A 121,896-nucleotide genomic window follows, 5' to 3' on the forward strand; every position below is an offset into this window, starting at 1 on the left:
GGTCGTTTGGCCCAAGACAACCTCAGATCGGCTCAGCACCGACAAGAGCAGCATTATAACAAAAATGCACGGATTCGAACCTTTCGACCAGGGGACAAGGTAATGCTGCTACTTCCCTCATCAGAGTCAAAACTGTGTGCTAAATGGCAGGGGCCGTATGAGGTGATTCGGGCTATAGGGAAAGTAAATTATGAAATTAGACAGCCCGATCGCCGGAATGAACGTGAAATTTACCACATTAATTTGTTGAAGCCCTGGCAGGCAAGAGAGGTCTTATTTATAGCCCCAGGCAATATGGAGGATGATTTAGGTCCCTGTCCAGAGACCCCGAGCACAAGAGCGATTTCAATGGGGGAACAATTAGTTCCGGATCAGCAAAGAGAGCTGCGTAAGCTTATTGAGGAGTTCAGTGATGTTTTTTCTGATGTGCCCGGCAGGACGAACTTAGTTGAATATGACATTATCTCTCCTCCAGGTGTCACAGTGCGAGAGAGACCGTACCGGATCCCGGAAAGTCGACGAAGTGGCGTTCGCAAAGAGGTATGGGATATGCTCGAGCTTGGAGTGATTGAACCTTCCAGGAGCGAGTGGTGCAGTCCTATTGTAATAGTGGCTAAGAAGGACGGCACCAACCGCTTCTGCGTAGATTTCAGAAAGGTGAATGCTATTGCCAAGTTCGATGCGTATCCCATGCCTCGGGTCGACGAACTTTTAGACAGACTGGGAAAAGCGAGGTTTATTTCCACTCTGGACCTGACGAAGGGATACTGGCAAATCCCTCTAACCCGCAGCTCCAGAGAGAAAACCGCATTTTCAACACCAGAGGGGCTGTTCCACTTTAAAACCATGCCATTTGGGCTACATGGTGCGCCCGCTGCCTTTCAGAGACTGATGGACCAGGTTTTACGCCCACATCATGAATATGCAGCAGCGTATATTGATGACGTGGTGATTTACAGCTCCACCTGGCGAGAGCATTTGGCTAGGGTTGCAGCCGTTCTTCAGTCTCTAAGGGCAGCCCGGCTGACAGCTAACTTGAGGAAATGTGCGTTTGCCAAGACAGAGACTCAATATTTGGGATTTTTAATGGGGAATGGAAGGGTGAGACCTGTGGTCACCAAAATCCAGGCTTTGGTTGATGCGGCGATCCCCAAAACCAAGACTCAGGTGAGGTCACTACTGGGCTTAGCCGGTTATTACCGCCGCTTCATCCCCGAGTACGCCACAGTGGTTAACCCGTTAGTCGACCTCACCAAAAAGAGTGCGCCAAATTTAATTAAATGGTCAGCTGAGTGTCAGGGGGCGTTTGATACGATTAAGCGTAAACTTTGCCAGGCCCCCACTCTTATTACCCCAGATTTCACCAAGAGATTCATCCTCCACACCGACGCCTCGGATGTAGGGTTGGGTGCAGTCTTGTCCCAAAAAGTAGCTGGAGTAGAACACCCGATATTGTACATAAGCAAAAAAATGTTACCTCGGGAACGCAACTACTCCGTAGTCGAAAAAGAGTGTTTAGCCATTAAATGGGCTACTCACTCTTTACGATACTACCTGCTGGGACACTCATTTGATCTTGTCACAGACCACGCCCCACTCAAGTGGTTAAGCACAATGAAGGACAGCAATGCCCGGATAACTCGGTGGTATCTGGCATTGCAGCCCTTCATGTACCATATGGTACACCGTGCGGGGAAAGACCACCAAAATGCGGATTATTTTTCCCGGGAGGGGGGAGCAATGGGAAAGGTAGATTTAGCCGAGTGTTCCTTCGGCTCCACTCTGAGCGGTGGGATATGTGACAGAAATACAATGAGTTCTGGTGATAAATCTTCCTCCCGACCTGTGAGGGCGCTAAAGAACGGGAGGAGAAGTATCTGGAAGGGCTGGCCTGACAGTTCGTTTCCGGGACCGGAAAGTGGGTCAGCCTGGAAGGAAGCGAGACTCTGTTGTAAGACCGTATTGATTTGACAGGTAAACGAGGGGCAGCTGCAAGTAAAAGGCAGCTGCAACCGTTTACCTAGATATCATGCGGGATTACATATAGGGGCCGGGGTAACGCTGTTCTTTTCCTTCGTTTGGGTTAAACCAAGGACCGAGAAGGACCTAAAAATCTGTTCTGCTCTAAAAGAGCTGTGTGTGTGTGTTTGTGTGCTGGAGTGGCTGAAAACTAACTGTCTGTCTTGTTTCCGAATCACCAGACAGCTAGAACATATCCGGAGCTGTCGCACTGGGCGAACACAAGCCGGATCACCTCCTCACGTACTGTCACAACGTCCTGTGTATTCACTCACCACAATCACGACTGCACGCACCCGAGACGGGTGACCGTATTCTTGTTTCTTTTGTTCAGGACTGTATCCTGTGTTTTGTCAGCCCGAGCTTTACACATCGTTGTGTATTGCCGGGCTTATTATTTTGAGCACTAGACCAGTGCTGGCAAATACCGTTGTCTGCTCATTACTCCTGCACCGCATCACTGCTACACAGCTACCCCTCACCACCCACTTTGCCACAGTACTTCATAGGGTAATGGTTGAAAAAAGTGTCAGTAATAATTTTCTTGACTCACGTGCATCTGTATGTATACTAATGTGTTCAGCAGTAATTGTTTAAATCAGTCTACAAGGTATACTTGGGTACTTTTGATTTGTAACTTCAGATTAATCAATTAATCTTTATTTCTTACATAGTGAATTGCCTCAAAGTGCATTACAGATAAAAACAACAAAGAATATAATGATACGGTATAAAAGACAGTTTTGAGAAATAAGTAAAAGATAAGATGATAAAATAACCCTTTAAATTAAATCCATTAAAATGGTAAAAATGTGTTTATAATATTACTTTAAAAAGCAGTGACAAAATCTACACCATTTATATAAAAAAAACAAACAGGATGAAATAGGATGATACATTTTCCCTCTAAAATTAAAATACAATGTTCTTACTCTTACTTTAAAAGCAGTAAGAGATGGTGCCTCCATTACACATCATGACAGATCATTCCACAATTTAGGGGCTCTAAAGCTGCACACCTGCCTTCTAGTTCTGTATCCATGGAATACTGAGCACATCTTCATCCTGTGATCTAAGAGAGCAACTTGGGACATATGAGGTTAGTCATTATTTTAGATAGGGGATGGAAAATCCATGTAAAGTTTTAAGCTGTAAATTAGAAACAAGACCTTTAAATCAATCCTGAACCACACAGCAAGCCAATGTAAGGCTGCTAACACAGGGGTAATGTGTTCGTGTTTGTTCTTGTTAAAACTCTGGCCGCGGTATTTTGCATAAGTTGCAATCGAGATAAAACATGACTTGAAATACCAGAGAAAAGAGCATTGCAATAATCAATCCTAGATGTCATAAAGGCATGCATCAGTCTCTCAGCATCTGGCAGCAAAAGAGGACGACTTAGTTTCTTTCTTCAGCTTCTACCTGCTGAGATTCTCAATGGCCTTCCAAAACTACTTAAATACTCATTGCATGCCTTCTGTCTCCTCGGCAGTGGGCAGGTGGTGGAACATGTGATGTCTTATTGCTCCTCAGGCAGTTCTTCTTGGAGCCGTAATCCTATTTATCTGAGGTGCAGAATTCAAAACAAATCTTTTGAATAGTTCTGAGGTCTTATCTGTTCTGGATTTCTCATTTTGCTCTGACAAACCACTCTGCTTTTCTTTAGTCTTTAAAAGATCCCCTAAGAATGGGGATATACTGTATAGTGACATTGAAAATAAACTTTTCATGTACCTGTCTGAAACATGTCTTAAACATGTACCTGTCTGAAACTCTGAATATGATCAATATACCCCACACAAATATAAATGTAAGATTTAGGCTAGAAAAACTGATTAATTTCCATGTATTGTATAAATAGCTGAATATTTAGTATTGGGTGTTTTAGGTGCCAGTCCTACTTCCAGTAATCTGGTCCATTTTTTTTATAATTAATAGCTATTTACAGTTTGAAGGAAACAACAGTGCCCCTTATCTATTTAACAAAAGCCTTAGATGCAGGTCTGTAATGCATATATATTACATCTTAACACAACATGAAACAAAAGTCCTGAATTACTGGATTTCTGGAGAATGTCTTTGTAATCTCTTTATATACCTTTGAACTGTCTGGAGGCCATTTGTTAAGGATTCAAAGCTAAATTGACAGGCTGGTGGAATATGTTGGTGGTAGGGCAACTTTCAGAAAACATTCATTTGAAATAAATTGATTTGAGGAGAATGCCTTTGTAGAAAAAAAAGTGCTCAAAATGGAGCTTTATACTGCTGCAATAGTTAAGAATGTTTTACTTGCAAAATTTCTCATCTGCAGGGGGAGTTTAACTTTCTCTTTGGCAGAAAAAGGCCGGTTCATTGAGGAAGGAAGTGCTGCACTCTCCTTTTCTGTACTTTTTTTTTAATCACAGCTTTAATCACTCACAGCCTGACAGAAGAAAAGAAATAGAGTCAAAGATAAAATATTTTTCAGCAATAACAGTAATGTGTGATTTTCCTGTCCTGCCACTTGTCAAAGACAACCATGAAAGGCGTAATTGAAAGTCACTCTTGAGGAATTCTCTCGACTACTCTGTGTACCACTTACTGTAGATGTAGCAACGGCACAGAGCAGAGATCTGCTAACTATCGGGGTTCTTCCCTGTTTCAGCAGCTAAATGAGTATGAGTGGTTTGGTTGCTCAAATCTCATATATGAAATGTAGTTTTCACCTGTTAGGCCTGAATAACCTGGGTTGGGTCCTTGCAAAATTGGCTTGTTGTTGGAATTTATTAGGTTGAAGAAATGGGTTGGGTTGGGGTTGGTTGCTGAGGGAAACTGGCAGGTTATACTGTACATACAAATCAGTGACTGTAGTGTAGCAATGAGGTCTGTAGAGAAGAGCAGTGAGAAGTGTGGGGCTGTGCTTGGGATGTAATGATACACTAATGTAACGAAACATGTCACCATATGCAGGTCACATTGTTATATGCATCTTGATGCATATTATGGCACTGATGAGCTACTTTGTTGAAAGTGTAGGGAGCTAGACCTCTTACTCCAGTTTTTTGTGACTTAGGCGGAGTTTAACAAAATGCTCTCGGCTGGACTGTGATGTACATTCACAACCATAACCAGAAAAGAGGAAGCCCTACTTCCTCTTTCCTACTTCCTAAGAGGAGACTGTGTGGTCCAGTGGTTAAAGAAAAGGGCTTGTAACCAGGGGGTCCCCGGTTCAAATCCACCTCAGCCACTGACTCATTGTGTGACCCTAAGCAAGTCACTTAACCTCCTTGTGCTCTGTATTTCAGGTGAGACGTAATTGTAAGTGACTCTTCAGCTGATGCATAGTTCACACACCCTAGTCTCTGTAAGTCACCTTGGATAAAGGTGTCTGCTAAATAAACAAATAATAACTTAACCCAACCAATAGCAAGAAGTTGATGTGACAAAAAAGAACATTTTAATGGTTCCATCCCAGTCATGGTCGGTACATACTCCCAAATAAAGAGTTTCGTCACCTGTACTGTCAATTCAGGATGAATTAATCAGACCTGAAATAAAACACAATAAGTGTGGGAGGTGGAGGAGTGTCAGATCCTCTCAGATATCACTGTGGTATGGAGAATTGTAATACTTTCCTGGAATTTTTAAAAATATTAAACTGCCTCAATGTATCCTTTCTCTTAGCTGTAGCTGTCACAACCCTGTACCATCATTTAAATTTGGACAAATGGCAGATGATAATATTGGTATAATATTGAATTTATTTTTTCAGCATAAAATAACTATAATGTTTTTTATGTTGTTGTTTTTTTAATTTTTTTTTTCTCTTCTGTGGTTTTCTGCCCACCCACACAGACGGGACAATTTTCAATCAATCAAAAACAGGATTAGCAGGACATACTGTAGTACAGTGTGATTCCCTGGACTGTTGATAGGCAAGGAATTCCAACTGCCAACTTTTTAAATGACAAGGCACCTGTAGGTCACAGCAATGACCAGGTGTTTATCGTACTGGACATACATTCCTGATATGGACAGATACAGAAATGTGCGTAAGGCAGGGCTTCCCCACCCTAGTCCTGGGGACCCCATGTGTGTTCTGGTTTACTTCCAACTGAACTCTTAATTACTTAACTAAACCCTTAATTCAACTAATAATTTGCTTAATTATACTTTTTTTTTACTTGTTTTCAGCTCTTAAACAGTTGCAGATTTCAAATTAGATATAACATTTTATAAGTAATTTGAACTCTGCAACTTTTTAGGAGCTGAGAACAATTAAAAAACGTCTAATTAATCAAATTATTCATTCAATTAAGGATCTAGTTAAGTAATTGAGAGCTCAGTTGGAATGAAAACCAGAAGACACATAAGGTCCCCATTGTCAGTGTTGGGAAGCCCAGGCCTAAGGCCACTGCTGGACTGACACCTTATTTTAGCAATTAGGTTCTCTGAAGTGCCAAACAGCTTTTACCGATGAGCTGTCATCTTTTCAGTGAGAACTGACAGCTCATAAGGAAAAATAAGTGAGACTCTTTCTAATCCAAGGTTGTGAGCCGCCATAGCCATTATCATATCATTAAAAGTGACAGTGAACGGAGGCTGTGACATAACCAGTAATTGGCAACAGTCAATTAGCAATTGGCTAGTTTTGCTAACAAATATTGTCCTGATGAAAAGTCATCAATGATCATCAAAGATTGCTGTCTTAAAGAATAGTTTGTTTTTAAAGCATTGTAGATGATTTACCAGCAGAACTTGATTTTCCTGGACAGGGATGGAAATTTAAATTGCTTCCCCCTGACAAGGCATTTTCCTAGGAACACAGAACTAGAAGTTACTCAATAGGGTCTTGGTGCTGTAACCTCTGAATAAGATGTATTTGTTATTTAGTCTCTCAGTGTTGACATGATTCAACAAGTTTTTATGTTATTATTTCTGTTATAAGACATTTCTAATTATTCCCTATTTGGATAAACAGCAACATGAGCAACAGCTTTTGTAACTAACAGTACATGAAATCCAACTTGACCAGCTACAATTTTTTTAAAATGATAAAACAATACATTCCTGCGAGTACCTGAAATAATTTACTCGTGGGATTCTGAAGGCATTTACAAGCCACTCCATCTTGACGTCAACAGGCCCCCTCCAGTGAAATGCTTCTTTGATCTGTACTATATCTTGCTTACAGGTTTGCTTTTCTTCTCTTCATTGTAAGGTCAACCTTCTCGGGTAACCAGGGGACATAGCACAGATTTAAATGTCATAAGCAGAATTTAACACGTACCCCAGAGATGGCAAATAAAGGCCAATTATTATTTGGATAACAATGATTAAAAATCCCATATATTACTACTGCCTCAAGTTCAAAATTAATTTGGGTAGGTCAGAGTTGCGACTCAAGGCACTATGACACTATGCTTCAAACAATCAAATCACTACACTAAACATTAGGGCGAAGGCTTAGCAGGGGACGTAGATAAAAAGAGCCAGCATACACTGTGTAGGTACTTATTCATGGGGTCAATATGATGCCCATATGTTGCATAGGTTATAACTTATAACTAGGGCCTTGTGTTTTACACGACTTGTCTTTTTACCTGTAATTTAGTCCTACAGTCACACGATGTCACTATAGCCTCCACAGTAAGCCACATAATGAGAAATCATTAAACAATCATCCCATTACATTTGAATTAGTCATCCCTTTACTACAAAGTACATATTAGCAGATTAATAAGCAGAATGCTGTAGATGGCTACTGACATTTATTTAATCCTGTGACACGATGGCTTGTGTGATGACGTCAGGCCAGGAAATAGATAGACAATAGTTTTGGTGAGTGAAATGCGCTGTTGTGCCAGTTTATTATAAATAAAAATAATTTAAACTCAAAACATTGAACAAAGCAAAAGGCACGATGTCCAAAACAAACAGACTAACAAACAGTGGACAAGCCCGAACAAGTATCGTGTGGGTCCTCCAGCATGAGTAGCAATTGTTATATCTTAAATTCTCTCTCTCTCTCTCTCTCTCTCTCTCTCTCTCTCTCTCTCTCTCTCTCTCTCTCTCTCTCTCTCTCTCTCTCTCTTTCTCTCTCAATTCAATTCAATTCAAAGGTGCTTAATTGGCATGACAGAAATCAGCAGTTTTGCCGAAGCAATTACATTACATATCATATGAACAATAACAACAAAAATAATAACAATGATAATAATCATGGTATTAATAATAATAGTAACAATAACAATAATCAACCAATCAATCAATCAATCAATCTTTATTTTATATAGCGCCTGTAATAGTGGACCACCATCACAAAGCGCTTTACAAGATGCAGCGACAAGAAGAAAATCCATAATACTTTAAATACAGAGAAATGCATAATACATGATATACAGTAAAAAAAAAAAATGCATAAAACAATACAGTGAAAAATGCATAATACATTAAGTACAGTGGAAAGAGCATAATAAATGATAGTAGCATAATACATGAAATAGTGGCAGCAACTAACAGCAGATATCAATAATAATAATGACCACTGGTATATAGAATGGTAATACCCTCGTGGAGAGTATTCACTGTGTGTCTCTCAGATTGTGGCAGGCTGCTAAATATTGGACAGCCAGTGGGGCTGTGTGTCCCTCTCCCAGTAGGACTTCCAGTTTTTCTGGGTCAGTCAATTGTGGGAAGTGTGGAGGGAAATAGTAATTTTTTTAAGGAATTTGTCCCTTGTTTGGGAGTATTTCTCACAGTGTAAGAGAAAGTGCATCTATGTCCTGACCTCTCCTGTCTCACAGTGACCACAGAGCCAGCCAGGTCTGTTTGTGTCAGCCTTTTACAATGGCCAGCTTGTGATCACAGAGTCTGTACTTGGTCAGGATCTGCCTCTGCTTTGTATCTCTGACAGTGAAGAGATATTCTGCTAGAGTAAAGTCTTTTTTTAGGGCGCTTTTTAAGTTTATTTGGGGTTTTTAATTCTTTGTCCCAATGTTTCAAATAGGAGCTGTTGATTTGTTTTACAATTTGGTTGACTCTAATTGGCAGTGTTTTAGGAGTGCTGTCCTAAAGCTGGTTAATGTTAGTGTGTGTTAGTGTCTTTTCTGGGCTGAGCTCAATAGCCGGGCCTTGTACTGGAGGGAGTCTGGCTCACTTTTGTTCAGATGCATCCAGAATTTTAGTGCTCTTTTTTGAATGTTGGTGAGCAGTAGATAGTGGCCTAATTCAGCTCTGCATGCATGATTTGGTGTTTTCATTAGTTCCTGTAATATGCTTTTGCAGAATTCAGTAAGCAGGGTTTCTACTGGATGTTTATCCCTATGACAGGATGGCTCGTATGGTGACGTCACACCAGGACAGAATGGACACAGTCTGTTTAGTAAATGCGCTGTTGTGCCAGTTTATTGTCAATTTAACAAAACAGCAACACAGAACAAACAAAAGGGCATGATGGCCAAAACAAATAGACAAACAAACCCTAACAAACAACAACTATTGTGCTGGTGCTTCCAGCACAAATAGCAATTGTTATTATTATCTGTTTGTCTCCTCTGTCTCCCGTACCTCTTCACTGTACACCCAGCCCTGTGTGCGTGAAACAGTCATTCTTTCATACAGCTGTGCTGAGACTCGATTGCTAATCAATCATTCAATTGAATCTCAGCACAGTCTGCACGTGGACTAATTGTGCACTTCCCGTGCCCCCATACAAATACCCATTTTAATCTGCATGTGAAGTGGTTGTGCATTTCTCTGTGCCTAAATACAAATATACATAACCCACCCTCTGTGCACCACTACAATAATACATATAACAGACAACATGAAACAAAAAACAGAAAATACGCACAGGGGTGGGACACCCTGCCACAATCCCATTTCATGTAGTTTTGTTGACAGAGTGGACCCCATCCGTCACTTCCATATAGTACAATGGGCTATTTTTCTTTTAGTGCATTCACTGTCAGGTTAAAGCTCCCTGACGCACTGATGGTCAGGCCTACGTATGTATATTGTGTGGTGTGTTCTAGGGTGGCCTTTTTTTGGAAGATCATAATTTTGTTCTTTTTCATGTTTACTGCCATGGCCCAGGTCTGACAGTACTGCTCTAGCACTGACAGGCTCTGCTGTAGCCCCTGTTCAGTATATCAGCACAGATTCACTTGAATCCTGGCACATGAATTAATTTGTGCAACCCCCGTGCCTAAATACAAATATACATTTTAACAACACTCGTGCTACATAACCTAATTTATACCCCGTGCACCAATATATACACACCAACTATAACACACCACATACAACTTAAAACACAAAATACGCACAGGGGCAGGGCACCCTGCCACAAACCCCTTACTTTCATGTCAATATATATAACAGGTTTTCTTTTAATGGATTTTCTGTTTCTGGCACCTATCCCTGAACACTATAGATATTATAACCATTTACTGGAATCTGAGCATTTGATAGGTTCTGTAACATGTGTAAGCTGTGTTTATTTATTTTTTCTTTGTTTTGTTTTTAGTGGTTTTGTTTTGTTCTTTGAAAAAAAAAGTTGTTCATAGATGTGTTACTTATGTTTGCATAAAATAATTATTCTCAATTCTCATGCATTATATTTTGTAATTAAACTTAGTTGGTTAACCCGGTCTTCTTTCATGGATTGACGTTGCTCTGTGAAAATGTGTCCATATGAAGAAACACTTCTTTCAGCATCCACAGGTTTGGTAACAACTGACAAATATATTTGCATTTCTGCATTTCTCCAAAATTTGGTCAAAGAAATTCCACTACCATTTTCTTTTGCACATAGTTGATATCTCACCATTTCTTTCTTTTTTTTCAATGAAAACTTTACTGGATTTTCTCTTAAGTCAAACCAGACACACTGAAAAAAAGAAAAAAATACATATGGATACAAAGAAAACATACAGTGCATATTATATTACCTAGCATATCAGAGGTCAATCCAAGGAGAAAAAGCCATTGATCTTTATCTAGTTTACAATTTAGCATTTTCTCCAATTCTTGCTTTATCCCACTCCAGAAGTTCGCTATCAAGTCCAAAATAAGTGAACATGTGTTCCAGAGTCATATCAGTAAGCATCAAACTGGCTTCAGAAACTTGTGAGCTGGTTATATAAAATGTGGTTTTATTCTGCAATGATCAGGGTTATAGTAACTCGTCAATTTTTCAAAAACTTTGTAGAAAGCTTTAACAACACACTGTTTGTTTATTCTGCCGTCTGTGCTGTGCAACTCTTATGCCAGTGCTCGGTACGTATTTATTAATTCTGCAACTTTAGTATACGTTTGATGAATTCTAACGTTATGGCTTTCAAAATAAGTAATACCCAACAGTGTGCAGCACACCAGGTGGATATTGCTGCGTGCAATCTCTCAAATAAATGTTTTCTGAGTTTGTTGGTGCATCTATTTGTTCTAAAACAGCAAGTCTCGCAGTAAGCTTTTTCTTTAAACGCATCAGTTTCTAGAATGGTAATAAATGTCCCTCGTAATTAGGGGGTGTTTTCTAATTAGCCAGAATGTAATGGGTTGATTACTTAATTATTCTTTTGATCAGTTTAGCTGGAGCGGCTACACAGACATCTTGAGGTTTAGGACTGAACTGCAGGTTAGTCATGTTCTAATTCTCACCTGAATTTCACAGGGCTCTAGTTATAACTTATGCTTTTTAAACGAGTGTTTAAAATCTCTAGTACTAATATTTGCTTGATATTTAGCCAGTGGTATAGTTCTCAGAGAACGTTGATCAGAATATCAATTTTATTTTGTTTAAAAATACAATTAAATAAAAAATGGGGAATGCAGTGTAGCCTATTAAAGTTCTTATGAGGTTAGGTCTCAATCTCTTTAATGTACCAACAAGGTGAGAATCAAACAAGTTAGGGTTAGCTATGAGACAAGATTTATTGTGTTCAATCCTGATCTGGAAACTTGAGCTCTTGGGATAAAGATAATATGAAATCGGAAAGAGCTGCAATAAAGCTCCAGTGACATTCATTAAAGGGCAGAGAAATGTATCAAACCCAGAGGCAATAGCTTTCAAGGGAAAGAAGAAATCTAGACCATATAGTCAAAATGTAACACCAATATTTGCCAGGTAAAAGTAGCCTGAAAGTCCTTTTTCCCTTAATATTGTTTAAAAGGTATACTCAGGAACAAAGTATTGAAAACTCCCCCATGATAGTATCAATGAATTCAATAGAAAACATAGTTACATAAGTTTAATTGACAGATTTAGAAGGGGGCACTACTTTCAGATATTTATTGTCTGCGATCTGTTTGTTATTGTGTGTTAAATTCAACCATATTAGCTGCTTTGCTTTGGTTGTGGATGAGGTGACTAAATGGAACAATTTGCTAGATTGTGATTGTCTTCTGACCGCTGCTTGTGTCTCTAAAACAACTCTGTTACAATGTAATTCACTCCAGATATAGCATTTCCACCAATAAGCAGCGAAGTGAATGCTTCAGTGATTATTCAGAATTTTAGGTATTTCACACACCTCTTTACAATAGGAGCGGTAGGGCTAGTTAATCCTTTTATTGCCTTTTGTTTGTTATCAAATCAAGCGCCACATTCATGGGCAGCTGTTAACTTTGATTTTGTTAATTAACGCACAAGCTGTTGCCTATCTAGTTTACATTTCGCAGCAAAAAGGAATAAATGGAAATCAAAACAATCAATCCAGTCTTGGGATTATATTTCGAAATGAATGCTATAAACATCTGCTGACAGGCTTTGAAATATTGCAGGAAATTAAAAGTCATTAACATATCTATAAGAAAGTTAAGATGGATTGGAATCTTTTTTAGAAAGAGCTTTCAGGAACTTATCAGTGGGACAGTCTTTAAAGAAGGGCTGAGCTGGAGAAGCATTCCGAGGGCGAAAGTGTTTGGAGTGGCGTGGAAGATTGATAGCATCAGAGGCCTGGGTCAGCTGTAGTGGCGACGATGGGATCAGTGAAGGCTGAGGAAGCAGATCCGGCAGAGGCTGGAGTAGATGGATCAGCATTGGCATCAGATGTAGGAGAAGCAGTAGGGCAGCTAGGGGGAGCCCTAGCTCATGCCCCCCTGAACCACATGCCAAGTTTACAATGAACCTTTTCTACCTTTGAAACAGTTGCAACAACACGGTCAATCAAATTTCTAAATCATGATCTGAATCTTAATTTAACAATTAAAATATAAGATATATACTGTACTTTTTTACATTTATAAATATCCTATAAACTTTCAAAAGGTATACTGTTTTGCTCTGTAAAAGGAGCTTCTTTCGAGTTAAACCTTGTCGTCTTGTACAAATAATTATGGGATGTCACATACAGTATATCTATAATCTTACTTGAAAATTGGACTGAAATGTATTAGGCATTACCAGATTAGTCATACATGAAAGCTTACAGGTGCTGGTGTAAATAAAATTGCCCTGTAATGTCACAAATGCTCCCGTAACGCATTCCACACACGTAGAAAGCAGAAGAAAGCTTATATTACATTTCTCCATTATAAGCAGGAGGTAGAGATTATGAATAGAGATGGTCAGTGTCTCAGTCTGTCTGGAAGTTATTGGGTGGAATTTAAAAATAGAAACAGTTTCTGAATAGTGGATGTGTTTTGGCAGGGCATTTCACAGTTTGGGGGCATAATCAGCAAGCCCTATCCCCTCATGTGCACAATCTAGCCTTAGGCTCTAGAAAATGACTAGGAATGCAAGCAATTGTCAGCTCAATCAAATAAGATGGAGCAAGGCCATTTAAGCATATAAGTAGCACCAATTTTAAAACATACCCAAATTTTACTGAGTCTGGAAACCAAAATGGGTCCTATATTTGATTTTGTTGTATTCAAAATATGGGATTTTCACAAACTACACTACCCAAAACCTCAAAACAAACTTTAATTTCATGTCTGTGGGTCAGCTAGTTCCACACATATACCTGCCCAATTTAGCCTGTCCTTTTCCCACGCTAACCAACATGTCCCATCCAACTTCAATCAATTCCCAGAAGGCATGGCTGAGAGCAGAAGTTTGACGTGACATTGCACCACTTCTAAATGTCGGACATAACCTGGATTTAAACCAGGGCCCCTGGGATGCCGGGCATGATCCTTTGTTATCAGAACCATGATGCTTAGGAACTTATTTTATTAGGTTATCATCCTGCTCAGCTGACCTGGTGCTAAATGAGAAGGCAGGAGGTTGCCCCCTGCCTGTTCAAAGCCATACATCATTAATTTCATACGCACTGCACTTTTAGCAGAGTTACTCAGATCCCGAAACCGACAGCTGTTGAACTGGAGACTGTAGCACAAACCCACTAAACTAATTATTCTGCAAACGCCCCCTATTCTCCCATTCATGCATTGTAATTCAGTGAACATAGGAGCACTTTCTCAAAGCAATTTCACACATTCTATCCATCACAGTCTTTTTCATGGCATAATCATCATTAACCCATTTTATTTAAAACAAAATGTTTGAAAATAAAGCTTATAGTTGTCTCTCCAGTTAACCTCCTGTGCAGCACTGTAGCACAGCAGGAAAAACTACCACAAATCCTACAAGCAAAATATCCCTTTCAACACAGTATGAGATCTCTCTCTCTCTCTCTCTCTCTCTCTCTCTCTCTCTCTCTCTCTCTCTCTCTCTATATATATATATATATATATATATATATATATATATATTGTGTGTGTATAGATAGACAGATAGATAGATAGATAGATAGATAGATAGATAGATAGATAGATAGATAGATCTCATACTGTGTATACTATATATTATGGGCAGCAGTGTGGTGGTTAGTGCTCTGGACTCTTGACCGGAGGGTCATGGGTTCAACCCCCAGTGAGGGACACTGCTGCTGTACCCTTGAGCAAGGTACTTTACCTAGATTGCTCCAGTAAAAACCCAACTGTATAAATGGGTAATTGTATGTAAAAATAATGTGATATCTTGTAACAATCTTGTAACCTGGATAAGGGCGTCTGTTAAGAAATAAATAATAATAATAATAATAATAATAAATAATGAGAGAGAGAGAGAGAGAGAGAGAGAGAGAGAGAGAGAGAGAGAGAGAGAGAGAGAGAATATTTACCTGTATCTTGTCTTGGACAGTTGTTATAAGGAGGTAACAGGGTCACGAAACCCTATCCCTGAGTACCTCTTGGTCAAACTGGTAACTTAATGTGAATTCCTGCCTTGTCTGGGCCCCTCTCTCTTACTTTACTGTATTATGATCATTTTGAGAATATCATTTTGCTTCAGCTGCCCTGACACCACGCCCCCCTTTCCTGTTATGATGGGATGTGACAGAAGGCCAATGCAGTCTATCGCTTTCTCTGTTATATTCTACCAATATTGTATTAATTACTCTGCAGTGTCATCAAGCATCTTGCTGACTTTTCTATATCCAAGTAAATATGAGATTGTTACCCTGCCTATTTTTTTCAAAGCAAGGCAATTTCCTACAAGATGGGTAATACAGATTTTATAGACTCCTTTTCTCGTGGTGCTAATCATTTTAGAAAATGTTTTTTTCAAAAAAGAACACAGTAACCGAGACTGCTGATGGCTGTGAAAGAAAAGTAATTAGGCCCTCAGCATGGAGCATTCTTTGTAATGCATAGATTATAGTAATCAGTGTCAAATTCCAGCTGGACCCTTCAAAGTTTAAACTCTGCAGCTTTAGACCAATGTGACACTGACTGTGTCTAAAGGAAAGTTCTGCTTGTGCTTTTACCCTAATTTCAAGAAAGCTATAACATTACATCTCCACAGTTTAGAGCAAAACAGCCTCATAGTTACCACAGTTTAATTGCACTTTATATAACCCTCAAGATTGTTTTAGCTATCAGAACCCCAACAGCACAAACTAAACATTATTCTGTAAACATCAGCATCCATGTAATTATTTTCATCAGTCCAACTGTGCATGGACCACGGTTTAATTAGCTAGATCTTATTGCATCCTTAATCACCCAAATGTCAACAAAAACAGCCAACATAAAAATCCTAAAGGTTAAACAGCGCGAATAATAAAGAACTCCAACGTTTAAGGAATAATACATACATTAGTCACTTGATATGTTTTTCCCCCCCTGAGGGTAAACAACGAACAATCCAAATTGTGATTTAAAAACATAATGGACTGTAGAGAAAGATGGAAAGATTAATGTAATTGAAAGCCACAGTTTTTTTTTTTTTTTTTTTTTTTTTTTTTACTTTATCAAGGATAGTGATTGAGAAGGCAGTTTCCAAATTAATTTTGAGTGCTTCTCATATTCCTTGGGTATGTCCTACCATGGCTATTTACTATAGCATGTTCACCCCATGTTTCAATAAATGCAGCCTTTACACCTTATTGGTCCCAGTTTTATTTAATTGAAGTCAATAGCTGTGTTGCTCTGCTTATGGAAGTGTTCCGGTGCAGAATAGGTCATACAATTTAGGGACTGCTAGCTGACCCCCCTTTATACCTTCAGATATGAACTATATCCTGCAGATTTACTCAGTAACTTGGTTTCTTATTTTAAGAGCATGTGTCAACAGGATGCTGAATAATAAGAAACATTTAGACAACTGTGCCAGTGCTTTGTTAAGGGAAACAGATGGTAGTGGGTGAAGCCCTCAGCTCATCCGCTATTTTAGTTTTCAGGTTCCTGAAAATGTATTTTAAATTGGACCTCCTGATCTGGCAGGCCAGGTGGAATTCAGATTTGCATCAGAACCCTGTCCTCATCACCAGCCAACCAAAGCTCTTCATTTTCAGTGCAACATGTACAGTGTAGGGGCTATGCAAAAACACACAGGTTGCTCAATTTTCCACAATGATTAAAATGTTCATATTTTGACAAAATACCAATGGTATGAAGCATTACACAATGGTAATCCATTAAATGACCATGTGATTGTACCATATCAGTACCAGTGTGATTCTGTATCAAGTATTTGGTTCCCTATCCATTGTGTTATTATGTTGGTAATGTTGCAGCCTGCTTTGTTTTGTTTTTCAAATATACATGCATAGTGTATATGGACAGTGTGGTAAACTTTACATTTAATATGCAACTTTGTCATGGTTAACTTTCATAAACTTGTCCATCCAGTCAAGCAGAGAATATACTGTATAATCTTGCTCTGGACCTACAGTGTAGAATATCTTGTTGGGTGCCTTGCTGTTTTTTGTTCTGTCATCTTGTCTCAAGACTAGGTGGCCGAGCATCCTGTAATTATGTGCCCAGATTGTTGAACTCACTTCCAGAATTTATCAGTCAGGCTGAATCACAGTCTCTTCATACTGCATCTAGTTAAAAACAGTTTTGCCTAGCACACTCATGGCTGTTTTGCTCAGTAACTTAAGACGATTTTACAAAAGGTGTAGCCCAGTGTAGTCTTCTAATTCCATTAGGTAATTGATTTTGTGCTATTCTGGGGAAGAATGGTACATACAAGTGGGAAGATTTTAAGTCTTGTACAACAGTAGATTGAACAAACCTCTCAGAAATGGCTCACTTATTATTTGAATTCCCACCCCAAGTCAATACAAAAGGTGTTAAACGTATATAATATTGTCTTGTATCAGTGTACAGTAGTTTAAGCTTTGTCTTTCTAAAACCTGAACTTCCTGTTGTCCATTGAATATTAATCTTCAAGTCACATTGCCAAAGTGCTGCTAGTATGAAGTGCTTTCCTACAAATAGTTTCAGGACTTCAGGGATTTTACTGTAAACCAGTTTTTACAGTCAATCTCTAGCAAGCAAAGACATCTCAGAAAGGGTTCATTAATAAACAACAAAGCAGCAAAAGCTCCACCAGTTGCAACAGGTCAAAAGTAACTCAACTGATCTTCTCCCAGGTTTACCAATAGCTTGAATCACATCGGTTTTGACTATTGAATTTCTACCTGCAAGAATGTTCAAAACTTTTTTTTAATTCTTGGGGAACACCTGACATGGAAATGCAGTGCATCAGTCAACGGGTCTTGTTTTTTGGTGATAGCCTCAGAGGGTCTGCCTTTCACAAAGAATAAATGAATACAACTGCAACCTATGATTTCATGACAGTAACTGGGAAATCCAAACTTTGTAATCATATATGTTTATCGACCTTATTCGTGCTTGTCTAATAATTTATGATGTTGTAAATTTAAGAGATGAAACACTCCTGCAGTATGTTTTGTTTTCAATCTAATTAAAACTGTATTGCTATAACATTTCTTTAGTTATATTCCTATTACACTGTACCCATTGTTCTGTTTTACTGTATGCCCTGCTGAAATGACATGACCCCAGCATTTCACAACCCTTAATATTTCTCTCTAATAGCGTGGAATTATTTGCTGACATGCCCATTAGGTTATCTAATGAAGCTATTATTTTCCAGTTCCTAAGATGTCACCAGGAGTACTCATTAGCTGGCATTGGGTTTAATACATTTTCCTGATACATTGATCTTAATCTTTCCCTGCATGGAGGGGCAAACAGCGATGGTGATGAGCTCCCATGAAACACAATTAGAGGGATATCACAGGTGGGTAAAAAATATCATCTCAAGGTTATGCCTCATGGGATTTAAACACATCTCAACAGATATCCACTGACATTTCTCCAGTGTTGCGCTGTCCTCTGAACAATTCGAAGCTGTGTCCATGTGTCATGACAATGTCGCATGCTTAACTTTGACCCTAAACTGGCACAGTTGTCTAAATGTTTCTTATTATCCTTTTAAAATAAATCTTCAAAGTGGTGTATCCAGGTGTCATTCCATTAGGGAGACCTGGCTAGGTGTGATGCAGTTTAGAGATGACATTCAACTTTTGAAATCAATCCTGAGATTTTGAAAAACAGAATAACTGTTGAAGAAGACCTAGACTTGTTAGTGAGTGTGTCATTGCTGTTCATGGCAAAAGGAGACTACTACTTAGAAGAAATTGATTTTTTAAAAAAAGGCTAGCTTATTAACACCATATTTTACGCATTTACCGGTCCACAAAATGTTACTATTAAATTACAAAAATGTCTTCTTGAAGTTGGTAATTACAAATTGATTAGTTTATGGTACCTGCTTGTCTTTTTGCCTTTGTATCATTATAATGATCTGAAATTGCCTTTAATTTAAACCTTTTCCCTTTTGTCTTCCAGAATGACCTTAAGCATGAGGCTCTTGTGAAAAACAGAATTTCCCTCCAGGTCAGGCTTTAGCACATAGGCTATAATGCAGTCTAAGATAATCCTGCATCCTGTGATGGCTTGTGATGTACCTGAGTATAGACAGATTCAGAACTAAAGTATTTAAATAATTTAGATCATAAAGGTAGAAACAGCCCATTAGAACTTTAAGAATATTGACTCGTACACTACCATTCCAATGGAAAAATATCTATTGGAATTGGATATTTTCTTTCTCTGGCTCTTTGGCAGGTTTCCATGGAAACAACAGAAAAGCAGGCAAGCTAAATCATAGGTATGCTGCAAAGTTCTAGAAATGTTATTAACACTTTCTGCAGATAATTGTCAACTATTAAAAGGCCTATTTGATAAATGATTCCTCTTGAAAATGTGCTGTAAAACATGTCAGCCATTTGTCATTGATTCTTCTTTAAAATTGATATGGCTAACACAGATCCTTCTGCTTTTTTTACTAGAATTTAAATAAATCAGTACTTGCTTGGAGGAAACTGTACTCTAGACTGTCAAATGTGAAAAGGGCATTTTCATTTTAATAATATAAATTTAGTATGCGCAGTTATTTTACCCCCGATTTTCTCCCCAATTTGAAATGTCCAATACTTTTCCCCCTCACCACAGCAATTCCCCACATGGCTCAGGAGAACTGAAGGTTCAGTGGGCGTCCTCCGATCCCACGACTGAGCCAGCTTCCTCTTTTACACCCAGCAACTCAAGTGCGGATGTCAGCGAGCTACTGACCTCTGGGGGACAAAGGCCAGACCTGCAGGTGTCCGCTTTTGAGCTCACTGGGCACCTGAGTTTGCAGTAGCACGATGAGGAGAAACAGTCCCTCCCAGTTTTGCCTGCCAAACCCATGGGAGTGCCAGAGACAATACGACGCTCTTTTTGGAATCCCCAGCGAAGACCGGCTACTTTGCACAGCCAGGACGCATACTTTATATTTTACAATGAAAAGGATCTTGTTATTAATAAGACTGTATACATGTGAATCATTTAGACATATAATATATACATTATATATATATTTGTTTGTGTGGTTTCTTGACACATAACCCCAGGGGGTATAATCTGACAAGTTGCCATCTGAAGGCAGCCCACACTAGGTAGGATCATGGTGTGTTTTTGAGGCACACACCCAGCAGGAAACAAGTCTCTGCCACTGATATGCTAAGCAGGTTGTGGCTTGCGTGCTCCAGTGAACAAACATGGGAATGCTCTGGGGAAGACATTCAGGGTAATTATCATATTGACAATACTCTTTAAAAAAGTGTATATATATACAGCTCTGGAAAAAATTAAGAGACCACTGCAAAATTATCAGTTTCTCTGGTTTTACTATTTATAGGTATGTGTTTGTGTAAAATGAACATTTTTGTTTTATTCTATAAACTACTGACAACATTTCTCCCAAATTCCAAATAAAAATGTTGTCATTTAGAGCATTTATTTGCAGAAAATGACAACTGGTCAAAATAACAAAAAAGATGCAGTGTTGTCAGACCTTGGATAATGCAAAAAAAATAAGTTCATATTCATTTTTAAACAACACAATACTAATGTTTTAACTTAGGAAGAGTTCAGAAATCAATATTTGGTGGGGTTTAGGTCTGGAGATTGGGCTGGCCATGACAGGGTCTTGATCTGGTGGTCCTCCATCCACACCTTGATTGACCTGGCTGTGTGGCATGGAGCATTGTCCTGCTGGAAAAACCAATCCTCAGAGTTGGGGAACATTGTCAGAGCAGAAGAAAGCAAGTTTTCTTCCAGGATAACCTTGTACTTGGCTTGATTCATGCCAAAGCTGCCCGATTCCAGCCTTGCTGAAGCACCCCCAGATCATCACCGATCCTCCACCACATTTCACAGTGGGTGCGAGACACTGTGGCTTGTAGGCCTCTCCAGGTCTCCGTCTAACCATTAGACGACCAGGTGTTGGGCAAAGCTGAAAATTGGACTCATCTGGGGGTGCTTCAGCAAGGCTGGAATCGGGCAGATTTGTCTTTGTGAAGGACGCATGAATCAAGCCAAGTACAAGGTTGTCCTGGAAGAAAACTTGCTTCCTTCTGAGGATAGGTTTTTCCAGCAGGAAAATGCTCCATGCCAACAGCCAGGTCAATCAAGGTGTGGATGGAGGACCACCAGATCAAGACCCTGTCATGGCCAGCCCAATCTCCAGACCTGAACCCCATTGAAAACCTCTGGAATGTGATCAAGAGGAAGATGGATGGTCACAAGCCATCAAACAAAGCCGAGCTGCTTGAATTTTTGCGCCAGGAGTGGCATAAAGTCACCCAACATCAATGTGAAAGATTGGTGGAGAGCATGCTAAGACACATGAAAGCTGTGCTTGAAAATCAGGGTTATTCCACCAAATATTGATTTATGAACTCTTCCTAAGTTAAAACATTAGTATTGTGTTGTTTAAAAATGAATATGAACTTATTTTCTTTGCATTATCCAAGGTCTGACAACACTGCATCTTTTTTGTTATTTTGACCAGTTGTCATTTTCTGCAAATAAATGCTCTAAATGACAATATTTTTATTTGGAATTTGGGAGAAATGTTGTCAGTAGTTTATAGAATAAAACAAAAATGTTCATTTTACACAAACACATACCTATAAATAGTAAAACCAGAGAAACTGATAATTTTGCAGTGGTCTCTTAATTTTTTCCAGAGCTATATATATATATATATATATATATATATATATATATATATATATATATAAAGACTGCAGTTTATTTCAGAGACAACAACACAGAAAATAGAAATTGGGACTACTGGTACACAATTTCTGAAAAGGATCATTGCTATCCCCATTGTAGAGGTATGGGTTTCTGTAAGTGAAGAGCAGTGAACCGTACTCATATTCAAGCTACAATATAAGTACAATAAACACTAAAGTACACCGACTTTAGGTCCTCTCTGTTTAACTGCTTGGCAGAAGAATAATTATATGATTTATATATACTGTATTTACATGAAGAGGAAATGAATAATATGATTTATCATCCTTCAGAAATCCACTGAGGAAAGAAAACTGGGATAAATTATGACGGTGTAATGCTCTGGATATAGCACAAGATGTTTAAACTGTCTGAGAATGTACACACAAAACCTCCATGCATAAAGTCTCCAATTCCCATTTTGCAGCCATACTGTGTATTCAGCCTATTGATTGTTTTTAATACATATTTTTTTTACAAAGAATAAAATACTTTAATTAGGGAATCGGTTTTGGCTACTTAGGATAACCCTTAATGTTTGCAGCCCTCTTAGCGTAAGGGTTATAACAGAGAGTAAGCCACTGCAGTGTTTGTACTTAACAAATGGGCTGTACATTATAAAGTGTTGAAAATATTGCAGTTTGTTGTATAAATAAGCTGTCACCTTGTACGGAGGTGTTTGCTGTGATTCCCTGTACATGGCACAGACGACAGGGCCAAGGGAGCAAACGGTTCTGTCACTTATGATTAATGCTGATGAACATTCATTAATGTAGATTTTTCAACCAATTCCCCCAGTTAGAGCATGCTGTCGAGCTGCTTCATAAATGGGACTGTCAGACCCGTTTAAAAAGCACTAGATGCACCTTGTGTGCAGAAGCGACTCAATTAATGGGACACAGTATTTAACTGACTCAAAGGGTAAACTCCATATTTCCTTGGATGTAGCTGAGACAATCAATGACTTTCTGAAATAGTTATCATTTAAATACCTAACGAGTGAATAAAGGAAATGTGCATGGAAAGGAACTGCTGAGTTACAAAACCTCTGGTTAGAAAACATCTAACTGGTTAGAGTGCCTCTTTTAGCAATATACTGTTGAATTCCATTAAATTGCTTTGAATTCAATGTAAATAATGTTTATGATGCACTCCACACTTATTATATTAATCCCCAAACATAACATGCATTTATCGTGGGCAATTATTATTCTCAGAGGCAAGATCGCTTAAATGAATGCATTTTGAATGTACAGTACCATTAATGAATGCTTAGTTCAAATATGAGTTAAACACAGTAGAAATACATAAAGTGCTACCATTATTTATTTAATACATGTTTGTGTTGTTGTTGTTGTTGTTTGTTTTCAAATTTTCACAGAATTGAAATCTGTAGCTTTTTTTTTATTTGCTTACAGTAGTTCTGATCTGGAAATGTAGAAATGCAGCTCCAGCATACAGTAACCCAAAAACATGCTGACGGGTCACACATTATCTTTGTAGTCTCAGACCTTTAATGGGCTGTTCGTGGGGTAAGGAAAGATATACTGCAGAAGCAATCACTCTACATGCCACTGCGTTTAATAGCTGCTCCTTCAATGTCATAGTTCATACATACCCATTCCTAGAAGGAAACTCAGTTTCCCTCAGCTTAGATGATGATGGAGTGTAATAGTTGACAATAATGATATTATATACCGAAGGTCAATTCAGAACATTCCTAACTCAGTTGACTATTGCGTACACTGCTTCACAATCATTAAGTCTTATTTGTCCCATATGACTCCCTTGTCAGGTGCTTCATATTATCCTACACCTGGTAGTTAACTGGTTACGAAGCATATAGTTTGACCCAGGTCCATTTTTAGACTTGTTAGCTCAGCACTGCCACCTAATGATAAATTGGCATATTAGAGGATTGGGAAAAGCAAGCAAACTTCTACAAATCAAATTCTTATTGCTATTTGTAACTGTCAAACCAAGCGCCTTGCCCACAGTAACAGATTTGTCACACTCCTTCTTTTATGTTGTAGTACTTGGCACAGGAAATCTTAAGATCTGTAGCCATTGTCCTTGGATCAGAGCTGTGCTTTCAGTGCAACCTTGCCAGGTCAGCTGTGATGAGGCTCATCGAGGCTTGAGTAGCTGATTTGTTCAATAGTGTACTTGGCTTAAGTGAGAAAAATAAGTGTTTTGGCGCTTTTCACTCAAAGGACACCTGCCACAAGAGGAACCAGCTGTGATCAAATGTACAATAGACTAGCTGTCAATGACAGTATTGTGTGTGATAGTGTCTTTGTGTAGAGACATACATTACTTATAAACCTTGCTTGTGGATTTAGAGTCATTTTGAACATTTATAAAGGGATATTTAAGATGCAGAATGAAATGATTTTGTTAAAGCTGGTAACTACTGGGAATTTAATTGAAAAACATTATAAACATGTGTTTTGCAAGTCCTTATCATTTTGTGATGTTCATATTTGCTCATTCCAGTCACATGCATTCTATTTCCAAATCATTCTTGGGATAATTTGTGTTTTCTCAATCCACCTAGTTCCTGTTTTCAAGGTGATCAGGAGTGTTGCTGATTTGTAAATAGACAGAAAAGCATTTCAGAGACAGACTACGCCAAAATAATTGTTGAGTTTCTTCATGCTTAAATGTTATGGACAAAATAACATTTAAGCTGAAAATTGCTAGGTAAGATAAAACTGAGAGTCTACACCAGTGCTGTTTAATGGAATAAGTGCAATAAAAAAGACAACATTGTGCATGTAAAAGAAACATGCAGTAGAGACTGCCTTACCAAAACAGAGGTTAGAATAACAAATGCAGGGGCTGGTCCAGGAAGTAGAGCTTGGAAGTGTAATTTAAGAAGCACTCTAGTCCATAAAAACATAAGATCTGTAAAGCTACTTTAATCGATAGTGCAGTCCCCTGAAAATGTGCGCTAATACTGCAGACCACAGACTCCAGTAGAAATGAAAGTGGAGCCTGGAAAAGACCTAGCTACAGTAAGAATGTGTTTGGTTTTTGCCTGTGAGAACCAAAACACCCCAGGAGACCATGGCTTATTTCTTTCTGTGAGTTGTTTTGCATGTTATTATTATTATTATTATTAGTACTAGTAGTAGTAGTAGTAGATGGATCAAGAAACTATTTGATCACCTATTTGAGCACACTCATAAAAAATAATAATCCATAATATTAAAATACACACATGTACATAAAGCAAGTCTAAATTTGAATTAGGTACATCTTTTTGGTTTCCTGTATGAGCTACATCTAAAGAATGCAAAATACATTATTTCAGCACCAGATTCAGTTTTAATGATATACAGTACAGATGTTGTTAAGTTAAATATGTATGAAGTTTAAATAAAAAACATTTTTTAAAAGGTGATCATAGTTTCAGCTTGAGAAGTAATGTTCTATCATGGTTTCCACTTAGAGCTTGGAGGCAGCTATAAAGGAATGCTAACCAATGATTTCAAATGTATTTCCTTACCTTATTATCTGTATTAACATTATTTCTGGTTTCCCCCCCCCTCCCCCCTCCCCCCTCCCCTCCCCATGGTGGTGAGTTTTTTCAGTTCACTTGTTTCTTTGTTCCAGAAGAAAACGTTGGCTGGCACTCTACTTTGTGAAATTTGGCCTACTGTAGGAATAGATAGGTACGTTTTAGTGTTCAAATTATGCTTTATTTTATTGGGACATGCACATGTGTAACCTTGAGGCCTATTCAGTGCAAGAATAGGCTCTGTATTGATAGCGTGTAAACCTGTAATAGTGGTTTTCTCTCGTTAGCATATCCTTGCTGTTTACTGACATCCAGATGAATGGCTAGTCAGAGGCTTTCTGAAAGCAATGGAAGTAAAGTCACTTGAATTACAAATCGGTGCTATTAAACATTTCTACACTGCGTCCCTCTCTCCCCAAGGAACCTGCTGTTGGCCGTGTTACTGCACAGCTGTGAGAATTAAATAATCTAAATTACTTCAGCCCGATGTTCTGCAGAATGCATTGTTTACCAACCCATTTGTCAAACAAACCACATAAACTTCATTGCTAATTTGTAAAACAAAAATGTAGCAAAATGCCATTGTTGTAAATGTTGCTAAGAAGAGTAGGTATAATAATAATATCCTAAAACATGAAGCCTTTAGAGGATTGTATTTTTTACTTCAACTTGTTCAAGTCTCTTGTTTTGTGACTTATATGACCAATATATAATTTTAAGTTGGCAAAATGGTAAGGATAAACCAGGCACATAACATGTTATAATAATTGTTTTCAATTAAGAGCACATTATCAACTTACAAAGTGTGATATTAATTAATTGCTATTGAGAATGATACCACACTGTATGAAATATGCTGTTACAGTTTAAGAGGGCATAGCTTGTTAAATAATTAAATAATTCCATTAATCCCGTTGTAGTGCAATGTCAGGCAGTCAGAACAGTTTATAGTCTTTGCCGTTTGTTAAAAGGTTAAGCCTATGTCAATGTGAAAGTAATGAAAAAAACTCTATAGCTTAAAACCATATTAATATGGTGTCCTAAATTCATTTTTAATTGTAAGATTATCTGGATAACTTCAATAAAATCTAATTACACTTCTCTCTGTGTCTGCAATGTGACCCAGCAGGCGCTCTGGAGGAATTACTTCAAGATAAGCTGCAGGAATAAAGTACGATAACTTGAGACGGTAGGAAACAGGAAACTAGTTGCAGATTGGAATAAGAAGCTGTGGATGCTGGATTTTGTGAAGTGGAAGGCAGTTTTTGTTATGAGTCTGATAATCTTTCAGACACATTTAAGCAGTGATACAATTCTGGCTGTAGCCCAGTTTTCTCAGTGAGTTGTTACATACAAGGACGGCCAGGGATTCAATAACAGAGTTACACTGTAGCACAAAAAGGTGATAAAAAAAATCCCCAGTTAAATTCCTTACATACTGAACCAATAACACCGAATATGTTTTCAGTCAATTTCTTGCAGCTAATTTTAGCCCTGACTCAGACCTGTCTTTTTAAAAATGACTATAGCAATTATGATTTAAACAAGTAATAGGTGCTGCAATGCTTGGCATTAGCACTGAAGGAACGGTGTCATAATAAGATCAACAGCTCACCACCCATATCAGCAATAGCACACTGAGAACAACATTCCTCCAACCAGGAGAGCAACCATAGAAAAGGTTATTAGAGCTACGATTCGCCTGTGACAATTGGAGACTTCTAGATTGGAGAATGCAGGCCAACCCCTTATTTTCTCACCGAGAATGCTACAACTACTCTTTGACCTGACATTGTCCTTGTTCTAATAGTGCCATGAGAGGATTCCGTGGATGAAGCATATGAGAGGAAGATACTCCGGAATGCTGAGTTAGCCGCTGAGGTGGAACAGCAGGGGTGGAGTGTCCGGGATTATAGTAGAGGAGGGTTGTCTGGGATTCGTCGCACACTCCATGACCCGGCTTCTCAGAGATATTGGATTCAGTGGACAGAAGTTGGGGCATATAGTGAAGGCGCTATCTGAGGAGGCAGAGGTTGAGGATGAAAGAGGTCATTTGTGGACCTCAAAAGATAGCTGATAGAGGAAGTTAACATCAATGAAAAGAAATGGATGGCTAAGTAAACTGGGCTGGGTTGAAGGTGGGTGGTGTTGGAATTCCTGAGGTGTTGTGAGCTAATCAGCGAAACACAGAAGAAAGGAGATGCCCATCTGATGACACCTGTGAAGTGACCCACCCAGCTAGTTCTGTTTGCCACGTTTGCCATGCTGAGGCGCTAGAGAGGCTCCACTTTGGTTGATCCCTGGAGCCAGCATCACCGCTGTGGTGTGTGCTGATGTACCAGGGTGGCTGAAAATTGGCTGATCCCTGGCGCCAGCATTACACTTCAGCCATCAACACCAGGTCAGTAGGAAATCCATGTTAGGTGGCAGAGGATAAACACTAGATGCTGCAGTGAAGCTACATCTTGGTTGGTCCCCACCACTACTGTCTCATTTTATCTTGATGAAAGCCAAGTCCAATATTAGCATGAAGCAGACAACAGCTATTCTCATGTAATAAAAATCAGGAAATCAAAACTAGTACATTGTTAAATACAATTGCTCCTTATTTAAACATTCATTTTAATCAAGTCTGGTCTCATGCTAGTGCTAAACTGCAGTAGAAATACAATACATAAGTAGTTTTTCAAATGTTGAGACTTTTTGCTGTCCATTAAGCTCTACATTATGAATTTATTATTTGAAGAAAACAAGTCATCTGCTTTTGAGAGTATCTTTATCAGTGGTACGGTAATCCATGTATGTCCTATGGAAAGGACAATCACACAGGAACAACTGAACAGGGTTAGGAGATTGTTCAGCATTAGAGAGAATAAATGTTTTTTCTTGTATTGCGCTCAACTGCATCCAAAAGAGCACACAGTAATATAAATAAAGGATGGCGCAGTGCACAAATAGTGACACCTGTTTCTGACTGGCATTCTAAAGAGGCAGTATTCAATACTCAATGGTTCTCCTGGGTATTATGTTGGAAGGTCTGCAAAAAGCATGCAAAGCAATGAACAGCACTGATCAAATGTTGCAGCAAAGCCAGTTGATAGTCTGCAGAGAGGTTTCATGGAAGCCTGTGACATTTCTCGAGCTTGTCTGAGGTGGCAGACAACCCCCACTTCCTTGTTCTGGCTTACCCCACTTTTCTATTCTTTAGTTTTCTTAAAACATACTTGTTTCTTTTATTGTATTTAATACATGTATTTAATGATTCACACTGTCTGTGATTGTGTTGTGATTAAGAGAGAAAAGAATGACACTATGGATCATAACGTCAACACATTGATGGTCTTTGTTATGATACATGGCCTTCAAGACTCTAGATGGCACACTAGGTGTAATGAGTTAACTTCTTTCTGCCACATATGATCAGAATAGCAAGCTTTATATACTTCACTTGTTTTCTCTGTTTGTGGATTTCCTCTATTAGCTCTTATCCAATATTTGGATATATTTTACAAGTGTTTCTGCCTCAAATATGTATTGTGCAATGCATTTCAGACTGCTGATGAGGCATTCAAAGACGGCTTTATTTCTGTTTATTTAGAAACTAAAAATAATACACATAATAAAGGCCTGTTAATATATATATATATATATATATATATATATATATATATATATATATATATATATATATAAACCAGCTTATATATATATACTTTTATGAACCAAAAAAGGAATCAGAAGGGGAAACTGTTTCTAAAAAAAAATAGCTATTCTGAATATAATAAAAAATACTGCAATTATATAATTATAGCCTTGTATACTATTAATTTAATTATTTAATTGGTCTCAGCAACACTGAAAATTACCTTTCCAGAATTAGCTTTTAATAATGTTTTTGAACATATCAACTACTGTTGCCTTTAGAATAGAGGAAAAAGGCTTAATTAATTCATGAAATATTCATTTTTTTAAACTGAATTAATTATAAGTTAATTAGAGTATATTGTAATCTAAAGAGATTTAACTGCTAAGTAATAATTACCCAATAGACTGGTAATTAAAAACTATTTGAGGCTGTTCATTTGACTACATCTACTGTATCATATAGTACAGAGTGGGCATACTGATTCTTCCAAAGTATATGGTTTTTGTTTTACATGTATGTCAATAGAATTGTTTGTAGAAGTACTGCATGTATGTTTCCACCATTGGGGCCCTTTTATTCATAGAATGAATTATTAGGTGTTATATCACAAAGCTAGTTTTAAACAAAAAATGTAGTTCTGGGTGTCTGAGTTAAAATGCTCTTGTGTATAACCTAAATATGAAATGTTTCATTAAAGACACTTTACATTTCCAGTGAGTTTCTGCTAGCTGACTTGGTGCCAATCATAAATACTTTACATTGCTGCTGCACAAGTGAAGACATGGCTCCCCGGAGCTGCTTTTCAACCTAGAATTGTATTACGACACAAGGCTTTGGGTATTGTATCATACATCTTGGTTCCCTTTGTAAGCCGTGGGCTTTTGCACTGAAAAGCTGAAAAGCTGCTGATGCACTATTTATATAACACTAGATTTAATTCCAGTTTCAGTGCTTCAGTGAGTCAGAATCAGGAGGCTTGTCAGGTCATTATCTCGCAGTATGGTACTTTGAACTGCTGTTTTATTTATTTTTTGGGCAATGGATACATTCATTTGAATTGTGGTGCAGACACTTTGCTATTTCATGGTTTACATTGCAAGTGGAAATGAGTCATGTGTGAAAACCAGCTTTTATATATATATATATATATATATATATATATATATATATATATATATATATATATATATATATATATATATATATTACAATGAAAGAATCACAGAAGTTTCAGGTCCAAAACTGAACTTTATTTATATAGTTTAATGTTTTTGTACTGTATATTGAACCAGCTCACTGAGAAGATTGATCTGTGAACCACTTTGTAAACAGAAACCGATTGTTTTTATAAGTGCCTGATACAAATAGCAGTTAGAGGTAACTTAACACTAAAACACAATTGTTGGAAATAAAATTATTATAAAACTCTGCTTTATTATTTAAAAAAAAAACTTCAGAACATTTTCAGTAATGAAGAAATGTTTTAAAAAGGGATGAACTGTAGAATATATCAAACATACAGGTACAGGGTCATTTATATGCAACATTTTTCACACATACTTAGCCAGGACATGGAATAGGTAGCAGATGCCTAGTGGAGTATCCTTCCCAGTTTTACTTCCTTGGAATACTTACCAACATACTAGGCGAAAATAGGACATGTGCACATGTACAAACATCACAATGCCCCAGCAAACTGGAATAAAATAATGTATTTTTCTAGTCTTAAATGTTTCACTCCTCAGTAGCCATCACATCATAAGTAATACGATCATGTAAAATCTTCATCTAAGATGCATATGTTTTAAGTTGGTGTTACATTGTCTCTGTCAATTATTGCCCACCTATTAAAACTACAAATGCCATATTGTCATTGATCTATCCAAAACGTGGCATTATCCTGATTGATGCCACTTTATTGGTTGTGTCAATAATCGTATTAAGTTAAACAATTAAAATGTAAAAGGTCCAAATGTTGTATTGTTCATGCAGTTGTCAATTTTTAGATTTGTAGTCAACATAAATCTATACTTTTTTTGTGTGTGTTTCAGCATCATCAGTAAATCTGCCATTGCTCACACTTACTATCAATGAAACACAAACATTGAAAATTAATTTCCAAATAAAATAAAATGGTTAACTTATTTGTGTGAAACACAGCAGATGAGCTACATTATTCATACTGCCCGGTTATTTCTGGCAGGACGTTAAATCGCATATCTGCCAGTTACTGAAATGCATCTTTCAAATGCAATTCTAAAATTAGCTGTGTCTAAATGCAATGTCAGTCACCAAGGAATCTTGGTTGTGAATTTTTCCCTCACTTTGATATTCATTTGGTGAGATCAGACACCCTTCTGTGTGGTTTCAGAGCACCAAATGCATTGCCATTTGATGGATTAGGCAACAAACAGTCCTTGGCTTTACTGCTATTATCTGTGATGCTGTTATCTGTGACAATAGAGCACAAGATTGAGACATGGCGGTCCCCCTACCTAATTCAACATTAATACCCTTTTCCCAGCTTAGGCTTTCTAGCATTCATTCCTTGTAGCTTAATTATTTAACCCAATATAAAACAATTGACCTGCAACAATAAAAACTTAAAAGCAAGGCCTGTATCCAGCAACGTTTTGTCTTAAAATACACTAGTGCCGTAAGAGGTCAAGCAAGCTTATCTCATGTTTCTCTGTGACTCATTAATAAGTCTGTAAATACAGCACCAGTTGCAACAGACAGCATTTGTTCCGATGCATGGACACTATTACCCTATTTCTGGTTACTAGTGATATATGCAAGAAATGTAAACAACTGTGTGAACAATAACTTTCTCTTTAAGTTATTCCAGGAAACTATTTTGAATCACCTATAACTTCATGAAGTTCTTGAAGTTATAGGTGATTCAAAATAGTTTAGAATGAATCCTAAACTTTAAAATTCAGACATCCAAACAGAAAATAAATGAATATCGGGGAAGGCATAAACTATGATCTTATTTTCAATCTTGCCCCTAGTTGTTTTTGTAATTGCGCTGTATTGAAATAGAATTCCTGTGGGTCCTCTGCACTATATATATATATATATATATATATATATATATATATATATATATATATATACACACACACACACACACACACAAATGCATATATTTTACTCAAATTAAATTTTAATCATGTCAGCAGAAATTCCACGTTATTTCGGTCTTAGTTCCAATTTTTTTTTTTTAAAACATTTGAGATACAATATTTATTCTGTGTATCGTGGGATTCATCTTTGAAAAAACACCTCAGAGCTTCATTTCCTTATCTCCTTCATATTGTTCATCGCATTCAAAATATTTTCTATAAGCTCTGGATGTAACTTGGGACGCACAGAATTACACTGTTTATTGAGCTTCACTGTCGATAAGCCTGAATGCTACATGGTGCAGCTACTTATGAGCCTTTAAAGCACCAGAGAGAAAAACAATTCAAAACAGAAGACAAGAATAGGAAAATAAAGAGAACTACACAGATTTCCCCAAGTGTGGATTCCTGAGATTAAGGTTTCAAAAGTCATCTCACATTAAAAGTGTTGCAAAACTGTTTTGAACCAGCAGGGGGTGTGGGCGTTTCTCTCTGTTGGTAAAATAAACCCAACAATGGCTTTCTTGTCGAACAGCACCACCATATGGATCACAGGGGTACTGGAGGCATTGTTTGACAGTGCTTTGGGAAGCGGTCACTTTTTTAGACTTTCTGTCATTGTTATATATTGTCACTTGTCTGCCAGTCACATTTGCAAATGTATTGAATAACAAACTTTATTTAAGCCAATATATTATGTTGTTAAATTGTACACAACAATAACCTCTGTTTGTGTATGTGTGCTCCATCTCTTTTCAACCAGGAAAATTAAATTAAACCCCTCTACCGCCTTCCACACACAAATTTAAATTCCAGCAATAAAAGGTATGAAATGATATGGCAACTTACATGGAAAGGGTCATCTTTAATCAGGATTTACATCAAATGTAGTAACCCTATTGAACAAATCTTTGGGTGTATTGTTAGGCTTGGTAGAGCCTGTTGTGTAATGCATTTACACATCAAGTTACTATTACTTACAATATATTTTTTGTTTTCTGCTAAGCATGACAGCCTTGTGTCCTAGGAAGTCCTGATTGCAGTTTTATTTAGCCAATGGGAAGACTTTTTCAGTCACACCAAACTGCTTTTGCTACATGTTAAACATCTGTGAACAGGTGCCATCAAACGCACAAAGGCTTACAGGTACAAAGTGCAAAGATACAGCTAAGGCTTTCACAGGCAGGGCTCAATTTCCTAACTGGAACTCAAGTGTTTTTCTTCAGTATGTGCTATTACTTTTTAGTGATCCATCTTTTTTTCTACAAAAGACGCCCTACAGTTGTTAGTGTCCCTTTAATTATGGGAGGTAATACAACGTATTACCATGTTCATGTTCTTAATATGGTATTGATGACAGAAACCACTATTGCATTTCTAATGCAATAAATATTTTTCATTTAATTGAAAACATCTTCCACTGAGAGCTTCCTTCCTTCCTTCCTTTCCTTCTTTGTTCCCTTGGAATGAGGTTTCCGTCAGATAAGAAAGGTAACTCTGTTTTTAGTCTGGTAACTAAACTATTTAAAATTATTATTTGACCCCTTGTAGGTTTGAGTTTTTGTAAAGCCCCAGTTTCGTGAAGCTTTACACCTGTACAGTAGCACATGCTGAAGACAAACATTTTCCAGTTGACACAATGGTCTTTTGAATCTGACCCCTAATTTGGGTTAGTGTAACTAATATACAGATAAGTTTATGTAACATTTTTAAAGTCAATACTTACATATTGATATAAATATCCCTTCTGTTATAAAGAACTTAATGATTCCTTGATACCCGTTAATTTGATATACAAAGTTACAGTTTACATAAATACAGTGAACTTGCACAAGTTTATGCCATTCCTTTCTTTCCATCAATTATCCTGGAGTGTAAACAAATCTTTGAACAGCTTGACAATAAGGTGACTCAACTTAATAAAAACACCTTATGAAGCACTTGTCAGTAGTGGGGGGTTTGCATTTGACTTGACTTGTTTGTTTTTTGTTGTTTTTTTTTCATCTGGCAGTGCAATTATTGGATGATCATCAAAATTAGCTTGACTGGACAAAGAAACTTTGTTAACTGAACGGTCAAGCAAATTGCAAATCACCTACATGTAAAGAACACTTCTTAAAACCTTGTAACAGGCAGAAAACTCGTATTACCATGAACTGAACAATAAGAGGCATTCCTTGATTTTTAACAAAGATCAAAATATCTCTTCCAAGAAAACAAGGCAAATAAAAACAAAACTATCATTTTTACCCAACTGCAGAAAGAAAAAAAATAAAGTCATTTTTGGGTACAATAATACCAGGGAGAAATTCTGAAGAAGCCATGAACTGGGCAGCCTTAGATTTGTAAAGTTAAAAAGCACTTGCATTTCATCAAAATAAACTGAAAGCTCTTTTAGAGAATAAAAAAGGAAAAACAAAACTGTGATTGCCAAAGTGCACAAAATGCCATCACACTTCCTTTAATCCTTACACTTTCATTAAAAACATTCCTCCAACCTATACTGATTCTATAAATCACTATGTTGCTATTTATTTCCTATGTGCTTTTTTTATTTTATTTTTTGTTTAAATTCCCCTTACGATATGTACAGCTCCTAGCTAGTGAATCTTCAAATTACACACACAAAAAAATAAACTCGTAAAATTCTGCATAAATCTGCTCTGTGTGACGCACTGGGGAACGTTATTTATAAGACACAACACAAATAATATCAACACCACCCCCCTCCCCCGAGTCCTTCTTTCCTTGGCAGTATCTTACAATACATCTCTGTACAAGACCCATACAAGATATTGCTATATACAGTGATATGGAGGGCAACATTCCTTATCTGTATATTTTGTAAATAGGAACCAAACGCAATGGCTATTTCTTTCTGTTGATTTAGCAGCACCAGTAGTAAACCGGTTGGTTTCAGTCCATTAGCGACCCATTGGCTAGCGCTTTCCCCGTGCTGGGTGTCGTGCCGATGTCGTCAGCAGCTGCTGTTCTTGAACTCTCCATTCTCTGTGATGGACAGCTTGGTGGGATTGGTAGGCGAGATCCCATTGTGGGTGTTCTGCACACTGTAGCGCTCCTTCACCTGCGTCAATGCGCTCATGAGCCGCGAGTTTGCCACATCCAGCGAGGAGATCCTCTTCTCCTAGAAAATGGGAATGGGTAGAGGTGGAGAGAGAGAGAGGGAGAGAGAGGGAGAGAGAGAGAGAGAGAGAGAGAGAGAGAGAGAGAGGAGAGAGAGAGAGAGAGAGAGGAGAGAGAGAGAGAGAAGGGGTCAGGCAAAAGGAAGCCAGAACCAATCCCCCTCTTCATCCCTTTCTAAGGCTTAAAAGATGCCAGTACTCCACTAAATCATTACTTAATGCAAACAATTTATGGTTATTAAAATGTGGCAGTGCCGAAATGTCTGAAACGATGCCAGTAATGACGCCAGTAAGTACCAGTCTATTTCAAGCACTGTTCCTTTTTAAATTTAGCTGACACATGACTTAAAGTGAACCATAAAGTTGGCAAACCCCTCTATTCTATAAACAAGCCAAAAACCCTGACAAATAGGGGCAAAGGGCTAATCTCAGTGTGTTTTTATCCAATTTTTCTTTTTTCACCCTATTTCTCCACTTTATAAGCGGTATCCATTCCTTGAACTGCCCGACTAAGAATCCCATTCTTTTTAAGGTCAAATATAAAAGGTTACAGGGCAGTTGTGCAGTGATAAGATTCAAAGACTTTGGGAGCATATTTTTGCTATGATAATAAGGACAGTACCATAATAAGCTTAGGATCACTTTTAGCCATTAAGTACAGTACATGTAGGAATGAGTTGGGCAATTCATAACACAACTGGGATAAATGAAGATAACAAAATGCACTCCTCCAACCACTTTATGACTCCCCCAAAACAATGGAGAATAAAAATAAGAGACTTTGTCATTAACGAAACATAAGAAACAACAAGGCCATACCATTGCTCGCAATGACCAGAAGGGTAGGAATGGGACAGTGGACAATGAAGGGTTTGAAGCAGCCAAAGCTAATTCTACGGTATCTGTGAAGATGCATCCCTTCCGCACCCTTTCCAGCTCAGAGGAGGATAGGATTACTGTGGAGATTATACATACTCTACCCGAGACAAAGATAGTGATATTGTAATACTTCACAAGAATGAACCTGAACCCCCAGTAAATGCCAACATTCTGAATTTAAATCAGGGGGTCACACATATTACGACTAAGAAATATTTAATCATACAATCCTCTGCATTGGTGGTGTACACATGTTTAGATAAGTGAATGTAGTTTGCATATCTTGTTCGCTCTTAGAATATAGTAGATAATTTGCAAACATAAGCAAAAGGACCCCATACAGAAGTTATAGGTGGGCCGTAATCCCTGGTAACTGCTGATGCAAAGTTTCAATTAATATAAGTAGTAAACAAAGACATGGAATATTGACGTAGAATGGATATTAATAAAGGACTTGGAGATTAAAAAAAATATACAAATAAATTGCCAATCCAGTAACTAATTAATTAATTAATTAATTAATTAACAGACCTCAACAGTATTGTGCACTGGTATTTAAAAAAACTGACACAGAAATCTCTTTTGGCAAGTGAGTTATGATCTCACAGTGAGGTGCTGCTTTGTGTTCTATGCACCACTTAGGACAGGCTGGAATGGGTGGCAGAAGGTCAGTACGCTTGCCCATGTCTATCCACTGCTGTACTAAATAACTGATTTGTGTACTTGCCTGTTTGGGTTACCTCAGCCCCATTAATGACCTGTAATTCAACACAGTCAACACGTCATGTGTAGCACTGAAACACAGCTTTTCATACCAGTACAACAGGGGAACCTCCCCACTGCATGCCATTAGTTTAACCACATTAAATGGCTAACTGGTGTTTCTAGAAAAAAGAAACGCTAATGTGCTTTGTTACATATCATTTCTTAATGAATTCATGGTCATTGACAGAGAAGCATGTTTTTTTTTTTGGTTTAACGACGTAACTATTATTTTTCAAACTCAGAATCTTAGTCTTGTTAAACCCATTATTACAAGTGTATATTAATTCTTATGAGAGTATCAACATTCACCTTAAAAATTTTCTTTGAAGCCATTTTCTGCTGCCATGCTTGATTGTGACGCCACCAAAATTACTTCTAAATACTCAGAATGCCATAGGCTTCTAACATCATCAACTAGTTTTGAAATCAGAGTTCTGTAAATATGAAAATGACACACCTTGCTAAATCCAGGAACTTTAAATCTCTAAACATTGAAACACCGTCTGACTGCCAGCTGAGCTTAAGCACACAGCAGAGCCCAGCACCATGCAGTGCAATGGTGATACACAGGCAGAAAAAATACACCTTTCATGTTTTTCCACCTGCCGCCACCACCACCTTTCCAGTGAGTCCATTACCTGTGCGTCAATAATTTTCTGTTTGGAATCAATAACAGCCTGCATCTCAGCGTGATCTCTTCTCAGCTCCTCTTCCACTGCCATCAACCTAAAAGCAGATGGATAACAGGGTTTAATGAAAACAAGTACCAATTTCATAGTTTTTTCCCCAGAGAATTAATACCTAATTGTAATTAGTAGAGTGAATGAAATTGAATGAAAACTGCCGATGCATTTAATGCAGAAGTAATGCTGTTCCATGTACAACAGTATGCTTCAGATTCATTCAGAAACACCAACATAAAAGGTTATATTAAGTAAAATATTATTATTATTATTTTTATTATTTATTTATTTATTTATTTATTTCTTAGCAGACACCCTTATCCAGGGCGACTTACAACTGTTACAAGATACCACATTATAGATTATTTCATATTATACAGATATCACATTATTTTTTTTACATACAGTTACATTATTTTTACATACAATTACCCATTTATACAGTTGGATTTTTACTAGAGAAATCTAGGTAGAGTACCTTGCTCAAGGGTACAGCAGCAGTGTCCCCCACCTGGGATTGAACCCACGACCCTCCGGTCAAGAGTCCAGCGCCCTAACCACTACTCCACACTGCTGCCCCATAAAATGCAGTAAATGGCTACACCATGGTAGCGTTAGAACGTCAGTGTACATTTCTGTATTGTAAAATGAAAAATACAAATAAATAATAATTCAAAAGACGCTTCTCTTGCTGTTCAGTACCTGCTGATGATGCTCTTCATCTGACTGTCCTTCTCCTCCTGCTGCCGCCGCAGCCTCTCCTCGCTGTCATCCAACCGGGCCTTGTACTCCATCAACAGCTTCTGCATCTGCTGCTCCTGGGCCAGTAGCCGCAGCTCATATTCCTCAAGGCGCTGGCTAGACAGCCGCAGCTTCTCCTTCAGTTTTGCAATCTCCTGCTCATACTTGTAAGAGCAAACACACAGCAGTGAGGGGAGGGCAGAGCAGGGCAGGGCAGTGTTTTTTTTTTTTTTTAATGTTTATGTCATATAGAAAATAATAATAAATAATAATAACCTGATAGAAAACAACAACTTAATGTTTAGGTTAAATCAGTTTCATTTAAAACCTACCGTAATTAAAATCAGTTGACTTTGCATTCCTTAATTACTTAAACCGACTGTTAATGAATACAGTGTGACCGTTCTGCTGAGACAGCGGCATGCAATTTTCCCCTTTAAAAGTTATATAATAAATTGTAATATTTGTTTTTATAATCTTTTAAAAAGAGAGGGCAGGCTTCCATTAGAATACATAGACATATAGGTTCATTGTATCATTACATTCATTAAATAATTGATAGAAAAGGAGAACACTTATGAGACAATATAAATGTGTTTTCATTTTTGAAAAGGTGCTATATACTGTGCATATTAAAACCTCAAATTAAACTGAAATCGCTCTTTACCTTTGCCACATGCTTGCTCTCATCACGACCCTGCTCTGTCTCCTCATCCTCATATTGCCCGTTGTTGAGGACCCAGGCCGCCGTCCTCTCCACTGGAGACATTGTGATAGACTCCACAGGAGACTGCACCTGAAGCAAGGACATCACACACACTTCCAGTCAGTGCTGACAAAGCTTGTGTCGTCTGCAGCACAGATGTGCTGCTGTTAACAGTACAGTTAAAACTGCTTGACACAAATTTAGGGCATCTGATATCCTTCCAAAAACCTACAGTATGTCATAAACCTGTCATTTTAGTGGGCGTTTTCTCCATCCCTCAAGTATGTTTGTTTTTCCATTTCTTTAAAGTTTACAGACGCTGCTAAACAAACCACAGAAATCTTGAGTCACTGCAGTAGAGCTGAGGAAAGAGATACCCACAGGCGCAGGCAAGCTGAGTTAACATTTCCCCAGCATGTACATACTGTGCTGTACTGTACCCCCTGTGTATGTTTACAAAATAAATGGCACGTTGTGCACACTGAATCAAGCGGATATTCAGATCTGATAAGACATGTTCATGGTTTAACTGTTAAAGCACATACACATTATTATATAAAGTATATTTGTATTTACAGTACAGAATAGTACATTTTATTTACAGTACATATATCCACAGAACTGAGATTATAATCAAACCTGACTCCCACTTCCTGAATGCAAAACTGCCACTTCTGAATTTCCATTTAAAAAACATGCAGTGTTTTCAATATGTGTGTGTATACAGTAGCTACAGAACCCTAAGGCCCACTATCACACTTTGGCTTTAAAAAACAGCAATGACCTTTATCAATAAAAGTCCCATATGACTAATAGTGAAAATAGGTGGTGAGTAACTGTGTATCTGGATATACCAATAGGTAATCTCAGAAACATATACAATGCTATATAGTGTGGGTCATGTAACCAAGATGGCCTTTGGCTTGGGAATCCAAAACAGTAGTTAAAAGGCTGGTGTGTTGACCATATGTTACAACATTGCTTTGAGGCACCAGAAGGATTTTAACTGCCATACATAAACAAAAAGTATAGTCTGGTGCATTTACCTGTTGAGGTTGTTGTTGTTTATGTACCATTCTGGCTTTGGGCACTGGGCTCTCCCTGGAGGAGGTAGACTGCTGCCTGGAACGGTTTCCATTGTGCAAAGACGCCTCCACAGGGACTGGGATTCCTGTAACACTGCTTGTGCTGCGCAGTGAGGCACTGTGGGGCAGTGATCGAGGTGTTCTGGCACCCCCACTCCCACTGTGACTCTGCTGCTCCACGCGCACAATCAGGGCTTGACCAGCACTGTTCTGCCTAGGCAGGGCCACAGGCGGAGGCATGGCGTGCCGATCAGGCACAGTGTGGCGCCGGGGGACGCAGTCTTCGCTCTGCGTGCTGCCCCTGCTGAAGTCCTCCATGCTGCTGTTGGAAGGGGCGCTCAGCTTGCCAGCGCCAGCACAGTCCTCACTGTTGCTGTGGCTGCGTGAGCTCTCCGTGCTTATGTTCTCTGAGCTGGAGTCTGGCCCGCATGCTTGCTGAGGGGGGTTGCTGAGGTGGTAGACAGGGTTCTGGAAGGACAGTGGCTGCAGGCTGCCTTGATGGCTTAGTGCGGAGTGCAGCGGTCGGCGGATCTGGGGAGCGCTCTGAGGCATGTTCTGTGCCTCCTGTGGAGGGGGTTTGGCAGGAGCTTGGTGGTGATGCTGCTGCTGGTTGTGTGGGTGTGGGTGCCCCCCCATAGAGAGCTGGCTCCCAGTGAGCCTGGCTGGCACCTCGTGAATAGGTGCCCTCTCGCTGTGGCTCATGTGACTCTCCTGAAGGTCCATGAGCGAGACGCTGCGGCCATTGGGCAGGAGTTTTTCCCGCTCTTCCTTGCCAGAGTAGCTCATGCTCTGGGTGGACGACTGCTGCCCCAGAAATGACTGCTTGCCCCGGAAGTATCCGTCCATGTGCTCCTGTGCAGGTGACTTCACTTTGTGTAAATCACTGGAAATAATAAATACACAGAAATAGTGAGTAAAGGTCTCTAATGTTACCCAATTGCTCAATTCTACATTCCAACACTAATACCAATACATTAATACTAAAATGTATAAAATTAGACAGTCTCTCAATGTATTATGCAACAATATAGAAAAAAATAAATGGAAATACTAAATTTCAAAAATAAGTTTAACTTTCAGGTAAAATTCGATGCTGTTTCCATCAAGTAGAAATATCTCACAATACTTACCAAGTACAACCTGCAGCACAATATATTCTATATCTTTTCTTACAAGCAGATGTTTCATAAAAAGTTATTACTCTTGTTAATATTAAACTGACTGGCAGATACTCGATCTTGTTATTAGCTTGTAATATGGACCATGGCAACTGACATCACATTAAGTCAATGGACAAAGGTTCTGGAATTCTAACGGGGCATTGAAATGGTGCACGAGGAATCCTTCAGACAATACCAGAATATATTTGTCACAGCACCTATTATACAGTACCTGTCCCCAGGGTCTTCAAATATCCTGTGCAGTCCTGAAGCAACGCTGCCACTGATATTCTGGGAGGAGCTATGATCCTGGAACCGTCTTAACTGCTGCTGGATGGGCGTCGGACTAGACAGAGACCTGGTGATGTCACCCAGGATACGTGGGAGTGGCCCAAGCTTAGCCACGGTCGCCTGCAGGAAGGAATTTTCACCCTGTGTTGCAAGTTACCATGGCAGAAACATCCCCCCGGTTTTTCAAATGGGATGATAGAGTGCGGAGTGTCGGTGGTTGGTGGTGCGAGCAGTACCATAATGCATTGGTGCAGGCCAGCGCAACCACGAAGACACAGTATGGAAGAAAGAAGGGGTAGGGAGTGGCATCACAATGAGGAGGAGGAATAAAAAGGAAAAACAAGAAGGAAAGAAATTAGGAACCAAAAAAATGAAATAAAAAAATAACCATGCTGCTACATAATTACTGCCATTCCAAATCAAAACACACCATGCAAAAGCAAAGTAAAAGTGGGAGGTGGCAAGTATAAATGATATAAAAAATAAACAAAATCTTGACAGACTACAAAATGGCTAAGGAACTGGGTAGTTTGGTAGAAGGTTGTTTTGTGGTAAAGACAAGACACATGCTTAACATGAGAGTGCTGTGCGGGGGAGGGGAGCAGGGGAGCAGGGGAGCTAGGAGGGTCTGGGAAAAGTGTTTTTAAGCCCCAAGTACACCTTGTAAGGTTTTTTCCATGTCATCCTTGTAAATTAGGCTACATCTCTGTTTTGCATTTAGTTTTGACCATTGCATTTCTACAATATATACAAATGATGTATTCACAGCAGAAGAAAACCTCTTTTGATTAAAACTGTAGACTGACAAATATATGGCTAAAGATGTAGTATTTACTTATATGAAGACCAACAGAAAACAACAATTGCTACTTTTACAATATAATCTCACAATCTCATGGAACATATCACAAAAAAAACATTAAAATGCTGGTAAATCCATATTATTTCCTCTGACACTGCTACATGTAGGGACATAACAATCCAGTAGGCGGGGCTGTTGCCCAACAAATCTTCACCACCCAGCCATCGAACCAAGCACACTTTTTCCTTCACAACTTCAAAATATTAAAATATTTACTTTAGGTCCTACAATACATCATATATATTAAACAAACACCATATAAAATCAAAAGGTTTAGTCGATATTTCAGTGGAACCATGCACTGTAGGTGGTCATATGTTTTTTCAGTATTTGCACAGCAGTTAAAACAAACACTGTCATATTAGAACCAGCATTTAAACAGAATAAGTATGAACAAGGATGAGTGCAAGGATTACAAAAATAAGTTCCAAAGATCTCTGGACAAATCTGAATGCAAAATATGTCCAGTAATTAAAACGTTGCAATATCCGGATTATACTAGTGGAGGAGAAAATGTATGTGGAGCAACACACACACACACACACACACACACACACACAGACACAGACACACACACACACTACGTGAAGGTGACTCCACCCCCAAGCCAAGTACCTTGTCAAGCTGTGAGACCACCTCCCATAGGAGCGAGTGCAGCACAGAGAGCTCCCGGCCCAGGTCTATGTACCCCTCAAACCCAGGCGTGTTGGATATCGTGTCTGGGTTCGAGATTTCCATGAGGAATCGCTTCATCCCAGCCCACTCGTGCTCCAGGAAGTCATTCATAAATGCCATGTACTCCTCCTTATTGCCAAATCTGAAAAACAGATACACTTTTTTACACACCGACAGCTTTTGTCATTTACAGGCTATGTTATTACACTACCATGTACACATTTCCAAACTAACCGGGCACTAGTATGTACACCAACTTTACCTGGTAGATATTGAAACACATTACAACACACACAATGTTTTATTTCAAACCAGAAGTGCAGCAATAGAAAGTCTACAATAGGGTATAATGCAATGAAAAGTGACAAGTTAACTGTGGAAAGAACACTGTATTCTGTAAAATAGGGGTACCCAATTCTGGTCCCAGACATGCAATTCCACTCAACATGTAACAGATAAAATAAAATAAACTACACTGTGAACATACTTGGCGAAATTGGCTAGGTTCTGGATGACCTTGGCTATGAGGGTTAGTGTGCGCGACGTCCGGTCATCTGGGTACTCCTGCATGAGGTTGAAAAGGCTGGGTGACATGATGGCAGGACACAGGAAGCGCAGGAACAGGGAGGCACTGATGAGACGTTCACTGATGTCCTGCTTCCCGCGGTTGAGACACTCTTCCTTCCAGGCTACAAATACCTCTTTCAGCTCACGAGGAAAAACACTAAAACAAAACAAATGTAAATGTCACTATTGATGTCTGCTCTGCTGCTTTTAACAAACTGATGCGCCACCAAAATAGTTAAAGGTAACAGTTGTCAAAAAAGACTAGGGCTGCAACGAAGGGTACATTTTGACCTTCGAAGGTTCGGAACACATTACCGAAAGAAGGTTCGAACCTTCCATGGTACTCATTTGCATAATTTATTGGTGACGTCACCATAACTACTTGTTTATATTTGCTTGAAAATCCTATTTTAGAGGTAATCCATATAAAAGGAATAAAACACATTCACATGTAGTTTAAAAATATGTTATATAGAACAGTAATCATGTTTTTATAATTTAAATAAAAATACATGTTGTTTATTTACACGTAACTGAGTCTGCTTGCGATATATACAGTAAGCTTGCATTGCAGCAGCACCAACTGCAGCGGACAAAGCTTTATTTAACAGTCACCATTCCAAGCAGGTTATCAGTTACATTTTACTACTACTAAAAATATAAATAATACTACTAATAATATGAACTTACGCTTGTCAAGTGACCCCAGTGATTGGTTGCACAGTTTGCATTCAACTTTTTTTTTGGTCGTATGGGCATTTAACAAAAAGATCCCAAACAGCAGAGGGGTTTCGAGACATTTCTTTCAATACAGCTTACGCCTTAACGCTATGCGACGCTTTTCAGTCGAGATGGCGAATGAAGAAATTAAAGGTTTGCCTCTGGATAACACGACCTGGTTCATTTTCGAAATTAAAGTTATTAGATGTTAGCGCATATTTTGTATGTTTCAAACATATTCTACCGTACACTAGGCATTCAGTACATATTTTACTAAAGCAATACAGCCACTAAAAGGTACGTGCCCACTGCTTTGGATACTATACCCTGCTCCATACACAGCAGCGGCGCTAGAGTTGCTACGTATAACGATTTGGTAGCGGATTTTAATAACAACAATTGTTTGTGTAATATGCATTATACAAATCAAAAGATCGAATTTTGCATGTGAGTGACATTTAATGTGTGACATAGTATTCACACATTGTCAAACAGTTTCTGTTAACAGGAAGAAAAAAAAAAAAAAAACACAGTGAGTGAACCCGTCTGACAAACCTGGCTAGCGAACGAACCTTTGAACCTTCGGACACAGCCCTATAAAAGGCCACTTATTTTGGTCTCGCCCATGCTGTATATGATCATGAAAAGATAATAAACTGCATTTGTAATGCTTGTTCACCTGATACATCTCAAAGCTCTGAACTGTATCATACTGTATATGCCAGAGCTGGACATAAAATATAACTCTGAATAAATAACAGCCCATATATATATATATATATATATACAGTGCCTTGCATAAGTATTCACCCCCCTTGGACTTTTCCACATTTTGTAGCGTTACAACATGGAATTAAAATGGATTTAATTGGGATTTTTACCATTTGATTTACACAACATACTTAACACTTTGAAGGTGCAAAATATTTTTTATTGTGACACAAAAGTTAATTAAACAAAAAAAAGACATTTGTTGGTTGCATAAGTATTCACCCCCCTGAGTCAATACTTGGTAGAAGCACCTTTGGCAGCAATTACAGCTGTGAGTCTTTTTGGGTAAGTTTCTACCAGCTTTGCACATCTGGATCCTGCAATTTCTGCCCATTCTTCTTGGCAAAATTGCTCAAGCTCTGTCAAGTTGGATGGGGACCGTTGGTGAACAGGAATTTTCAAGTCTTGCCACAGATTCTCAGTCGGATTGAGCTCTGGGCTTTGACTGGGCCATTCTAAGACATTCAGGTTCTTGTTTTTAAACCACTCCAGTGTAGCTTTGGCTGTGTGTTTAGGGTCATTGTCCTGCTGGAAGGTGAACCTCCGCCCCAGTCCCAGGTCTCTTGCAGACTGAAACAGGTTTTCCTCTAGAATTTCCCTGTATTTGGCTCCATCCATCTTGCCCTCAATCCTGACCAGTTTCCCAGTCCCTGCCGATGAAAAGCATCCCCATAACATGATGCTGCCACCACCATGCTTCACCGTGGGGATGGTGTTCTCAGGGTGATGAGCAGCATTGGCTTTGTGCCAAACATAGCGTTTTGCGCTAAGGCCAAAAAGTTCAATTTTGGTCTCATCAGACCAGAGAACCTTTTTCCACATGTTTGCTGTGTCTCCCACATGCCTTTTGGCAAAATCCAAACGGGATTTGATATGGGTTTTTTTCAGCAATGGCTTTCTTCTCGCTTCCATAAAGCCCAGCTTTGTGGAACGTCCGGGTTATAGTTGTCCCATGGACGGTTTCTCCCATCTCAGCTGTGGATCTCTCCAGCTACTTCAGAGTTACCACTGGCCTCTTGGTTGCTTCTCTGACTAATGCCCTCCTTACCTGGTCACTGAGTTTTGGTGGACGGCCTTCTCTAGGCAGAGTGGCGGTTGTGCCATATTCTTTCAATTTTTTAATAATGGATTTAACGGTGCTCCGGGGGATGTTCAAAGTTTCGGATATTTTTTTATAACCCAATCCTGATTGGTGCTTCTCCACAACTTTATCCCGGACTTGTTTTGATAGCTCCTTGGTCTTCATGATGCTGTTTGTTTAGATATGCTCTCTAACAAACTCTGGAGCCTTCCAGAAACAGGTGTATTTAATCAGAGATCATGTGACACTTTAATTGCACACAGGTGGACTCCATTCAACTAATTATGTGACTTCTGAAGGCAATTGGTTACACCAGAGCTTATTTAGGGGTGTCACAGCAAAGGGGGAGAATACTTATGCAATCAAGACTTTTCAGTTTTTTATTTGTAAATAATTTTGAAAAATATGTAGATTTTTTCCCCTACTTCGACATTATGGACTATTTTGTGTAGATCAGTGACAAAAAATCCTAATTAAATCCATTTTAATTCCAGGTTGTAACACTACAAAATGTGGAAAAGTCCAAGGGGGTGAATACTTATGCAAGGCACTGTATATATATATATATATATATATATATATATATATATATACACACACACACACACACACACATACATATATATATATATATATATATCTCGATGCAGTAGATTGTCATGTCTTACCAGTATGAGTTGATTATCTTGCAGAAAGCAAGTTCACAGCACATTTTGAGGTTACTCTGGTGTTCAGACAGTTCATTCAAGGAGCATTTACCAGGGTCCACCTCACAGTTCTCATCTGACTCATACAGCGCCTTGATGAACTCTCCTGGAAGCACGAAACAAATGTTAAAACATATGTTCAAGTAGCGATTTGGTTTTGGTTTAATCCATGCCTAAACAAACAATCAGTGCACCACTGTAATAGCTAACTATGCCTAGTGTTTGATAATTCTCTACTTGCAACCTAATCCCGGTCTTACCCAGTGCGTCATGAAGGTATTTCTGCCCAACCAGCTTCAGGTACTCCTCAATGGCTTTGGTTGCCAGGGTGTTTTCCCGGAAGATCAGGACATCGTGGTCACCACAACGATCCACCTCCGACATCACCAATTCTGTCAGGAAATCCTGAAAGAGTAGTGGTCGAAACAATACGACAAATCTTTTTATACAGGCAACTGACCTGCTGAAATAAATCCACATTAATATAGTTTATATAGCATGTTTAATGGGTATGAAGTTATATAGTATTAAATAAGACTGCTGCACCTACCCTTGCTCTCCCCGTGCTCTGGAGGATATGCACCAGTGCACATGCCATCTCCTCTTTGTTCTTTACACTGATGACAGGCTCCAAGACGGAACACAGCATTGTGTAGTTGTTGGTTATGAACTCTGCAAACTCCTTGTACTGCTCCATGGGGAGGATGGAGATGGTTTGGAAGCGAGACTTGATGCGGATGGAGGGTCCGCTCCCCTTGCCCTTGCTGGGTGTGGGGGTGCTAACCGGGTACCATTTCTCCATGAACTGCCGACCAGTGACACTGCCCATGGGGATGTTCACCAGCCCCACATAGTTGTTCTTGTCCTTCTTCTTCTTCTTGTCCACGTCCTTGTAGATGTGCACAGTGATACTGCGTACCAGTGGCAGGCTGTAGAACTCAAAGTGCTCACCCCAGAAGAGGTTGTCTGCTTTGGTCTTGCTGGTGGTGCGGGCATACAGCACGTCATCCAGGCACAGCTCACAGAAATACTTCTTCTTGGGAGGGAGGTCCTTGGCCTCAATTATCCACAGCCGCAGAACATTCTCTGCCCTCCTGCAGTTGTCCTTGGTAGATTAAACAAGCCTTAGAATTAATTTTATATAATATAATCCACTAGCCTTTTCCAAGCACAGCAAATTCTCTTGAATAAAAGGCCAACACATCAAAAACACACATTGGATGTAACAGTTTATCAGCCAACATGTTGTTTTGCTCATAAATGTTTTGTAAACTTATATAAACTTCTGTAATGCATATATTTGAATTAATTACATTTAGGCTATATTGAAATGCATTACATAACATATATTTTTTAAAATTTTAATGAAACTGTAGTTTTAATAGAACTGATAGCACAATTCAAATCACATAGTATATATAGGGGTCTGTTGCCCAACCTTGGAAATGTTACATCAAATACAGTGTTTATAGCTGTATGGAAAGTATTTACATTTTATTTACATAAGCAAAGGTAGAAGAGCCTATTCTGCACAAATCAACAAGGGACAAAATAATTTCCCTTTTTGATCAATAGACTACCACTCACCTAGATTACTATACATGTCATGTCTAGCCATCTTATCGACCCAGTGTTGTTTTAAAGGAAATTATTTTGCTTCAATGTATTCAAAAGACTTTTGTTAACATGAACCTTCTCTAAAAGATGAATTAAGAAATTCATACTACACCAAATCAGCATAATTCAATTGAAAGACAATGGGTCTGAACCTGGCATTTTCCACAGCCATGATAAGCAAACTTTAATTATTTAAAGCTGCTCTATATTTAAAAACATTTATTTTTCCTAGGATTAATCCTGGGGTACTCTACCTTAAACACTTAAAGTCTGCCCAAGCCTGTAATTCGGGTCCAAAATCTGTACTGCACTGCAACATGCAAAGTATAGGTGTCAGTGGAATTTTATACTCACCTAACACCTAAACTAATACTATATCCCCTATTGATTATAGTACATTAGTATATCTGGGATGGAATGAAAAGTGTGTAATGTATTAATGATTCTAATTTTGTTTCATGATAAAATACAGTTCAAAGGCCAAAAATGTCTGGTCTTTAAATGGTTACTGTACTGTGTCTCCACCAAGAATATGCCCCATATCCACAGCACGTAGGAGTATATCTCATGACAAATGTACAGGCATAGTTTCATTAAATTCAGATAAGTTATTCCGAAGAATCACGAAGATGCTGCAAAATGATCTGTCAATCTTGGGCAGGTGTTGTGACTTTTGGTATCCCAGTTTGTGGCCTGTCATTGACAGAGTGTGTCTGGTTATACCGTCTCGCCAGGTTTGAAATTGCTGGCTGTGAGCACCCAAGACACAGAGACACAGTACGCTGCCCTAGTCCAGCCTCCTACATGTAGACTGCACGAAGGCGCTGCTCTCTTGACAGACGTGGCATATTGTTTTTTTTCTGTGATTTTCTTTATTGCTTTTATTCCAGCTTGTAATTCAACAGCTGAAATCACTCCATATCCAGTGTCCAATCAACTGTCTCACTAATTAGGTGATTAAGTGCATATGCTTCAGTCATAGTCACTGAAGTGTGTCATGGTCAAGGATGAATGATCGAGTGATTAAAAAGAAACCAAAAACATTTCGTCAAGGTCCATCATTTATATACCTTATTTTTTTTCGAAAATAAATGTGTTATAATAGTGATAAGTTTCTTTTGATGCTCGGTATACAATGATGTTCCCAAGATATAACAAAGTCTTCACTGAAGCCGTACAAGTTTGTTTTATTAATATCACAATGTTGATATTTCTTCTGGGGAAAGTTAATGTGTCAGTGAAGTGAGAGAGAGCCATGCACATCTACAATGTACTGATATTGTCCCAGTTGTAGATGTCTCAGCACAGCCTTTACAACATAAATCAGCTTACCTTGTTTGGCTGCACTGTTCTCTTTAGGTTCTCCATCCACTTGTCCCTCTCTGCTGCAGATGAGCAACTGAAACACTTGCTCCCCCCTGAATAAGCTACCTGAAACACAGAGGATCTTATCTTAGCTAGCCCTCAAACAACAGTCACAGACCAACATGCAATCAATCAATTACTCACTCACTCAGTAGGCAGGACATTAACGGCTTTATATGTTGCAATACAACACACTCAGGTCAACATATAAATCAATTTTTACACTTACTATACAAGCCAGTAATCTAACACGCCATGTCAATTTCATGAAATGTATGACCAATAGACCACAGCACCAATCTTGGCCAAAAACCAGATGGCCCAAACATCAATGGGGAAGGATCAATGTTAAACGGTAATTGGTAAAATACAATACTGTATAAACTGTAAGTGTAACATTCTTGCACGTATCAAACTATCCATGTTGTATGTGGTTTAAAGCAGTGAGAATCTGGTATATTGTAAGTTAAAGTGGCTGTCAAGATTTACCTCAAAACAGAATTCCTGACCCAGAATGCTGCTGTGCAGGGGTTTGATAAACACATCGTCTTCCATTCCCAGCTCCAAGGCTTCCACTGCACTACCTGGGCTCAGCAAAGACTCATGAGAGCGCGACTCCTTTAGCTTGGGCAAGCCACGGGACCTGCAACAAAACAAAAAAAGATACATTCAACATTACTCAGTCTTCTTATTGTTGACAGAAATAGGACCACAGAGAGCTTTTCATCTTCCTAATGAAGAAAATTATCAATAAAAATGGAGACACTGACTGTGCCATTAAGGGAGATTAGACAGTCAAGTGCATTAATGTTTCAGACAGAACTTGATTTTCACCAGAATGTACTGTTTGACTTCCGTGGTTTAAGATTTGTTAACTGTTCAATACCTGGAAGGAAAATACTGAATTTCTTTTTAAAAGGAATACATCATAGGTTCATAACAAGCTAGCATGTTGCTGTCATTAATCTTTTATATGTTTTAAAAGCAGACATCAGACAGATAAAATTACTAAAGTTTGAAAAGTTTCAGTATGCCGCAAGACATGATAAAATATAATTCCAATTTTAAAAATCGTATCATTTTAGTGTTCGCATTTCCCATAGGAAGAAAAGGTTCTTCCACTGTTGAAAAGCTGTTTGCTAATATGTCAAACTGTGAAAAAAACAAGAACACTTATAATTAAAAAAAAACATCAAAACATGTTGCAAAATGATGAATAAACAAATAAATAAATCAATCAGTTTGTAAATATCCATTTAGTCAGTCAACAGAGAGACGTCTTTGGAATACCCCTTGCTAGCCGACCTTAACAGTGATTATCCTAAAATGACTGATGAATGCTGCTCAGTCCTACAGTACAAGACACGTACGTGAAACAACTATACAGCCATTTCATTGAGCATCCCCAGATCATAGCGATATCTCATCCCGTGGTTAAAAGCCTATTTATTCTCTTCCTCTGAGTAACTTCGGCTCCTCCCTCATTCCTCCCAAAAAGTCAGGAGATCCCAAACTTTCTACATCTTTTTTTTTTTTTTCACGCAGCCAGTAACTCTGATCAGCAGCAGACTCCAAAGAAGACAGCCCTAGTTTCCGCATAACCTTCCTAGCTTGCCGTTATCCACCACCTTCCCCTCCTCCTTTCATCTTGCAGGTAACAAACAAGGGCCTTGTTCGACCTACAAACCTCCCACCGGACGCTGTTGCTATGACAATGCACCTATATAAGATTAGCTTTGAAGGGCAACAGGGACTTGGGAACAGTAGATGCATTCACAAGCCCTGTGTTGAATCTGCAATGTTTCATATAATAACAAATGCATGCCATCATTTCCAGATCTGTAATGTGTTTGTTTATGAAGAAACTAACATAAATGTGCACCAAAATATACAGAACAAACACACACACACACACACACACACACACACACCAATTCTTTTGGAGCAGATAATATAGGATAGAACGATTTGGGACTAATTACAAAACTATATAAAATTAGCAAATAAAAATACTGTACTGAGTGGTAAATTGAATTCTCTGCAATGTTTTGTTTTGCTAGTGAATAGCCTCTCTGTAAAATCCCCTTGATGATGGATTAGCAGCTCTCTCTTCCTGCTACAGATGGGATTAGATAATCAAAAAGCAATGAGAGTCCATGCAGAAAATGTAATCTCAAAAATCCAGAATTATCAGGCAACAGCGGGTCATGCCACCCCACTCCCCCTTACCCCATGCTCAAGGTGACAAAAACACTAAATTTCGTGAAATACATTACACAAATACCTTCAAGTTATAATTTTCTTTTTAAATCCAGTTACAAGCAGATCCAAGTAAAACAGTCAGGGTTTCTCTCTCTGGTGCTTTCCAGGGGAATCCTGAGCACTACCTACAGCATCTACCTGTAGATCTTTGAGACCTACCTCAGCTCCCAGACCTTCTTGAAGCCTATTTAATTGCATGTTACATTTAATTGTGTATTCAACATGTGTACTGTATTTGGAAGGGTGCAACAGTGATGCCAATTTATTAAGCCAAACGACAACTTGAGTCACAAAACTAAACCAATCTGTCAATTTCTGCACTATTTCTCTTGGGATCAAGCTCCACACCCCATACAATTTGTCATGAATTCATTTTGCACAATTTCCATTCTCTGCTGACTGGGGAGCCCTGGATTGAGCAATCATGTAGACAGGATTTAGCCAATCACTGCCCTTGAAGGTGAGCCCTCAAGGTCAGGAGCGCTAGGATATGTCTGCATGCTCTACCCAGGTTTTCAATTTATTTAGAAATTGTTTGAAAGCAAATAGACAGAAAGCAAACAGCCAAAACTCTTTTTAGTCATAGAACATTTTTAGATCAAAATAAAAAGCAGGCTGGAATAAATGTACAGTTTTCCTCAATAGCAGCTCAGTATAAACATAACAAACCTAATTAATATATTCTGGTTAAACACAGATGTTCTATGAAGAGGTCATTCGGTTAATCCCTACCTATGAAGCAGGAAGTGCAGACCTACACCCCCATTCCCATGTCAGCTGTAACAGTACACAGTTATACCCATTAGCACACAATCTTAAACAACAATCTAGCACTGCAGTATGAGATAAATACATACAGTAGATCAGAAATTATTCTTAACTCCTTATAATACTTTATGTGGTCACTTAATCTACATTGAGTCAATTCAGAGAATACTGTTTGCAATTCCCCTGCATTTGAATCAAACATAACAATATATCCTTTTCTAAACACTGAAATTATGGTCCTACTGATTTTTAGCAAAGAGGCTCCCGGTGGACTCTTAATATCACCCAAAGCCAATGTACAAATCATTTGAAATGACTAAAATCCCTATTCACTAGGCAGCTTTAGTTTTGACCTACCTGAAGTGCAGAGTATTGGAAAGGTAGTTAACCCGAGTCCTCTTTATGATAAGTGTAGAAGCCATGGCTTATATTCTCCATTTAAATTCTATTTTTTTTTACCTCTACCGTTCATGGAGGAAACACACGGATAGACAAACACACACACAGCATTATCTTTGCTCTCCCATAATCCTTTAAAACCCACTTTCACTAAATCACAAGGATCTCCACGTGGCGGATGAGCTCTAATGCCAGTTACACTCGCTACTTGTTTAGCACTCTCCACTGCAAGAAGGCACTTGGCTGTTTCAAACAGCAAATAGCAAAGCACATTACTGCCAACTATTACGATATACACTCTAGCTCCTCTTTCTCCATGGGGTTTTCAACTGAGCAGCTCAATCTGACAGTATGCTCTGTCCCTATTCATCTGTACCACTAACCAAAACAGCGGACCATGCTTACTTTCCACTGTAGTGAACAAAGTTAGTAAAGATTTCATTTGATGGATATTTACCTGTTGTACTACTTCATTATAAGCTATGTAACTGGATTTCCCTTGCCATCCGAAGTACAGCATCAGATATTATATTATACAATTACTGTACCACTAATGTACAAGGAGGCCAGCCTTTCAGCAGACAGTTAATGACTGTTTAAAGTGTTTAAAAGCTCTATCCAGTTATTCACTTTTCAGGAAAGTACTGGCTGTAGTAGTGCGGTTATCAACCGAAAACCTTAATTTATTCTAGGAATTAATTCTACATTTGAATTTCCGTTTTCTAGTATTCTTCTGACATTGTGGGAATGGTTTAAATAATTCTAACCAAAACAGCATATAGGGCTATTTTTTTATTATGGATAAGCCAATTAAAGCATTGAAAACTGAGGTTTATTTTAATGTTGCTCTTTTGCCATGTTCAGAAGCTCTATGATGTAAATTGATAATCATCAGCTGCTAAAACCAGTGCCTTCCACTAGGTGGGGCTAAATTTTGAACAAGCAGTCCAGATAATCTGTTTACACCCAAAACCCCTTCCCCCTCCCCCTCCCTTTGCATGCAGGTTAATTCATATATGAGAGAGAATGGCTAGGAAAGAATCTCAGTGCACATGGACTGATCACACATAATGAGGAAAAAGTGTATGACAATCACCAAAAGACTTCTCTTTGAAATGTTATTGCAGTATTTTAATCTCAACATGAATGGCACTAAACTGGAATGGGCTGAGGATGCATTTGAGCACAGAAAGACCAGACAACAGGAACACAGCTTTGAACTTAGCCAAAAACAGAGGACTGTTGTGTTCAATTTACCTGTACAGATTAATATTTAGCTATATATCCCTGGAAGCCGAGGCTTGTGCATGAATACTCTGCTGACTTTACCAGTAGATGAGGCTATTGGACAGGAGTTGGTACAGTGCATTAAACTGTATGAAAGGCAAATGTAAATATTTATTTATTGTTACTGTATATCATTTTATTAATTACAATATTGTTAGTAAAAAAAAAACAAAAAAAAACTTTTTTATTGAAAAACAATACTGCTACCAAATTTTTTTATATATATATATATATATATATATATATATATATATATATATATATATATACACACACACACATATATATATATATATATATATATATATATATATATATATATATATATATATACACACACACACATATATATATATTATATATATATATATATATATATATATATATATATATATATAAAGCAAAATGAAGATCAAACCTGTCATTGTCGCCGTTTCTCAGGGAGGGCAGTCGAAAGCTGGTGTTGCGATCCAGTTTGGACTGACTTTTCGTCCTCTTAATTGAACCCTTAAGTCGTTTGCTGAAGAAACCCTGGGGGGGAATACAAGGAAGCCAATTACAAACTATTGTAAGTCAGTCATGTGGATATTTGTTTGTTCAAAAGTTGTGACGATTTAAGGAGTATGAAAATAGAACAACAAAGGGACGCTCTTTACACTATAGAAGACCAATGGAACTTCCTTACTGACACTTAGCTATGCTTTCTGCTGCTTTACTCATTAACAGTGCAACTGGGGAAAAGCAGGCATCTGGACTAAAACCATAAATATTGCTGAGTTACAGACACTGTGGCTTTAGCTAATGCTTACCCATTTAAAGAGTGCCCCAGGGCTGAAAGAGGAAGTGAGAAGAAGCATGTTCCTGAATAAAAATTACTGATGCAGGACAATTTAATGAGGGCTACAAAGCATCCAACTGCCTGAGAAAGACTGCTTTTATCCCCATTAACAGTCAAGTCTGTTTCAGCTGACACGCAAGATGGAACCGGGAACCTGGATTTTAATTTCACACAACAAAACTTGCTGAGAAATACATGACAAACAGTGGTAGATAGATCCTGTATTCAATTATTTGAACACTGCTGTCAATCTACATTCTGAGCATATTTTGAGCATAGAGAATATGCAGGTCACGATACAACATGTATCGCCCATACATGTGATTGTTCACATTGGCTACTTGCAGATGAAGGGACCAGTGAATAGTATTGCAGCGTACATAGAAAATACTTGATGTACTAGAAACAAATGGAATAGATCATTTCAGAAGGAAAGACTGAAGTAGTAAGACTGGACTTTAGTAGAAATAAATCAGTGTATGCCATGGTCACCCAGCATAGAAAAGCTTGGCATTGCAATCTGCTAAATCATCTGCACTTCTGTCGGTCAAGGGCTTGCTTTGATTAATGGTGTGGCCCTTGACTTTGCCACCTATTGAGCTCTGCACTTGATTTTAATATTGATTTATAGAAAGTCTCTAATTATTTCAGGAGACAATGTAGCATAACTAATGTTCTTTTTGCTACACTAAACTTTTTAAATAAAGCCATTGCACCAGTTTCAGGGTGACAAACAGCACTATCTCTGCAGAACCGATTTTAATTGTTTTTTTTTTATAACTGCAATAAGAGCACACAGTTGCAATCGGGTAGCTACTGTACCAATTAAAAAATCTGAATTAAATTGAACTTTTTTTGCAGAGGGACACTGCACAACACAAAATGCTGCATCAAATGTGCAATACTGAAACCCCACATGCTAGGAATGCTAATACCTTTCTTTTTCCTAGAGACTTTGTCAGCTACACATTTTGCTGTTACTGTACTTGTATTTGGATTTTGCATATGTGGCAATATTTGCCTCATATTTCTGCAATATTCTGTATCCAGGATTGTGTTTTGTAAACTACAATCGATATAGTTTACCCTGAATCGGTATTCCTTTAAGGCTTTGGCGGCACAAAAACACAAAGCAAGTTCAGATTTTAGCTATTGATAGCACTGTATTCACAGATTGTGGTACAGAAAAAAAAGATTGACCTATTTAAAAAAACATTCCTACAGTAAACCCTTTTTTTTTTTAACTATAGCCCATTATGCTGTATTTGAGATAGTGTGTACTTTAAAAAATGTGCATAGGTATTAAACAAACATACAAGCTAGCTGCTTCTAAAGCCTAGGACACACATGAGTGGAGCGGCACTGCTAGTGGGGAGTGACAAAATGCTGCACATATCGCTCACCTTTTATTTCAATTAGAGTGAACACACATTGACGAAAAAATGACGTTGCGGAAAAGTGTCGCAGCGGCAGAATTTTAGAACTGCAAAATATCTCTCGGTGAGCGATATTTTGCTGCTCAAACATTTTCCCGCAGCGGCAAATCTGGGTCTAGCCAATCATGTCCATGGTGTGGGATACGTCATGTCTTGATGAACTCGAATATCCATCAACATGGAGGAGCTACTGATAGTTGAAGTTTCTCAGCATCCCAAGCTATTTGATTATAAAAATAAGAATTTCAAGGACATTGGTTATGGGTCTATTGAATGATCCAAAACAAATACTAACCGCTTACACCCCTCATTAATCCAGTTACTTGACATCCTGTATCATTTGTCAGAGATACACGTCAAGTAATTAACCAGTTGCCAGCCGACTGGTTATTGTGTATACACTTGCGAAGAATGTGATCCCTTTTTTCCTTAATAATAGCAGCTCCTATACAATGTATAACTACATATACAGAACCACAGTCCAGTCTTGTTAAGTGTGGTGCTGGACATATAATAGCTGTTTCTTTGTAGAAAAAGGCTTTCACATTGTATCCCAAAATAAATATCATATTTTACATACATATCCTTAGGTAAATAAAAGGCAAATATTTCTGAGTGGTGTTCTGATATGGGAACTTATAACGTTAGATCCTGATAAAAATTTCTGGAGATGGACATGGTCGTTCACTCTGGGTTTAAGCAGTAAAAGTTCAAGAATAATATACATTTTTTGGGTTGTTGTACAGTGCAGGGAGATGGTGGGCTGTTTTTCTTTCTTTCTTTTTTGTTTATCACCGCTTCACAACGTTGGTGTGTGTCCACCAAGCAAAGCAGTACGGCCGCGGGCCGCCCTGCTTCACTCCCTGCAAGTGGTACAGCGTCTTTGTGTCCTAGGCTTAATGCACCAACAGTTTGAAATTGAGAACATATTTCTCTTGTGATGCCTAACTTTATTTCTCACATTTAAAAGCTATTATAAGAACAACTATGTTAGCAGCTCTAATAGTATAGTTTACAGGAGGTAACACTGTATACATGGAGAAAGGTAGACTTCTGAACTTCACAAGCACATTACTGAAAGGTTATACAGACTATGTAGCTGTTGTTACTTCAAGCGTCAGGCCTTTTAAAAAAACAACGCTGGTTTAATAGACACAGGCCAATTTAAGACCTCAGAAAAGAGATATTCTGTTTTGGCCTGGTTCTCTGTATCAACTAAAAAATCCAAGTCTGTGGTTTCTTCAGAGTGCACTCATTCATTTCAGACCTTTCGTGTTTTAATTGATAGTTTGCTGTTCTGCTTAGATTGAAGTAAAATCTCAGCAGAATTATCTAATTGGGATTTAAAAAGACACATTCCTCCGGAAACCTGTTATTGGTTTATTTGAATTAGTTTAATCATTTAAAACGCTTAACCCTTAAAAGACACTTGGTTTAAAATAAATAACTCATGAACAAAGATGATTTTCCACAACTAAGAGATACCAAACACAAATATACAAACACTATATATATATATATATATATATATATATATATATATATATATTATTTCTAGAAATTTCATCCAAAAAATTATAGGAAAAATCTTCTGTAGCAAAAGTTTTGCTTTTGTGGATGAGGAAAAAAAGTTAGTCTACAATTATTTATTTTAGCAATTTTTTTTGCAAAACTCCAAACATGCTAATTCAAAAGTATTCATACCCTGACAAGGAAAATGAAATTTATAGCTTGTTGAGGCACCTTTAGCAATAATAACCTATTTTAAACGATTAGGATATTTGTCAATGAGCTTTTGGTATGATTCTTCAGTGATTTTTTACCATTCTTCAATGCAAAATTGTTCCAGTTCATTCAAATTCTGAGGACCTCTTGTGCACAGCCTTCTTCAACTCATACCAAAGATTCTCAATCGTATTTAGATCAGGACTTTGACTAGGCCATTCCAGAACTATGACTTTATTCTTCTTTAACCATTCTGAAGTAGATTTTGATGTGTGCTTTGGATTGTTTTTGTGCTGGAATGTCTAGTTGCGCTATAAACCAAGTTTTGTAGAGGAGGGTTTCAGATGATTGGCCATATCTTTTGGTATGCTATGGAATCCATTTTACCATGTACTGGAACTGAATTTCCTGTGCCATTAGAAGAAAAACAGCCCCATAGAAGGATATTACCACCTCCATGCTTGACAGTAGGTATGGTGTTCTTTTCTTTATACTCCTCGCCAGACTTTCTCCAAACGTAACGACTATCAGCATGACCAAATAGCTCGAATTGTACTTCATCACTCCATAAAACCTTCGATCAGAACTCATATCTATCACTCAAATGCTGTTTTGCAAACTTTAAGTGATTGTCCTTGAGACATTTTCCTAAGAGTAGCTTTTTTCTTGGCCTGCGACCACTGAAACCTTCAGCATGCAATACTCGACCTATGGTTGAAATGGAAACCCCAGTCCCACTTGCAGCCAGTTCACTTTGAATATCTTTGGCAGTCAATCTTGGACTGTTATTAACCTTCCCCACAATTCTTCTACTTGTTCTTGGTGAAAGAATCTTCTTTCTTCCAGACAGAGGGAGCGTTGTGACAGTATCATGAGTCTTGTACTTCTTGATAATAGAAACAATAGTTGAAATTGGGATATTCAAATGCTTGGAAATCTTCTTGTATCCTTCTCCAGCTTTATGACAAGAAATCATTTTCTGCCTAAGGTCTTCAGATAGCTCTTTGACTTATTGGTAATGACAGCAATCATCCTATGCCTAACCCTTTTATACTCTAAGAATGTTCACCTACAATCCAGCATTTTTTTAGACTTTTCTAGAATTAGGTTCTGCATTATCAAGCACATTGTAGACATCAAATCATAGCATCAAACTGTATGAATACTTTTGAATTAGCATTTTTGGAGTTTTACAAATATGGCTGAAATAAATAAATGTAGACCTCTATTTCTTGTAACTTTTATTTCCTCATCTTTTGCTACAAAATATTTTCCCTAAATTTTTTTTTTTTTTTGAGAAATTTCTAGAAATTCTAGATTTCCATTGGGGTATGTAAACTTTTGACTACAAGTATATATATATATATATATATATATATATATATATATATATATATATATATATATATACCTCCAAAATTATTGGCACCCTTGATAAAGACGAGCAAAAAAATAAATAATACCAGTACTGACCTATATTGTAAATATAGCTATACTGCCTCAACATTAGAACAACTTTTTTTCATATATTCAATACACTGTATGACACTGTACTTGCCAAAGTAGCTAAATGAGAAACTGACCCATGGGCTGAACCATAGGCTATGAAGCTTGGAGGGCTGACTGAACCGAAAGCGAGCATCTGGGTGCAAAATACTGCAGAGGCTTGTGAGGTGCTGCATATACAAATGCATCACACTGCCTGGCCTTGTCAGACACACTCATATCCTGTGCTGCTCAGTGTCTACAACAGCAGGGCACGGCTGGGAACAGACTAACTGTTCAAATATAAATATATGTAAAAATAATAATAATAAAAATAAATATATACACAAACGCACACACACACATACACACACACTGCATACGGTTGCAAGTTCAGTTTCTATAGGACAACTACATTATGTGAATGGCACCTTTAAGATGAAGTACTGGGACTGCCAAGATTACAGTCCATCTATCTGATTATTAAACTGAATTTCAAAAAGATTAATCTATTTTGTGGAGGTCCTGGAGAAAGTAACAAATTAAAACAAACCCTAATAAATACGTGCTTTTTCCCCAGTATGAATACCTTTCTAACAGTAGCAAACAACACATATATCGTATCTTATCATTAAGAAGTTAACATACCGGCACTTTGAAAGGGGAAGAGTTGGGTCCATCCATGGAGCTGTTCTTCTCGGAGCTCCCGAGTCCCGAAATACTTCTCCTTCTGGGGGACCTTTCAGCAGACACCTCTGAAACACAACAGATGCCCATTACAAGGAGGCCAGTAGCTACTGTTTAATACTATACAGTTTGACTTTTCTTATAGGCTAGTTTAACCTTTTAATTATATTCTAGAAAGCTACAGTAGTTTAGCTTCATCCTCCTTTTACCTGCTTGCCACTACATTACTGTGAAAAAGACATGCAACCCCCTGCTACTACCGTACGTGCAGCAGCTGCATAGCTGATGTTATCAAGGATATCTGCAAGCTCTGTACTGTATCTCACAATCAGAACAAAAAAAAATATATTACATAGTACTGCTATACAGCAATTCTCTATCTGAAACAGCAGATGCATTATGAGCAGTTTCAATACAAACTTCCGATCTGTGTCCTGCCTATGTAATTCAATCATCTGTGCCCATCTGTAATCCTTTGCTTCTCTTAGTACGTGCCTACAAAGGTGGTCAATGCCAATCAGGATGATAACGTCACAATATGGGTAAAAAAAAAAAAAAAAAAAAAAGTCTGGGCAAAGACTACTATAACAGAACTCATTTTAAATGCACAAAGACCCATAGTAATCTGAAAATCTGAAAATGTGTTTCTATCAGAACAGACCAGGTTGGAACCAAACGTGGTGACCTAAAGATGAAAGGCATCATACCACAAGGATGATCGGCTGAGCCAACCATGGGAAGCATCTGCAAACTATACACCAGTGAATCCTTTCCCAACTCCAGTACCAGATGGAAACCTGCTTATCAATCAGCTACAGGAACACGAGCCCCACAGCTTCCCTATCTTCGCGGTCTCTGCATAACAGTGTGGAGGGCAGCAGTGTGGAGTAGTGGTTAGGGCTCTGGACTCTTGACCGGAGGGTTGTGGGTTCAATCCCAGGTGGGGGACACTGCTGCTGTACCCTTGAGCAAGGTACTTTGCCTAGACTGTGCCAGTAAAAACCCAACTGTATAAATGGGTAATTGTATGTAAAAATAATGTGTAAAAAATAATGTAATTGTATGTAAAAATAATGTGATATCTTGATAATGGCATCTGCTAAGAAATAAATAATAATAAAAATAATGTGATACCCTGGATAAGGGCGTCTGCTAAGAAATAAATAAATAAATAAATAAATAAATAAATAAATAAATAAATAATAATAATAATAATAATAATAATAATAATAACAACACCAACAACAATAACAGAGCATTTAGCATGGTGGATCGCCAATATGAACCAGCAAGAATACAATACAAAACATTTATTTTGGTTTTATACAAATCAAGGCCCATATACAGTAACACATGAAAATACTCATTATAAATATTCAAGCTAATGTATTAAAAATGTAGCAATGTGTACATTCATTTTATTAATAAGCTCACAGTACTGTACATGCAGTGTGTTCAAATCAAAACGCGCACGCACACACACACACACACACACACACAATTCACTTGCTCAGAGCACCACATTTACAGTGCAGTGCTGACAGTGGAACTCGGGCTCAAGAAGACTCCAAGCTCTGCTTTAACCAGTCTACTGTAAAACATTTGTAGAATGCTGGGAAACCTTGGGCAATATCCACCTCAAGGCAGGAAAAGCTTCTGAACTCCTGTACTGCAAGTGCTTTGCTTCAGAAGGCTACCCGTCTGACAACTTGCGGACACACATTTCTACAGTCTACACTTGCTCCACTGTTGTTTGGCAAGCATACTGTAAGCCTCTTGAACTATTTGGAACTAACTGAGCAATTATCACAGGCAATTTGACTCAAGTGGTCCATACTTTAGATGAGACGGCAGTTACCTACTGTAAAAAGAAAAATATCTACTGCAGTGTGTGAATTTTATTTCATATAAATAGATAGCTATATGTATCTTTTTCGTTTTACTAGTTTTAATTTATTGCTCTCCTTTTAATGCGTCGTAATCATAATCCGGTGTAAATGATTCTTTATATATATATATATATATATATATATATATATATATATATATATATAATAAGAATATATATAAAGAATATATATATGAGAGAGAGAGAGAGAGAGAGAGAGAGAGAGAGAGAGAGAGAGAGAGAGAGAGAGAGAGAGAGAGAGAGAGAGAGAGAGAGAGAGAGACACACACACACGTAAAGTCTGTCATTTGTGAGGCAGGATAGGCTATAAGAACTGACATTTTTTTTGCGGAAAGATCATTTCCTGTTTCCTATAAAGGTATTTATTATAAATGACAAAACATATTGCATTTCTTACAAATTTTATTTTATAGTTTCTCACCTTTCAGTGCGCCCTGTTTTTATTTGGTTGAATAACCCTTAAACTTTGATTTGGTTGAATATGTTGCTTTCTTTAAATAAATGTGTTAATCATGATGAAAATGACTTTATCATTAATTTTAAATCGGATGAAAATAACTTTTTATTTCTAACCACATTTTAAAAAAGCTCAGTGTAGAATAGTATACAAAATAAAATAATATACTCAACCTTAACTTTACAAATACAAATAATTAGTGATAAAATGTATGGTATAATAATAATAATAATAATAATAATAATAACAAAAGTCTTATAATAATATATTGAGTTAAAGTTAAGTATGATGCAAGCAAAAATGCCAATGTAATTAAAAAATATTGAAATTGTTATTGATCACAACTTAATGCTGAAAAACTTCATATTTAGATTTTTCTAAAGAAACACATGAACAAAGCTTTTACTTTTAATAGTTATCAAACACATTGCTTTGTATTTTTTTTCCTTTCCTCAGAAATGTGGTAAGGAGATTTGGTTAATTCAGCTAAAATAGATATCTCAGGAACTCTAGTTGACATACTGCTTTATCTTTAAATTCAAACTAGTGGTTTACTACTTTGTGGGAAATAAATATATTTTATTTTGAACTGAATCTGTGTCTATAGAATTGAAATTGTAATTATTTTCAAGTCCGTCAAGTAGAGATGAGTTTTTCATTAGTATCTCGATACGTATCGTATCATGGCTTGTGTATCGTCTCATGAATAAATCCTAAAAAACGATGACTTAATTCATTTTTTCAAGTAATACAGCAAACTCCTGCAAGTCAGCAGCCTGCTCAGAAAACAAAATACAAAATGGCACCTTTCTAGAAACATAAAATAAATAGCTTTAAAAGTTAATATTTAAGTGCATCGCCACTTTTGTTGATACAGCAATTTATCACTCAAAAAAAAAAAAAAACTTTAAAAAATGACATACATATAATTTACGTACATAACTACAGTATTAAAAATAAAGTTTTATACCTCTATCACAACTGTTCCCCATCACTTGAAGAAAATCACATGGACAGCTCTATCCAGCAGCTGATTGGCACAACACAGGCTCTGACTTAGCCAGTCAGCGATGCGCTGGTTCCACCTTTGGTCATCGTTTAACCAACTCTTTCACCTCTGTCTTTTTTTAAAAGTTGCTCTACACCTCACCAGTTAATACACAGTGTCCCACTGTCAGCGCTGTCCTTCTGCTCCATGTACACTCACTCTCACTCGGATTCCGTCATAACCTTCACTTTATCACTGGCCCAGACTCTGGCTGCGAGAGGATGAGATTTTACCGCAGTTATTCAATCAATCGCTCCAGCTGCATTACTCTATTACTCTCAATCGAGCTGCTTCTGCTGCGGTCTGCCTGCTGGCTGCACCTCAGAGAGACTGCACTGAACAGAGCTCCCAGAGTAGCAAGAATTAGGAGAAATGTATAGTCATACTAAACCGATAAATGTAGAGGTTCCTTTAACGGTTGTCTAGTGAAACCGTAACTCAAAAACACCCAAGCACATCTAACTTCATTTCCAAAATGATCAGGTCTTGTATTTTTTGCCGAGTCTGCGGGTCCCTGTCCTGAGCTTACTGTAACTCCCCATGGGGTGGTACAGTACAGAAATGTAGATCAGCCGCTACAGTACTGCGACTCATCTGTACTGTTTAATGAAACAACAGAAATCCTGCTCGATTTAAAAATGTTAATTGTTTTAAGAAACCGAGCAATACAGTTTTATGTAATGCAACATGATCTATGATAACTGCAGAAATGTACAACTGTAATTCTCTTCATTTTGTTTTTCTGTTAACACAATACACACTTAAACTGTATAGCTGTATTTTAAATAGTGTCACATTGTATACTTTACAGTGGGCTACGTCATATTTAATATGTAAAACAAATTTGACAGCTACAGTATGGCCAAAAGTTTTACAGCACCCATAATTTTAGGATTGAGACATAATAAAAAATAAACTGTCAAATAAAACATCTAAATTATGTTCATAATGTAATCAAAGAAACTACAAAATGACATCTCAAAAGTCTACCAGAATCCAGAATGGGCAGCAGTGTGGAGTAGTGGTTAGGGCTCTGGACTCTTGACCGAAGGGTTGTGGGTTCAATCCCCAGTGGGGGACACTGCTGTTGTACCCTTGAGCAAGGTACTTTACCTAGATTGCTCCAGTAAAAAAACCCAACTGTATAAATGGGTAATTGTATGTAAAAATAATGTGATATCTGTATAATGTGAACTAATGTATAATGTGATATCTTGTAACAATTGTAAGTCGCCCTGGATAAGGGCGTCTGCTAAGAAATAAATAATAATAATAATAATAATCCATAATAGTAGTGCAGTATTTCATGTTAGATTTTTCTCAGTTTTTCACTAATTATATGGAAAACTACAATGTGGTATGCAATTCAATGTCAATGTAACATTATTCAGTAGGTTTCATTCGATCTACGAAGCAAAATTTGTTAATTCTAGGGGTGATGCAAAACTTTTGGCCATAGCTGTATACTAACACATACATACTTACAGACAAGCAATGCATAAGATACAGTCTAATTAAAGAAGAATTACCACAAAGTTGTATTCTACTGTGAGTTAAAATTGCATATCATTTGCACTACTCTGACACAAATGCACAGTACAGTACAGCAATAATATCCAGCTGTCGATGTGGCTTGTCTTTCAAATTAACACAGCACTTGTTTCTATGATGCCAGAGTAGATTCATCAATCACAGACCAACTCCCAGTAGAGGACACATTGATCTATTCCAATGGAACTGAGCTGCTGACTGCCAACAGCAGCATTACGAAATGTGAGTGAACTTGGCTCATTAGTAATACTTTTTTTAAATAAAGTTATTAAGTCGAGGCTGCTCACATTACTGCATTACTACACAGTAAATAACTTGACAGCTGCCAATGGTAAAGCGATAGTACGACGGTGACAAAGATGTCACTTGTCATCATGTTATGCAATGGAAACGTACACTGCCAACTTTTGATTTTGAAACCAGCAGGAAAAAAAAATAAAAGATAGAATACATGTTTCAATATTATTTTATGTGACAAAATGTACAATATGTTTCCAGCTAACAGACATACTGTATGTTAAAATGTTAGTAAAATTAATAATACAGTGACACCAGGTCAGATTTTAAAATTAATTTCAGGTGATATTTGCCACTGATGATGGGATCCACAACCATGGCTTTAAATAAACAATTGATGGTGCACAGTTGTCAATTGCAGTGTTTCCTTTTTTCTGTGTTTCCCTACTTTCTCAGTTTTATTCGAATGTAAAACCTCAAGGTACAGAACTTCCATGTATTGTACAATGTACAATAATACTGGTCAGGTGCTTGGATAAAAATGTACATGCTAACTTACAAAATGTTTTGACTGTTTGTTTTAGTTAGCCTATTACAACAAGTTTAAATAGTTACCTCACAGTCCCTTGCAGTGCAAACTTTTTAAAATACATTCATGTGAGAAAGAAATATCGTATAGTACACTTGGTACACTGTAATATTATAGCAGTAAAGCAGCTCAAAGTGGAATTACTGTGTAACCTTGATATCCAATTGTGATAGAGGGCATGAATTTACAACAGTAAACCAATTTACAACATCACTTTCTTTAAGCAGCTGTTTCTTGTTTGTGGTTGAGGTACAGTAGGTGTATGGTTGGTACTGCATACTGTTGTGATCCATTTGTCTTTGTTGGGGATGGAAATTTTTCTCCCAGCAGAAAAGAAGAAAAAATAAGTCTGAGGTTGGGCATATTTTTTAGCCAGCTATATTACATGAATAATTAATTGAGCCCATCCATGCTTAATATCAAATATCACTGCAGTGATGGTCTGTGGATTTTAATGTAAGGACAGACAAGGTGAAAGCAAGATAATCTCGTCAAAGATTCAATCATTGAGAAAGCCAATAAAATATTCACAAGAGCTGATTAAGATGATAAACCGACAGGGCTTCTCAGATGGTATAACAGAGGGTTTATTTTAAAATCTGTACTGTAAGATTGGGTTGTAAAATGGAAACTGAACCAATAAACTCAAGTATATATTTTGGATATAATTATCTGCTATGTACAGTAGCCTATACAGTAGAAAGTGTTGCCAGATATACAGTACTGTAAATTCTTATTGATATATTTACCTTATGCTTTTTCTCATTTATCTTATTTTATAAATCTGGACACATACAACTTTAGGCTACAACAGTGCTGAGCAGGTGTTACAGTATGAGCAGAAAAAAAGTTGCCAAATGCTTCTTACAGAAATCTGAATGCACTGAGAATTAAAATGGAATATAGAGTTAATGACAATATCTAACTTAGTTTCTAGATTATTATTATTATTATTATTATTATTATTATTATTATTATTATTATTATTAGGCAAAGCAAGTTTAAAGAATTACATTTTATATGTTAATCTTCAGCGAATGCATTTGTTCTATGAGAATGCATGTTCAGTTTAACGATAATAAAACCTTAGGATGCATTTATTGGTGCTGGCTTATAAACCTGCATTAGCTGTAATCAAGTTACAAGCCTCCCTTTCCATTATGACAGATTACACATCTTAACCGTTTTGAAGAAATCTTTAACAAAGTATTGATTACACTATGTAACACAATTTTTGTTCCTGGGTAGTAAGTGTTATTTCCTAATTGCTTATGCCTCAAAAGTATAGGAAATGGCTATTATTCCCCACAAACTTTGCTTTTGTGACCAGGAGTGATATTTTGAAATTGACCTATTTCCAATGAGAAAACGGGCGAATTTGTGTCTTTTCGTTCACATAAAGTCAGAAAAAAAACAACATATGAATCCAAATTAATATGTATTTATAATAAAGTAATACAAAAATGACTACAAAAGATTTAGAAGTGAGTAGTTTTTCGAGATTTACGATTATACTGTAAATCACTTTCACGAATCAGCCCCCAAATGTAGTCTCCCATCATGTTTTCGTTATACTGTCCTTCATTGACAGCTAATTCAGGAGCCGCAAAGCCGTGCTGCTCCATAATGGTAACAAGTACCCATCTCTTCCCCTGGCTCACTCGGTGCACCTCAAAGAGGATTACAACAGCATCAAGACCTTGCTGGACGCCTTGAAGTATGATGAGTACGGCTGGGACCCTCGGAAGGTGCTGATGCCACCACTGCACATCAATTTGGGCCTTATGAAACAATTTGTCAGAGCTCTAGATAAGGAGTCGGCAACCTTCAAGTACCTTCAAGACTTCTTTCCTAAGCTGTCTGAGGCAAAGGTCAAAGCCGGTGTCTTCGTCGGACCACAAATAAAGAAGATCCTGGAGTGCAATGAATTCCCCAAGAAGCTCACTAGTAAGGAGAAAGCGGCTTGGAACAGCTTTGTCGCAGTGGTTCGGGGCTTCCTGGGCAATCACAAGGCCAAAAACTTGAGACTCTGGTGAAGAACTACGGCACAATGGGCTGTAGGATGTCCCTCAAAGTCCATATCCTTAATGCTCATCTTGATAAATTCAAGGAGAACATGGGAGCGTACTCGGAGGAGCAAGGCGAGCGCTTCCACCAGGATATACTGGACTTTGAAGGCCGCCACCAAGGACAGTATAACGAGAACATGATGGGAGACTACATTTGGGGGCTGATTCGTGAAAGTGATTTACAGTATAATCGTAAATCTCAAAAAACTACTCACTTCTAAATCTTTTGTAGTCATTTTTGTATTACTTTAGTATAAATACATGTTAATTTGGATTCATATGTTGTTTTTTTCTGACTTTATGTGAACGAAAAGACACAAATTCGCCCATTTTCTCATTGGAAATAGGTAAATTTCAAAATATCACTGTCCTGGTCACAAAAGCAAAGTTTGTGGGGAATAATAGCCATTTTCTATACTTTTTAGGCATAAGCAATTAGGAAATAACACTTACTACCCAGGAACCAAAAAAAAAAAAAAAATTGTTACACGGTGTTATTCAAAGCACCGGATCTATTCTCAGGCAGCAGGCCTAATTCTAGTAACAGAAAGCAGAGTTGGGTGGTAGGATGAGAAGTGAGATGTTTAAAGGGAGTACAAGCTACAGTTCCCAGAATGCACAGAAAATCATGTTATACTGACCAGCAACAGATGTAGAACAACTCCTTAGGCAATTGATAGGGACATACTAGTCCTGTTTAATCGCCACAATTTTAAAGCTTCAACAACAGCAATCATTATCACACATGCTGACCTACAGAGTCTATTGTACCCCACTTCAGGGTCAGCATATCTGTATCCTAAAGACAATTAAAGACACTTGCCAAAGAAACTGCCGGACATATACTGTAATGAGAATAAAGTATGAAATCACAAAGTAACACAGGTGTCTCTGGGGTTAGAATTTCAAGCTACTGTACCTGGGATTCCGGATTTTAACCCCCAGTTTTAGTAATGGGGGTACCCTATGTAAATTGCAAAACTGAACTTGAGGTGAAAAGATTGACAATGTGATAAAGTCTAGTCACTACTCAACCTACACCCATAAAACATGCCTAGGAGGGACTAGTACAGTATTCCAAGAATCTAAAGCACCCTGCTTTTGCCGGTACAGAACCTACAGTTCAAAGCCATTAAACAAAGATTACACATGATTATTAGGATTATGTTCAACAATACGGCCACTGAAAGTTCACAGCACAGATTATGAAACTCCAAAAACATGTTCTATTTTTAGTGTTCTCATGGTCCCCTTCAGATACCAGTTGAAGGACCAGCCTTTCCACAACAACAAACAGGAGTTGAAGAGACTACAGTAACACTGCCCGCTCTGTTGGGAGAGCATACAGGATTTTTCTGGATTACAGAACTATTCCTCAAGATTTCCCAGATAACCCCCAATACTGACGTTCAACTCAAAGATCCAATTTAAAGATCTCAGTTTAGCAGGAAACAAATTTACTTCTAAACCTAATTTCAGAGCAGACAGACAAGAGAACACACTGATCTGAGACAGTGCTACACAAGTAGCCTAAAGTACTTGTGGGTTTACGTATTATTTAACTCAAATTAATAAATTAGTGATAAGAAAAAAAAGAGTTAAATAAGAAAATAAGAACAATACAGTACTATAAGGAATAATGTACTCAGAAGACAAATAACACAGATTACTGCCACACGAAGGCATGTGTTTTTGTAACTTGTGTTTTTGTGTTTCATTGTCATTGTCATTGTCAAGGAATCAGTACCCTCCCTGCACCTGAGGCCCGGATTAACCCAGCCTAACACCCAAACTGCGTCTACTTTTTTTTTTCCCTGCGCACTTGCTGATAAACCAGGCAGCCAAACGATTTGGGTATGTGTCAGAATCAGTTACAAATGTATTAAATAACCTTAATTGATTCATACTGTACTGTGTCAATCGAAACCTGCAAACATGTGTCACCAGACAAGATAATCTTTTTTATTTAAAAAAAAAAAAAAAAAAAATGTTTTAACAAATTCAACAATTATTTATAACAGATATGTATTTATTAAACTATTTTTTTAAAATAGGTCAGATATATCTGTAATCATCAAATAGATTCAACTTTAACCATGCATGATCGTTGAGCAGAAAAAATGAGTGATGTTTTATTATTATTGTTAATTATCAATATTTGGCAAGTGACTACAATAAATCACCTTTTGAGTACACATTGAGTGTTCAACGTAATTACAGCAAGAAAAGAAAGGACAGAAAAAAAGTTAAAGAATTGTATGTTTTCAACTACAGGTCTTTTCTTTTATTATTAAACTTTCTACTGCCAATCTGCAAGGACCACTGTGGAATTACATTCATTAACGAACTTTTGGCATAATGATTCAAATATACAGTGTTATGATGTATTACTCAGCAACATATTACACAGCCTCCACTTTGTAAACACAGGTGCTGTATTGTTTTCCTTTTGTTTTGGTTTTGTTTTACAACAGGGATATCTGGTAAAAGTATAGTGAGAAATAAAGCATTCCTTTTTATTTATTTTTTTTACAAAACAAGGTGGTGGAAAAATGTATTTTTCTGAGGGGAGTTTTTAGGTGATCAGGGCAAGAAGTGCGAAAAAAACGAACCACTTTAAAAAGATTAAAAAATTATAATAATAAAAAGAAAAAGAAAACCATCTTAAAAGGAAAAACAAACCACGCTGTTCTTGTTTCAAAAGCAGCACACTGCAACTTCCACTGCATCAATGAGAGACTTGAGTCATAAAGACCGGCAAAAGCTACAACAGCGACGCCTATAGTATCGAACCACTTCACTGTCATACTGTGAATTACATTAAAAACCTACGCCAATCACTTCTTAGCATTCCCAAATGTAACTATAAAAGCGTTATCGTTACCTGGTCAGACACGATACAATAACGAATCCGCAATTAGATAGAATAAACAACGTTCCCCTCTACTGTAGATAATATGTTCTGCTATAAATCTTCAAGTACACTTGTTTCACAATTTATTGTAGTACTTGTTTTTTTTTCTATCTTCTTTTTAAACGCGTGATTTTTGGTTCCCCCCAATAATACAATAACAAAAATACAATAAACAAAAATTACCTGTAAACTGCGTGAATTTATGCTGATGTTACACGCCCTCCATGCTTGCACCACACTACTTGTGCAACGATCACAAAAGTTAACATTTCTTTCTTGCTCATTATCCAGCCTCTCTGCCTGCCTCTCTCACCCCCAGACAGTTTGGAATGTAGAAACGCCTGATCCCAAGCCAGTCAAACCCACTCAGCTTCTATTCTCTTCCTCGAGCACAACAATAGCAGCGTTCCTATCTCCAAATCTGAATGCAAACACACACACGACGCGTGCATTAAATGTCTACTTATTGCCAGTTAGTCCGTCAATGTAAAAAAAAAAAAAAAAAAGAAACGTTATACAGTAAGTTCAAAGTGTATAACCTGCCGCAAAGTATCCTTTGCACTTGGCGTTAGTTTGTAACTCTTTAACGCTACCCTTTACAAGAGCTGTTTAATAAACATATTGCTATTTTAAAATCAATCCATTTAAATCTGACGATACTTGAAAATCCTGTTTAAAACATGTGTTTATTTTTTTTACGCGAAGATAGTTTACTTTTAAATTGTTTTATACTTGTCAAAAAAAGAAAAGTTTAAGTACAATACCATATACTGTTTATTGTCTTTCTAGTCTGCCCGTGTCGTTCTTTTGAAATGCATACCGTCTAACAACAGGGCTTACTGCACATGTATAATAATACATACTGCACTAGTCTGTGAACCCATCCTCCCGCAAAGCTCACAGCGCAGTCATGATAAAACAGCAGTGATGCAGGTCCTCTGAGATGCACAGTGCGTGACTGAGCGGGATAAACACAACACTCATGTGAATATTGGCTGTTGGTTACATGTCAAAGTAACTGTTACATTCAAAACACAAAATTCAAATTAAAAACAAGGAGAGTCACATTACTAAAATAAAACAAAAGAAAAATGGCTTTAAAATAGCTATTGTGCTGAAGCCAGTACCTGAATATTCAGCACTCTGCTGAAGTACATACTCAGATTGACAAGGGGTTAAAACTTCTACTGTGCCAGACCTGTCTCTTTCAACACAGGCTTTGTAAGGATGCCCAACACTAGCAAAAGGGGTAAACAAATGTGTTATAAATATAATTCTTTGCTGCATACTGATGGTGTCTTATACTGTTGGAGGTAACTACTCACAAACCAGCGGTACTGCATAAGCTAAATATTTCCCAGTAACTTGAGATGTCACATCTGCAACAGATCTGCCGACCCTCTCTGCCTCATCAATCGCAAACAATCAGCACTTACAAAAAGAGTCTTCCTTTCCGACAGGGACTCTGAACACAGTATTCCACTGTGGGTACTCTGCAGCAAAGGGGGTGTAGGATTTACAGCCATACATCATACAAGGCTTTACTGGAAGATAAATCATTTAGACAAACAAGGCACGTCATGCTTCCAGCACTATGCATCTATAGTGCACTGAACCGTGGCTCATTCAAATACTGAGATATTCAAATGCATCAAATTTGCCAGATCTAAACCCTATGTGATTCTTCCGTACCCCACGCTTTCCAAAGAAACTCACTGGACACAACCTGGCTTTTCCCCCTGATCCTCATCTTATTGATTTTCCAATTATAGTGGTAAACATCAGATATATGAACACAATGATGTTTCAGTATGGAACCAACTGTATACTTCTAGAGGTTTCATCGCATCTTAGAGCATTCCTTCCCAGGCTTCAACAATGAACTGATTTTATCTCAAGTTATTTGCTACAGTTAATCCATAACTACTAAACACTCAACAGTGATGAACTTAGAAATACTAAAAGAAACTAAAATTCAATAACTATTTCCAATTTCTTGGCGCTTCTAAAATGGAAGCTTGTACTATAAGACACAGAAATTCTTTGCTGTATACCATGTGTTGGAGTCCCACCTTATTCATAAAACCACCTGGATGAATGTGTGGGATTAAGATAGATAATAAATGAATAGAAACAGCTGACCGAAGCATAGCACAAGACTAAGGCTTATTTGAATTAGACAATATTTACATGGGGAATTACAGAAAAGTTTTCTTTATACCTAAAACTGTTATTCACATGTTATGGTATTGTTGTAGGAAAGCTGCATTTTGTCCTTATCAAAGCCCTTTAAAAAAGACGAAGTTTCCAGAGATACAAAAAAAAAACAAAAAAAAAACACAACCATATAGGCTACAGTATTCCTCCACTCTTACTTTATTGTGGGAGCATATGAAATACAGCAGTTTAAAAACATTTCACACAGTGAAACAATTTTAAAAGCCATGAAGGTCACAAGTACAGTGACTGGCACAGGCAGGGATGTGAAAAACAGTTGAAAGAAATCTCCTGGTGTGACCAAGAGCGGTGGCAAACAACTGTATCTACTCTTCCAGTAAGTAATGTCTGCAGTGGTTGAGGTGCCCCTATGAATTAGATTTTACATCTCAGAGAGAAATACTTTTAAAAGCTGCATGGTCCCACCAACACGTTCAGTCTTGCACTAAAATCCAATTCATGTGTGACTGCTTGCTTACATTATTACAGTACATAATACAATTAGATTGAAGCGGCTAGACTATCACCTCAGCTTGGTCTAACTTGGGTAACTAACTTATAAATAACTGTATTGTTCAAAACCACCCATCTTGAGGCCATTCAAAAAACCTCTCTCAATTAAATTATATTTTTATTTAGACTTGATGTCTTGAATAATGTGGGTATTGCTTTAGAATACTACATACGCACCAATTTTGCAATTAAGCAACCCGAAGGATTACTGTAATTTATGGATTGGAGAATTGTGAAACAGATCCATGGCCAGCATTAACTAAGCCTTAGCTTTAGTCACAACTAAGCATCACCGGACCAAACATGATGCCGATAGACTGAGGGACTATACCATAATTCCTACTTAATTTGAAAAATAATAAACCACTGGGATCAGAGTTAGTTAGTCATTTAATCTCAGGGGTGTCAACACACACTATAACCCATAGCTCTTGCTTGACTAAGCTCCTACGTCACCTTGAATTAAGAAAACAGTGGTGGAGATTGAGAATTCGGCTCTGTTTACAATGCACAGGGGTTAGAGAACTTCATCTGTAAGCCTGCGTAGGGAAAGAACATGACATGACAACCAGCTTTTTCAAACCACATGCATTTCTGTAAAAGAGCAATAACCACCACCCACAAAACAAATCAATTCCTAGACAAACAGGGTACAAACTTCAAGGCTGTTTTAAAGGCCGGAGGCAATTGAAAAATCACTGTTAAAAGCACTTCAAATCAGTAATGCTTCTGGGATGTGTAGCCCTACACCAGTGATGCGCAAAGTGGGGGGCGCCGAGAGTCAGTAAGGGGGGGCACGACTAGAATTAAAAGGGGCAAAAAGTGTAATTTTTTTATTTTAATGTAAAATGTAAATCGCATATTTTTTCCTAGATTTAACCAAAGAAAGTCCAGATTTAGCAAAATACATAAATGTTAAACACATTCTTGAAACGCAGAGTGTAGCAGCAACTCTGTCAATCAGCATGGGCTTGCATGTTAGCTTCAGATTTAGCTTGTAAAATAAATATTTTTTTAGATTTAATTGCTAACCTGTTTTTCAGATGCATGGGTAAATGTTGATTCGCCAATTTAAAAAAAAATAATAATAATAAGATTTAAGTTGTATGTATTTTTTCATTGATTTATTTGTTAGAAATGTTAGCTAAATTTGACTTGCCAAGTGTAAAAAAACATATTTTAATTCACAGACGTATTTGTTAGAAACCCAGATTTAACATGTCAGCTAAATGTTCACTCGCTAAGTGTAAACAAAAAGATTTATAGACTGATTTTAAATGTAGAATTTGTGATACGCTTATGTATTTAGCTAAATCTGTTTGGAGTTCATTCTAGAAAAAAATACGCAATTTACAAGAAATCGGGAAAAAAAACATCTGTTAAAATATAAAGGTAAGTTCTAACGTTTTAATATTTGTGTCAGTGGGGGGTGTGAAATTTTATCCTAAAAAAAGGAGGGCGGCATATAAAAAGTTTGCGCACCACTGCCCTACACCAATGCTTTACAAGATTGATGACAAAATGCGTAAATTGCACATTAACCAAAAAGTTCCTAACAAACATAACATAATATTCCAGGGATGGAAATAAGGCACTCTTAAATAAGACAAACTAAGTACAGGCTAGAGTTCATGTAATTCTGGAGCCACAAGCAGAATCAAATTGTGGAATGCAGTGCTGCTAAGCAGTGTGGGATCAAAAGAATATTTGTGGCACTTCAAGCAATGACACACGAACAGAACAAAACTATTTGAGAAATAGGTCTATTTCTAACGCAGTAGGAACTCTATTATTGAAATTTCAAATAAAATCGAAAATTAACTTACTGTGCCGATTATTTATGAAAACAAATGTGTAGTTTTGAAATGTAGCAAATGCACTGTTTTTCACCAGATAATAATTGCATTTTATTTAAAAAATATAATCCTGCGTATGCAGGTATCTGTAAAGGACTCTGAACCAGACACCTCAGTATTCCACTGAAAAAGCAGTACCATTTATTTTTTTTTTAACCATTGTTTTCACAGTGATCACAAGTCATATAAGGGCAACTGTCACTGCATAAATGTTTCACCGCAAAACCTGCTTCGTAAATCAGGCATTTTTGTCAATGGCAAGCTTAACATTGTCATAAAAAATAGCCCCAGTGCTCCATCTTGTGAACCTTGCTGGCTCTCAAATGAAGCCGGCCACAGAATAAAACTGAAATCTGGAGTCTTTTAGATCCTATTTCTAAGCAACAGTGGCTGCTGCAATAAATTCACATGGTCTGCAGCAATGACTTGTGTTTGTCACACGGTGCTAAAAGCCTGTGTAAGCAGTCAGTGCATGCAGTTCCCCCCTCCTCCTGCTGCACTGAACACACAGGTCCTGCAGGCCACAGACCTCACTGCCCACTCCACCCAGCTGGGTCAAAAACATACAAAGAGCTTTTCTGTCTGTTGCTTTGAATTCCAAACACAAAGCACATGCCCACTTTCCCAAACATCTTCACGCAAAGAACTTGATTAAAATAAATCAGCATTCAGTTATTTTGCAGTCTTCTTTTTCATACAGTAAACCAATGAACTATTGTTCAAATCACACAAGCTATTCAGAGTAGACCTTTGGTATTTTATTCTGCTTCTGTGCACTCGGCTCACTCAGGTATTAAATATACAGGAAACATGAGGAGTGCAGAGAGAAAATGAATAGCACATAAAACACACTGGAAAAACACTACAGAAGAAATATACTGCATAATCCCATATTAAAGACATGGACCTGTAACAAGGTGTTAATCTATATGTATTAAGAGAATATTCATAGTCCCTATACAGCAGGTGTTCTGGAGTACAACAGCACCATCTTAGTACAAGTTTTCCTTAAACTGTAGAACGTGCAGCACTGGCTGTCAATGTTAATACAGCGCCACTGTATGCCAACTGAAGCCAGTGCAAATACTCGAATTACACTGAAACACTTAAATATAATTTGTGACTACAATAAAACCCAGTTAAAATGCCAGGCAGCTGTTCTGGGGGTTTTGTATCTGTCCAAAATTATTTCAAAGTTAAAAAATCTGACAGAGAATCGTTATGGTTTAACAGTCATTACAGCAGTATCAGTATAAAAAAATACCATTGCAAATCAAAACATGGTTTGTTAAAACGAGTCATTTCAGAAGCAATATGTCAGCAGTAGAAGTAGTAACAATTGTATGTACCAAGCAACAAACTAGATGACAATACAGTATGTGTACAGAGAGAGAGAGAGAGAGAGAGAGAGAGAGAGAGACAGAGAGAGAGAGAGAGACAGAGAGACAGAGACACAAAAAAACCTGGATTGCCAAAGAAAAAAGGCTGTGCTGTCACTGTGATCTGGGAGAGGTAGAGACAGAAATGCACTTCCTGTTACACTGTCCCCAATATAAGCAAATCAGGGACAAGTACTTCCCCAAACTGGCCAATCAGGCCACAACATTCCAGCTGCTCTCTGACTTGCTGCCAGTTCTGTGGGGAGAGGAGCAGCAGACAGCAGAGCTAGCTGCTCAGTATGTAGCTGCCTGCCACAGCCAGAGAGACAGAGAGACAGAGAGACAGACCCTGGTGTAGACACCCTGGAGCACGGGGACCAGGCACTCATGTGCACCCATGTCCACTGTAAATACAGAGAGGGAGGGAGGGAGGGAGGGAGGGAGAGAGGGAAATGGGAGGGTTGTTGTTGTATTGTCTGGATTGTTTTGTGATAATGTTCATTGTTGAATTGCTTTGGCAAAACTCAATTCCATTTTGTCATGCCAATAAAGCATTTTTTTTATTTGAATTTGAATTTGAATTTGAGAGAGAGAGAGAGAAAGAGAGAGAGAGAGTTAGTTTTGAATTAATGTACAGCCGAGAAAGGGAGCATTGACTATTCAAGATGCAATGCCAGTTTTTACAAAATGTTGAATACATTAATGATCAAATATATTCCTTGTTTTGAATACAAAGACAAATGTGATTTCCTTTAAGTAATAAACATTCATATTTTAACCACAAAAAGGGGCATACTATGCATTAACAGACCCATAACTCCTCTTTTGAGATCTGTCAGATCCTTCCCAAGGTGCTAAACACTTTACTAAAACTGGCAGATACTTTGAGGATACATTTATAAAATATTTCACCAGAATAGTCTGGAGAGAAGAATGACTCAATTCCATGAAAGTTCTTGTTTAGAAATAAAAAAAAGCAAAGGAATAATAGAAACTGGTTAAACTTATATTCTTTTGTCATATTTAAATGACCGTCTTATCCCAAAGCAAAGAAGACATATACCTTTAGAACTAGCTACTGTAACAGTTACAATATACACATACAGCTTGAATTCAAATACAACAAATCACTGCTGATCAAAGAACAAAAAATATCTAATTTTCCTGAGCACATTCCTACTAAAAATTGATTTGAAATCAAAAGTATGATAAGAGTAGTCTCAAAGTTATATTTTATGAGGAATTGCACTTTTCCCTCCAGTCTGAACAACAGCCCGACTTACCTGATTGAAAACCACACAGAATGTATCTTGGCATCCCGTCCATGCTTCTGGTCCCAACAGAACCAAGACCAGGTGTGATCTTCATCCAGTTAGTTCAATTTATTACCAGTGCTGTGTCAATCAAGCAACCAACCCATGTCTGTTCTCTTGCGTCTGACATTACTACAACTGCTGACAACCGGTAATGACAAGGAATACTGCCTCACCACACAGGAAGCATAAAGCATAAGGCTTTCAGTGACATGAGGACTATGCGGTACAGCACAAGAAACACAACACTGCACGGCAGTTACGAAATTAAACAATCCAACTTCTACAGCAGACTGTCCATCATTTTCAGTAGTGATTTATAAAGAAGAAATATAGCCATACATGGTCTTAAATAACCAATACACCAACCCTTGTGTACCAAACAAATACTGAATGTCAACGTTCACTTCTAGTTTGCAATCTGCTACTGTATGGGCATGGCAAATATAACTTGGTACCCCTTCACCTCAACCTAACCTGTTTAACATAATTCTAGAGATCAGAAAACTTCTGTATGACAATACAGTATTATCACGAAATAGTGGAGAGTCCAACAACTGTGCAAGTGCAGCGGATAAATTCTCAGATGGCCTTCAATCAAGCTGTAGTGAATAGACACAGTGCTCAGCATTAAATATTGTACAATAACAGATGACCTCAATTAGTTAATTAGTGATTCAAATCATTCAAAATTAACAATTCAAATAGTCATCATGATGTTTGTAAACAATACTATTAAAGTTACAATACAACTATTTCAAAACATGTATATTTATTTTACTTTATAAATCATACATTTCAATATTAAACTTATTGGCAACACAATTTAATTATATTTTCCAAACGTATTCAAAAATATTCATGGCTGCACCTACCCCAAAAAAGTCTTCTGATTAATTAAATCATTGTGTTACCAAGCACAATTATCCAATAATGTATCTATCGGGCTAAAGCAGCTTAAGTAATATTCTTCATCCTTAGGACTCAGGCTATCCAATGTAAAAATTCAGAAACCTTCACGGCATAACAACAATTTTTGTCTATTACCCCCTCTAGTGGGCATCCTAGTTTTTTCTATAATCATCAATCTTAACACAGATGCCGTACGTTTAGCTTCCTTAAAATGTTTTCGCTTCTGGAGAATTTAAATTTTCCCGCAGGAATGCGGGTTTTAACAGGTCCTGCAGTTTCAACAACATACAAAAGTCCACATGGACATTTTATCACAAACCATATAATCAGAGGCACATGTAAAGTAATCCTGAATATAATATTTCCATCCAGAATATGGATGGTGGGAGGTCTTACATCTAATCACAGTATTACACTGTGCATAGTGTCCGCATGGTTTATTCCCCCAACAGCTCTTATCAGAGATGTGTCTTGGTTACCATCTTTAGTTCTGAATGTGAAAGTACATCTCCCAAGTTCTTCCCTCGTTTGTAAAACATAAGTGGTGGTTCATAGAAGATCGATTCTAACTTTTCATTCTCAGCAATTAAATGCTCACCATCCCATTCCTAGCTAAGGCTCTATAAAAAGCTTGTCTCTGGCCTACCCAGCTTTGCAACACCCTCAGGTTGGTACTCCGGGAACTGCCCCTCTGACGGCACGCTGACTGTCCTCCGCAGGCTTCTCCTCTTGGAGGAGTCTGATTGGCTTTCATGGAGCACTTCAACCGGCATCTGTGATGGAGAGAACAGGACCAGCGGAAATGAGAATTCTGGGCCCACGTTTTCCCGTCCTGTTCATGCTACCGGTGATGGAAACTAACATAGTTAATGTGGGATCAGTCTGCGAATCTCATGGAACATTCCGTGGATGGCAAGAGATACTGGTTCACCCTAAACTACGTTTGCTTTTTCCTGCACATTATTTACATAGTCACAGATCATAATTCTAATTTAAAAAAGAAAAAAGCGTCTAAAAAGTGTAAGAACACCAACTATATAAACACTGATTCTTTATACAGAAAACAAGTGTGATTCCATAGGACAGTGTGTCTTAGGTTACTAGAGTTTACATGGGTTGTACATTATATTTAAATTCACTAGAGGAGACGAAAGCGATTAGAATCTCTGCTGTTCAGCGGTACGGGCTGGATTTTAAAATCTGTTTAAGGAGTTTACTAGCGAGTAATTTACTTGGTGTGTTTTCGTTGATCTACTTTGCGTATTCAAGTACATAATGCATTTTTCTGAATGAATCCGATCCATACAAGTCTCCCGTTATATAGTAGTGTGAGCCGAGCCAAGTTTCACATTGGCTTTAATAAGAAACAATGTTTTGTACCAGTTAAGTGTGGCAAATTGACCTCATAATAAATGTATGGTACAGTATAAATAACAACAGAATCGTGTTTCCACTGTCAGCTGTGAGCATATTTGTCAGAGTGTTTTTAACCTAGTGTTTTAGAAGCACAGGTCCAGCCACACTGAGGGCACTCCTCTTACCTCTTCCTCCTTGTTGAGCAGTATCAGCTGGCTGTCCGTCAGGATACAGTACTTCCTCTCCCATGTGGTGGTCTCGGTGTAGGGGGACTGGCCGCAAGACAGTCGGTGGGTGGGCGGCCCTTTCATATCTGAGAAGAAACCAAAAGGAAAGAAGTCAGTGGACAACAGCAATAAGCCAAAGCAAAGTACTGCCACAAATACAATAGTCAATGACAGTAATTCTCCGACATTTTTTTATGTCCTACTGTAAACACAAAACCAAATTTAGGTGCGGTATGCAATACAAAAAAGCGATGTGTGTTTCATAAAAAGTTGTATTTACTGCAAAGAATATTACAGTAATTACAGAACAGCATCTCGTAGAAATAATGACATTAAAATGTAGCTATAAAAAGCACAGCCTATCCACAAAGTACAGCTTTATGTACAGTTATGCATGTTGAGGAATTGGAGAGCTTGATACATTAAAAGCTCTTTTGTTGAAGCCTGTATTGAGGAGGACAGGAGGAGGTTGAAAAGTATGTATGTGTCTGCATAATGTTGTGTGACCACTAGATGGCAGTAAATATATGTAAACAATGTCTCCTCCGATGCACACAATAACAGGCAGTCATGCAGTAGGCAATGTACTATACTACTTTCTCTGGTGACTTCAAAGGGAGAAATAAGGGAGAAAAGGTGAATCAGCCACCTCTGCAAAGCAAAAGCTGTGAAATTCAATTTCTACATTGCAAAAGGTGCTAGCAATCTGCTGCCTGTGGTGTAATGTGCTGGAGCTGCTGTTTGAAATTGTACAGTACTGTTTTGTTTTTTTGTTTTTTTTACCCCTTGCCTTGAACAGTGTTACCCACAAACTACTGTAACAATGTACAACCTAACATAATGAAGTGTTTGTTTCGTGACAAAAATAAAAATATTCGACAATGCCAAAATCTCTTGCTTATGGCAATAAAAAGGCAGCCCATCAATTCCTATGCTATGTGATCCTGGCATACGCAAAGACTGTGACCTCCTAGTCCCCAGTACATCAAACCAGATCTAATACCGTTTCACTCTGCCTCTTTAGGGACATCTTATAAAATGAATAGATAAAAACAGCCTAGTCTGTCACTGATTAATCCAAATCCCAGGACTGCCATAGTATATATATATATATATATACACAGTGCCTTGCAAAAATATTCAGACCCCTGACCAATTCTCTCATATTACTGAATTACAAATGGTAAATGGTAAAATTTTATTTTAAAACACTGAAACTCAAAATCAATTATTGTAAGGTGACATTGGTTTTATGTTGGGAAATATTTTTAAGAAAAATAAAAAACTGAAATATCTTGCTTGCATAAGTATTCAACCCCCACACATTAATATTTGGTAGAGCCACCTTTCGCTGCAATAACAGCTTTAAGTCTTTTGGGGTAAGTATGTACCAGCTTTGCACACAGTGTCGGAGTGATTTTGGCCAATTCTTCTTGGCAGATTTGCTCCAGGTTGTTCAGGTTGGTTGGACGACGCTTGTGGACCGCAATTTTCAAATAGTGCCACATATTCTCAATGGGATTGAGATCAGGACTTTGACTGGGCCACTGTAAGACATTCACCTTTTTGTTCTTGAGCCACTCCAATGTTGCTTTGGCCTTGTGCTTGGGATCATTGTCCTGCTGAAAGGTGAATTTCCTCCCAAGCTTGAGTTTTTTAGCTGACTGAAGCAGGTTCTCTTGTAGTATTTCCCTGTATTTTGCTCCATCCTTTCTTCCTTCAATTTTAACAAGATGCCCAGTCCCTGCTGATGAGAAGCATCCCCACAGCATGAAGCTGCCACCACCATACTTCACTGTAGGGATGGTGTGTCTTGAGAAATGGGCAGTGTTAGGTTTGCGCCACACATAGCGCTTTGAGTTTTGGCCAAAAAGCTCTATCTTGGTCTCATCTGAACACAAAACATTTTCCCACATCGCAGCTGGGTCACTCTCATGCTTTCTGGCAAACTCCAGACATGCTTTCAGATGGTACTTTTTGAGTAACGGCTTCTTTCTTGCCACCCTCCCATACAGACCAGTGTTATGCAGAGCTCTTGATATGGTTGACTGGTGCACGTGACATTACTCCACTCCCAGCCACTGAACTCTGTAGCTCCTTCAAAGTGATTGTTGGCCTCTCTGTGGCTTCTCTCACAAGTCTCCTTCTTGTTTGAGTGCTGAGTTTTGAGGGACGGCCTTTTCTTGGCAGTGCCTGGGTGGTGTGATGCAGCTTCCACTTCCTGATTATTGATCCAACTGTGCTCACTAAGATATCCAAACACTTGGATATTATTTTGTACCCTTTCCCTAACCTATGCATTTGTATTACTTTATCTCTAACTTCTGTAGAATGCTTCATTTTCCTTCAGATTCACAGCCTGACCAATGATCCTTCAACAGTGGGGTTTTTATCCAGAAAATGTGACAGAAACTTTAATGGTTCACAAGTGGAGGCCAATGGTAAGGTAATGGTGTCCTCGTTAGGGCAATTTCTTTCATCGGTGTAAACTGGGAGCTTCCACAGCACAGGGGTTGAATACTTATGCAAGCAAGATATTTCAGTTTTTTATTTTTCTTAAAAATATTTCCCAACATAAAACCAATGTCACCTTACAATAACTGATTTTGAGTTTCAGTGTTTTAAAATAAAATATCAAAAAGAACGAAATTTCAATGTACCATTTGTAATTCAGTAATATGAGAGAATTGGTCAGGGGTCTGAATACTTTTGCAAGGCACTGCATAATCACTGTAAGGCTACAAACAGTTAGTACAGTAACTGGCAAAAGAGCAAGTCTGTCACAGCACTGCGCCTCACACAGCATGAAAACAGTGTTTATGTCAGTCAAGGTTAAGAGGTCATGAGGCTTTAGCCTTTAGGTGCCTACATATATCATTCTATGGTTAGAACAAGCGCATTGAACAAACACATTTGGCCTTAAAACAGTGGGTGGGAAGGCAGTTGCAGTTTCAATCTGAATGAGTCGTGTTCTTTGGGACTGGATATGCCAGGTCTCTGAGCTACAGTAGTCAATTAGAACTGGAGTGACCAACAGGTGTTGGCGAGAGCACTACTGTAGTATTTCTCCACTGGAGAGCAAATTCGCAGCAGTGAGTTTCAGTGAAGACCTGAAAGCACTGACAGATGGAGAAGGCAGGGAGACCAGATTCATTGTGCCAGATGACTTGGTGGGTTTTCAAAAGATTTCAGTCAATGGTAAGAAGTTATGGTCTAGTACAGTACACAGCCTGCTGTAGTTTGTGCATTAGATGACTGAACAGTTGGTACTATAAATGCATCAGTCTCCATCTCCATGTACTTAAAAACACATTCTATATTTGAGTGCAATTTCTCTTACTTCTTATAAATCTGAGTTGTAAAACAAATGTAATCCTTCACAGGTTTTATATTATTGCATACTGTTATTAACATTATTAAGGTAGCAGGTACAGTTACATAACTGAGCAAGTTTAAGCAATGTTACAGTGAACAGTTCAACAACGACCTTGCTCAGATGATTGCTAAACTTGAAAACACGCTGATGTATCTTGTATTTTGATCAACCAACCCCCGTCCCAAACATAAAAGCTCATTGCTAAAGAAACATACCACTAAGTTTCAAGCTTTTCTTGGAATATGCAGCTGGCTATTGTGCATTTTTGTAACCACAACATCCTCTATTAAAATGCAATGTTTCTTACAAATAAGATCACTTTCGATATGTTGAAAACATATACTGTATGCTCAGATACTGTGCACTGCAATGTTGAAGTCCAATACAGATTTATTTTTTTAAATGTAGTGATTTTAGTGTATACATTACAGTACAACATAAACCTTTATAAATAGACCAACTTCAACTATCATATTTTCCCCCATAATACAGGGTTAGTGTTGGAGAAGTCTGGAGGAGAAAGAGGTAGGGAAGGGTCAGTGTTAGAGAAGTCTGGAGGAGAAAGAGGTAGGGAAGGGTCAGTGTTAGAGAAGTCTGGAGGAGAAAGAGGTAGGGAAGGGTCAGTGTTAGAGAAGTCTGGAGGAGAAAGAGGTAGGGAAGGGTCAGTGTTGGAGAAGTCTGGAGGAGAAAGAGGTAGGGAAGGGTCAGTGTTAGAGAAGTCTGGAGGAGAAAGAGGTAGGGAAGGGTCAGTGTTAGAGAAGTCTGGAGGAGAAAGAGGTAGGGAAGGGTCAGTGTTAGAGAAGTCTGGAGGAGAAAGAGGAGGCACATATTTCATGTTAGATTTTGAAAGCCAGGGGAAATTGAAGCTAAAGTATCCAAAAAATCTCTCTGGGTCAACGAGTGACACCATCAATCAACTCAGCATAGCTGAAAGCGCTGCGGTGCTTGAGGCCACAATAACTGAGAATATCTGAGCACTTATCCATGAACATAAAAAGCACAGCAAAAAATTACAGCCATAACCCTTGCTGGCAATGGATATTTACTATAGCTCTGCACTCAAATTACTAATCCATGGGGTTTGTTCCTCACAATCTGTGTCTGAATCCACAGTGGTCCCTTTAAAACCATTGTAACCAAAGCATACAGACAGTACTATAGTGCTAATTGTACACAACACAGTCCAGTATACACAGCCCAGTATACACAGCCCATTATGCCACAAAACAAAATCCACAGCAAATGCAACATGGGGCACCACTAGCACACAAACACAGAAAGAAAACTAAATTACATACCATACTGTACTTTAACAAACTATATAAAGGATCTTCCCCGGGATAAAATAGAAATGAATACATTACTATGCTTTTAAAATACATTTGCCGAATGGTCCTGCAGCATTCCACATAAGCATGGCCACAGCCGTATACTGTACTGCATGTGCTGTAGATCCCCAGTTACATCATTGATTTCTGTTAAAAGGCTGTAATGAATTAAAGGGTCTAAAGTGTGGCTAAATTAACCCAGATTTCACTGCATAAGGACTGTCTTGTGATTTTAAAACATGACCCCCTGAGCACAGGGAGAATGGTGTCTTAGAGGACTGGAGTACTTCATCTGTAAATCAAAAACAAAGCAACTGCTATGTTTCTTACTTAACTGATGACAGTTTCAGTGCCTCAGTAAGATCATCATACAACTCAGCTGAAACAAAAAGAGGGTTGTGTCCACGAGGTAAAGCAAGGAGTATAAAAAGGAACAAATGTTAAAACGTTTTGCATTAGGAATGAACTACAGTAATGCAATGTTACTCAGTCATTTAATAAATAGTACAGTAAACTACTGTATTTGCAGGTTTAGGTTCACAAGTTGAAATTGTAAGCAAAAAACTATACTGTTCAGAAAAGTAACAATTGGAAGTATGATATACTGTACAGTACAACATCTGTTAAATGTAGAAAGTCTCAAAATGACTGTATATTCTGAAATAAATTTGGGAGGTATTTGCTCTTTTCACACTATGCTTCATTGGCACTATGCTTCATTGTGGCCCACACAGGAAGACAATGTGGAAAGTCTCTTGGTCCCTGTACTCAAATCTCTCCAGTCGCTAGGAGACAAGACTGATGTAAAAAAGAGTAGCTTCACTGGTCCAGCCAGAACGTATTCTCATAAAACATTAACCTGTACTGTACATTAGCTTCCCATTGGGGCTTAACGCAGTACACAGCCCACAGATATGAATGCAGGGCAAATGTTAAGCCAATCAACTTGATTCCTGGATCCTAGGACTAGCAGGTGGTATTGCTTCCCCAGCATTCATGCACAAGCTCTGACAATGCCTGATGGTTTCTGTGTTGTGGATATGTTGTTGATCCTACAGTGTAGTTCCATATCGCTAGAATGGAACAGATCACATTCTTCAACAGATATGACACATCTCCTTGTCTCTCCACAATAACCTTTTCTCTTAATTTCAGTCTGGATCTCACCTTCACAAAACGGAACTCAGACCCATCAGTTCAGATGCAGAGCTGGATCAACACTGCACACTTGGAGCTCTGACCATTACATTTGTTAGAGTGAATTAGCCCACATTGTACGGGAATTGCTTTAAAAAATCCACAGAGCCAGCACTTGTCTAATATGTCAAAAGTGGGAAATTGCTGCAATTAGCAATCCTGCATAATTAAAATTACTGTTCAGGCTTGTTTAATCCTCCGCTAAACTTTGACAACACAGGGATTGATCTGTGTATTGTAATCATATACAAAGTCATAAGTGACTAATTGCAGAACAAAAGTACAGTATGTTATAACCACCTGGACTCATTTGCAGTTATTTATTGCAACATACTGTAAAAAAGGCTTTTTTCCAAAGCCTATTTTCCAGTAAATTGGGAAGCAAGAACGGAATGTTGTGTTTCTGAACATTTTTATTGCATTGAATTTCAGTAATTATTCCTTGGTCAACAATACATGGTGCGACTTGTTTTATATTATTAGTATGTTTTAAAATATGTCCAAAAAATATACTGCACTTGTAGTATGACATGCCTCAATGTTTTTAAACCAGTGCCAATAGAACAATTAATGTAAAGAAACTGTAACCTAGAATTTAAAAGAAAATCTCTCTCAAATCAAATTCAACTCTTCCTCGGTTTACTCTTGGGAGTTGTTCTCCTTGACTTGACATGGTACACACCACTGGATAGAGTATGTCAAGGCATGGGTTAAGGTCATGTCATCACTGACACATTTGTGTGTTTTGTTTTTTTACCAGCAGAAATCTATATATAACACATACAGTACCTACTGTACATGTAGCAGACCTAGATTCAGTATTAGCTGTACAGTACAGTAACACTACTGGCATGGTTTGATTTTCTGCAGAAACTATCTACAGTACCTTATATTCATTTTTAGTATATTCGTTTTAGATTTAGTGCTCTTGAAAGGTAATATTGTGGTAACTGGCTCCTAGCTTGTAACGGGTGTGTTCTATTCTATACCAGCTTTGCAGTTACAGAAAAGAAGATCAATATGCACACCTGTACAATCTTTGCTCCCTAATCCATTAGATAAAATAATTACATGAAAGGTCTAATAAAAAAAAAAGCACAGGTCAGCTACTAAGTGTCTTTGGAAATGACCTGACATTGTTAAATATTTTACACATCTGTAGTCAGCAGCTTAGCTTTCTTTACTTATTTTGTTTCCATGAGAACTTTTAAAGCCAATATGCTGTAGCCGCAGAGATTCAGTTTCATTGTGAAGAGGAATTTGAAGTTGCAGTGCTCTATGAAATGACATTGTTGACTGTCTTCCGTAGTTATGCATCTGAAGATCTGCGGTTGCTTTCTGTGGGTTCCAGCTCGTCGTTTGACTTTAGAGCTTAGCATTTGTCTGTATTCATGTCTCTGTGTTTAGATTGGGCCTACTGTAGCCATTTTTTAAAACAAAACCAAAACCAAAACAAATCCTGTCTTATATATTATTTAAAACCATTCCTGCACTTGTGTCCTCATACCACACATGCCAAGCAAAATTAGGTAAATACTTTTTTTGTAGTTGTTTGTTTTTTTTAGACAAGTCAGGATGGTAAAATAGGGTCTGTGAAACTTGATGCAAGTATCCACTCAAATAAAGTTGAGGTAAAATATATATTTAGTTTCAGGTGAAATCCATTTTTTCTTACCTGTGCACAAGTGCTGAAAAATGTTGTAAAGCATGTCTTTTCTTTTAATGTTCTTGTTCCTTTGGATCTCAAATGCAACTTGTTTACATCTGAAAGTCACTCCCTTTTAATTGTTAAAGGTCAAAAAAGAACTATGTACACTTTCAATTTTTCTTGTTAATTTCTATTTTTGTGGCACCTTCCTTTCCCCTTGTTTTTGCGCTTTAATAATAATAATAATAATAATAATAATAATAATAATAATAATAATAATAATAATAATAATCCTAAACACTGAACCTACAAAAGAAGCCACACAAAATGCAGCACACACAAGGCAAGAGCTCTTGACCTTGAGCAAATCATCCACTCATTTGGGCCTATTTGCAATACTAAGCATTTAATATTGTAAATGTTTATTTTAAGAACAAAATTGGGTCTACCAGATTAAACATTTTCCCCCTCATGAAATTAATCTATTTGTTGTCAAAACTTGTGCACTTGACTTCAATATTTGTCTCACAAAGGTTTCCATCACCAAACCATCACAGTACAATAAAACATTATATATATATATATATATATATATATATATATATATATATATATATATATATATATATATATATATATATACACACACACACACACACACACAGAGAGAGAGAGAGAGAGAGAGAGAGAGAGAGACAGATTTCATATATTGCGGCACAAGAGTAAAGTAGATGCAATCTTAATATTTGCACATTAGTTTACCACTATTTCATGACTTTGGACATTATCAGCTAGCAACCCATAATCTGCATATTTTGCATATTTTCACAACTGCGGCTCGTCTCATTTTCAGTGGCATTTGTGTATTTATTTTATTTTCAATCTAAATACACTCAACCCACAGTTTCCTGCAAAGGGTTTTTCATGTGTTTTAAAATTAGATGAACCTACAAAGCTACGTTGCTTAGAGACGGATCCAGCTCAAAAAAAAAACCCTGAACACTTGAAAAGCTAAAATTCTAAAAAGATATACAGCAGCTAGCGGTCTTGAAAAACTTGAGAACCATAGAGGCTGAATGCAGGTGAAAAGTAGAAAGGTTAAAGTTCAGTAAAGAGGAAGCAAAAAACAAGTACCTTGTGTTATCTTAACTTAATAGTAAATATTGTTTAGGGGTGCACTGATAAATATTTTCTTGACAGATACCGATAGCCGATGGTGATCTACATAGGCGCCTTGTGGCAGAAGGGGCATGTGCCCCCCCACTTTGAATATGGGGTGTCAAACTACATATGTCCCCCCCACACACACACACACTTTTTTGTTCATTATTTATGTATTATACCTTGTTGTGTTTGGCATTGGTTTGCTTTAAAATCTTTAAAATAAAATATAAAAATTTTAAAGTATTCAGAAAATGGGCCACATTTATAAACAATCACAATAAATTCTCCCTACACGCTAGAACAGGTTGGTTTGACCAAAGGTCTGCACCGCGGCTAACGTTAGCTAACAATAAGAAAAAATGTCATTAAATGAACGTGAACTTGGCAGGTGGTCAGGAGAGACGACTACACAAAATATTAATACTTAAATATAGGCATATATTTTTTATTTATTATTCGCAAAAATATCTGAAGGAAGACCGAGTATATGACCATTATTAAAAATTAAATAATGTTGGGTTTTGGAATTAAATAGGGTAATGCTGCCATAGTCAAGCCAACTCAAGTGCACTCAAGCCATAGAAAGTAGAACTTGACATATTTTGAAACACTATTTGATTTTGAAAAGATCCTTGAAGCTGACTTTGAATGACCCGATCTCCCCAAACAGTGTTAACGTTTCATCATGATTCCACGTTGCAAATTACAGGTAAATTGCAAGGTTTTGAAAGCTTTATTTAACATGTAGCACAGTAGTCAGTAATGAAGATCCAGAGTCTCTGTGAAAAGTACAGGGCCACGGGGGCTCTATTACCACTACAGGGGAAAACCATGTGCTGTTATAAAGTGAGCTCCAGGTATTACCCTTATAAATGAATGTAAAGCTAAATGTACCTCGTCAGACAACCACCGATGTGATTTTAACATGAACACTGAAGAGGTGTATATGTTTAACCCCTCAGCTTTCCTGATAAAAATGGGTTCAGATTTCCCTGCATAACCTCAAATGTCTTCAACTAACTCTAAATAAATATATAAATAAATAGTGCGTGGTTGTGACTGTTTTTTATTTTGCAGATAATACAAACAGGTTCAAAATGTAAATTGGCTCAATTAAAAAAAAGAATAATAATTTACCTTGAAAACTCAAAAAGTGCATTCAAATTTTCATAATAAGTATTTTCTGTGCATAATAATATATTTTCGTGACTTTTTGTGAGTATTTCAAATATCAAGTTGTTAACCATGTATTTTAGACTGGAGAAAGTTTTGAACTTAAAAGGCAAAAACATTCTAAACTTTAAACTAACCTTCCCTTTGGAATTAAATGGCATTTTTGCTGCTGCAGTTCTGAATAAACTATATAGCAAACCTTTGGCCGCTAAAGATCCCAATTACTGGCAAACACTCCAGAGTATTAAATATTCAAAGAAGAGAGCTCGAGCTGGCAATGGTAAAAACAGTAGAGGAGCCAAAAGAGTTTGTTAAGGAAAGAGAGTACCTACAAAATCCAGTAGTACAATTAAAAGCCAGCAAGGTTTATTGTTTTGGAATAATATTCTACTCACAGTTTATTGTTGGATTTAATGTAGCATCATTAAGTCTGTTCTGCTGCACACAACTCAACTATTCTATTGTTGTCTTCAGACAAAAATAAATAAATAAATAAATAAATAAAAATTGGTGGTGTGTTTTTTTTCCCCTTATATCGGTGCCATGCCAATAGGCTATTATCAGTGCCGCTACTATTGTTCCTAATCTCCTTGGTTAGTAGTACATAATAATAATAATAATCTTTAATTCACAAACGTAATAAACAATCTTGCAACAGAAAGCCAAGCAATAATCTGCTACTGGACAGCAGCCAGCATATTTACACACAAAGACCAGGCTGTATAATGTGTAAAGGGGGGGTGGATCAGGTTGCTGGGCGAAGGTCTGCCAGTTCCTGCAGCAGGTGTCTGTGCAGATTCTGGGCAACAGCCACCTGTCCCCTGCTTGATCTGAGACTGGCCTAGGACCACCACATATTTAGCTCTGCAACCCCGTTCACATTTGCGTTTTTAAGGTGCCTTTGCGTGTTCACATATGTGACTGAAAAGCAGGCCTAAAATGTGGCGAACTGCTTTTTTTTTTTTTTTTTTTTTTTAATGGAACGATAGCCTGCACTTAGAATGGAAGAGCTACCGGGATATACAGTAATCCCTTTGTAGCAGATGTTTCTTTTCAATGCAGCACAGTAATATTTTTATGCTATATATTTAAAAAAAACATATGGACAATTTTGACTTAATGTTATGGTGTGTAACAGGGTCCGAGTTTACCCCCACCCACAACCAGATTATTCTCTCAAGAACACGGGAAACTGCAACTTGCTAGTGTTGACAGGTATAAATATTTATTTTAGATTGTTGTGATACTCCCATAAGTTGCTGTTTATGTTTCGTTTCATTCAATTTATGTTTAGCGCTTCCTATTATACAATCATCTGCCTACAAGTGTAATCTAGTCTTGCTGCATGAAGTACAAAACAGCACATTACCATCCATGTGAAATTCGTCCTTGCCAAACTCGCTGATCAAATCTTTAGGGGTGATTCTTATTGTTTTCAGCATTTTTGAACAGCTCTGGATACTGACTGAAGTAAACTGAAGCCTCATGCCTGTGTTAATGTTTATATATGGTGCTTGTATTGATTTGGTTATTATCAAACAAACAAAAAAACCTTGCATGTTTTTCCCCAAATGTAAAACAAAAAAACTCTGACATCATAGAAAATCCGCGTTTTTGACCGTTACCATAGAAAATCAAATTAGTAATGTGATACGAAAGGCCAGCCCTAGTCTGCTTTGCGTTCATACATATGTAAAGGTCTCGGATTGCAGGCCCTGGGCTGCCTTTTCTTTTTTGGAGCGTTCACATGAAATCAAATTGTGTTAACGGGGTCTCTGTAATGCAGAAAATCTGAACCTGGCCTTAAATCAGCATGTTCTATACTTATAGACCAGAAGAGATACAGAAGAGGTAAAACAAAAACAAAACAATAAGTCACAGTCAAAAGAATTAAAATGTCAACCAACATTATTAGTTTATACAAACCTGACATTGGGATCAAAAAAAGTCTACAAAATTGACTTGGTGCAGGCCCAAGTATCCTCTGATGCTGGACTTTACAGAATGATGACTACTAGTTCATGGAATCCTATTCAAAGCAGTAACATGATACCAGTGTATGGATTATTAAAGGTAATACACACAGTACAAGAGTAATTTACTTGCAGGTCCTGCACTGACTTATGATGCCTGTGAACGTTGCTCTGGTGGTTTATTCAAGATCAGCTGAGCTCCTCTCTACACAAAGCCTTTCTTGTACACCACTCACACATCCCGTGTTATCATATCTGCTCCAGGAGACTGTGTGGTCCAGTGGTTAAAGAAAAGGGCTTGTAACCAGGAGGTCCCCGGTTCAAATACCAGCTCACTCACTGACTCGCTGTGTGACCCAGAGGAAGTCACTTAACCTCTTTGTGCTCCGTCTTTTGGGTGAGACGTAGTTGTAAGTGACTCTGCAGCTGATGCATAGTTCACACACCCTAGACTCTGTAAGTCGCCTTGGATAAAGGTGTCTGCTAAATAAACAAATAATAAACAAATAATAATAACAATAATAATAATAATAATAATAATAATAATAATAACAACAATAATTGCTGCAAACAAGAGACTGCTACTGGTTAGGGCAGCAGTGTGGAGTAGTGGTTAGGGCTCTGGACTCTTGACCAGAGGGTCGTGGGTTCAATCCCAGGTGAGGGACACTGCTGCTGTACCCTTGCACAAGGTACTTTACCTAGATTGCTCCAGTAAAAACCCAACTGTATAAATGGGTAATTATATATATATATATATATATATATATATATATATATATATATATATATATATTGTATATATATTGTAAAAAATAATGTAATTGTATGTAAAAAAATAATGTGATATCTTGTAACAACTGTAAGTCGCCTGGGATAAGGGCATCTGCTAAGAAATTAATAATAATAATAATAATAATAATAATAATAATAATAATAATAGGGAGCAAATTAAGGGACTTAGGTTATAATACTGCCTTAACCTTGACCAGTGTTTTTCTAATTCTCTGGGTGACACAAATGAGATCAAACCACAGTGCCACTATATGGTGATGGCTTTTGCTGCACACTGGTCCAGGTCTTTAAAGTGCTTTTAAAGGCTGCATTCACACTGGGTCCGTTTCAAACGGACTCGGTCTGGTTCGTTTCGTTTGAAACAATGAATCAGTGTGCTTGCTGTTCACACTTATCTGCGAGCAAAGAGACTGAGTTTGTTTGGATGTGAGCTAAAGTTAGTTTTGTATTGGTCCTTTTCAATTTTTTTCAGGACCAAATTCATTTGTGTTCACAATGCAGTTTTCTTTATGGGCAATTCCTGCATTATGGATGTGACACTTGCACACAAAATGTAACTTTGTTACCATACACAAGACTCATTTAATGAAATTAAAGAAACATTAGACTATTTAGATAAAGTGCTTTTAAATTGTCCTGTTAAAATTCTTGCAACTGTTTCCGTTCTCTGTCTTTACTCTTGTAACTACATGTTTTTCAAGATTGGCCCTCAGTCTTTCCCTAGATAGTCACTTTCTCTGCTGCTGACTGCCATTCTATTTACTCTGCAATGAAAAAAAAAAATACCATGAGCTTTAGAATAGCCATTCAAAAATACTTGCTGTGGATTTTAAATAAAGAATTTATTTTCAAAATAAAACGTTTATAAAACTCGCCCAAAGCCTTCAGTTGTGAATGGTAGTATTTACAAAGATTACAGGAGATGCACCAACTATGTTTTTTTTTTTTTTAATATTGAATTAATCTGAAGTAATTAAGTCACCCAAAATTATACAAAAGCCTTACATGTATGCCAATTGTGCTCTAAAAAATGAACAGGGTTAAGGATGGAAGATGATTTTAAATGTAACAGTCTTAAAAACTTTTGGCTCCATAAACCATGCTTGCACCACATTTCTTCCTGGTGTCACATTTTAAAGTCTTTTTTTTACGTTTAACACCAGATGACAGCATACCCTTGTAAAGTGAAATACTTTAGTCTTTGTTCCCAACTTGCAATGTAACGTCCGTCACGTACCGTAACATCCATCACAGCAAAATAAAGTATTAAGAACAGGTAAACAATCAAGCTATTGGTAGACACATATGTGCTTTGCATTTAAAAAAGTTTCTATTTGTCGTAATTTAGCTGCAAAAAACGTTGTGAAAAAACGTGACTGACGTTACACAACTGGCTTAGTTAATTATACATTTTTTTCAGTAAGGAAAATATTATGGTTTTATTGTTAAGTCGCAAATGAACATAAAATGTCAGCTGAAAATATATTATCAAAAAACAAACAAACAAAGCAGTAGGTCAAGGTATCTGTGTATTTTTCCATTTTTCAAAAGTACACATTCATTTCATTTAGCTTTCAAATGATGCAACACATAGGTAAAATCTAGAACCACTTCTCACAGTTTCGCCCACGTGCTACATTCACATTGACGTTTAGCAAGCGAACCAGACTCTCTAGGTGGACTTGGTACAGTTCATTTCCCAAGCGGACTTGGGAGCTTCCATATTTAATCAAGGCAGCTGTCTGGCTGTGCATGTCTAATGCACAGTGCTAATGAATTGGATCACATTCTAATTTTGACAACTGTTGTCATGATGTTAGGCACAGGACCAAATACTGCACTGTATCAATTACTGTATATGGCAAAGGGAGGGGAAGATTGAATTAACCTAAATTGGGGAGGGAAAAAAAGTAAAAGATTATGCCTACAAATGTGCATGTAATGATTTTCATTTTTAAACTTCAAGACTGTGTTGAAGAAAATAATTGCTATATTACTAACTCCTTATTTTTCTCACTGCAAGGGCAGAAAAAGCAATTGCCTCCAATATATGCTGATATTTGTAATAAATTACTTCAATAACTTCGCCTAATCTTAAACAACCAAGTCTCTTTGCTTAGATGGGAAGCCAACACAGGCTTAGGAGCTGGTCCATGCTATTGTATTACCCATCACATGTTCAGATTTTATTACACTTTCACATAAAAAAATTCACTTGTTATGAGACTATACAATTTACAATCACAGAATAGAATAGTGTATTACAATTTCAATCCTTAATGGAGAATATCAGATGTAAAACAAAACAGATTTCAAAAGGTAAAGAAAATAAATACCTTCATAAGAAAAAAAGAAAGCTACCACCCATCCCAAATAAACGATCAGTAGGAGTTCAGATTTCACAAACAAACAGATCATTTATTTTAGTGAAACATATTATATAGATCTTAACATAACAGGGAGGTGTGAGTTTAAAATCATACATTCCAGATCAGATATTTGTGTGTTGGCCCCATCAAATAGGGTTCTACGTGGCTTGTCAAAGAAAACACTACGTAAATTAACATCACCGGTCATATTCAAAGATAGAATACATTACAGTCACACAAGCACCACATTTAATCTAATTAAAATGTGGAACTAAAGTAGTCAAACTTTCAGCAGTACTGTAAGAACTGCGTGTGGTTTGTATGTACTGTAGACGGGAGGTTTACTAGACCAGAACATACACTCAATCCATACTCAAGTTTAGTCAGGGAAAGTTGTATTTGGTCTGCTTAACTTTAACTTAGCCAGATAAAAGTTCTAGAGATTCCCTACGTGGACAAAACAAAGAAAAAAACATTAATATTAAACAAACAGCAGTTGCCTGACCACATTTCACTATCGAGTACATTCAGCTTACCTCCCTTTGGCGTTCCCTTGCAAGGCTTTTGCTTATGGCTCAAAATCCTTGAAACTCGGCTGGACACAGTTGAAAACAGCCCCTGTAAGAAATGCTGTCGCTGCTCTGCGTCCGAGTAGACCTGTCGCAGTGCCGGCTTCTCAGTGACTGCATTCGTACCAGGCTCAGACACAGAGCGGCTAAAAGGGATCTGTGTTGGCCTGGCAGAAGAGCAATGTGGCCCTTGGACAGGCTCCACCAAGACATTGAGACTTGATGTTTTTCGTTGATGCTCCACTGTCTTAGGAGAGTCGAACTCATGTGGGCTCAGATTCTCAGACATGCTTTGATTGAGCGCATTAATGTTTACTCTTGTGCAAGTCTTCCACCTGTAGCTATCAATAGGCTTTTCAAAATCCAAGTAGGCCTGCTTATCTATCCTCTGCTTGCCACTCTGACACCACTGGTATTCTTTTAAACTAACTAAGCCATCTAGACCCTGTGCAGAGTCAGACACAGAGCGCTTATATTCCTTCAGTCTCTTCAAATTCATCTCCATTTTACTCTTGTCAAGCCAATTTCTTTAGTGTTTAGATTTTACAGACATCACATACTTGAAATGCTGTCAGTTGTTCTTATTTTACTCTAAAGGTTTTAAGAAGTCCCCAGTCAGTGCTTCCTGCCCGTGGGTTGACGTTAGTGCTGTGAACTATGATTTAGAGGAAGTGGAGCTTTCAATATATGTCAGACAGCCGCAGTCAGTCTTCAGTAAGGCCAATCAGGGGTTTGCATTCTTAGTGGTTTTCCGTACCAACATGATGATTAAAAATAAAACAATAATGCTGTCGACACTACCATACTAAAAAAAGTGTTGCTCTGCTTCATGTGCTGTTGAGGGACACAGACTTACCCAGCTTTTGTACCAGGTGAAGTTTGTTCCACTTTTTTCTAAATTAAATGAAACCTGTTTCAAAAGTAGGTATAAAAATAGGGAGCCCTTAGATTAACAATCTCTGTTGACAAAGTGAAGCAGACTTTTAACCTGGTGCAAAAGAACACATGCCAGTCCTCCAAGAACGTTTGTGGTGAATTACTGCAGATAGTGGTTAGAAACCAGTCTATATTACTTATAGTGTATATTCTACACATAATGCTCACACACAAAGTCAGCATGCATACACTTACTTCTACCATACACACATAGTAGGTACTGTAACCCGAGGAGTACAATGGGAAACAGTATTGCTAAACAGCATTTTGCAATAGTATTCCCAGCGTCAACTTCCTTTGTTGAATTATGTGGTGAAAAAATAAAACCTGTGTTTCTCAGTCACGTGTTGGCAACATGGAAACACTTGTTACTAAAGTGCTACTACTAACTGAGATCAGGTCCGAGGAGTGTTCAGACAGGACAGTGAGAAAACAGCCCAGGAAAATGAGCCGAAAAATCTTGATTTGGTTACTTAATAGCTTACCTATATACCTATACCTACTGTATACCTATTAAAATAATCAAAATAGGTTAATTATACTGTGTATCATCTTAAATTAGATTATAAAGAGCTAATTTGTCCGACATATATAAGTATGTTTTAGCACTCTCTTATTTAGCCTGCAGTATGTCAATTATAATTAATAAAGTGTGACGCCACTGCATAAACTGAAAGCATCCAATACCTTCATAAACCCTATTATTCAAATGGAATCATCTTTTTTATGTCTGGTGTTGAGCTGATTTAACCTAATTTTGGCAATGTTCTTCAAACCTATTGTTTAACTTCTCTCACTGAATCCTGTTCTCATCTGCATAACAGTGGAGTAAAGTGCCTGCTGTATGAATCCACTTCACAGCCTGGCCTGCTGTATCATTCACGCAAGCAGGCCAATTTCTAATAATTAGATTTAGAGAATACCTACTGGAGCATTGTTTTGTTAGCACTATGAATTGTAACACTTTCTGAAGTTAAGGCAAAGCTGATGATGAAAAATAGTTTCAACAAGCTTTAAAAAATGATTTTTTTGTATAGGTTCTCAAATTAAGCACTCCATAGTGTAAACAGATCAATTGATTACCTGCACTTAGCAACACTCAACTTGAGCAAGAACAATCCAACAGTGTGTAACAGTGTGGGCATGCAAGCTCTGTGGGCTACGAGTGTAGGGTATTGCTGCATCCGAAACAGTATTAAAAGCTATCAGCATGAGTGCTACAAGATCAGATTAAAATGCTTTGTTGTTTTCATTGATATATATATATATATATATATATATATATATATATATATATATATATATATATATATATATATATATATATATATATATATATATTTAATATTTTATTTGTAGAAACACAGAGAAAACAAACAGTCTGCTTTTGCTCCCCCGTAACTGATACTGGAAAGAAAATAAAATAAAATAAATAATAAACTGGAGAAAATGATGATAAGTGATTACTGTATTAGGCCATCAACATTATCAGTGGGCTTTAATACATCCAGCACTGCCAGGGAAGACTAGAAAGCTTGAGTTGTGCACATTACAGTATTAATCTATTTTGTGGAAATTACACATTAAGATCATGTGGAGTTATTTTGAAAAAGAGAACCAGTGCCATGGTGAAAATACAGTACAATTATAGATTTAAAAAAAAAAAATAACATACTATTCAGAGTGTGGGATAACAGGAAAATGATTATGTGGCAGCAAGTATAGTTATTGAACTTATTTCTTACAGAGATACACAGAGAAACACAGTACAAAGAGTTAGTAGGTCATTAACCTGGTAATATATTATATCTTTATCACTACGGCCGCCCAGCTTTAAAATAGATATCCCTGGAATCTTGTTAAGAACTGGATCAGATTTCATGAGAGAGAGAGAGAGAGAGAGAGAGAGAGAGAGAGAGAGAGAGAGAGAGAGAGAGAGGAGAGAGAGAGAGCTTTGTGCCTTGCCAAGCCAATAACTGTGTGTCCCTCCTGCTGCTTCCTGTTTATTGAATTTCACACAGAGAAAAAAAAAAGTGCCTCTGGTTTGAAATGTTCTGCAAATAACCACATCCTTATCACAACAAACAGTGGTTGAGGGATTTATAAACAAGAAACCATAGTTATCTCTGCCCTTTAAAACAGAGCAATTCTAGAAGCCAAAGAGTATTCTTGTCCCGAAGGCCCACTTTCAACTAAACCTTCAACCATTATTGACATACAGCTGTCTGTCTACAGTATAACCAAGCAGCAAATAATAGAAAGTAATCTGTTGGTTTAACCGAGGGTAGTCTTTCTGTAAAAGGTAATTCGTGTTGAAAGACTATTCTAGTCCTGTAAAGGGGTTTGCAATCTAGTGTACTGGAATGTCCACATGGGCAGTGCCTCCATCGCTTGCATTATTCAGTGGCGTGTTTGAATCAAAGCTTGTCAGCTGTACCCACTCCCGTCAGCCTCCGGCATTCGGTGAACATATGCTGGGGATTAGAATGAAAGCATCTCAGCCCATTTCTAACAACTCACAGATTGGAGTGACTGGTCATTTAGGGCAGCACTATAGTAAATGAAGAAGGCAAAAGATTATTAGCATGTTCTAATACACTAGGTACAATAGCGCAGTAAAGGTGTATTCTTTTTTTTTTTTTTTCAGAAGATCACATTTCAAAAGGTAATTGCAGAATTCTCAAATCACTACTTATGTATTTGACTTGGGGTTACACGTGTCACCACTGATAAAATCGGCCAAGCACTGACAGCTACTGCAGAGTGGTCCAATTAGCATCGACTGATTTGTTTTAGGCCTGCAGTATTCCTTTTTTGTAGATCATGGGATAAATTCCCCCCCCCTCGACAAGTCTATTCAAAGAACAACATACTGTATAAATGATACTGTACTAACATACAGCGTGTGTCCGCTGTATTAGGGACAGTAAACAAACAATGTTGTGCAATGGAGAAGAGTCACATGATGTATTGAGCAGCATATTGAACAATGATAATATAAATGGATCAGTAAATATTCACAATAAACCAAACATTGAACACAGATAGTGAGCAAGCAGTATCGGCAAGAACAGTGCTCAAGGAGTTACGCTGGATGGATTTTTTCACTTAGCGAATGATTAGAAACACTCCCTACCTACTGTAATACACTTGCCATACTCTGTGCATCAGCAAATTATATTATTGTAGGTAGCTGGTAACCAGAGACCTTGTTGTTAGCAGCCAGAAAAAATACATTTAAATAAAAAATAAAAATCAGGTGTGTGTGCGTGCTGCTTGGCAGAGTTAGTGCTACAATTGTCTTACGCCTTCCGCTTGGCATGGCAGCTTCTGAAGCAAGTGAGTGGGTTTTGTTCTTAGAGAGGAGCGGTACTGAGTCAGAGTCTTATTTATAGTTATATAGCCCAGTTTATATATGTGACTTTGTCACTTCACTCAACAATGTCTCTGAACGCTAGTATAACGTACATATAAATGGTCTAAAATCGTTAAATATTTTGACCATCTGGAACTACTAAATCATTTCAAGCATTCAGCATTTTTGGAATGCATGTGGCTGCAAATAATGTATCAACACGGTTATGCTTTATAAGAATACAGCCCTACAGAACACATTTTCATATACTTCTCTCAGCAGCTGTAGGGATAGGGAAGAGATGCAGAGAAAAAAATAACCAGTCGCTTATTTTTAGCTTGAGGTTTTTTTTTAAAAAAAAGGAGGGGAAATCCTTTTGTTCCCCCTTGACAATAGCCAGGCCAAGCCAAGCCAGGGTGGAGTGGTTGGACATAAGGAACTTTCCATTTCCTCCCAATCCCGCCCTGCCATTGTGAGCCTGCCGAGTGGCAAAGAAAGAACAAAAGAAAGAAAGAAAGAAAGAAAGAAAGACACACACCACACTGGATTGGAACCAGGGTCAACTGTCCTTATATTCACAGACAATCACCAAGCACCCATGGACATCAGTATAGCTGACAGGGCCTGCCTAAGTTCACAATATCAGAGGAGGGATGCTGGGGCGGGCAGGGACAATGACTGTCGCTAGGTAGGAGGGGGTAAGCAGGCACCCTCTATAGATTTCTGAGTCTCTTGTCATTGTTATTAATCAATGCTGTATAAAGAGATCAAACGGCTATACATGGTTAACTAACAGGACTAATGGAATGTTTTGTCACCAAAAGTTACAAAAACACATAGAACGGGCGCGTTTGTATTATCGTGATTTGCCCACAGTAAGCGATGGATGGTATAAACTCCCACACAATAACCTGACATTTAAAATGTCCCCCAATCACTAGTACAGTAAACAAAACAAACATGTTCTGACGGTCGGGTAATTCCTACAGAACAGTATCCTAATCCCAGACACTGGAAAATAGCCACTCCAGCCTCGTGCACACATACACAGAAAAAAAAAAAATGGATATATCCCAGCTTATCGAAAGCGGGTGGTGATCATGATAACTCACTTGTTAGTAGTTAGTTCAACATAGTTCATTATAGAACCTTGTTTCTTTTCATTTTAATTTACTTCAAATAATAACAATAATATCAAAACCGATATATTTCTTAAAAATCACCAAATGCAAACAAGCTAGATCCACAGAGTTCCTAACTAAACAAAACAAAATATCATGTTGCAGCATCAACCAGACGAAACAAAACCATTTACAGTGACACTTCTCTTAAAGTGCTGTTCCTCTTTCTTTTTATTTGTTCAGACTCCAGACAGGTAACTTTTTCAGTTTGTTCTTGGCTTTTGGTTTGAATTCAGCGGTCTCCACTGTGTTATCCAACAGATGATGGCCAACTATGCCTCTACCCTGTGTTTTTAAAATAAGGGTGCAATGTGACCAATAAACCCTTAAAGGCATAGGCAGCCCTTAGGTCTGCCACAGCATGTATGCTTTTAAAAAATCTTTATAAAGACACGCATTACACTAATAAATGTTTTTATTAAAACCTATGAATGTAATAAAAAGTAAGTGCAAAAAGTAATGCAAGTGCAGAAATGTATAGTACAGGTAGGCTACATTACTGCAAATTGTTTCCAGCGAAGAACTCTGTGATATACACATCTGGACGGTCTTTTTTGGCAAGTATGCCGGGCGGCAAACTTTGTCAGAGTTTTCAAAAAAAAAAAATCACAATTCAGGGATTAAATATCCAAGGTACAGTACAGGGGTAATCGCTCAGAAACAAAGTGCAAACAGCTGATCGATCCATCAAGCTTTTACTACAGTAAAATGCTGCCTTTTGTATTGAAATCTATGTGAATGGCAAGGTAACAAGGTGAAAACAGCTGATTGGTGGATTAGTAAGAGTGATTACTACAATAATAAGCAGTGTGTTTGTTATTTATTAAATCTATGTGTATGACACATAACAAGATCCAAACAGCTGAGTTTGCCCGAAATATACGGCATGCTTAACACGGTATAAATGATGCCTTTGTTATTTAAATCAATCGGAATGGCAAACGGCAAAACACAATTTGTCTGCCCGAAAATAATCATGTACGGTGTTAAGTGGTGGATACTGTATCGGTATCTGTACAACACAAAAAAACAACTTATTATTACTAGGACTGCGGTAGCAATCTGACAACTACAGTACACTAGACGCCAATCTCCAAAGCAGCCCATAAACTTGTTTTTGATGTCTAATTCTCAAGGGGGCTTCTTCTATTGCAGAAATTGAAGAGAGAAGAGGTTAAGTGCAGAATCATTTGCCTTCCAGTTAAACATTTCCTCGACTAGGTTAGAGCTGCTTCAGAACAGGAATATAAATTACAGATAATCCTATGCAAAACACATCTCCATTTCACCTTCATTCAAGAGCACAAGCCCTGACAGGACAAATGTCCTAGCAGGTTTAAACCCTTCTACCCAAAGGTGCTAATCCAAGCAAAATCACCTTAAGGTTTTAACAAAGACAGATTTCCAACACACTGCAGACTTTGACATGATTACTACTACTGGACAATCTTTTTCAAACATTGCAGTGCCATCCCATTATACTTAGCCTAGTGTCTAAGAGAAATACTGTAATTTTGAAAATAGGTGACTACTTAAGTCTGGTGACTACTTGCACCCTACTCAGAACTTAAGTGGACTGGGAAATGCTGTTTGTAATTCAAACAAAACAGAAATCTTAGACCTGGACGGGAAAACCTTTGACACTTTACCTGGAAGCAAAAAGCCAAACTTGCTTATGAATGATTGTAATCTGCTGCCAGTCAAACCGTAGCCCAGGGAAGTGCCAGGGCTATGCTGTCAATCTTGGATATCTATCAGTAGACAAGACCATTTGTTTCCCCTGACCTGTAAGAGTAAGTACAGTACAGCAGCACACCACTGGTTTTCATTTCTTGGGCTCTGGGTGATATCTGAGAGACAGATGGTTCACCGCGTCACAGGAAAAAAAGCACCCGAGATTTAAGCATTTGATGTTATCTATAAATAACCTGTGAGGCCAGAAATGCAATCCATTCCAGAAGCATGTACCACAAGGCTTGGACAGAGTCAGTGCTATTGGCTTTACTCTGTTCTGTCACACTTTGGGGGCCCTTAATTTATAACAAGCAGCAGTGAAGTACTGTAGCCTGTACTGCTGTCAACTGAACTATAGCATGACAACCTGCAAAAATAATCTCTTAATTTAGGCACCAATAGTACAGTGCCTTGATTAATGAAACAAAAAATGAGGGAGGGACAAACTAGGGTATGTTTTCCCAATCAAACTATCAGTTAACCGCAGGACTAGTTTCTGTCAAACTCAACATCAATAAAAGCCTTTTGTATCTGACATGCATATTACAGGTTAATTATGATTTATTGCTACTGTGGTACAATTTGTTCCTGTTATTGAAGGCATTCCTGAGGGGACACATCAATTGGAGGTATTACAATTCCAGAGGTTAAGGGGTTAAGATATCCACACACCAGACTCGTGCTCAGTCCCCTGTGGGTTTCAGGATTTTAATAACAAGAACACCGTACTTTTGGTCTGAGCACTCGCTGTGCATACAGTACACAATACAAGGAGTGTTTTTTTTAAGCTGCTGTTTGACGTCATGGTTGGAGGTATTCCTATTTGAGGTTATCACATGAATTGAAGGTCTATATGCTTGATCACACACACAGTATAAAAACGATTTATTTACAAGATAAGTAACCATCAGAACTCAGGCAGCAGTGAGCTTGTAGAATTTCATTGGGTATTGATAGTGTTTCTATAAGGTCGAGTAGAGAACTGGGTATATAGCAGATCAATGTGTGGAAGAGTTTCTCAGGGCAATACATACAAAATTGCTGAGGCATATATACAGTATTATATCTAAATTCAGGTCCTAGCTGAGAGGTAAGGTTTTCTCTTCTCTTGCCAATCCAAGGAGCTATGCACCTGTCTCTCCGTTTTACAGTGGATCTACTGTGGCTTTGCTTCTTGGAGGTCCACTATTAAAACCCTGTACAGTACAAACACTTCTATTCAGTACAGTATGGGGAGAAAAAAAGGCCCTGTCACTGACCCACAGATACAATTCATCAAAGGATAGTTTAGAAGCTAGGAAAATCTTAAAGTAATTGTAGCTAACAAAACAGTTCCATAAAATGTTCTTTTTTTTGGTCTCAAATGTGCCGTTTAAAAAAAACACGTTATAGCCCACATGTATTTTCAATTCAAAACATGACATTTCATACTACACCAGGGTAAAAAAAATGCTTAAGATTTTTAGCTACAATTACTTTATTGCCAGTATTGACTGCTTGCCATCTTACAATGGAAATGCTTTTCTTTTTAGATAGATGTTCCTGTTTGTATGTTTCTTCCTCATCATAATGCAGCATTTCCTTTAAAAATCCTAGACTTCTCCTCTAAGCCTACAGTAGTTGACAGCCAGGTACAGCAGATAAGCAAAGCAGGTACTGATCTTAATGTGGTTTTAAAAAAAGCACCATGGTTTTTTTTCCAAATACAAGGGCTTCGGATAGAACATCCTCTTGCACAGCTGGTATATTTTACAAATTTTGTTTGCAAACTCATTTAATTAATTGTTACATTTTCTTGTGAGTGTTACATGTTCCTGTTTTTTTTTTTTTACAGTATAAAGCATACAGTAGCATAACACAAGACATGAACAGTCTTCTTGTTGAAACATTTGGCAATGTTATTAGTATATTACTAATTTAGTGACTATTTTATTATTCAGTATTAGATGTTATTGATGAATTCCACTGTTGGAACAAATTCTCCTTCTCCAAGAAATACAAACATATATTCTTTGTATAAACAGCTGAAAAGTGGCTTCTATTAAAACCATGGCTTTCCAAATGTTACCTGCCACACAAAGTAATCCAATTAAAAACCATGAACACTGTCCAATAAGTCAGATAAAGCTACCAGGCTAATTCTGCTAGCCATTGATTAGACAATAGGCTAGTAACATGCACATATTTAAAGAAAGCTATTCCACTGGTGCACACACACACACACACAGATCAATACTATGTCAGCAGTTATTGCTCATGACAAAATACATCCTCTGGAGATGGAAAAGAAAAACAAGGTACTGTATAAGACTGATTGATGATGGTTAACATTTCCAACCACAGAGTTTGCTTGCAAATCCATCATCCAGTAGACATATAATATATCAGAAATCAACATATAATGAAGCCTTGGAGGTCAGCTTCTTGAGTCAAAGGTCTTTCTTGAATCAATGCAGGTTAAAAAAATACACCCGGTTGGATCTGCTTATCCTGTAATCTTGTGGTCAGTGATCTTTTTTAGTTAAGCACCAGGTCTCCACACAACAATCATTAGGGATGTAAACTCAGATTACACATGTTTCCTGAACACTGAAAATAAGGAGGCCATACTGGCTGCAGGCATGTTTCATTGTTCAAGCCATTATTGGGAACATTACAATAAGCTGTTAAGGTTTTTCTTTAAACAGTAGCGAAGCAACATAGCTTTTAAAGGGTTAAGAGGCGAAAGTAGTGAGAATAGGAGTTGCTAGGTAACAGCAATCGTTAGCTTACTTCTAATTAACATTAATTAGAAAATCCAGATGCTGAAAACAGAATTGTCACTATGATAGTGTGGGTGAGAAAATGTATTTCCCCCTGCAGTATGTATGATAAATACAATGCATACAATAATTAAAACAGCACAGATAAATGGTATTTAAAAGCAAAGCAGTGTATACTGCTTTCCCTTGGACTGCAATACAAAAGCTTTGTTGCCAACCGCAATGAACAAAAAACTGCCTTTCAGAGTTCTTTTCACTCATGAGCAGTAGGATTACTTTGGCAAACTGAAACTGAGGTACATTTCTATTTATCTAGCACAGCTGCACCTTTAGGACACGCTGCGTGTGTGTGTGTGTGTGTGTGTGTGTGTGTGTGTGTGTGTGTGTGTGTGTGTGTGTGTGTGATGTGATTGAATCCATCATCCCTGCCCCGTCTCACTGTCCCACCCACAATGCTATTCACTCCAGGATATTGCCTGGCTCTTTCCTGTTGTCCACACTCCTGTTTAATCTGGGTTGAGAAATTACTAGAAACACCAGGTATTGGTTCAAAAACAGGAAGAGGACTTCCTCAGTTCTCAAAGCACTTCCTGCATCCAAGACTCCTTTGCTACAGATAGACAGGCAGGTAGGCAATCAGGACAGCAGGCTCGAGGACTCTAAAGACATTAAGCCAGAACAAAGCACTTGCTTCAGTGAAAAATGTTCACAATTGAGGTTTTAAAATCTTATTGAATTACAGTCTACTAGAGGTTTTGAGAGATTTATTAATTTTCAGCAAAACGTTGCGATTACTTTTCACTGGTGCTAAAGTTTTCTGCTTTGGTAAGTGCTCCCTCCTATACAGAGGGGATTACTAAACCAATGTCGTCCACCTCCCAAAGGGAATGCATACATCAGCTGTGCACTCACCCAAAGCATACACTCCTCTCCATTTAGAAAGCTTAGGGAGTTGGCTATTATAATGCAAGTAGTAACACAATGCAAATATGCCATATGATTAAACATATATGGCATAAACATAACACGATAAAACACCCCGGATACAAAATAAATGAAATCGGTGGATAACCAATAAAGACCAGAAAACAACAGAAAAACTGTGGAAATGGTTAATCAATTTACGCTGACTTTACCCTTTTTCTATTAAAAAATAAAACCTACTACAAGAATAATACATACATTTCCCAGTGCTGCTGGGCAATGTCCCGCCTTCCTGACTCGCATCTATCATTGACTCGTTCTGAATACTTTAAACCCGCCCCAACTACTGAGTGACAGCACATTCCTACATTTCTATTGGAGACTCCGCTTGCGAGATTTAAAACGAGATTACAACCAGGATGGAGGTTTGTTAGCAGGATTTAAAGCTACCTTCAATGTAATTTAGTAAACGTGTCTTTTCTTCTTACCTGGGCACTATTGCTATAGCATTTTGAGTTACCCAATCTGTATCTCTTAACACACAATGACTCAATCTCTATTTAGTTCAGTTTATAAATACATTTATCAGTACCTCTTCATCCGTTTCCATCAATCTCAGTATATGAATTGGTACCGCATGCTAATTGTCCAGACACATTAAACACTACAGTGTGTATTACCGACCCAAGACACAAAGCTGTTGTTCTATAGTTAATCCCGTAACTCTTATCTGCAGTATGTTTATCTGAGAATCTACTTAGAGCCATCTAAAAATAGATATTTGCAAATGTATTACTGTGTTTATTTTATAGTACACAACTGAAGTATTGCCACTTTATTACAGTAGGAACTAACATACAGATACTGTACACACACTGTATGCAAAGGAGCTATATTAGGTAGGTGAAATGATAGTGGGTGCCCCACTAGTTGAACCATCAGCATAGTGTTATCACAGCTTTAAGGAATGACAAATGTCTACTACTGATCAGTGTACACGTTCAAAAGTGACTGCTGACTGCTGGGGGAAGACTGACACATTTTGAAAGGAGTCCTTATTGCACACAAAAAAAAAAAAAAATCAACCTTGACTGTTTGTAGCTTGACCAGTGGTCTACAGTATGGCTATCAAAGATGGAAGCTGCTTAGTTTGCAGAGTTACATACTAGACAGACAGGCACTAAAGTCAAGGGCCTCGTGGTGCTTGTGTGCCGCAGATAGCAGATACAAAGGCAGTCACATGAATGTTAAGTGGAGTCACAGGGTTGAGTGATGGAGCAGTGCTGCTGGGCAGAAGCATCCCTAGCACAGGGAGGAGAAACTCACCCTCTCACTCTCCATCTCTGAATTCCTACAGGCATTTTCATTCACATCAAAGTGCTGCTTTTATCCCAGCCTCCCAGTGTTTGTTCTCTATTAATTAACAGCGTTCTTGTTCAGACAACAAAGTCAAGCCCCATAACGCAGCAGGGAAGCGCAATGCACAATGACATTTGATGGTGATGAGCTACTTCCCCTTCCATCAAGGATCACGAGAGTCAGTGCCTGGATTCAGCTCCAAAGCTTGCATTTAAACATTAATTATTTATAAACATTAAATTGTTAAATAATTATTAGCTTATCGCTACAATTATTATTGCTATTCCATGTTCATGGGCATTGTGGTTGGTACATTATCCAGGGTAAAAAATAAAAAAAAGACCACTAGTGTACAAAAACAAGACATAGAATTAAATTACGATGGAAGAAATGAGCTCATTGGAGTCTGATAGGAGGGGTCCCCGATAAGGAACTGACTGATCATTACAGCCTTCACGCTCTGGTGCAGTAGGTGTTCCTAGCATGGGATCACAAAAGCCCTGGGAATAATTATCGTGTTAGGTACTGCAAGTATTCTTAACTAACTTTACTACAGGCAGGCATTGGCAGACAGAGGCTGCGACATACTGTAGACCTACTAAACAGATAGACGGGGAAGCAGTTCCAATCCTGGGACATCGCTTGAGAGTGCTTTTGATGGGGTAGAGAATAAAGTTGTCTCATCTCAACTGGACCAAACTGCCCCATATCCAGAAAACATGTAATAAATACATCCTATCAAATCAACTATATACCTTTTATATTCTTTCATATCTCAGATAGAAATGCCCTAGCCTATTAGAGCAACACATGCCATTGCTAGAATTAAAAATCAGTGCCCCCAATGCCAAACCACCCGCCAGCTCAGGTCTTATTTAGTCCTGAAAGCCTGGCAGCCATTTGCTTAACCTTTGAAACCTGATCGCAGCCAAGGGGGCCTAAAATTAGTCCACTGAAAACCCAACACTAAGCAGTCTTCCTACAGAATTCATAAATTAAGCGGTCGTCTGCAATATTTGAGAATGAGAGATATAAAGGGAAGCAGATTGACAGCAAGGGGACAAGGAGAAAGAGAGGTGGAGGACAATAAAACTCAGAGATGGGAGGAATGTGTACAGATGTCATCTGCAAAGCATCATAGCTGTGTACAGATAAATGACACTATGTATTTAGCTGGTTTTAATGGGAGGCGCATATTATCATAAACAGTTGATTTCTGATATAAGTGGACATGCTGGAGAATTAATTGGAAATAAACAATCTCTATGTGAGAGGCTCATTTAAACTGTATAAAGATGAAGTTGCATTAAAAAAGGTCAGTTAACCCCTTTACCACAGGTCCACTAACCATTATTGGTGTGTTTCCACTACTGCACAACGGGCACTTTAAAACCACTGTAACTAATACATACTGTAGATTATAATGGTGTGCATTTATTGTTTTTGATAAATGGTTTAAATTATATATGAAGGAAGATACAGTATCTGTATGACTGTGCTGAATTTGACCTCATGTACGGTACAGTACAGCCTCATTAGCTTGAAAGGTCAGTCATTAAAAAAAAGTTTAAACAACAGAGACCTAGAGGACAGAGTGACATTACATTACCAAGGATGAATTCAACTACAGCTCAAGCTCGGGGTTTGCAGAAGATGAAGCCGTTTGTGTATTTCTGAACCAAACAAGTAAACACTATCACCTGAAAAGGGGTCTGGTTTGTGATCCAATATCCTAAGACTTTGTTTTACTGATCAGACTTAAGTACTGTATAGTAAACAGATCAATGGCAGAAAAGTTTGATCAAAAGGACCATTCCTGATGTTTTATGAAGCTACTACACTATTTACACCTCATACTTTAAGGATCACATAATTGTGAAGGTCAGCAAGCTGCTGTTGCTTCTTGCTAAGTGTTTCAGCCATGTGTAAAGCCTGGGGCAGGAGGCATTGAGGAAGCAAAGAAACCATTAACAGTGATCTGTGGTCTTTTCCAACAAGAAAGAACAGTAACATCCTTGACCTCTTCCCTGAGGCTACTGAAGACTGTAAAAAAAGCTTTCCAAAAAAAGGAAACATCCTGAGACAAACTACTTAGCTTCTATCCTAATTAGAAACTGTGAAGAGGGGTTCAAATTATTCACAGCTCAACTACTGAACTGTGTGACCTATGTGGAAAGTCTACTGTCCTCCTTTTCTTGACTAGTTCAGAACACAAAGAAAAAGAAAATATAATTTTAAAAAAGGTGTGAAGCCATGGCTATTGGATAGGATTCCTTCCCTTCTTTGACTTCTATCTGCATTAAAGCCAACAAAGCCATCTCTTCAAAGTCATAGAGACAAACTTACTCAGCTCCCCTGGGCACTGTTTCATTAAGAAAGAGATTGTTTTGTTTATGTCTGTCCCAGGTTTCATAGTTTTTAAAATGTAAAAAGAATACTGTTTCAATGGCTGTCTCATGAAATATTAATCAAAATAAACCTAAAAGCTCCTTGGAATGCTTGAACAAGCTCTCTTTGTTAGCACATTTTCAAAGCAGTGAAGTGGATTTTATCAATCACAGTGATGTGTGCACAGTACATTTACCTGTATCTACTTAAAACAGGTAAAGCTATTTTTTAAGAACATTTTCATCTTCAATTGACTCCAACAATATTCTCTTGGAGCAAACTGCACCACATCAGAATTCCCTTGAACGTCCTAACAATAACACTTCCCTGTCTTTATCCTTGTTTGCCACATGATACAATCTGTTTCTCTGTTTTCTCCGGATGACACTGAAAGAATGGGAGTGAATACCCTATTGTCTACAGCCAAAGACACTGGACCCTCCCTGACTGAGAAGCCTGCCAGAGGCTCGTTTGAGACACCCAGACATTCCAATAGCGCCAGGACATCCATAACAACTGCTGTGTCCTGTCCTTATCAAAAGAGAGAGAGAGAGAGAGAGAGAGAGAGAGAGAGAGAGAGAGAGAGAGAGAGAGAGAGAGAATTAAGATTCTAATTAAGGCTCCACTTGCCAAAGGATTTTAACAAGCCCTTTACTACAATCAAATTTAGGACAAAAAAGTCTGGTCTCTAGTGATTTATATGAAGCCAGGAGGCATTGAATGTGGACAGCCAGCATCTTTCACTGTAGACCCACTGCTTGGATGTATTTAGTGTGGTTCTCTAATGCTGATCTGTTAAAACAGTGACTGTTGAATTTATACTTTGACTGTTTTGTTTTATTTGTATTTATATGTAAAAATGTTTCATCATACAACAGTGCATCATCCAGTTTCTTATTGTGTTCTCTAAACAACATAGGGGGCAATCATTCACAACAGCAATGTTCTTCGTGATTTTAAAATAAATGACAGTACTTCTGTGCTTACATACTTAACATCAAAAACTGTATGTAACCGATTTTCACAGCCTGTGCTGAACAGTGAAAATGTCATTGCCTCTGACACTAGCCTTCACAAAAGGCAATAAAACCTGGTTTAAGCCCAGACAGCAGTCCCTGTAAATTGAATTCTAGTGGTCGGAAAACAAACGTCAAGGAAAATGCTACAGCAACACCCTGTATGCAAATATAAAAGGATCTGAAGTAAGTCTCCAGCATGAAAGTTTTAAAACACTGAGGTCAATTACAGGGGTTACATGTCACAACCAGTTCCATATCCCCCACACACCACACATTTTGATCTCAAGTTACCACTCAATGTATTTGTGCTGGCATGCTCTCAGATTTAAACACCTAGCTTTAAAAGCAACATGTCCGTAACAGCCTCTGTGAAAACAATTACACAACCAGATTGACAGATGGAGGTTTGCCTCTCCTTGACGCACACAGCCTAATTAGCAGGGATTCAGGTTGTACAAGGCTGGCCTGTCACCCTTTCCATTTTTACCATTGCCAGAAGGCAAGCTATGTAAGCAAAGACACCTGTACAAAAGCAACCTATAAAGATGGATGGGTCTGTTTATAAAATAAACCAGTGTTTATTCAATTAATCACATTGCTAGCCTCTACAAAAGCTATGCAGGAAATATGGCATAAAATTATACCCCCTTTGATCAATTTTACAACAGGAATCCCAGGTTAAGATGTGAAACAGTCAAGATGTACTAGTAATGTCAGCAAAAGAAAGTCTTTACATGTCTTTCATGTTTTTCAAACCTTTGACTGTGACCCTGCCACCTATGATAGCCTAGATTTCAATACCTAATGTACACCATATAGCTTACTAGCATGGATGTGCTCTGCAGTACCTGCTAAACAACTTTGTGACACCAATGCTGTTTGATCGGAGGGGCTCTTTCAACCTCCTCCAACATAAACACATTTACAGGACAGCTCAATAAGCTTTCCGTAACCCTATTCCCAGCTTTGGAGGAACCCACATCAACAACTACTATTTAAGTGGAAAGGATGGGGTTTCCCCACACCTCTGTCAACAGGTTTTAAAATGGATTTTAACAAGCCCCCAAGCTGCAGGTTCAAATTACTGAACCAGGACTACCATCTACTGTACTGTATAGTGTAGCTTCCAGTATCCAGCATATTGTGGAAGCCTATACAGTATTCACAATGTGTTTACCTGCCAGCTAATGCTGTATGAATACTTCCCTAAAGCAGAACCTTATAATTGTATTTTCTGTGGTGCTACCCATGGACTACAAATTACAGGATGCATATTTGCACACACTGCTAGAGATGTGGATGCACATGCAATTACTATCTAATTGTATGCATGCAGCAGTTAGCTTTCAGGAGTCAAACCTTATTAACTAGACGGGGGCTTCTAAGGACACCCGCTTGGGATCTGGAGGGAATCCAGAGCACCGAAGGCCCACAATGAATTCCCTTTTGCTGGTTGTTTGGAAAAGGCAATGGTGTAATTATGCTTGTATGATGTTCAGTAAATGCCCATAACTTCAGCTGACGCGCAGCGTCAAACTGATATGCTTTTCTGTGAAGCTCTCTGCTGATGAGGCGAGGCGGCAAATCCCCATGGTAAGCACATTGGAAATAGCTCTCTACTACAGTTGTGATTTAGCACAAGTTCTCCAAATTACTGTATGGCCCAAACTTTTGCATCATCTAGAATTGAGACATAATTAAAGCAAAAAAATTACTATATGAACATCATGTAATTAAACTACAAAATGATGCAAAATGCAAAAGTCTCCCGGAAGCCGTAACAATAGTACAGTATTTCATGTTAGATTTCAAAATGTCACATTTTTGTCAGTTTTTCAAGTATATCGAAAACTAAAAAGCAGGAGTATAATATTCAGCAGGTTTAATTGGACTTTATGAAGCAAAATGTAATTATATAGGGTGATGCAAAGCCTTTGGCCCTAGGTCCAGTACTTTACAATCCATTTTGGAAGACTGGTTGATGATCGCCATATTACACTACAAGCAGATGAAAAATCACGATTATGACAAAATGCTACATTTAGGTACACCAAACCGTCCTGTGTCTATAAATATGTGTTCACATATAAGCTTTCAAGTTTTTTTATTTGTGTGCAATTGACAGGCCTACATTTCTACTTTTTTAAATATATTTTCTTTATTTCTTTAAAGTTTTATAGCTCTATAGAGCAGCCCTCTCGCCCATGTTGGCCTATAGCAGTCTCCATGCTTTCAGTACTGGACAAAAGCCCCTCTCTAAGAACTTTAATTAATGCAGATGTGCCTTGACCAAAAGTGCACGTTATGTTATTCAGACTAAGCCCAATAACATGTTTCTTGGGGCTGCTAACATCATCATATTTGAAAACTAAACCAAAAAATGAGGGCTGCTCCAATTAATAGATTAATAGGACCTAGGCCTATTATCAACTAGAGTTGATTGAAGATTCATTTTTTTTTACAATTTAATTGTGCATAATTACATTTTTGTATACAAAATAAAATCAACCAATAGAAGATCTGCATTTTCTCCGCGACAGTCCAATCATAAGTGAGTGGATGCAGGACATAAACTGTTGAAGGTCTTTAGTAGGTTTAACCAATGGGAGAGTCAAAGATCTGCCCCTTGTTATACAGGTGTCCAATCGGGAGTGAGCAGAGGAAGGTTATAATTGGGAGTTTAACCAATGGGAAAGTGAAAAGATCTGCCCAGGTTTTACAGCTGTCCAATCATCTGTGAGCAGAGGTGGGACATAAATATGCTAGGGTAGGGTTACTGAGAATTCTATTGAGAACTTCAAAGTAATATTTCAGTTTGCTTTTTACAATTAAAAAAAAAATGGTCATAAGACAACGGAGTCATTGTAGTCAATTTGGTTTCGAATAAATTTTCAAGAAGAACTTTCTTAATATCGTTACCTTTATTAAAAGTGTGCACAGATTAATCTACCGATTAATCAACTAATGCTCATAAATTAACCAATCAAATCGATTGACCGCCCTATAAAAAATTTTAAAAAATGATATATATATATATATATATATATATATATATATATATATATATATATATATATATATATTATTCTTACTTTACAGGCTATAAAAACATCTACATACCCTAGAAAATAATTAGACACCATGTAAACCTGCTAACACACCTTTGGGATAACTCCACCAACAATAAACTGTTCATCTACAGGGCTGAAACAATATCACAGTATTAAACAAATTGTGTATAAAACAAACACAGTTGTAAATAAGAACAGTCAGCTCTGAAGTAAAGCAGATGAACTCATGTACAATTATCATTCCCTTTATTAGTCGCCTACATAATATATAGAGATAGATAGATAGATAGAGATAGATAGATAGATAGATAGATAGATAGATAGATAGATAGATAGATAGATAGATAGATAGATAGATAGATAGATAGATATTATTGGTGGTGGTCAGTTCTGTCCCTTTAAACCATTACATACACTATTTGAATTAAAATTATGTTTGGAAATCAGTTGGCAAATAATTTGCTTCTCTTCTCAAAATCATGACTTCACTAATTGGTTAAATTAGAAAAATATATATTATAATTAAATAGTAAAGTGTAATTACAACTGCTTGTCTATTAGCACTGTATAATTGACTCTCTGTGATATGGGATTCACACTAGTGATGTGAATAAAAGTTTAATTACACCCAACACTTCATTTCAAAATAAAGGCATTGAAACGGCAATACATCTGGTTTTCTGTGATATTTTATGATCACAAAAACAGGAACTGCGAGTCAAAGCTGCACTGTTCAGATTTCAATGTGAAAAATAATGTGATATCTTGTAAGTCACCCTGGATAAGGGCATCTGCTAAGAAATAAATAATAATAATAAAATAATAATTTCACTTACAAGTTTAACACTTGTTTTAGCAGTTTTCATTGCTTAGACCCAGACTTGTATTATTGTACTGTACATCCAGAATGTTTGAAGCAAAAACAGTAAAAATGAATGTATAAAAACGGTTTCAACAACGTAAAAGAAGTAGCTTACAGTTAAAGCAATCATTATTGTATTGGTTTTGAAAACATAACCCAGGGGAGGTATTTTAGCAGATCATCCCAAACAGGAATGCAATGACGAACTTGAGTGTCCTGCCGAGCTGGTGAACAAAACCACTGAGCTCATTCACAAAAAAAAAAAAAAAAAGACAGGTTACATCACCACCAGTCCGAGTCACTCTGAGAAGGCGTCGAACATCCTTTCTCCTGCCCTGACACACAGTCTTGCTGCTGTCCCAGTACAATCATACTATTCATTGCACTTAATCATCCTGGGATCTACAGCAACATTTCAGAAAGCTCTACTTCCCAGAAAAGATCTTCATCTTGTTTCCCCCTTAAAAAAATGTGGCAAACAGTGCCTGCTAGCACAAATAACCCTCAAGTCCTAGCACAGCAGCCACAGCACTTTAATTGTATGTATTAAAAATTAGTGCCCTATTGAAAAGCTAACATTAATATTATATGAATGTTGTCTACATTGTGATAGATTTCTATGACCAGGTTCTAACTTGCTGCTACCAGCTGTAATTGGACAGTTTATTTTATTATTATTATTATTATTATTATTATTATTCCTCTGTGAACAATATGGCAGTTACCAAACTGAAATTAATTTATTCTATTCTTGACAGTATATTGTCAATTTTAGGAAGCAGCATTTCCAAACACAATGACTTCAACAAAAATAACAGCTTAGTTATGAATTAGAAATGTGAATCTATTTCCCTTTTACATTTACAAAAAAACAAAGAATAACTGAAGGCATGCAGTTCAAATTAGTCATTTCATGTAGCACCTGCTTTTTCAAAAAAAGAAGAACTACAGTATGTTACAATTGAACTTCAACGAGGAAGCTTGTAAATGTCAAATTAAAAAAAATTAAATGCTAATCTTAAACTGCTCTATATTTAAGACCCAAGCCATGAAATATTGTACTGGGGACAGCTGTCACTAGAGCTTAGACACTTAGGAATGGGAAAGCTGGACACAACACTGGCGAAGGCCAAGCAGCATCATACCCGCTCCTGCTCTAAATTATTATTTTATTTTCCCATGCTTCGAAATCGCAGTACAGTTCTAGTTTAACACATCTTATTTCACATCTGCTTCTATCTGCCCTCTGGGACCTTGTCCTTTCACTGTGCTGTGCCAAGGTTTCAAATCAGCACACAGATCTATGGATAGATCTATGGATAGATAGATGAGTGGGTGGGTGGGTATGGGGGTGGAGACATCAGTTTCTAAACATTTTAGGACCATATTTAGGTGGGGATGAAAAAAATGGAAAGTGACTCGGGGATCAATCTCAAAATGCACGTACCGTGACAGCCTGAGGCGACAACCACCCGCATAAAGACTAACGTGGACTCCATTAGCCGCTTTCTACTAAAATACCTTTATGGTTAAGAAGGTGAACTGCTTGCACACCTTTATACTGAGTTTGATGCTGCTCTGACTAAAACAAATTGCTTTAGACTGTCAGAAGCAAAAGGGGACTTTTGAAAACCCTTCAGGGCTCCCTAAGCTTCCCATTCTGACTGACACTGGATGAAATTACCAGCTCTACAGAAAGCATGCTAGTGCCAGTGTTTTTCTGCACTAACCCAGCAGATCATTACTGCAAATCCTTACAGAAAATGACACACAAATATATATATATATATACACACCAGAAAACCCCACAATACTGGGTGTGAATCACAGCAACCGAAATCTAAGTGAAAATCCAACTGTCCACTTCAGCGGGCAAGCAAACACTATTTATCCTGCCAGGCCCTTTCACACTATCTGTCTTCCTGCCCCCCCCCCCGGTCCTCTGTTAACTTGTTGTTTTGGGGTTATTTGGTCTGACACAGAGTTTCCTTTGCTCTTTCAATTTTATCTTTGCATTTCCTGCACCCCCCCCCCACCCCCCACCCATTTTGGCTTTTGGGTTACCTCACCCCACCCTGTAGGTAGTACTAATGCAGTATTAAAAGTTACCATCTAGGCAGCAAAACTAAGAATAAACTCAAGACAATAGTAAGGCTGTTCACATGTTAGGTAAATCATCAATGCTGCCATTATAAATGGAGTGGTTTACTGCAGCTTATGTATCGGCACTTCCAGCTCCACATGAGGGGTGCTCAGTGAAGGGGAAACTGAATTCTGGACGAGTTGCTTCTGACATACATTACAGTAGTTAGGACCGTGGCTTTACCACCAGTGGTGAGGATCAGGCCAAATTACCATCATACAAGCAGCAGACACTAACATGCTGTGGCACTTTCACCCAGGCACAACTGTTAGGACCCTTCAACTGTGCAGAAAGTAGGGTGAACAGCTCCTTCTTCAATTGTACAGTGTTCTGTACCACACACCCTCTATTGGCTACATGCTTTACCTGCTTTTACTCCATCATCTTCTTCTTCCTGTACTACAGATTTGCACTTTTGGAAAGAAATGTCATAGTCATCATAACCCACCGAACCAAAAGCTTAACTCCCATACTGTACCACCAACATACACCTATGGTGAACCGTTACAAAGCGTCTGTACTCGTCTGTACTCAAAATCTAGTATAGGGGTTAGATTTCTACAAGAGTTCTTGCTCCATTTCCCCAGTATTGGTTACTTTTAAACCATCTGAAAGCACAATACACTGGAGGCTTGCTTTGGAGGGGATAAATGGAAGCCAACTGAGGCTCATTGGGTAAGAAATCTGTGTTTTTAGATTTACTACAGAGCTCGAAGAAAAGGACTCTTGTGGGCCTTAATCCATAACAAAAAGGGATCAATATTCACTGCACTCAAGCCTAAGTGAATATATCAACGGTGGATCCCCAGTGTCTACATATCAGCTTTAAATGGGAGATGCGCCGTTTATGAAATGTGACACTTATGAACAAAGTGCTGGGCTGGCAGGATTCATGCCCGGAATCCTTTTGTATTTATCCATGTTTAATATCTGGAGGGAGCACACTCTTAAGAGGGTGAAAGAGCAGCTCACTCTCTCAGCTCTCAGCCTCTCGTTTTGAGACTACCTGAAAAGGTGCCAGTTGTGTAGTGGCTTTGTGATGTTGATTAAACAGATTATGCTGTGCTACCAAGCCGCTGAGGTTGAATAATTTAACAGAAAGTGCTGTAGATGCACTGGCGCTAATGATGTTAATACACTGCTATTTACATCTCAAAAACAGCTTAACTGTGATACACGAAACAAACTGCAAGAAATCAGAAATTGTTCATCTGTTGTACAAAACATGCTGGTGAACCAATGTGTAATGTGTGATGATGACAAGTGTCATTCACAATGCAAAACTATTTAAATATATCTACCCTGTGGCTGTGCAAATAAAACACCTGTGTTTGAGTTGTTAGGAAAACACAGGACAGAATAAGCAGTCTATTTCCGAGCGATCGCATCCCCACTCATAATCATAAAAGAAAAATACTGTATCATAGTTTCTTACCGTATACCCGCACCCATCCCTGCTGTTGGCACACCGATTCCATTAAGATCCGATCCACCAACGGATCCAGGGACATCATTCCCCCGTGCAAAGAACCCACGTCGCCCGCGATCGAGTCCGTTTCCACCCCGGAGATACCTCCGTGGTGATACATCCCAGGTACTGGCAAGTCCATTCCTGGAGAATCCACCAGTTATTATTAATAAATATTGATCACAATCACAGTATTAATAATAGAATCCAAACAACTATGCAACCATTCGTTCCATTCAGTTTTACACCTAATCCTTTCTCGGTTTAGTTGTTTTTTTGTTTTATTCCGGGGTTTTTTTCAACGATCCAGTTTGCTTTACCACCATCATCGGTACTACTTCAGAAGTTCGGTATGGAACTAGCGTGTACAGCGCTGTTTATTTATTTAGTTGATTCAATAAATTATAAAACCACATAAGATATAGCAAAAACTAAGCGCTATTTAAAATCCAGACAGCAGTCAAAATGATGATAACCCACTTGCACACTTCTTAAGCCCTCAGCTGTTTTTTCAACCTAGGCTGCACTTTGTTTTCTCGTGGTACCAGGTTTGATTCATTCTGTAACTAGCCCTTACCTCACAGACAATGCGCTTACAAATTCATTTTCCAACCTACTCTCTGTCTTCACCAGGATTCTTTTTTAAAAAAATGTGATAAATAAATAAACATTTGTTTCGTCGCAGCCTCAGGGACTGGACGCCAGCTAACGTATGCACACAATGGGCAATGAATGTCTATGTCCCCCCCGTTACATATTGGGAGGGGGTGGGGGGGTAAATTCTCGCTACTACCCCTCTTTTCTCATTATTTCGTCCCGTGATCGTCCCGTTAGCTGTCCGTCTACTTTAGCCCACAGTCATGCTGCTCCCTTCTGTTAATTCCGTAGGTTCAAACGGGGAAACAAAAACCCCATTCACGTTTAAAAATTCCCAGGCTGCAGTGGCAGTTTTCTCCTCAGTCTCACAGCTCCAGCCGGGATCCCAGGGAGATAGGCGAGAGCAGCAGATCACAGATTAGCTCGCTCTCTTGTCAACTGGGCTTCATAAATTATGGGCACAGACAGCATAATCAAACCACCTAGTTTCTTCCACAGAAATACAAAGAATTAGAATGCCCGACTTTACAGAAATAAACTTTTTAAGACAAATCAATTTAAAAAGCGAGATTCTTACTGTATAAACGTTTGAAGGTTGAGTGTTTCAATGCAGAATTATCTAAAAGTCGTTGAATTCTTAATACTTTGTAAGACGAAACAAACGTATAATTGAACGGTTTCCATCATAATGTCAATTTATTAGTTAGGTTAAGCAACAGTAAAAACATCTGAATAATTTTCATGCTTAACACACACACACACATGGCAGCTGGCTCTTTGAGCTTATATATATATATATATATATATATATATATATATATATATATATATATATATATATATATATATAGACACAGACACACATTTTGTAAAATTTCCAGTGGGGGGGATCAAATAGACAATCAACAAAACATCATGGCAAGCCTTGATATATCTGTAGTACACAATTTAAACAGTGAAGATGATCACTGGGTTACTTATTTATTATACCAAATCAACTGCTAA

At 37.8% G+C, this 121,896-nt stretch overlaps 2 protein-coding genes across 7 annotated transcripts in view; one reads left to right on the forward strand and one right to left on the reverse strand.

Annotated features, from left to right (window-relative positions):
* The window catches only part of LOC131740098 (uncharacterized), a 5,084-nt gene extending 2,707 nt beyond the window's left edge, over positions 1-2,377 (forward strand). Inside the window, exon 2 of the mRNA XM_059034885.1 lies at positions 2,202-2,377. Coding sequence (XP_058890868.1) covers positions 2,202-2,209 — 8 coding nt within the window. The 3' untranslated portion in view covers positions 2,210-2,377. The remainder of the gene's footprint in view (positions 1-2,201) is intronic.
* A 29,894-nt stretch (positions 2,378-32,271) lies between these two features.
* On the reverse strand, positions 32,272-121,329 carry LOC117417043 (ras GTPase-activating protein nGAP-like). Of its 6 annotated transcripts, XM_059034890.1 has the most exons (20): positions 120,872-121,329; positions 120,262-120,438; positions 81,459-81,586; positions 80,564-80,690; positions 60,915-61,021; positions 55,201-55,313; positions 50,556-50,709; positions 50,034-50,132; positions 47,635-48,189; positions 47,345-47,489; positions 47,046-47,190; positions 43,726-43,962; positions 43,179-43,380; positions 41,643-41,842; positions 40,212-41,133; positions 39,127-39,255; positions 38,421-38,623; positions 37,674-37,761; positions 36,998-37,028; positions 32,272-35,393 (listed from the first exon to the last, which is right to left on the reverse strand). In XM_059034890.1, exons 2-20 carry the CDS (start codon positions 120,434-120,436, stop codon positions 35,188-35,190), a joined length of 3,966 nt encoding a protein of 1,321 aa, XP_058890873.1. In that variant the 5' UTR covers positions 120,437-120,438; positions 120,872-121,329; the 3' UTR covers positions 32,272-35,187. The 6 variants fall into 6 exon arrangements, with proteins under 6 accessions (XP_058890873.1, XP_058890870.1, XP_058890869.1 ...); XM_059034887.1 differs by lacking the exons at positions 120,262-120,438; positions 120,872-121,329 and adding an exon at positions 97,060-97,727 and having other exon boundaries at positions 41,643-41,821; XM_059034886.1 differs by lacking the exons at positions 120,262-120,438; positions 120,872-121,329 and adding an exon at positions 97,060-97,727.
* Positions 121,330-121,896: the final 567 nt, after the last annotated feature.

This window comes from Acipenser ruthenus, chromosome 12 (assembly GCF_902713425.1).
Source record: "Acipenser ruthenus chromosome 12, fAciRut3.2 maternal haplotype, whole genome shotgun sequence".
Classification (NCBI taxonomy): Eukaryota; Metazoa; Chordata; class Actinopteri; order Acipenseriformes; family Acipenseridae; genus Acipenser; species Acipenser ruthenus.

What these genes read in the sequence shown, in the direction of transcription:
- LOC117417043 (XM_059034886.1), bottom strand. Translation starts at nt 97,597, where the DNA reads ATGGAGATGAATTTGAAGAGACTGAAGGAATATAAGCGCTCTGTGTCT. An exon ending in CAAGGGAACGCCAAAGGGAG is followed by an intron (nt 81,587 to 97,059) that starts GTAAGCTGAATG and finishes GTTTCTTCTCAG; the next exon opens with ATATGAAAGGGCCGCCCACC. An exon ending in AGAAAATTATTGACGCACAG is followed by an intron (nt 37,029 to 37,673) that starts GTAATGGACTCA and finishes GTTGAATTACAG; the next exon opens with GTCATTAATGGGGCTGAGGT.